General features: G+C 34.4%; 1 long non-coding RNA gene across 1 annotated transcript; it reads left to right on the top strand.

The window, feature by feature from the left end:
• Window positions 1-4,536: 4,536 nt before the first annotated feature.
• On the top strand, window positions 4,537-63,963 carry LOC141497339 (uncharacterized). The gene is made up of 5 exons (XR_012471301.1): window positions 4,537-4,625; window positions 6,597-6,690; window positions 34,833-34,951; window positions 49,835-50,015; window positions 63,710-63,963. It is a non-coding gene; the product is annotated as an uncharacterized LOC141497339 (long non-coding RNA).
• Window positions 63,964-144,179: the final 80,216 nt, after the last annotated feature.

A 144,179-nucleotide genomic window follows, 5' to 3' on the forward strand; every position in this document is an offset into this window, starting at 1 on the left:
CTAAGGCAGAGCAGCACTTGTTCTGCAATTATAGTCGTAGAACATCTGACTTTCAGACATGTTATTCTGTCATTGCCAAGGCAACCTCAGGTGGATCAAAAAATTCAATAAAGCGAGTAGCGTTTTAGAGGTAAATTAATTTAAATAATTAAAAATGTTTTTGAAGTAAATATAGCCTGCAAATGATGTTATAAATGACCCTGGACAGAAGAAAGGTTTCCCATCTGTCTTAGAGAATTGACTAGGGCTCTGATAGGTTAAGGGTTTTAAGAGGTGCCACTTAACCCAGGTCTTAATGAATCTGATGTGGGCTCTCTATTCACTACACCATATATTGTATTTCTATTTGGGAACACTATGTTATAGTGATATTCAAGTTGAAGAAATATGCTGATTTCCATTCCATTGTTGTCTAGCTGTTCAGTTCCAATTGAAAGGTAAATGTTTTCTCTTCAGGTTGGTTTTCTAGGCTGTTTGTGCATTACTTCCCATCACATACTAAGTTTCAGCTAAACCAGCCTTCCTAGTGTGTTCCTTATATTCAATAATCCTCCTCCATCAGAGGCAGGATATATCTTCTTGCACCTATTATGAATTAGCTGATGGGAGACTAGCGAAACTTGTGAAATTGTAGAATCTTAAGAGCCAAGGACCATCTAATGCAACCTCATAGTCCATGAAGATATCTTCTCTATTGCATCTTTGACAATTAGCCATCCAGTTTTTGCATGAATACATCTAGTTTGGGGGAGCTCGTATTTATTTGAGATAATACTTATTTTGTATAGCTCTAAATGTTAGGAAATGTATTTATTTATTTATTTAAATAAGGTCTGCTATGCTATAACCATCCCTTCTTCCCCTCCACCTCACTGCTACTATCCTTAGCAGGAATCTACAACCTTTTAGCTCTTCTGGGTCTCTTAAACCATTAAAAATCCATCAAGGGCCACATGTAGAACTCAATACCCTTTCATGAATACAGCACAACCCTCACCACCAAGGAGCACAACAACAATGCAACATTGGTCACTGTATGAATGGGCCCCAAGTGGTTGCCTGCAGGTTGGACATATTTGTCTAGCATCAAAGCAGCACAATTCTAACTCTTCTTCCACATATGGACTTTTCAAATATTTCAAAATAGTTATGCTTCTCAAGTCTCTTCTTTCCCAGTTTCTTCAACTGATCCTTTAAACCACATTTTTCTTTTCCATGACAGTGTACTGTCACTCTTTGTCATATTTCAGAAAGGCCATATTACAAATCTGTGTTGGTACTTGGGATAGTTGACACAATAAATGCCTTTGGACTTGATTTGTTTTTATTTATGTAGGACAGCAAGATGTTGGAATGAAGCAAAAGGAAGCTAAAAAGGGAGTGGAAACTGCACTAGGGTTGAACTTAATCAATTTAGTATTCTGAGTTAGGTTACATTGAGAACAATGCTTGGTTAATAATGTGGAATATTTATCAAATGATGTAGAAGTACTGTTGGATAAGGAATCAGAGGACCAAGTATCAAATCCCAGCTGTGCCACTTATTATCTTTATGAACTTGGAAAAATATTTTACCTCTTTGGCTCTCAGTTTTCTCTTCTATGAAATAAAGGAGTTGGATTTGATGACTTCCCCATTTTCGCTCTAAATCCATGATCCTGTTGAATAGAATAGAATTAAGCTGAAGACAGTATTATATGCACACAGCTTTTTCTATCGTAATTGGATGACTCAATAAATTAAAAAGGGGGATGGCCCTCTAAGTTTTTTTCACATAGTTAGAAATTCAATGCAAAGAAAGGGATTGGGGGAGGGAACAGTATCCTTTTCTGAGTTTCCACCTGAGTGCCTAGGAGAGTCTTGCTGCTCTGTTCCCCCAATCCCTTATTCTCCCTTGAGAAATCTAAAATCATTCTGAGGAGAATCTTAGTGAGTACAAAGAAAGAAACACACTTAATTGGCCTTTTCTGCCTCATATGCCTGTGAGAGGGAATGAACATTCCAAATCCATTTAAATCTGATGGTATTTTTAATTTGGGTAATTATGTAAGTGAATTATAATATATGCATAAAATGTTGGCTTCCAATTCCCTGAAAACAATCATGCCCAGAGTTATTCCTACTGGCTACTGTCAGAGGAAAAACAAAAACTGATGAAGTTTGGAGAATTATCAGTTAGATTAGGCTTCTGCCTAGCTGTATTTTGATTGGTTGGTATTACTCTACATTATTACAAAATGAAGAACTCTTTGAGCTCTCCTGTTGAATCTGTCCTATAAATGTCTGTTTTACTGTAACATGAATAAATGTATAAGCAGGTACCAAAAACCCATAATGTGGCTAACAGAGATACTTTCCTTGAGAGTATGCTAATGATTTGAGTGGACTTGCTACTTCAGACATTCATAAAGCAACTAATAACCCTGGATACTGAGAATTAAATATGATCCCTGTATATACCAGGTGGGTTTGATTAGCTGACTCATACATATATACTCTGACTTAGAGAATTCAGCAAATATAGAGTTGGTATAGTGGAAATGCGACTGGATTGGAATCATTAGACTTGGGATTCCATTTCTCCTGGGTGACTCTTGTTCACTCAAAAGAGGGTGAGTCTACCACTTTGTAGTAATAATTTTTCTCTTAATCTAGGAGTTTAAGTGTCTTACCCAAGAAGATCATGACTTGGTTCCCATCCTATTTAGAATAATTCCTTTCAATTCCCATTATTAACCCTCATGTTTTGGACTCCTCTATCTTCTTTAAATAATTCTAGGTAGTAACTTATTTGGGACTGCTCAGTAACATTGTCAACTCATATTGGATAGTCTACTAAGACCATTAAACATTTTACCCAGGATCTTTCATCAAGTCAGACATTTCCTATTTTACTAATTTTTTAAACCTATGTAGAACTTTACATTTTTTACTATTTAACCTTCTTCTATTTTATACATTATCCTAATCTATCAAAATCTTCTTTGAATTCTGACTTTTTTGTCTGAATGTTAGTTCTTTCTTTCAATTTTCTTATTCACAAATTTTAGAATCATGCTTTCTAGATTTCATCAGAGATAAAATTACTAAATGTCACAGAGCAAAGAAAAGATCATTTGAGCAGATCACCAGATATCTCTTTCCATGTTGATATTAACCCATTAATTATAATTCTTATGGTCTAGTCATTTAATTTGTTCTATTCTACCTAATTATTATACTTATCTATCCATATCCTTTTATCTTGAGAAAATACCATTAGAAAGTCATTCATTTTGCTGAAAACTAGAAAAACTAACAACATTCCTTTGACTCTATTAAGCTTATAAGTAGAAAAAAAGTATCTGTTGACATGATCTGATAATTCTGTATTTTAATGATCTCAGTTTACTTTTCTGAATAATATATCTAAAACTGATCTTCCTTTTTAATAATAAATTCCCCCTCCATTTCAAAAATTACATTGACCTTCTTTTATCTCATAATATATGGAAGTTCACAAAGATTCTGTGATTTCACTATCATGTATCTCCAAATGTATTTTCTTTACGTTTTTACAAGGCAATGGGGTTAATTGGCTTGCCCAAAGCCACACAGCTAGGTAATTATTATGTGTCTGAGGCTGGATTTGAACTCAGGTACTCCTGACTCCAGGGTCAGTGCTCTATCCACTGAGCCACCTAGCTACTCCTTCTCCCAATGTATTCTTACCAACACTGATTGCAATTTCTCTTTTATTTAATAGAAATACCATAAGGCATATATGCACACAAACACATGTGCTTGAGTGCCTATATACATACATAACATGAATGTATCCTTATTCATATATAATACATGTGAAAAATATGGCGGGTTTTTCAGTCTCACAAGAATGTGAGGGGAGACTTGTTAATTTACATTAGAAAGACTGGGGTCTGCCTGTATTGTTGCTTAAGAACAGGTATGTGAGTCAAAACAAAAGACAGCAGCATATGATCACAAACAAAAACAAAAACAGATTAGACTAGGTTTCTCCCACCTTCTTATAAATTAACCTAGGGTCTTCATTCTGCTCCTTTGTGCTTGCTCAAGGAGCTAGCTGTTCTTGTTCATTAGTATAATGAATAGGAGGGGGGGTGTATAGGGACCAATGTAGTGATTAGATTGTGACCCCAGCCAATGATTGGCATGAGGGCAGGAACATAGCCATTCAAAGTGCATAAACGACCTAATATTTTGGGATTCCCTTGCCCCTTTCCCACCTTGAGAGAGATGTACCATTTATTAAGATGTTTTAGGTTGTTAGGTATAGAGCCAAGATGGCAGCATGAGAACAGCCTTTCCTAGGAGCTCTCTCCAAACTTTTCAAAAAACTTATAATTATGACTCTAACTAAATTTTTGAGAGACAGAAGCCCACAGAAAGATCCAGTGAAGTAATTCTCCAGCCCAAGTTAACCTGAGGAATAGTGGGAAGGCTCTGTTCCACATGGTTGGAAGGGGTGGCAGCATGCCAGAGCAACAGAGCTCCAGCCTTCCGGGAATAGCCCCAGGGTGCCTGGGTCCGTGGGAGTCCGGTTCCTGGCAGCAGAAGCAGTCTCTTGACCTGACAACCCCAGGGAACTAGCTGGAAGAGTGCCCCAGGTGTGTGTGTGTGTGTGTGTGTGTGTGTAGGAGCAGGCAGGGGGACAGGAGACTTAAAGTGCTTAAGCCTTAAAAGGAAAGACCCCACTACAGGTGGATTATGTGATTGGGAAAGGAAAATAATATAAAACCCAGGGGTTAGGAGACACATTTATTGAAAGAAAACCATGTTTATTGATTGTCTCTGCCCTGACCCATGGTCTAAAAGTGCTGACTCATTCTGGTTTTAAGGTTTCTGAACTAGAGTTTTGGGAATCACTAGGAGGGTTTTAAAAGAGGAGAATTAGTGTTGTTGCATTCTGAAAAAATTTTATAGAATGGAAGGAATTAAATAACCTAGATTGTTAAATTAGTTTGGGATTTTAAACTCTATTGTAATACTTTGAATTGAACTCTAGTGGTATTGTGTTGCTAAGAAGAAAAATACATAATCATGTTATCAGGGATATTTACTAATTTCTTCTGGGAAAAAAGCTCTAATTTGTTTTTATGTTAAATCTAATAATGATGACCATTGTATTTTTATGTTGGATGGAGTTTTTGGAATGTGAGTGCTGGATTCTCTGTACAAGGTACTCTAAAGCTTTTAACAAACTAAAGTGTTGAGAAGTTTAGTTGTGTAGTTGATAGCAAACTAGATGAACTGAGGTTTCATCTAATTATTTAGTCCTTTGCTATCAGATTAACCATAGCATAAATAAGAATTGAATTGGGGTTTTAAATGTATCATATATATAAGACTGGATTCTTATAAGATCTGGGCACAACTGATGTGGGGGCTCTAATAGATAACTGAATAAATAGCAATTGTATGGTCCCACTGCAAGGAAACTTATTGATGAGTAAGTTATATTTATCAGTTATGTGATATTCTTTTCTAACTGCAGAGTGAATATATTATGTCTTGTGAACATATAAGCTATTTAAATACTATATTGTTTAAGCCTGGAATTAAAATGTGTTTGCTTTGAAGGGAAATATCAAAGATTATGACCCCCTTTTGGAATAGAACTGTGGGTTCATTAATAATGTAATAATGGAAGGGTTGTTTTGTACAATCTAGTAATTTCTGTCTTATTCTTATTGCTGTTTTGTTATTTTGGAATTAATAACACATGTTGGAAATTTAAAGTCATCTCTAAGATGTTCTAATGGTTCTAAAGGATTCTGAAAGTAATAATTTGTATGTTAGGGGGCAACTAGGTAGAGCAGGAGACAGAGCACTGACCCTAGAGTCAAGAGGAACTGAGTTCAAATCTGACCTCAGACACTTAATTATTTATCTGTGTGACCTTGGGCAAGTCACTTAATCCCATTGCCTTGCAAAAACCAAAAAAAAAAAAATTAAAAATAATTTGTATGTTAAGGATGGCTAGTAGGTAAACAAGTTTATGTACAGAGGTTTCTAGCTATACATGTGAATTGGGAATATATACCCAAACTGGTGGCTGTTTGCTTTGAGGTAAAAGCACCTATGCAATATGAGAAAGATAAGCACAAGAAACATAATTTGAGATTTTTCTGTGTCAATATTTAGCTTAATTGTTATGTGAGAATTTAGGAAATGATAGGCAATCTCCTGACCAAAGGAGGTATTTATTTGTTGCAAAATACAACAGGCTCGGAAGAGGGTTCTCTATCTAAGGGGAATCTGATACACTGTCTGTATATAGAGATAGAGTAGTTATGATTTCAGACAAAGGGATGTGGCTCTGGAGATCAGAAGCCTCAAGTAAGAGGTAGGAGATGAGGCCTGTAGTGCCAGTCATAGTTAGAATTCCTGGTTTTAGCAAGGAAGCAAGGTTTAGCCCAGGAAGGGGACTTAGAACTTTAGGTAGGGGATTCATTAGTTGGGACCCCATTAGGACTATAATTGGAACATAGTGAATTGGACTCATTCAAAATTCTAATTAGGTAAAACAACTGTTTCAGATCATGGACTTTTAACCAATTTTTCTCTTTTTATTTCAGATACCAGAATGGTCAGCAAAAATGAAGTGTTACTGGGTCAGTGTGTTCTTCTTGGAGCAAAGGAAGCCAATGGGTTGAAGATGTCATGTGAAAGGTATATAGAGTCGGAGGGTGGCTTTTTATGATGGCCTGAGGGTGGACCCTTTTGATTTGATTTAACCAATGTGACATTTGGATAATGTCTCACCTGGTACAATAAATCTGGCCTACCCCCTAAATTTGACTACTCCCATGTCCTCTTCCTGGACACTGAAATTCAATGATTGTATCTATAAAGGTATTTTCCTTTGATGTCCTGGATCTTTATGGTAACTTAGCCAACCAAAAAAAGATTTAGGTGAATTACATTTAATAGCCAGATAGGTTAGGCATGTGGCTGTTACACCTGCTGTCAGCCATGTGTTAAGGTAAGAATTAAGTTTCCTCGATTTTAATGTTAGAGGGAATATTTAGGTAAGAAGAAAAATGGGAAATTCTTTGGATAATTACAGTTTCAAGGTCTATTTTAAGGAAGGGAATGTCAGCCAGATAAGTACATCAGGAAAAGGAAAATCTATGGTATATTTGGGAATATTTTTGAAAAAATATTCATTTTGGTTAAGTATGTTTGAGTTATTATTGTAATGAGAGCAAAAGGTTAAAACAGTTACAAGCTTAAGTTATTGTCATAATTCTCAGTGGAGTTTACTCATGTAGTGAAGCAGTTATGGAAATTTATTGTGTTGAAGTATATATGTTAATATGATAGTGAGTAAGGCAAAATGTAAATTGTAATAAGCTCCAGGATCTCATTGTTTTGTGATGAAAACACGTGTTTTGATATGAGTAAAATGTTAAGCAGTTTCTTTACCAAAGAGAAGATCTCAACAAATCATCAAAGCTGGAGAGGACATTTTGGAATAGATTCAGAAGATGCAGAAGGACATCGGATGTCTCCAGGGGAGAAGAGAAGAGAAGAGAGACACTGGACCACTTTATCTCTACCATCTCTTGCCTATGTGTACATTGTTTAGTCAGGGGGTCTGTACTGTAACTTCCCCTTGATTCTGTAAGTGTGACACCCCTACTTTTGCTCCTCTCCTTATGGAAGAGAGGCAGATGAAGATGTTCTCTACTGAGAGAAAAGGTCAAAATTACTTGGTGGCATGATTATATCCTACATGAGCCTGTATATCCCATCTAGGGAGAGTCCTATCTCTGGTTTAGATGACAGGTATTAGTAATGGTGGGAGGAGAATCTATCTGACAGAAGTCAATGCCCAGTCTTGTGATGTGGTTAATTGTTGAACTTTTGGTGGTCCATGCAGTTTGAGAATTGGCCTTGGGTGCCAGTCCCCCTGAGTCCCTGAGTCTGACCTAGATTCTCAGTTCCTGATCAGAGATTCACTGTGGCACAGGATTCTGGTCCAGAGGAGAGAAATACCAGTGGCATATGACTGAGTCAGTTCAGGATGACTATTGTTTATATCAATCTGTCCAGGATATTTTCCGGGGGAGTAGCATATATCTATGGACTTATATCTGGAAGCAGGATACATATTCTGGACTGGACAGCTTAAAGAGATAGGTAGAGTGAGATTCATGTGAAATGAAATGATGGTACCTGGATCCCTTGTCAGGATCCATTATGGTAAAGAAAACTGCATATATCCATATGCCAAGAATTGGTCAGGGAGTTGTTATATAGCTTATGGGTCTGCTGCCTGGGCACAGGATAGAAGTTAGGGTTATGGAGCCCCAATTTATATCCTGACTAGATTCTAAATTATAGTAGAAAAAAGTACCAATTAGACAGCTAGGGCTCTGGAATTGCTGGCTAGCTAAACAATGCAAACAAGAGAGAGAATTATTCAACATACAGTGGTATTAGACAATCAGTTGACTGGAGAAGGAGGAGTTTGTGGAAAATTGAATCTATCAAGTTGCTGCCTAAAGATAGATGTCAATAGGCAAATAGTAAAAGACAACAGGAAGTTAGAAAATAAAATGGGTCCATGGCTTTGATAATAAGGAAGTAAAAATCTTGACAGAAGAAAAAGTAGGTAGTCATGTCAATAACAGTGATTTAACAAAAGGAATCACTAATAAGGTATGGAAACCAAATTCTTATTATAAAAGAAAAGGGGGAATTGGGAAGAATATGGGGGTGTTTGGGTTCCACAAGAATGTGAAGGGAGAAATGTTAGTTTACAAAGACTGAGGTCTGCCTGTATTGTAGTCTATGGGCAGGTATGGGAGTCAAGACAAAAGACTTAGCCTCACATGAACAAAAAAGCCAGATTAGTCCAGTTGGCCCCACCTACTTCTAAATGAAGCTAGGGTCTTTGTACTTCTCCTTTGGGCATGCTCAAGGAGGTAGCTGTTCTTGCTCATTAGTGTAATGAACAGGGCAGCAGAAACATATGGGGACCAATGTCTCAATTGGATTGTGACCCCAGCCAATGACTGGATGAAGGAGCAGGAACAAAGCCTTTCAAACTGCATTTTTGGGATTAATTGTCCCTCTCCCACTTTGAGAGAGGTATGCCATGTATTAAGATGTCTTTTAAAAAAAACATTTTAATCATTCTGGACTAAGTATTCCCAAGTCATTTATAACAATACATGTGTGCCTACATAGATATATCATATGAATGTATGTGTGTGTTTATATGTACATATAAAGTGACTTGCTGAGAATCACTTAGAAAATGTTCCATATTCCAAGCCCAGCATTTTATCTAACAGGCTATGATAACTTCATTTAATAATTTGACAATGTTTTATTATGTATTATAGTCACCATTCTCCTGGGCAGACTGTAATTTCCATCAGGGAGAGATTTGTTTAGTATAGTAGATAGCTTTCTGTCCTTAATTCTTCATCCAAAAATGGAAATCTAAATACATATCTCACCTAATTCATAAAGTTGTTATAAGATTCATATTAGATGCATATATAAAACATCTCACAAATTTGATTCATTATGTACTTTTTCTTCTTGCTATTTTTATTATTATTATTATTATTGCACTAATGACCATTTTTAAAATTTTCTCAGGCACCTAGCTTACTGTCTTGCTTAATAAATGTCTATTGTATTATTATTCACTTGAATTCAATATAGTATGAGAGAAGAGAAGATAGGGAGGGAGGATGAAATGGATCAGTGGAAAGTTTTCAAGATAACAGTCAAAAGTTTATATTGATTGAGAGGTTGGTTTTTAGCCATTGGAGGATTCAAAAGAATGTGGTAGTCAATGTAGGCAGCATGGTAAGTGATTTTTGCTGTAGTGTAGAAAACATCATAACTCACATTTATGATACACTTTGAGGCTTATAAAGTGCTCACCACTTAACAGTCCTGTAAGGTAGATAGTATCTCTTGTTGAGAAAACTAAAATTTGGAAGAGTTGAGTGACTTTCTTAGGATCACATAGTTAATAAGTCAGTGACAGATTTTGAATCCATGTCATTCTTGATTACAAGATATAGAATAATGGAAAGAAGCTGTGGGTTCCACAAATAAATCATCATAGGGATGCATGTATAAAGTGATTAATCCTTTCCCAATAGTTCAGCAGTGAGAATGAAAAGGAGCTAGTAATTATGAATGTGATTGTACAGAACAACTGAATTAATATGGGAATTAAATAATGGAGATGCATTCAAAACTACTCCAAGCACAATGACATAGGGTAACATATAGGAAGGGTCATTGGATTTGGAACCAGAGTAAGTAGGCTCTAATCCTAATTCTACTAATGTTGGGTTTATGGGAATTAGGCAAGTTACTAACCTTTTTTTCTTGTACTTATTTATAAAATGAAAGATTGAACTTATTAGCTTTTAAGGTATCTTCTGGGCTCTGAAGTCTACCACTTCACAAGTTTTATGATAGTGGTAAAAAGGAAGTTAGATAACTAAAAATAATTGTCATACAAAGAAAGGAATTAAGATGTTACATTTAGGGTATTTCATATATATTATTCATTCATACACTTTTATTGAACACCTATGTTGTTCAAAGATCTTATGCTAGATAATAAGGATGATAATTTTCATTTCTATGGCACTTGGAGATTTGTTTTCTTCTTTTTTTGCAAGGCAATGGGGTTAAATGTCTTACTCAAGGCCACACAGCTAGGTAATTATTAAGTGCCTGAGACTAGATTTGAACTCAGGTACTCCTAACTCCAGGGCTTATGCTCTATCCATTGTGCCACCTCACCACCCCCACTTTGAGATTTTCAATTTTTTTAAATGATTTTGTCATTTGAGTCCTACAATGATGCTATCATGTGGTGTAGTTGGATTATTAGTTCCATTTATAGATGAAGGGATGGAGTTCCATAAAAGCTCATTGACCTACCCTAGCACTCATAACTATCTGATGGCAGAGGTGGTAATAGAAGTCTGAAACCTGGCACTGAGTCCAGTATTTTTTTTAAATACACAAATCTTTCCCTTGTAATATTCATCTGATCCAATGAGAAAGGAAGAAGAGATCATAGAACAGGACTATAAAATGGGAAAGGATATCAGAGTTTCAGCTCATTCATTTTACACATCAAGAAATTGAGGTCTTAAGAGAGCCCTTAGATAAAAGACTAGTAAATAACAGAACAAAGACTAGAACTCAGATATCCCAGTGGCAAACTCTATCATTCTTTTCACAGTATCACACTCCTTCTTACTTTTCCTTATGCCAAGGAAAGAGAGGACAGGTAACAGAGATATGAGAGAGAATAGTTGTTTTTGTCCCTGAATGTTGGGTATTGATATTGACTTCATCTTTGTCAGGTTTAATTCTTCACTTTCAGAACCCTGGGATTTTCTTGCCCTTTCTAAAGTCAATATGAGTATCATTCTCCTTCCTTACTCAATTTCTGCTCTGATGCAGCAATTTATGATCTTTAATCTGTCAGTCAACAAATATTTATTGAGCTGTGTTTGTATGTATATGACCTTTGCTAGTAGGTGCTCTGTGGGTTGCAAAGAGGTATATGATCAATCTCCAAGGTTGCAATTCAGCTCACTGTCTACAGTATAGTTGTGGGCAGGATAAGTCAGTAAGTCAAATCAAATATAAATTGAGGTTTTCTTAGTACACATAAAATCCTGGGTGTGAGGTGAGATGTATACATATGAAAAGCTAATTAAATTACTGTGCTAAGGTTATGGTGTATGGTAAATGCCAATGGAATGGATTAGAGAATAATGGTTATTTAGAGGTCAGAGAAAAAGTAGGTCAGAAGTATGGACAGGGAAGTTCCTTTAAATGGGAGGTAGGAACTCATTAAATTGAGTACAAATAGACATATTTTCCAAATTATTTGCATCACTTTAGCTTAGATGAGAGACTTTCATCTCTTAATCTTGAACTGCCATAGATAGTAAAATGATCCTAGGTAAGTAATTTCTCCCTTTTTAATCTCACTATCTTCATCTGTCAAATGAAGAAGTTAAAGTAGTTTCTAACTCATATTCTGTAATTCTAGAAACAATACTTATTCTGTGTCATGTTTTCATTTAAGACAAATGTAAGAAGACCATGAAGCATCCCTCTCCTCTCAATTAGTGGAAAGGTGAATGTAGATACAGAATGTGACATGCCTTGCTTGCTTTGATTACTATATCAGTTGATTTTACCATATTATCAGGAAGGGGTCAGGAATGGTGGTAGGGGTGGGAATATATGATGATGGGATTGGGGGAGGGCCAGGAAGGGACTGGGGAAAGCAAAAACATCAAGACAACTTGTTAAAAATGGTTTTAGTCAAATTTCATTGAAGTAGTATAGCCTAATCACTGACAACTATTTAAAGAGTACTAATGAAATTGAGGTAATAGTTAATAAAATTCACTGAGAGTTTTCTCCTGCATTAGAAGAATCTTTCCACTTCACAGGCTCAAGTATCTTGTAGTGTTTTTCTGGTACACAGACTAAACTCTTGTTGTTCTCCTTTGAACTGACTATGTTAACATAAACTCACTCATCATTTGGCAAGCAGAGAATCTCATGTCAGGTAGATTCATATCAACCAGGCATGTAAAAATGAACTCTACATCATCTATATTTCATGTTCTAGTATAAGGAGATTCCAGAATGTTTTCTGTTAAAGTGAGTCTTATCAATACCAACATTTCTATTACTTTTTAAGGTTTACAAAGCATTTATCTCACTTTGTTACCTACCCAAAACTCTCCAGTGATTCCTTATTATATAAAGGATAAAATAAAAGTCCTTATCTTGGCATATAAGAATAAATAAAATCAAATTTCTCTCTTTCTTTCTAGCATCTTTTGAAATTTTTTCAGTTTGCATACTCTATATTTTAGTCAACATGGACTATTGTTGAACCCAAAGAGCGAGACAGAGACCAAGATTTGATAAGTTTGGAGATGTTTATTCCCATGCACTACCTGGGGATGGAGTACCCAAATCAGACAGCACCTGAGTGTTCAGGGGATAGGGTTTTATAGTGTTTTGAGGGGGGGTGGTATTGAGAGCCAGCAGCACACAGAAGCAAAGACAAGCAGTTAGATATATTGTATTGTCATACTAATACAAACATATGTAAACATATGGCTCAGTATAGATATGAGAATAGACAGAGTAGGAAAAGGATCAGGGTCTCTGAGCTATGTCTGAACAAATTTCCCAAGACAGAGGAAGTCACATATTCATGGGCTTTCCACAAGTTTGAGGGAGTAGAATTTACTATCTTATGGTTCCTGCCACATCTAGGGAAGGGGGAGGCAGTCCTGGAATTTAACAGATATAGCAAGATAATTAGGCTAACAAGGGTGCTTTGTAAATCTTTAGACAATTTTATGGTATACCCATGACCCCTTGGGTCCTGTTCAGACGATTTTCAGAACAAAAGGTGCCTAACCAAAGTTATATTTCTAAGGAATTTCTCAGGGCCCAGAAGGATGTCAGGGACCCCTCTCTATACAGGAATTTCACAAATATTGATATTGTACTTCACTATTACCACAGCTACTTTATTACATGAAACTATTATTTCCTAGTTCTCTAACTGTTCATCTTTTTTTGTAGTTATTTTTATTTTAGTTTTATTTTATTATTTTTAACATTCTTTAAACATTTTTGATTTCCAGTTTGTATCACTTCATCTTTCTCTCTGAGAATGCAAATGATTATATTCATTATATTCATTACATGTATATTCATTATACATGTAAAATTAACTAAATCATATGTTTGTATTAGTCATATTAAAAAAATAAAAAAATAAAGTGAGAAACTTCAATTTGCACTCAAATTTCTTCAGTTTATCTCCGGAGTTGGATAGAATTTTTTGCATCATGAATTCTTTTGTATTGTCTTGGATCACTATTGATCATAGAAGCCAAGAGTTTAACAGTTGATCATCATTACATCAATATTGCTGATTTCCTGGTCATCATTTCACTTTGTATCAGTCCCTATAGATTTTTCCCCCTTCTCTATCTTTTTAAATGACTTCTTTTTTCTCCTAAACTCTAAGTAATGGTATTCATCAGATATTGGTCCACTGCATTTCTAGCTCTACATTCTTAAAATTTCTTCCTTTGCAATTTCATTCACATCGATGATTTCAATTGCTTGCATATATACAAATGACTCATGAACCTATCAGTTTATACATGTTTATAAACATTTATATGTGAATTGGTCTCTAAACACATATAAGTATATGATCATGTATGTGCAGTGTGTATATGAATTTGAATCTGTATATATACATGCATGAATATTTGCATGTATTTATATGTATATGGAGGTGTATATATTAGTTTTAATCTTTTCTGAACTCTAATCCCATATTTCCATTTTTTGATGGACAACTCTGCTTGTATCTTCCACTAGCACCTTTACCTCAACATATCCCAGACAACATTGAACATTTTCTTCATATAAACCTGTACCTCCTCTCAACATTCCAACTTAATTATGTAGTAATCTTACCAGTAATCCATCAAATCTTTGATGTCATCTTTAATTATCATTCTCTCTTTCATTTACCATTCTATTCAATTGCCAGGTCATTTTTATTCTATCCCCAAAATACCTTTAACATCTATTACTTTCTACCCAGTCATTCCTTCACTAGAATATCTCATCTTAGTTATTTCCCAAAGTCTTGTAACCTCCACTCTATGGTCCACTTGAATCTGTCTATATTAGGTAATTAAGCTTAGGCAAGGGCAAGGAGAGCTAGAAAATGGAACTTCTTAATTGAACTGCCTTGATAATTTTCTCCATATACAAATTTTCTTACATCATTCTCCTGCTTAAGAATTGTCAGTGATTTCCTATTGCCTATATAGTGTATAATACAAACTCTTTAACTTTAGGATCCTCCATAATATTGTCCCAGATTAACTTTCCAGAGTGGTTTTATACCAAAACCCATTGGTTCAGGAGTCTGAAATTCATAATGGTGTTAAGTTCTCACCTTGCCTTCCTTCACCGTTTAAATGTAGGAATGTCAGGTGGTTAGATGGGGCACTGGGGTATTAGTTGTTTCAAGATATCATCCTGTTTTCCTTTCTTTTCAGACTTTCCATGGTCTATGAATAGTACATATTTTACTGTTATTCCCCCACCCCATTATCTTTACCTTATGTAAATCATTTCTTTTGTCATCATTTTCAAGCAGTTTTCCATGACCCTTTAACTGAATGTGATATTTTGCCTTTTTATTTTCTTAGACTATTTTGTCTAAATCTCTCCTTTGATTTTATCATATTATCTTATATCATCTTTAGTTTATATAATGAATCACCCAAATATTCTGAAAGGTTAAGAGCAGTAATTTTGTCATTTAAAAAAATTATTTTCTCAATTCCTAACAGGATTCTTATAGCACCTAATGTATACTTGCAGATATTTGTTGAATTTAATTGTGTTTTGAGGAAGATAATGCAACAATTAGTACTGTTAGAGCCAGGTCCTGAAACCTAATCTTCAGAATTCAATTCCAGGGTTGTTTCTCTTAAAACTAATCATGTATGAAAAAAAACTTAAGAGAGAAAGATAAGGGTACTTATGTATAAGAAAATCAAGTTCTCTGTATGTCTGGCTATAACTGTCTCTGTCTCTATCTTTCTCTTGATTTGTTTCTTTGTCTCCTTCTTAAACAAAACACTGCTTGTTAGATTTAGAGGTCCATATAATAGAATAAAGATGCAAATAGTTATTTTACCCTTGCTAGGAAAGGTCCTTGCCCCTGTAAAGCACTTAAAGGCATTATGATGATGATAATGATGATGCTGTTTGTTCTTCATTCTCAAAGAAGGCCATGATATCAGAGAGGTGATGCCATGACAAGCAAGTGAACTGAATTTGAGTAAGGGGTTGCTGTGCTAGGTCACCAGCCTCACTTTCTCTTCTGGAATCATCTGAGTCCAGTGGCCATATATGAATCAGGAGGACTGGAGATGGCCATGAATGTGAGGCAGCGTTAAATGACTTGCCAAAGGTCACACAGCTAATAAGAGTCAAGTGTCTGAGATCAGATTTGGACTTAGGTCCTCCTTTCAGGGCTGGTACTCTAAACACTGTACCATCTAGGCATCTGATATTAAAAGTGTAGGAAAGCAAGGTGAGAACTTGACACAATTCTGCATCTCAGACTCCTGAACCAGTTTTAGGGTCTACAAATGTCAAGGCTTGACATGAGTGACCTTCCTAAGCAATCAGTTGTTTTTTCTTTTTCTTTTCACAAACTATACTCAGATAATAGAGAAATATAGATAGGGTGCAAAGAATCTTGGAATACAAGAGAAGCAAAGGGACTGGTTTCTAGTCCTGTCCTTAATAAATTTATATAATATCTCTGAGTTGGAGTTTTCTTTGTAAAATGAGGATGTTAGACTCATAACAAATTAAAGTTTCAAGTTTCCTTAGAGATCACAACCTGTCTAAATTTCATTTCATAAATGAAGAAATAGTTAAGATGTTATCCTATGATGATCATTGTTGGAAGGGTTGTGGGAAATCTGGGACACTATTACACTGTTGGTGGAGCTATGAACTCATTCAACCTTTATGGAGAGTAATTTGGAATTATACCCAAAAGGCAACAAAAATGTTCATACCCTTTGATCCAGCAATACCACTATTGGGTCTATACCCTGAAGAGATGATGAAAAAGGGTAAAAACATCACTTGTACAAAAATATTCATAGCAGTACTGTTTGTAGTGGCAAAGAATTGGAAATGAAGTAAATGTCCTTCAATTGGGGAATGGCTTAGCAAATTGTGGTATATGCATGTCATGGAACACTATTATTCTATTAGAAACCAGGAGGGATGGGAATTCAGGGAAGCCTGGAGGGCTTTGCATGAACTGATGTTGAGTAAGATGAGCTGAACCAGAAAAACACTGTATACCCCAACAGCAACATGGGGGGTGATAATCAAGCTTGATGGACTTGCTCGTTCCATCAGTGCAACAACCAGGGACAATTTTGGTCTGTATGCAATGGAGAATACCATCTGTATCCAGATAAAGAGCTGTGGAGTTTGAACAAAGTTCAAGGACTATTCCTTTTAATTTAGGAAAAAAATAGATATCTTATTGTCTGATCTTTTTATCTCTTATGCTTTATGTTTCTTCCTTCAGGATGTGATTTCTCTCTCATTACACTCAATTTGGATAAATGTACGACATGGAAACAAAGATTGATAGATTGCTTTCTGTGGGTGGGATGGAGGGACAGAAATAAGATTAGGAGAAAAATTGTAAAACTCAAATAAAATATTTAATAAAAAAGAAGATAAAAAAGAAATTACCCTATCTACCTCCCAGAAGATTTTTTAAAAAATTAAATGAGAGAGTATGAATGAAAGATCATTAAAAGACTAATGTAGGCTCATCACATTCAACTTCAATCAATGCATACTATGAGAATGACGTAAAGGCTAACAAACTGCCTTCTGTTGGGGGCTGGGGGGAGGGAAGCAAGATTGGGGAAAAAATTGTAAAACTCAAGATAAAACCTTTCTAAAATAAAATAAAATAAAATATATTTTCTTGAAGTATCATAAAAAAGAAAGACCAGTGTAGGCATGTGTGCCTATTATTTTGTTTTAATAAATATTCATGTCTATCAAATATGCTGTTTGGTATTTATAGGCATTTAGAATGAAGGGGCAGTGTGATATATTGTCTTTTAAGTTTGGAAGTAGAGAGCTTACAAAGAATCTACCAACCTACTGAGTCTTCTTTGATTTCAGTGAGACCGTGTGTACCAAAACTTGAATTGTATGGTCTATGGGAAGCTTACAACTCACAATATTATCTAGTGTGGCCCAAACCAGACTAAAATGATTGGGAAATATTTAAGAAAATAAATAAAAATTAAAACATAGGTAATTTCAATATATGGTTTTTAAAAAAGTCAATATGGCCCCAAGGTATCTTCATGAAGAGTTTAATGACTTGTGTTTCTATATTAATTTAGTACATATCATTGGATAGTTTTCTCTAGTGGGAATAGCCTCGAGTTTGGAGTCAGATTAAGAAGTGAGTTGACATCTAACTTATATCTCCTACTACAAATCACAGAATCATTAATATAGAGAGATAAAGAGATCTGGAAGGGACTTTAGAGGAATTCTAGTCCAGCCTCTTCATTTTGTAGCTGGGAAGGCCCAGGGAGGATAAATGACCTGTTCAACATCATGCAGTAACTAAACAGCAAAAGATAATTTGATCTTTGTTCTTCTAATTCAGAAAGTTTCTTCAATCATTAATGTTGCCTCCCATTAATATATTATATAAAATATATTAAAAGTTTAATGTAGGAATTTGAATGAATAGATATATTCTTCTATTTAAAGGCTTCATCCTTCAATAGAATATAAACTCCATGAAGGAAGGTACTACTTTTATTTTGCTTTGTTTGTGTATTCCCAAAGCCTAACACATAATAAATGACTAAGAAAACTTGTTAATGAATGAATGTACATAGTAAGCAGATTATTAGGTTTGTATAAGGAAAATACTTTTTAATCACCGAGCTGTCTGATTGTAAGATGCACTATCTTGTTAAATTCTAAGCTCCCTGTTTGCACACTTGCTTAAGAAAAATCTGAATGACCTTTTTTTTTTCAGAAATGTTGTAGAGAAATTCATTGTTTATATATAGATATTGGAGAAGATAACCATAATATCCCACACAATTATCATTAGCAATGTTTGTTTCCACATTTTTATCCATGAATTGAAGAAGGGACTGACGACATGATTCATAAATCTGTGAATGACTCATATCCATCAGGGATCTCTAATTAGGTAAATGATAGAATCAGAATGCAAAAATATCTTGACAGGTTAGAAAAATATATCAAATCCATTAAGAATATTTAATAGAGATATATAAATTCTTACCCTTGAATAAATAACAAAATCATTTCCATGAATATAACATGCAGTTACACATGAGCCCATGTGAAAAAGAATAAATATAATTATTGAAAGAGGATAAATATTGCAATGCGCAGTGAGTCTTACTTGTCAGAAAAACCTGTGATCAAAGATTGTCTCTAACAATTACTTACTATGTGATCATGGGCAGGTCACTCCTTTTGGAACTTTAGTTTCCTATCTGTAAAATAAGGATAACAATTGCCATATAGACTATGATGCAAGTTTGCAAAGCACTTTTTATAATTGAGGGGATTTTATAATAAGTAATTTTATACTATTAATTATAATAAAATAATATAAATATAAATTATGTGATTTAGTATATTATTAATTATAACAAAATCATATAAATATAAAAGATGCAATTTGTGAAATATCTGGAGATTTTTAGTGAACTCCAAATTCAAGGTGAATCAACCTTGTGAAATGGAAGCTGTAAGCTTCCATATGCTCAAAGGCTACTTTAAGAAGAGAAGGGTGCCCATCAATTGTGGAATTGGTAAACAAATTCTGGTACATGAATACTATGGAATACTATGGAATATTATTGTTCTATAAGAAACCATAAATGGTCAGACTCTAGAGAAGCATGGAATGATTTACAGGATCTGATGCTGAGCAAAGGTAGCAGAACTAAGAGAATAATGTACACAATATTAACAAATTAATATTAATATTAACAACATTGTATGATGATCAGCCCTGATGGATATAGCTCCTAGAGGCTAGGACAACCATGTTAGACTGACTATGGACAATGTTATTCCTCCATCCAGAGGAAGAAAAACAAAACAAAACAACAAACCTTCAGAATCTGATGAATACTTAATAAAAATGATCTCTTTTCTATCTCTTTCCCTTAATTCTAATTCCTGATACCAAAAATGACTAATCTGTAAACATGTTTATCAAAAATATGTATATACAATGCTTACCTGACTGTTTGTCATTGGGGGAGGGGGTGGGAAGGGAGGGTGAAAGGAAATTTTGCACTTTAAAAATATACATGTGCATATGAATGAAAAAAACTTTTAAAATTTTGAAAAGAAGGGAACAAATTTATTAAGCACTTATTCTGCATTAAGCATTATGCCATACACTTAACAATTATTATCTCATTTGATCTTTATAACAATTCTGGGAGGTAAGTACTATTATTATTCCCATTTTATTGTGGAGAAAACTTCAAGTGATTTCCCCAGGTCAGATAACAAGTGAGTGAGTTAAAATTATGAGGTAAATTCTTATTGACTGAAAACTCAGAATTTTATTCATTATGCCACCTTGCTATCTGGATATTAAGAGAAGTATAATGTCCATTATGGGAGAGGTGATGTGGCATTGTATGTTTACCTGATCAACAAGTATGTGGAATATTATATTCCTTTCCAGATTCCTCACTTTAAGAAGAACAAGGACAAAATAGATATATGCAGGAGAGCATAATCAATAGAATGAAAAGGCGTTTGCATTCATAAAATATACACATATTTTATAATACATGTATTTATCTGGGTTTGTGATTTCATTAGTTTAGGGAAGTCCTAGTGTGGGAACTGCCTCTGAAGCAGATTACAATCAGCCTTTCACTTTAGTAAATAAGAGGCCTGAGGAATATGGAAGTTAAGTGACTCACCCATGGACACATAATCAGTGTCAGAATGTGAACCCAGGTCTTTCTGATTTCAAATTAAGTATTCCTTCCATTGTGCTAGGATGGCCCTATGTCAAGTACACATATGTATATTAATTCACATCTTTATGTACATATATACATACATGTAGACACTTATATGTCACAACATATCTTTTATATAGTTATGTGCATGTATACACATACATATGTATGTGCATTATTTAAAAGTATGTTTTTATTCTGTACACATATAAATAAAATGAATACATTTAGATAAATAAATACTCATATATTTAGGTAGCTGAGAATTATCACTGTAATGTGATATAATGGATGGAGAATTGCCTTTAAGAGTTCTGCTTCTGGCATATGCTGGGCTATGCGACTCTGGTCAAGGCACTTGACCTCATGCTGTCCCCAGGCCTCTTTCTATGACAATACATTTTAGAGAAAGTGCCAATTCATATTTGTAAAGTGCACACCAGAAGTTCTCCAATCAAGGAAGTCACAGGTTCCATATAAATATATATCCACACCCAAAATACACATAAACATAAATATATATATGACATATACATATATATGCATAAATATATATGACATATATATATATATATATATATATATATATAGTCACACCCATATATGCATAAACTTACATATGGCATCACTTTTAGCTCTTCAAGTGAAAAGAAAGTTACCAAGGTTTAATACCTGTCATTCCTAATTTAGGCTGCCATCTAGGTATTTAGTTTTTCTAAATTGCTTATTAGATTTCTTAAAAGGTTTGTTCAAACCATATCTTTCCTTGATTCCTGATTGCAAACAGAAAAATTAAAATAATAATATTAATTTCATGCACAAGTCAAAGCCATGCTCTAAGTACCCCTACTGTCTGTCTTAAAAGATTCTTTCATAAAGGGGACTCTCTAACTATTACAAAGTAACTAGTTTAGTATGGGGTGGATTATACAATTTCTGTTCCATTTTTGGTACGCTAAAGGCTAGACAGTGACTAATTTGTGCAAAAGGGAAAGTCAATAATTGTTAAATGAGGATTTCATCTTATTTCTGTTGAGAAGAATATGACAGGCTTATATTTACATAATACTTTGCTGTTTACAATTTGTTTTCCTCAGAGCTTCTTGTGAGAGAATGCAATAAATATTTATTTATTTCCAGAAGCAAGTAACTAAACCTCGATCAAAGATAGATCTTAATGAAATAATGAAATAGATATAATTTTCTTTCATTGTCATCCACCTCATTTCATTCACCTTTCTTGAATCCCACTGCCTTCAAACTGATCTTGAAGTTTATTCAAGTCATTTTCCCACACATGGTCCTGCTTATTATTGGATTGATCTCTTCATTTTTGCCTTATAAAACTCCAATTTCATTCAATTGTTCTGATAAACACTTAGGTAATTATGTAATGTCTAAACAATTGAACGTGGCTTCAAATGGTCCAACATCTAAGGTAATTTTATCAGTTTTTTTCTTCCAGCATTGTGCTAGAAGACAATGCTAAAACCATAAATTTGCCAATCTTTTTGAATATGAAGATTTATTATTGAATGTTTCATGATAGTCATTTATTAAGTATTCATTTAACTGGGAAATGTATGCTGACAAAAGTGATTGTTACCCTGAAATTCTAGGACTCAGGATCACAGAAACTTATGAACTCTCTCTAGATCACAGAATCTTCTGATGATCTCCCAAGGATCACAGAGACTTGGATGACCTTCCTGGGAGGACAGAAAATTGTTGGATTCACAGGCATTCAGGAGAATGCCTGTTTTGGAATCCTTTTTAGCCTTGAGGAAAATACTTCCATCTATTTTGGGAAACCATTAGGCAAAGGTGGAGAGGCATAAGTGAAATATGAACAAGAGAGATAGTAGAGTAGACAGATGAGTGGCAGTGTAGACTGGAGCTGACCCTAGAGTAAGTTATTATTTGTCACAGAAGTCCAATCAGAAGCTTTCTTTCTCCCCCTCCCCGCCAGTTTTTCCTGAGAGAACTATGATGGGGAAAAAAAATCTTCATTGAGAGTTTAGCTCTCTGATACTTTCTTCAAAAATCTTCTCCAATGAAATGAGGGAAGGCTATAGGAGGATAGAAAGAAATCATCTAAGGTCAAGCTTTATATACTTCATGTTTTACTGAAATCCATACTGATTAACATCAGTCAATTTTTTTCTAGTTTCTAAGTATGAATTTCAAGATAGAGAGAGATGAGGAACTATTCCAAAAGAGAGATTTTTTTATTTCATACCAGGGAAGGCAAATTAATTAGGGAATTTTTGTAACTTTGTTAATTTCTGAGATGATTACTTAGTATGCTTCTTAGAATAGTTTGAAATTCAGGAAGAATGCAGAGATGAGTCACTGGTGCAGAGGTATGGGTACTGGTGAGGATTTCCAGAGAGGCCTGAAGGGCACTACACTCTCCATTTTAGAAAATAACATTACCATAAACCTAGCAGCACTTCTAATGAATTTATGTTTCATTATAGCTATATATGTGTGTGTCTGTGTGTATACTTTAGAAAATAAGTAACACACACACACACACACACACACACACACACACACACACACACACACACACATATATATATATATACATATATATACACATATATATATATATATATATATATATATGAATTGTAGCTAAATAAAGGTCAAAATGATATGTTGATCTATATAAGGATTCTGAGAATTGGGGGAAAAAACCTGACAATGCAAATGAATCACAGAATAAGGACTCAGAAAACAATAGAATCATGGAAATGAAAGTGAGCTTGAAGGCTCTCTAATACAATATTCCTAATATGTTATCCAATGATTGTGTGAAAATTTAAATAAAAGGAAACCCTTTAGAACTGTAACTAGGGCAGTGTGACTAGGCTTTTCCCCCCAGTGTATAGAAATGTAGGGCTCTGGCAACATTTGTACTTTAGTAGTTAGAAATACTAAGCTTAGAATATGCTTAACAAAAATAATGAAAATAGAACAAAGTATTTGAAGAGATTCTGAGTTCCTTCTTGATTCATCACTACCTTGTTCTATTACCCAGTGATCGTCTTCAAAATTGACTTGTATTCACAAGGTGCCCATTTTCCCAACACATTGTGGGTTCTCTGGTCTTTCCTTCCAATATGGACCAGTATCCTGAAGTCTAAAACCTATCTTGAACCCAATCCACCCTCCCCAAATTTAGTATTTGTCTAAAACAAATTAAAGGATCCTTTTATATGCTGCATCCCTGGTTGTACATAAAAAGTCCCAGGGTAGCATGCTCTATTGTTGATCAATTTCAATTTTTAAGAATGCTTTCCCTACAAAAAATAATCTCACTCTACCCCAACCTTGACAATTTTTTACTAGTTCTGTTCACTGGGGTCTAAATGATCAAACCTTATCCCTTTCTAAGGGCGACATTTTAGTCCCAGAGGCAGTTGGACAAAGGTGATACTTTTAAAATGGGGGATGCTTTTCCTTTGTTCCATAAATGATGCCTCACAAACTGGGTCCTAATTCTCCCATATATAGTGCTGATCTCAAACTTCATTTCTGGGCAGCATTAAAGTATTAATAACCTGGGTTCTTGATATTAAAAACAAAAAAAATCAAAGATGTTAAATTCACAAATTTCATCAATTGATTAATGAAAAAAATCATCAAAAGATACAGGTAATAATAATAATAATAATAATAATAATGATGATGATGATGATGATGATGATGATGATGATGATGATGATGATGTTTGTCCTTCATTTTTGAAGAAGACTACAACATCAGGAAGGTGATACCATGACAATCATTTAAATTGGATTTGAATGAGGGAGGACTGTCCCAAGTCACCAGCCTCGCTTTCTCCTCCAGTCACCTAGGTCTAGTGGCCAGATATGGATCAAGATAGCTGAAGATGATCAGATGATCCTGGATGGGGTGAGGCAATCAGAGTTAAGTGATTTGCCCAAGGTCATACAGTGACAAGTATAAGTGGCTAGTGTTTGAAACCGGATTTCCTCCAAGGCCAGTCTTCTATCTACTGTCATATGAAGCTGGGATACAAAAAGAGGTAAAAGGACAGTTGCTGACCTTGGAGAATACATTCTAATTAGGACACAATATGCAAGTATGTATATATGTAGAATTTATCTAGATCTAGAATTTTCCTGAATACATGCCAAATATAATGATCATGACAAAAGTCTCTCCCATTCCAATTCATTCTCAAGAGAGTTACCAGACTAATTTTTTGTAACAATGGATTTATCAATGTTAACACAGAATTTCTGCTCATTAAACTCCCCTATCATCTGTAATGACAAATATAAACTCTTGTCAATGTTAAGGTCTTTACAATATTGAAACTTGTTAGTTTTCCAAACTTCTTGAAAATTTCACCCCTCCACACATGCTACCAGTCCTGTTTCTGCCTTGAATTCTCTATCTCTTCACCTTCATTTCTTAAAATCCTTGGTTTACTTACAGTATTAGCTCAGGTATCACCTTTTCATCCCTCTCAGACCTTCTATCCACCCTATACCTCACCTTCTCAGCTGAGAACTTTGTCTTATATTTCACTAAAAAATATTTCACATATTTGAATGGAGGCCATTCAATAAGAGCTTTCTTTTCTTCCCTCTACATTTCACATTACACTGATGCTTTTTGCTAGTGTTCCCTCCTTTATTCTTGTCTTTATCAAAGTAAATTCCTCTACTTACAAAAAAAATCCCATTTCAGTATGTGGACAACTTTCAAATGATGAAATTAAAGCTATATAAAGTCATATAAAATGCCCCAAATCATTATTGATTAGAGAAATATAAATTAAACCAACAATGAGATATCATTTCACACCTTGGCCAAGATGAGAAAAAGGGAAAATGATCATTGTTGGAGAGATTGTGGGAAAATTGGGATATTGATGTACTGTTGGTGGAGTTGTGAATGGCGAGCAATATCGAATTATACCCAAAGAGCAATAAAACTTTTCATACTCTTTTACCCAGCAATTCCAATTCTGGATCTCTATCCAGAAGAAATTATATATTAAAAAAGGAAAAGTCCTACATGTTTCCAATATATTCATAGAAGCCCTCTTAGTAGTGGAAAAGAATTGGAAATTGATGGGATGCACATCAATTGGGTAATAGTTAAACAAGTTATGGTACATAAATGCTAGGGAATACTATTATTCTATAAGCAACCATAAATGGTTAGACTCTAGAGAAGCATGCAATGACTTCAGGATCTGATGTTGAGTAAAGGGAGTAGAACCAAGAGAACAATATATACATCAACAACAACATTATGAGATGAACAATTTTGAGGGAAACAACTCCTCTCAGAAGTCCAGAGACCTAGGACAATAGTATTAGACCAATTATGGATTATGCTATCACCATTCCAGAGGAAAACAAAACAAAACACACACACACACACACACACACACACACACACACATACACACTCACACACTCATGCACACAAACACGCAAAATCTTTCAGAATCTGATGAAGCCTTATAAAAATTATCTCTTACATGTCTCTTTCCCTTAATCCTAATTCCTCATACCAAAAATGACTAAGTTGTAAACAGTTTTATCCAAAGTAAGTATGTACAATGCTCACCTAACTGGTCACTGTTGAGAGGAGGTGGGTGGGAGGAAAATTCGTAACTTAAAAATATGCATGTGCATGTGGATGAAAATATATTTAAAAAACAATAAAAACAAAGCAAAAAAAGAATATATGAGATTACTAACATTTGATTGAGTTAGACCAATTCAATCAAGATCATTTTATTTTGGAAAGGTATCATTTCATTGTTCAAAATTTTGTCTCATCTATTATTGCATTTCTCTCACTTATCTTCACTTTCTTCCTGTCTACTGGATATTTCTCTGCTTTCCATAAACACACCCAAGACTCTCCCACATTCAAAACCCCTTCACTTTTTGCATTCATCCCCACTAACAATTGTTCCATATTTCTCCTTCCTTTTGTGATTAAACTCCTTTAAGTAATCCAAAAGCAATACCTCAGCATCTTTTCCTCTCCTTTTTTTTTAGCTGTCTACAGTCTAACTTCTGGCTTCATTGCTCAATCACTGTTCTCTTCATGTATTAGTAGTCTCTCAATTCTCAGTCTTCTTAATTCACTTCTTTGCATATTGATACTACAGTTGATAACCTCCTGCTTCTTAATTGTCACTTTTCTCTATGTTTTCACAACACTACTTAAAAGTATTCTTTGTCTAACAATCTGCTCAGTCCTTTTCATTTTCCTTTGCTGGATTTTCATCCAGGTCATTCCCCTAAAAGTAGGTATTGTCTAAGGTTCTGTTCTTGCCCCTCTTCTCTGCTATAATACTTCTCTTGGATTCAAATAGAATCTTTAAGTTAATGAATATCAAACCCACTTATCTATTAACCCTAGAGTTTCTCCTGAACTCCAGTCTCACATCTCTAAATGCTCATTAATATTTTGAGTTTGAATGTCATGTAAATATATTTTAATTGTTTTTGTTTGTTTATTTATTGAGTATCTAATTTTTCCCCAGTTACATGTAAAAATAACTTTAATATTCATTTTTAAAACTTTAGTTTCAATTTCTCTCCTTTCCTCTCTCCCCACCCACCTCACTGAGAAAGCAAGCAGTTTGATATAGGTTATTCATGTGTAATCAAGTAAAACATTTCCATAACATGTTGTAAAAGAAAATATAAATAAAAATAAAAACCTCAAGAAAATAAAAGAATTATGTTTTGATCTATATACAGACACCATTAGTTCTTTCTCTGGAGATGGATAACATCTTTTATAATAAGTTTGAAGGTCTCTGTTTTCATTAAATGTCCATCTTTTCCTCTGAAGGAGAATGTTAATTTTTGCTGTGTGGTTGATCCTCAGTTGGAATCCGAGTTCTTTTGCCTTCTGTAATATCATTCTGGGCCCTATATTTTTTTTTAATGTAGGAGCTACTAAATCTTGTGTTATACTGGCTGAGACTCCATGATATTTGAATTGTTTCTTTCTAGAAACTTGCAACATTGTCTCCTTAACCCAAGAGTTATGGAGTTTGACAATAATATTCCTGGGAGTTTTCATTTTTGAAATATCTTTCAGAAGGTGATTGATTGGTTGATTTAATTTCGATTTTACCCTCTATTTCTAGAATATCAGGAGAGTTTTCCTGGATAATTTCTTGAAAGAAGAAGTCTAGCCTTTTTTTTATCATGTTTTTAGATAATTCAATAATTTTAAAATTATCTCTCTTGAATCAGTTTTCTACATCAGGTGTTTTTTCCAGTGTGTTAGTTCACATTCTCTTCCATTTTTCATTCTTTTCATTTTGTTTTATTGCTTCTAATTCCTCATGAAGTCATTAGTTTCCATTTATTCAATTCTAATGTTTAAGAATTCATTTTATTCAGGAAACTTTTGTATTTCCTCTTCTATTTGATCATTCTACTTTTTAAAGAGTTTTCCTTCAGTGAATTTTTGGGCCTCTTTTTCCATTTGTCCAATCCTGTTTTTTAAAAATTCAACTCATTGACTTTTTGTACCTTTTTTTTACCATTTGGCCTACTCTGGTTTTATTCTTCAGTACTTTTTCTATCGATATTTTCTTCAGTATTTTTTGTGCTCTTCTGCCAAACTGCTAGACTCATTTTTCATGATTTTCTTGTTTCACTCTCATGTCGCTTCACAATTTTTTCTCTATCTCTCTTACTTGATTTTCAAAATCCTTTCTGAGTTCTTTCATGGCCTGAGACCAATTCATATTTTTTCTTGGAGGCTTTGTATGAAAGACTTTGATTTTTGCTATCTTCTTCTAAGAGTGTTTTTGAACTTCATTGTCACCAAAGTACCATTTTTTCCTATTGTTTGCTCCCCTGTCTATTCCTTGGTTTTAATTCTTTGTTAAAGTAGGTTTCTGATTTCAGGGTGGAGAGCACACTATCCAAAACTTAGGGTTTTGAGCAGTTGTTTTCAGAGATACTAGTAGGCACTTGTGAGGTTGTCAATTCTTTCAAGTTAATATGATCCAAGGAGAGGTGATTATTCCTCTCCTGAAGTGTGCTCTGGTCTATGAGTGACCACAATCACTCTTCTCTGCCCTGAAGTTAAGAAGCTGATCCCTGCTTCTTTTTGTTCACAAGCTCTTCGTAGTGTCTTGTGCTCTTCCTTGCCCTCAGACTTCCACCAGGACTGTTATCAGGATCTGACTATGACAGAGATTTGTCTTTAAGATAATCACCTTTTGACATATTTTTCAATCACCTAACAATCTGTGGTCTGAGAACTTTGGAAGCAGCAATTATTGTGGTTCGTTCAGTGGCTCCTAAGGTCTGCTCCTGGTTTTCTAGATTATGTTCCCTTGGTGCAATAGATTTTTCTAACAGACCTTCTAAGTTGTCTTTGGTGTCTCTGGGTTGAGAGGTCTGGAAACTACTACCTCTATCAGTGATTCAATCTCACAGAGACCTGCTCCAAGATTACTGAACTGAACTCCTCTTTCATGCTTGTGAAAGGTGAAGGAAAGGAAAGAACTTTCAAGTTGATTTGGTCTCGAAAATTGTTTCACTTCGTCTTTTTTTTGTGTGTTGTGTTACTCTAGAATTTATGTAGTCATTTTAAAGGTATTTGTAGGGGTTTAGGAGGCAAGCTAGTCAAGTCCCTGAGTTTATTCCACTAACTTGGCTCCACCATATTGGCATACTGTATGTATATAGATACCTTAAATTCAGCATGTTCAAATTGAACTCAGTATCTTTTCTCCCATACCCTCTCATATTACAAATACTTATTATCATTGAGTGTACTATTATCCTGCCAGTCATTGAATCCTACAAACCAGTTGTCATTCTTGATTATTCACTCTCTCTCATCCTTTAAATCAATTGTTAATACCTGTCAATTTTATTTTCCTAACATCTCTCATATATTCTTCCTTCTCTCCTCTGACAGTATTTCCACCTTGAGACCATTCCAGAACTATTGTATTAGCCAGCTGGTAGCCTTCCCTACTTCAAGACTATCACCACTTCATTCCATCCTCCACCCAACTGTTAAAATCCTCTTCCCAAAAATTGTTTGATGACATCACCTTCCCTCCATTCAGTCAATGCCCATGGTTCCCTATTACCTCTATGATCAAGTATTTGCCATTCAAAATTCTTAATAATCTGCCTCTTTCCTTTCCATCCTGTCTTCTTATGTATTGTTTACCCCACTCACCCAGGAGTTCTGTGTCACTGGCCTCCTTTGGTGTTCTTCAAACAAAACACTCTATCTCTGTTGAGGATTTTTATTGATGGTTCCACATACCTGGAATTTTCTCCTCCCCTCTTCTCTGTTTCCTGACTTCCTTGGCTAACATCCTACCTTTATAATAAGTAGTTATTCTAGATTCTTCTTACTTCTAATATCTTCCTTTTTCTGATTATTTGCCATTTATCCTGCACATAGCATTTTTGGAATAGTCTTTATATACTATCTTCCTATTACATTGTGTGACATTGTGATTGTGAGATTCTTGAGTGCAGGAATTATATTTTCCTTTCTTCATATCTCTATTATTTAGCTCAGTTTCTAGAAAAGTAGGCTCTTAATAAATGTTTAATGACTGATTGACCTATATCAGGGGTGGCTTATAAGATCTGCCTTATAAGGTCTGCTATCATGGTGTTGCCATGTCAACTGCAGGCAGGACTCAAAATTCAATAAATCTAGGAGCTTTGTAGGAATGGAATAATTAAATGTTTAATCAAATACAGCAGGCAAATGATGTTATAAATATCCAAATGACCCTTGTCAGAAAAAAATTTCACCCCTGTAATATCTGAAACATTTCTTAATCTCCAGCCCTATTTCTTTATTTCTACTTTAAAATGATCTCATATCTATTTATGTATATTTATGGGTGTCTCCCCAGTACAGGCAGGAACTATTTTGTTTCTATACCCAGTAAATAGTATAATAATTACATATAGTTCATATTAATAAATATTTGTTGAATAATTGTTTTATTGATTTCTAGGTATTCTGTTAAATAGTTCTATGACCCTGAGGAAATACTTAGACTTAAATTTTCTAGTTGTGAATTGAGAGAGTTAGGCTAGATAATCTCTTAAATCCCTCCTATATATGATTTTTTATGATTTTATGAAAGTACAAGATAATTTATATGCATTGGCTGCTCTTATTCAACATTAGAAAAGCACTCAATTTTTTTCATTTTTTTAAAAAATGTCAATCTTAATTGTGCAAATGCTTATCTCAAACAATTGAATCCTTAAAATCTTTTGATATAATGTAGATTGGTGTGCAAACATAATTGATTATGTTTGCCAGTAAAACATCAATAATAATTCATATCTATAAAATATTTTGAGGTATTTCAAGTTCTTCCCTAATAAGAATCCTATAAAATAGACAATTCTAGCTTTAATGCTTTCATTTTACCAATAATGAAACTAAATTTCTAATTTGGTCATAGTAAAATATAAGCTCACTGATTTGAGTGAGTTTGATATCTGTGTCTTCAGGTTCTAGCCAGTTCCTGAAAGATAAAAGAAGCTTAATAAATGCCAGTTGTTTGTTCAATAGGTCTTCTGATGCTAGCCTCTCCCATCTCCAATCCATCCTCCACACAACATTCTATATTCCTGAAGTATATATTTAACTATCTCATTCCCCTGGCCAGAGTATCAGTTACCTGTTTCCCAATAAAAAATTGCAAAATACAAACTCCTTTGAATTTTAAAGTCCTTCACAATTTTGTTAAAGACAATTGCTCCAAACTACTTTCATATCAATTCCCTTCTCATACTATATTTTTGTCAAAGTGGCATATTAACTATTTCTCATGTACAGATTTTATCTTTTACCTTCATACCTTTGCCCAAGACATTCTTCCATGCCTTTTTGCCTTTTTTTAAAGTTTAATTCAAGTGCTCCTTTCTTATAGGAAACTTCTCCTGATCACTATAGCTGACTGATTTCTCTCCAACTCATTGAAATGACTTTGCATTTATTTATTTAGTTACTCATGTATCCATTGCATTCTTCCAGTATAATGTATGAAATATAAAGAGAATATCTTTTTTTTTCTTTGTGCCTCCATAAATCTAGCATGCAGTATAGACATAATCAATGCCTGTTATTGAACTGGATTGCCTCTGGTTGAAAGGCTTCTAAATGTTGGATGTGGGACTCAACACCAGGTCTTGTTGCTATTACAAGCAGGACTCTGTTCCATTTGTTCTACTGTATCTCATTGACAAAATGAATAATGGGGATTTATTCCCAAGGAGTCAAAAGAGTTAAAAGTCTGGGAAAATATAGAATTGAATCGAATGCAGCCATCATTTTAATTATGCTTAAAATTTAGATTCCCTTTATTTCTTTTCCCCATCAGGGTGTTTTAAAAAGTAGACTAACTAAATTTTTATTTGTAATAAGGATGGATGAATCAAAACCTAATATGTGTATGCCTCCCATGGAACTACCTCACAATTCAAAAGGATATTTCCTTTAAGCCGTCTAGACTGTCATTGTCATCCTATGCATTTCTTTTCTTTTCTTTTCTTTTTTAAAATGTTCAACTATCACTGAATATGTTGTATAATTAAGGCAGTCAGGAAGCTCCTTGGAGAGTTCATCATTTTAAAAGAGGAGATTATTCTTCTTCTCTGGAAGGAAGAAAGACCTGGAAAAAAAAAACCTCTGTGATTTTACAAAGGGGTATTTAGATCTCAATTCCAGAGTGAAAATTTAAAATGCTTTCCAGAAATGGAGGAACAGGAAACATAGCCACAATATATGACATCACCAGTCAGTCAGTCAGCCTGTTTGTCAATAAGCATTGATAAAGAAACTAATATATTCTAGGAACTGTTCTAAGCACTGGAGAAATAAAAACAAAAGTATTATCCCTGCTCCCAAGGATTGACAAAATGCAAAAACAAAAACAAAACAAAACTATGTATAACAAGCTAGCTATATACGAGGTTAAATTAGACATAGTCTCAAGAGAAGTCACTCAGAAAATTAAAGATGCCTGGAGAAGATTTCTGGAAGAATATTAAACTTTATCTGAGACTCAAAGAAAGGTAGAACAAATAAAAGAAGGCAGAACAAATAAAAGGAATCAGAATCCTTCCTCTTCTTCAAACTTCAGATCAGATTCCACCTCCTGCAAGAAGCCTGCCCTGATCATCCCTATCCCACAACTAGAAGCAATCTCTCCCTCATCTTATCTTATGGTACTCTCTGCAACTCTTATACATTCTAATCCAATTCAATCCATACATAGTAAATATATATTTATTAAGGGTCTATTATGTGCCAATCCTTTTGCTAGGCCCTATGGATAAAAACAAAGTAAATCAAAACAAAGCAAAAACACTCAATACCTACCTTCAAGTAGCTTACATTTTATTAGTGATGAAGGGTGGGGCAGGGAAGATAGACTCTTACACATTTATCACAGAATTTGTAACAAACTTATTTCTACCTCTTTACAAATGATAACTTTTTTCAATGTAAGAAATAAGTCTTATTCATGTTTATTTTTCTCACAGTCTAGGGATTTTTACCCATTAGTGTGTTTATGATAGTCTAGGGCACTATAAACAAGTTCATAATAGATATTAGTTGAATGCTGAAGAAATGAAAGTCCGGTTAGAATGAAAATTTAGAATGTCAAAATTGTTTGATCATAATGGAATAGCTTTAAAATTATTCTGGGGATAGAAATCACATTCTCAGTCTGAACGAGGTACAGATGACTTGTGATTACTTAAAGAGGCAGCTGTGATCCCTCTGAACAAGTGTATATACTCATTAAGAACCATAAAGTCTAACTAGCAATTTTGTTTTTTTCTTTAAAAGTCTTTCAGACTTATAGAATAAAGAAAAACATTAGAAATACATAATAATAAATGGATTTCAACAATTATTGACATAATCTGTTATTATTTTTGAGGGCAAGGTTACATTGGTATAGACCTCTAAGAAGGTGCATCTGGATGTAGTTGATTACTAGATTGTGTGACTGTGTTTGAAGCTTGTCTTCAAATCTTGCTATGTGTTGTAACAATGCCACTATATGACTTTAGGCAAATTACTGAACCTCAGTTTATTCAATAATTTATTCAGTTTATATTGCACCTATAATGTTTACTTAAATAATATTAAGAATCAACTATATGATGTATGTAATGTTCACCTTGGGACAACTAGATAGATCAGTGGATAGGACACTGGACCTGAAGTTAGGAAGACATAACTTCAAATTAGACCTCAGTCTTTTACTAGCCATAGGACCTTAGACAAGTCACTTAACTTCTCTTTGATTTAATCCACTGGACAAGGAAATGGCAAGCCACTCCAGTATCATTGCCAATAGAAGACAATGGACAGTATGATCCACTGATACATAAAGAGTTGGACACAACTGAACAATAAAAACAGAAAAAGTTACTTTACAAATTTTAAGTTATGCTTAAATTGGCTATGAATTGCTTACTTCTTTCTTTACTCAATCCAAGTTCAGTTTCCTTCAAGAATCTTTTCTGAAAGCCCCTAGCTAAGTGTATTTTCTCCTACTATATTTTTCTAAATTTTTATAGCTTTTTCTTTGATATTGCATTATTTGTAATTGTATATCACTCTCTCTCTCTCTCTCTCTCTCTCTATATATATATATATATATATATATATATATATATATATATATATGTTATATTCTTCCCTTACTCATTCCATTCCTTCTCTCCCTCCCTTAGCCAGCATGTTTCTTGAAAATAGATATAGTCGGTTTTATTTATTTTTATATTCTCAGTTATTTTCAGGGTACCTTTAGTATAGCAAATATTTTTAAAATGGATGTTGAAATAAATTTATTTAAATCTGAAGAGTAGTAATCAATCAAAGACCACAGTATTGTCCATTGTCCTGTCCTGTTCAACATTTTTATCAATGATATTAAGACAGAGTACAAGCTTGAAAAATTTGCTGTTGACATGATGGGTGGGATGGCTATTGTGGTAGATGATAGAAAGAATTCAAAGGATCTCAATAGGATTAAATGATAGATGGAATTTATGAGATGAATTTTTTTCAAAATTACAGAATATCAGTGTTGAAGGACTTTAGAGGTCAGCTAATCCAAAGTGCATCTGAAAGGAAATGTTACCTACAACATATTTGGCAAGTCATCTAGCTTTTGTGTGAAGACCTCCAATGAAAAGGTATTTATTATTTCCCCAAGTGTCCTAGGACAGTTTTGACTATTTATGTTTGATGAGCTGGTTGTTCTCTTGATCATTTGTTTTCAATTCTGTTTGAGTCTTTTTTTTTTTAGGTTTTTGCAAGGCAATGGAGTTAAGTGTCTTGCCCAAGGACACACAGCTAGGTAATTGTCAGGGACCCAGCTCTGGACCTTGGCCACCTATGGGCTAGGAGATGCCTGGGGGTGTGAACCCACCCACTTGGGCGTGGGGAATGCCCAGTCAACAGGAAAGGCTCCACTCATGAGGGAGTAACAAGGGAGGAGCTTAAGGGTGTAATCCCATCTAGAGTCCTGGGGGTTGAGGGGGCCATTAGGATGAATTGCCTTGGTGTGGACTCTGCCATGTAATCTAAGAGAGATATCTCAAGGAGTGGTATTAAGGCTGCACCTTAAACAGAATAGGCTCCCCAATGGGCTTGACTACGCAATAGGAGGACTTAGGGAGTATATATAAGAGGGACACAGGCGGAAGTAGAGAGATCCAGAGGGATTCGAGATGTAGCAAGCAGCAGGCCTGCAGCAGGGCCATATTCAGCAAATGTAAGCAATAAAGACCTGCTTGTTAGACTGCAACAGGGTGCTCTGTCCAGTTATTGTCCTCTGTCTCCAAGGATGGTCCATGATGTCCGAAAGGGAAAGGTATGTATCCAGGCAATGGCTTGGGATAGGTCCGTGAGCAGGTAATTATTTAGTGTCTGAGACCAGATTTGAGCTCAGGTACTCCTGACTCTATGCTGGTACTCTATCCACTGTGCCACCTAGATGCTTGATTCTTTGTGACCAGTGAGTGGCTTTCAGTTTTCTTCTCCTCATTTTATAGATGAGGAACCTGAGACAACCAGGATTAAGTGACTTGCACAAGGCAACAAAATTCTAAATGTCTAAGGTTGAATTTGAATTTCAGGTCTTCCTGATCCTAGACCTGACAGTATTTCCACTATACTACCCTAGTTGGTTTCTTTGATCAAGTCTAAATTTTCTTCTTTGTAATTTCTGCCCATTGACCTCTTTCTTCCACTCTCTTGGTCCAAGAACAAGTCTAATCACTTATCTTCCACAGGACAAGTAAGTAAGGACAAGATTTCAAGTCTATGAAGAGCTTACCACACAGTCGCTAGCATATAGTAAATTCTGATTAAGTGTTGGTTGAAACAGCTAACTTCACACCTAACATCTAATGTTTCTGATATGGCCTGAGCCCAAGCTCATTCCACATTGTGATTGTGTTCCTGTGACCTCTCTTCAGCTTTTCAATGTCCTTCTTAAAAGGTATTTAACAGTGTAGCCCATTAGTTGTGGATTAACCAAATAAATAAAAGACTACTTCCTTATATCTATATACTAGACTTTTAAATATAGCCTAGTAATCTGTCAATATTTCTGCCTGCAACTGTTAACTTTTAAATACTAGGGGTTTGTGTGTGTGTATGTGTGTGTGTGTGTGTGTGTGTGTGTGTGTGTGTATGTGAAACTTAATCTCTTTTATATGAACTCTAGGCATGAGACCCCCATTTTTGCTTGTGAACCTTTTTTTTGAGAGAAAATATAGACCTTTATTCCAAATATATTTTGTCTTTCTTAGGTTTGCCCCATATTCCTAACTTATTTGGTTCTGGATAGATTTTTTGGATTACAAGTCTGTTATTCTCTAGTGATTCCTACATTGATGCATTAGCATAGTGTGGAAATGTCCATAGGTTTCCAAAGCCAGAGAGAAAGAAATGTAATGCATGCTGTGATCTGCCACACAGAAGAGGTTTTGTGTACTATCCCAAGAAGAGCTGTCATCTTTCTGAGGATGAACCTAAGAATGGAAAGGCTTGTCAAAAAATCAGTCCACTTCTGGCCAAGATGGCAGAGAGAAGATAGGCAGAGTTCAAAAGTCTCCTGATCTTTCCCCATCTATTATATGAAACAAACCACTTAACAGAAATCCAACCCACAAAACCCAGAAAGAAAAACCAGGAGAAAGAATATCTATCTCAGGATTTGTCTCCCACAGCAGCCTTGGGCGAATGCAGGTGGGTGAGTCTGAACTCAGAGGGTGGACCAGCCCTGGATCAGCGAGATTAGCAGCTGAATTGGAGCAGGGGAGTCTGAGGGCCTGAGAGACAGACCTGCTGGATCAGTGGTGGGGCTAGACTGCTGGGGCTTGAGTCAAACTAGGGAGCAGAGCCACTGGTGTTAGTGCTGACCCTCTGGAGCTTGCCAACAGGGCTGGGAGGAGAGTTGTGGTGCAGGAGATCTGCAAACACCATCCCTGGGCTCCTCTGGTCTGAGAAACTCTGAGTCCATGCCTCCATTGCAGCTGAGGCCTCTTCCCAGAACAAACAATTGCAGACTACTTCTGCCTCAGGCACAGATGTGTGAGCAGAAGAACCAGCCCAGCTGACAATAGGGAGAGGGATGACCTCACCCAGGGTAAAGTCCATCATTGATTGAAGGCAAAAGGATTCAATAGCTTCAACACCTCCCTTCAAGCTAAGGGAGAAGGCTTCAATCAAGGTCACAGATACTCCAGAGAAAGCAACCAGCACCTCCTATTGGCCAGCCAGAGAAATTGCATGCAGTGAGTAAAGCCTCTAGCAATTTCAAACCCCTATGAACTAGCCCCTCCCCAACTCAAGGTCTTAGCAAAATGAAGAAGGGTCAGTGGAAAGGTGGATCCATGAACAGACCCTAACTCAGAGAGACCTAGAACCTCTGAGGAGAATATGATCTGGTCTTCAGCACAGAAAGACTTCCTTGAAGAAATAAGGATGGAGTTTAAAAATCAACTGGAAAATTTGGGAGAGACAATTAATACCTTGCAACAAGAAAACAAATTCTTAGAAAATACAATTGGGCAAATACAAAATGAGAATAATTCTCTCAGATCCTCAATTGTTCAAATGCAAAAAGAAAATAATATTCTCAAAACCTCAATTGGTCAAATGGAAATCTCTTTCAAAAGTAGAATTGGCCAATTGGAAAAGGAGTTGCAAAAGGTTAATGAAGAAAACTTCTCCTTAAAAAAAAAGAATTGAGACTGCATAAACTAATGACTTCATGGGACCGCTGGAACCAGTCAAACAAAATCAAAAAAATAGAAAAAAATAGAGGAAAATTGAAAATACAACATCAGCAAAACCACTGACCTCAAAAATAGGTTGAGGAGGGGCAACCTGAAAATTATTGGCTTCCTGAAAACATTGAAGAGAAAAAAAAGCATGGACTTAATATTACAGGATCTAGTGATGGAAACTAACCCTGATATCATGGAACCAGAGGGCAAAGTAGTTATTGAAAGAATATATTGATCCCCTCCAGAAAAAAAGATCCTAAAATGAAAACACCAAGGAATGTTGTGGCCAAATTCCAGAACTATCAGATAAAAGAGAAAATCCCACAAACAGCCAGAAAGAAACAATTTAAATATCAAAGCACCACAGTAAGGATTAAGGACCTGGCTGCATCAATGTTAAGGGATCAAAGGGCCTGGAATGAGAAATTTTGAAGACCAAGAGAGCTTGGAATGAAGACAAGAATGCACTATCCCACAAAGCTGAGCCTTCTCTTGCAGGGAAAAGGATGGATATTTAATAAAATGGAAGAATTCCAAAAATTCCTGATGAAGAGACCAGAGTTAAATAGAGCATTTGGACAGAAAACAAGAGGTTCAAGAGACACATGAAAAGATAAAAAAAAGGGGGAAGTAAATGAAAAGAAACTGCTATACAATAAGTTGAAACTGCATATATCTCATCATGGGGAAAAAAGATTCTCATATATCTTGAGAATTGTAACTCTAACAGAGAGAATATACCAAGTCAGAAGTGATGGACATTCCTGACCTATCCATGAGACTGCTATCCAATGGGATGTAACTGGCTTTAACTCCAATTGGGAGAAAGACTCTAATAACTCTCAAGAATTTTACTTCTATTAGATCAAAAGTACTTAGCTAGAAGTGATGAATACTCAGAATTTTCTATGACTCAGATAGAATGATCTAAAAAAACACTACTCCCTTAAAAAGGGGGGGACAGGAAGGAGACAGGAGGGGGAGGGGACTGAATGTGGTAAATCTTATTACACTAAGAGGTACAAAATACCTATGGTAATAGAGGGGAAGAAGGGAAGAGATGAATCTTCTTCTCATTAGACTTGGCTTAAATTCAACTTAACACATACTTGGTTAACTTAAAAAACATCTAACCTTTCAAGTATTAAAAGGGGAAAAGGGGAGGAGGGATGGATAGTGGAGAAAAAAGGGGAACTAACAAAAGGAAGGGAAGGGGAAAGGGAAAGAGGAAAGAAAGGGAAGGGAATGATACAGGATGACAAACACACTGAAGGGGGTGATATTCAGAAACAAAATACCGGGGAATATGGATAAAGGGGAAAGAGGAAAATACAAACAGAGGGACTATCACATAGGGTGAAATAAAGAATTAGTAATCATAACGTTGAATGTGAATGGGATGAACTCTCCTTTAAAACATACGTGAATAGCAGAGTGGACTAAAAACCAGAATCTTAAAATATGATGCTTACAAGAAACTCATTTGAAGCAGAGAGATACATATAGAGTAAAGGTAAAAGGTTGGAGCAAAATATATTTTGCTTTAGCTGAAGTGAAAAAAGCAGGGATAGCAATCCTTATCTCAGACAAAGCACCTGCAAAAATAGATAGTGTTAAAAGAGATAAGGAAGGAAACTTTATCCTCCTAAAAGTTACCATAGACAATAAAGTTATTTCCGTACTGATTAAATATATATGCACCCAATGGGATAGCATCCAATTTCTTAGAGGAGAAGCTGAAAGAACTACAGGAAGACATAGACAGCAAAACTCTACTAGTGGGAGACCTCAACATCCCAGTCTCAGATCTAGATAAATCGAATCATAAAATGAACAAGAAAGAAGTTAAGGAGATAAATAGATTGTTAGAAAAAACTAGATATGGTAGACTTATGGAGGAAACTAAATGGGGATAGAAAGGAGTATGTATACCTTTTTCTCTGCAGTAGATGGAACTTATACAAAAATTGACCATGTGTTAGGACATAAAAACCTAATTATCAGCTCCAGGAAGGCAGAAATAGTGACTGCATCTTTCTCAGATCACAATGCAATAAAACTCATATGCAATATTGGGCCAAGGAGATATAGACCCAGAACCAATTGGAAACTGAATAACCTCATTTTAAAGAATGAGTGGACCAAAAAACAAATTATAGAAAGAATTAACCATTTTATCCTAGATAATGACAAAAATGAAACAACATACCAAAACCTATGGGATTCACTCAAAGCAGCTCTCAGGATATATTATATCTTTAAATGTTTACATGAATAAATTAGAGAAAGAGGAAATCAATGAACTAAACATGCAACTAAAAGAATTAGATAAAGAACAAATTAAAAATCCCTAATCAAATACCAAATTGGAAATTCTGAAAAGTAAAGGAGAAATTAATAAAAGCAAAAGCAAAAAACTATTGAATTAATAAATAAAACCAAAAGTTGGTTTTATGAAAAAAGCCAATAAAATTGATAAACCTCTGGGTAATTTGATTAAAAAAAGAAAGAAAAAAACCAAATTGCTAGTATCATAAATGAAAAAGGTGAACTCACTACCAATGAGGTGAAATTAAAGTAATAATTTGAAATTATTTTGCCCAATTGTATGCCAATAAATATGATATTCTAAGGAAATGGATGAATATTTACAAAAATATAACTTGCCCAGGTTAAGTGAAGAAGAGATTAAATACCTAGACAGCCCTATCTCAGAAAAAAGATATTCAAAAAGCCATCATTGAACTCCCTAAGGAAAAAAATCTCCAGGGCCTGATGGATTCACAAGTGAATTCTACCAAACATTTAAGGAGCAATTGGTTTCAATTCTATATAAAGTCTTTGGAAAAATAGGGAAAGCTGGAACTCTGCCTAACTCTTTCTATGAAACCAATATGATGCTGATAAATAATCCAGGAAGATTTAAAACAGAGAAAGAAAATTATAGACCTATCTCCCTGATGAATATAGATGCAAAAATCATAAATAAAATCTTAGCAAAATAATGACAACAAGTCATCACTAGGATAATACATTATGATCAAGTAGGATTTATCCCAGGAATGCAGGGTTGTTTCAATATTAGGAAAACTGTTAGTATACTCAATTATATCAACAACAAACCCATAAGAAATTATATGATCATATCAATAGAAGCTGAAAAAGCTTTTGACAAAATACAGCACCCATTCCTACTAAAGGCAATGGAGAGGGTAGGAATAAATGAATTGTTCCTTAGAATAATAAGCAGTAAAAACCTAAAAAAATAAAGGGCGGCCAGGTGGTATAGTGGATAAAGTAACCACCCTGGAGGCAGTAGTACATGGGTTCAAACCCGGTCTCAGACACTTAATAATTACCTAGCCGTGTGGCCTTGGGCGAGCCACTTAACCCTGTTTTCCTTGCAAAAACCTAAAAATAAAGAATAATTTGCAGTATATATCTGAAACCATCAACAAGCATTATATTCAATGGAGTGAGGCTAGAGGCATTCCCAGTGAGATCAGGGGTAAAACAGGGTGCCCATCATCACCACTATTATGCAATATTGTATTAAAAATGTTATCTTCAGCAATCAGTGAAGAAAAAGAAATTGAAGGAATTAGAATGGGGAAGGAAGAGACAAAACTCTCACTCTTTGCAGATGACATGATGGACGACCTAGAGAATCCCAAGAAATCATCCAAAAAACTACTGGAAACAATTAGCAATTTTAGCAAAGTTGCAGGTTACAAAATAAGCCCTCCTAAATCCTCAAATTTTCTATATATGTCTTGCAAGATATAGCAGGAAGAGCTAGAAAGAGAAATCCCATTCAATGTAACATCAGACAATATAAAATACCTGGGAGACTATTTTCCAAGGCAGACTCAGAAACTTTTTGGAAACAATTATAAAACACCTCACACAAATTAAATCAGATTTAAATAACTGGAAAAAATATCAACTGTTCATGGGTAGGTAGAGCTAATATAACAAAAATGACAATTCTACCAAAACTAAACTACCTGTTTAGTGCCCTACCAATCAAAATTCGAAAAAATTACTTTAATGAGTTATAAAAAGTTGAAGTAAATTGATATGGAGAAATAAAAAGTCAAGAATTTCCAGGAATTTGATGAAAAATGTGCAAAAGAAGGGGGCTTAGCCCTACCTTATCTAAAATTATATTATAAAGCATCAGTCATCAACCTTTTAATATTGGCTAAGAAGCAGAGTGGTGGACCAGTGGAATAGATAAGGTGCAAAAGCAGGAGACGATTATAATAATCTGCTGTTTGATAAACCCAAAGAGTCCAACCATTAGGATAAAAACTCTCTATGATAAAAAACTGCTGGGAAAATTGGAAGTTAGTATGAAAGAAACTTCGATTATACCAACACCTAAAACCCTTTACCAAGATAAGATCCAAATGGTTACAGGACTTAGACATAAAAAACAATACTATAAGAAAATTAGAAGATTAAGGCTAGTTTACATGTCAGATCTATGGAAAGGTGAGCAGTTTATGTCTAAGGAAGAGATGGAGAACATCACCAAAGACAAATTAGATGATTTCAATTACATTAAATTAAAAAGCTTTTGCACAGATAAAACCATTATAACCAAGATCAAAAGAAATGTAGTAAATTGGGAAACAATCTTTAGAACTAATGATTCTGACAAATATCTAAAATATACAGAGAACTGAGTCATATTTTAAAAAAAAATCCATTTCCCAATTGACAAATTCTCAAAGGATATGCAAAGGCAATTTACAGATGAGGAGATAAAAGCAATCCATAGCCATATGAAAAATTGCTCAAAATCATTAATTATTAGAGAAAAGCAAATCAAAACTTCTCTGAGGTACCACTTCACACCTCTCAGGATGTCCAATATGAGCAGAAAGGATAATGATCATTGTTGGAAGGGTTTTGGCAAATCTAGGATACTATTACACTGTTTGTGGACCTATGATCCAACCTTTCTTGAGAGAAATTTGGAAAACACACCCAAAGGGCAACAAAAATGAGCCTACCCTTGGATACAGCAATACCACTACTGGGTCTATAACCTGAAGATGAAGAAAAAGGTTAAAAACATCACAGCAGCCCTGTTTGTGGTGGCAAAGAATTGGAAATCAAGTAAATGTCCTTCAATTGGGGAATGGCTTAACAAACTGTGTTATATGTATGTCATGGAACACTATTGTTCTATTAGAAACCAGGAGGGATACAAATTCAGGGAAGCCTGGAGGGATTTGCATGAACTGATGCTGAGTGAAATGAGCAGAAGCAGAAAAACACTATACACCTTATCAGCAACATGGGTGTGATGATCAACTTTGATGGACTTGCTCATTCCCTCAGTGCAACAACCAGGGACAATTTAGGGCTGTCTGCAATGTCGAATACCATCTGTATTCAGATAAAGAGCCGTGCAGTTTGAACAAATTTCAAGGACTATTTCCTTTGATTTAGAAAACAACAGATATCTTATTGTCTGATCTTGTTATCTCTTATACTTTTTGTTTCTTCCTTAAGGATGTGATTTCTCTCTCATCACATTCAATTTGGATCAATATACAACATGGAAACAAAATAATGACTGACAGATTGCTTTCTGTGGGGGAGGGAGGGAAGTAAGACTGGGAGAAAAATTGTAAAACTCAAAACTCAAATAAAATCTTTAAAAAGTAAAAAATACTTTAAAAATGAAGTTTATTATTTCAATAAAAAAAGTCAGTCCAGATTTTAAGAGTGGAAGATGTTGGGCATGGAGCCAAGCTTGTGGCAGGAAAGCAGCCTTTCCCAAGACTTCTCTCCAAAATATTTCAAAAACCTTAAAATTATGACTCTAACTAAATTTTCAAGAGATATATTCCAGAGAAAGATCCAATGAGGCAATTCTCCAGGCCAAGGTAACCTTGACAATACTGAGCAGGCCCTGTTCCACATGATTAGAGGTTGCAGCAGCACACCAGAGCAAAGGAGCTCAAGCCTTCCTGGAACAGCCCCAGGCAACCTTGGTCCCTGGGAGCACTCCCAGAAGCAGTTTCCTGGCCTGCCAACCCAGGGAGCATCAAGTACAACTTGGAAGCTCAGCAGAGAAGCCTCTGTCAGAGTAAGTGTGAAGCCCAGGCCCACATGGCTCTCTGCAGTGCTGCCGCGGTCCTCACACAACCCAGATGCAAGGAAACGGAAGCAGACCTTCTGAGCTGCCCAGCAGCTGCTTCCAGAGCACTCAGCACTCACCAGAAGGTAAGGGAGGAGGGCGAGACTGTCAAGGTCACTCCTCTGTCCTTCGGACAGGCCTCTGTGGCTTTGTACATATTCAGACCCTGGTCACAGTCCAGGCCCACATACTACCATAGAGCAGGGACCCCCGCCACAGCTCCAGGGCAGAGGGGTGTGCTTGTGGTCATCTACAGACCAGAGCACAGGCAGGAGAGCAGTCAGAGCCTCCCATAAAACCTTGAAGGAATTGAGGGCCTTGTGGGGGTTTCCCAATAATACTCAAAAACTCAGGAAGCACCCAAAACTAGGTACATGCTCAGGAAATGAGAAAACAGAAAAAAGGAACCTGACCAAAGACAATTACTTTGGTTCCATGGAGGATCAAAACACAAATTCAGAAGATGACAAAGTCCAAGCTTCTGAATCCAAATCCTCCAAGCAATATAGGAATTGGGCTAAAAATATAGTGGAGCACAAAAAATAGTTTGAAAATCAAGTAAGGGAGGTAGAGGAAAAATTGGGAAGAGAAATGAGAGAGATGAAGGAAAACAATGAAAATGAAGTCAGCAGCGTAGTCAAGGTGATCCAAAAAAATGCTGAAGAAAACAATATGTTACAAACCAATTTAGGTCAAATGGATTAAAAAATCCAAAAGATTAATGAGAAGAATGCCTTTAAAAAAGCAGAATTGGCTAGATGAAAAAGGACATAAGAAAGTTCTCTGAGGAAAACAAATCTTTCAATTATAGACTGGAGCTAAAGGATGCCAATGATTTTGTGAAGAATAAGAACATAATATTTCAATACCAAAAGAGTGAAAAATAGAAGGAAATGTGAAATATCTCATTGAAAAAACAACTGATCTAGAAGACAGATCTAGAAGAGACAATTTAAAATTTATTGGGCTACCTGAAAGTCACGATCAGGAAAAGAGCTTTGGCTTCATTTTTAAAGAATTTCTACAGGAAAATTGTCCAGATATCCTTCTCCTCCAGAAAGAGATTCCCCCCCACCCAAATAATAACCCCCAGGAATATTATAGCCAAGTTCCAGAACTCCCAAGTCAAAGGCAAAATATTACCAGCAGCCAGAAGGAAGCAATTCAAATATTGGGGAACTACAGTCAGAATCACACAGGACTTAATAGCATCCACATTAAGGACTTGTAGGGCTTGGAATATAATATTCTGGAAGACAAAAGAGCCTGAATTACAACCAAGAATCAACTACCCAACAAAAGTGAATGTATGTCCTCTTTCAGGGGGATAGACTTTCCTTTTTTTTAAGGTTCTTGCAAGGCAAATGGGGTTAAGTGGATTGCCCACACAGCTAGGTAATTATTAAGTGTCTGAGACCAGATTTGAACCCAGGTACTTCTGACTCCAAGGCTGGTGCTTTATCCACTACACCACCTAGCCACCCCAGGGATAGACTTTCAATGAAGTGATAATTTAATGTTCCTATTGAATTCATCAGAGCTGAATAGATAGTTTGATCTTCAAGTACAGCACTCAGGTAAAGGGTAGAGAGAGTGGACAAGAAGGGTAAATTATGAGGAATTTAATGATGATGAACTGTGGGTATTCCTGCATGGAAGACAATAGTGATAAAACTCGTAAGGAGCATACATAGATAAAGCACAGGAGGGAGCTGAATACAAAGGCATAATAAATTGTAAAGATGAAGTCAGTGGATGAAAGGAAAATGTACTGGAACAGACTAAATTATTTCATGTAAAAGATTCAAGAAATAGCTTTTGCAATGGTATGAAAGGGGGGAAGGTGAGGGGGAATAAGGGAGCCTTCATTCTCATCAGAAATGACTCAGAGAAGAAACAGCATATATAATCAATAGGGTATAGAAATCTAGAAGAAAAAAGGAGAGAAAGGGGAGAGGGGGACAGGTAGGGGGATGTAGGTAAAAGAAGAAAGGGTAGATCATGGGAGAAGATAGTCAGATATAACACATTTTCCTTTTTACTTTTTGTAAGGTGGTGGGATTATGTTGACTGTCTGGGACCATGCGGCTGGGTAGTTTTTGGGTCTCTGGGGTGGGATGCAGGCTTGGGGCCAGTGCTTTGGCCATTGTGCTCATCGGCTGCCCCACAGTACATTTTTGAAGAGGATGAGAGTGAAAGGAGAGAGAAAATACAATTAATGTAACTGGGGAGGAATACATGAACAGAATCAAAATCAGCCACAGCAAGTGTGGAAAAATATGGAAGTAACTTCTCTGATGGACTCATTATAAAGAATGTTATCCACCCCAGAGACAGTACTGATGGCAGCAACTTGGGCTACCTGAAAGTCATGATCAGGGAAAGAGCCTTGACTTCATTTTTAAAGAATTTCTTCAGGAAAATTGCCCTGATATCCTTCTCATCCTGAAAGAGATCCAACAAAAAGCTCAGACAGCTTAACAAGCAGAATTGGCCAGATGGTTTTATATTTTTGTGGGGAGAGGGGGTATTATCGTTACTCTTATAACAGGAATATTTTAGTAATGTGTAAATAAATAAAAAATAAAGACAATAAAAAATTAACAAAGAAAGAAGTCAATTCAGTCAATAAACATTGAATGCTTAATATGTGCCAGTTCCTGTGTTAGGTGTTAAGAATATAACTATAACCTCTCAAGAACCATACATTTTAATGGGAAGACAACACATTAAAGGAAATTGAAGAGGGTACAGAAAAGGTCCTTAGTGTTGGGCCATGATAGAAATGTCCATAGGAGGACACTCTGCTTGGAAAAGAAGAGATGGTTGACCTGGATGCTCTCCTCAAAGGAAGTTCTGAGAGAAATCCTCCACCCTCCACCAACAGAGTAACCACATACATGGTGATAAATTTTCTGATCAAGACAATTCATGAAACAAATGAAATCACAAACTAGTCCCAAGTTCTTTGTATTCCCTTTCAACTTCCACAGTAATTGTGTCAAAAGAGAAGAGAAGGTTCTAATAATTTTTGAAGAACATTTTATAGTTACTATAAACATTATCATTTCCTGACAAATAACCTGAATAACTGAAAGATATCAGTCTTGACATATTCTCACTGCAGAAAAATACAGAAAAGGAGAAGGAAGGAGCATATTGCAGCTGGGATAAGATGACTCATAGATTCTACTTGGAGAGAAAAATAAAAATGTTGGTGTCATGTTGCATCCAAAGGAAGGGAGAAAGATAATTTCATGAGACTTTTGCTCATTTCCTGAATTTTGTTTTATTTTTTTGTTTCAAAAAGACTACCTTAAAGATAATTGCAACTTATATAGCAACATCCAGTGCAAATGATAAGGAGGAAAAGTAACTTTATGAAAAATTTGATTAGAGTCTTAAAAATTGCACTATCATATATTTTACCACTTAGACAATACCTGGGCCCAACAACTAGCAGACAGTAAACACTAAATAAAAAAAAAATAGTGGCTTTGTGCAAAGATAGGAATAGAGGAAAACAACAATACGTAAATTGGAAAGCATGAGAAAGGAATGAGAAGTCAAATGTTTCACTGAAGTGAAATATTTGTGTAATAAATACTGTCTTCGAAATAAGTGATCACACAATAACATCATCAGGACATATGGATTCAGCTATCAGCTCCATCCAGATACCCTTAATTATTGGTTTCTAGACCTTGTCTTCTACTGAATTCTAGTCCTAAACCTTTAACCTCTTGCATGACATTTCTATCTCAATGTACTATAGTCCTTTTGAGTTTAAATTTTCCAAAAAAAAATCATTTTTTCTTTTTCTCAACGTCTAATTTCTTTTTTTTTCAATTGAGAGTATAACTATTCTTCTAGTTATCTAGGCTTGCAACTTAGCAATCATCCTCAATTCTTTACTTTTATTCATTCTCCCATCTATTCAGTTACCAATGCAACAGTCATCTCCATCTCTTTATTCACATTCACTCTCCAATATAAAATTAGTTGCCAAATTTTGTCAGTTATATGTCTAATGTTTGTCCTTCATTCTTGAAGTCATCAGTGAGATGAGGCCATGACAAGCAAATGAACTGGATTTGAATGAGGGGGTGCTATGCTAATTCACCAGACTCACTTTCTTCTCCAGAGGCATCTTGGCCAGATATGAATCAGGATGACTGGAGATGGCCCTGGATACAATGCACTCAGGATTAAGTGACTTGCCCAAGATCACACAGCTAGTAGTGTAAATGTGTGAACCTATATTTAAATTCAGGTCCTCTGGATTCCACGATTGGTGCTCTATCTACTGCATCACCTAGCTGCCCAAACATCTCTCACTTTTGTTCCCTTCTCTCTACTTACACTCACTTTAATTCAAACCCTTAACATTCCTCATCTAGGCTAATGAAACAGTTATCTGACTTGTCTCCTCATATCCAGTTTCTCTCTTTGACTTATTTTTCCTTCATATATCTGCCCCAATGACATTTTTGATGATGTCATTTCTTGCTTATGAAGTTTTAATGGTCCTTTTAGTTTTTAAGATAAAAGTAAAACACTTTTGGTTAGCATCTAGAATTCTTTACATTTAGTTCTAAGCTATCTTTTCAGTCTTGTTAGACTTAACTTTCCATCAGAGTCCATCTTTTGTCTATCTCCAACGTTCCATTTTCTACTTCCTATCTTTTTTAAGAGCTGTTCTCTTGCTATTCAAATTCGCCTTTTGTTCACTTTCGTCAAAGGTCATCTTGAATCCTACCTTCAGTAGAATGTTCCTGGGTTTCTCCAGCTGTTAATGTTCCTTCTTGAAATTACATTGTATACTTTAAAAAATATATTTACTACTAATGGTTTCAAATTACTAGGGATAAACAGTAATTTCAATATTTCATTTTGTGACAAAAATGGCCATACATTTGTGCTTCTATTGATCTAAGACTTAAAAGTTTGACACGAGATGACTTCCCTGAATTTTCATCTCTCCAACCATTGAGTATTGGATTTATTTTGTCTTTCACTCTTGCTTCATTAGTACCATTTATTGGCTTAATTCTATGCTTTTCAAAAAGTGATATCACACCAAAATAATGTACAAAAGTTGTAGACTGTTAAAGGTTTTAAAATGTCTTTTGATGTGGGAAAAATCAAATATATTAAGCATCATTCAAAGCCACAAAAAAATAAGATTAGTCCAACTGAAGTGTAAAGGAAAATGCAGTTAAAAACAAACCAAAACAATCATTAAAACCTGTCAAACAATTGCTGAAAACAGCATAATTAGTCTCCCTCCAAATAAGCAAAGACATTCAGAGGGACCTGGAGCTAAATGACTTGTTCTTGATTTTTCTGCATGGGAGCACAGATTTTTTTTTTTTTAATGTGAAAGAACAGTGAAAAGCTCATTTGTGTAAAAAAAGGGAGGGACAATTCATTGCTATGGGAAAAAAGACTTATGGGCAAGGAAGAGAAAGTAAATTTTACTGATGAAGCTCACTTTTTCATTGACTGTTAAAATTGTTATCAGAAGATATCTAAATGAATCTGTAAGATGCACGCATCTTCATTAAACTATAAAACATCTATTACCAATAATAATGGGCGGTTCATTTTTTCTATTCTAGTGTTCCTAGAAGCCACAGACTTACTGAAGAAATGATGGATACTGATAAATATATTAATACAACAAAAGAGAGAATTATTTCAGAATTATAGAAGTTCATAAATGGAGATGGAATCCTGCAATATGACTGTGTACCAGGCTTTATACCATGAAAGATTAAGAAATGCATCTAAGAGATGAAGGTAAACTTATTTCTATTGTCTAGGAACTAGTTGAACAATGTAAAGTAATTTTAATAATGGTCAATGCTATAAATGATAAAATTCGCTCTTCATTAAAGGTATAATTAACTTTTAATAATGAAAGTGTGATTTCATGGTGAAGATATAAATCATGTGCCAAACTCAATGCTAAATAATATGAAGTAATGGACTATAGTAAAAAAGGTACATTATATTTTTAAATACTAAAAATTATAAAATAATTCTTGTATAAATCAATTTAATTATTTTGATTTGGACCCAATAACAAATATACTGATACAAATTTCTTCATATTCCTTTCAAGTTATTTGAGAAGATGTACAGTTTCATTTTTGGTTTAGTTCTGTGTATTTCCAGCACTTAGGACAATGCCTGGTATATCATTTAATGAAATAATTGTGCATTAATTACTTGAGAAAAATTATTGAAATAGTATTAATGATGAACACATTATAAAAATAAAATAAATTATATTTTAATAGACATCAAATATCTCCACAATGATGAAGAAATCATTTTTGTACCAGTATATATGTGTGTGTGTGTGTGTGTGTGTGTGTGTATGTGTGTATCGCCAACTTGCTAGAGGAAAGGTAAAAATTAATATAATAAAAGATGAATTGAATTGAGAAAAACAAAGGCTATACAATTGAACTCCACTCCAACATGACCTATTAAGTGAGTTATTAAGGTCAGGAATAGGTAACTGATTAGAGAAAAGAGATTTATACCTAGTTTGTACTAATTTAATTGGTATGCACTAATTTCCATAAAGAATAAACCAAAAGTGCTTGAGATCTACCTTAGGATGAACATTCTTTATTTCATTCTCTAGCAGAGTAGCTTGGCAGTAAATTATAATAATAGTCTATGAAGTAGTTTATAAAAATCTTTGGGGGCAGCTAGGTGGCATAGTGGATAAAGCACCAGCCCTGGAGTCAGGAGTACCTGGGTTCAAATCTGGTTCCAGACACTTAATAATTACCTAGCTGTGTGGCCTTGGGCAAGCCACTTAACCCCGTTTGCCTTGCAAAAACCTAAAAAAAATTCTTTGGAGAAGGAAAATGAGAGTGATATTGTAGTATTCCTTGAAGGTGATAATACTAATACTAATAGAGTACCAAAGAAAGTGATATTGTAGTGTCACCTCTTTAGATAAAATTGAGAAATCATAAAAGGAAAAGTGAGTTTAAGGAAATGTTGATAGCAGATCCACCTAAAGAAAGTAATTTTGAGAAAAATTAAGGAATAAATTTGAAGGAAGACAAACATAAAAAATAGAACATCTATGTAATATATATGTATATATTATATAGCAATTTGTTTTCCTTCTGTCTAGAGCTACCACATTTAGATTTTTAACATTAGAGTTCTGTATCCACTACTTGAGGAAATGGAAATGGATCTGAAGAAAATAGAAGAGAAAATATCTGGAATACATGAGTGGAAGAATTCCATGGGGGAGATTACACAATTTTTAAGGGCACTAAAGGACTAATTCTCATTTATCTAAAGGATGAAAGAGACCCTAGAGAGATAGAGAAAAAATTATTATCCCTCTAAAAATGTGAGCAAGATAATATCAATAATTGCAAAATTTTACACCTATTTTCCTATGTATATATCATGTTTATGACAGTAAGCTGCATATGCTGCAAGAACATCCCTGATGAGAATTTTAGGAGGGAACAAGAAGGCATTAGCAAGCAATAATAGAGAGTAAGCCATTTTATAATCACATAATTGACAGAAAGATGTAAAGAAAATAGTCTCCTTGAGTTTCCAGTTTGTTGGCTATTTTTAAAACATTCAATTAAGTAGGACAAAATGCCCTCAATAATTTTTATCCAGCAAGGTGATTCCCATACTTAATCAAAATTACACAAGCTTCTTTTAAAAACATTATAAAGAAAATGTATTTGATTTGTGATTATTTATAACCAAGACATTAAACAAAGAGACATTTTGACCAAAGATGTTTGCCACTTTTATTGAAGACAATCAGGGCAGATTACAAGTTGAAAAAAAGTAACCCAAAGGAAAGATGGGTAGCATTTGTTTGACTAGTAAAACTACCATTACTTTTACCACCATATCCCCTAAGACCTTGAAGTAGACAATCCAGGAACTTGAGCACAAAAACCTTGAGAATAGTAAAGTCTCTGACCCTACCATAACTACTTCTACCATGGCCCTTATAACTATCAGTGAGAGGAGAAATTAATGTTAACAAGGGAACCATTTTCCTCCTCATTTTTAGCAACAATTTATAGTCAAGTGCCACCTACAAGTAAATTGGAATAGGAGATCTGAGAGTAGCAGCATTTTCTAGACTTTTTTGTTTTTTTGCAAAACAGCTGGGTTAAGTGGCTTGCCCCAGTCACACAGTTAAGTAAGTATTAAGTGTCTGAGATCTAATTTGAACTCAAGTCCTCCTGACCACAGGGCAGGTGCTCTATTCACTGTACCACCTAGCTGCCCTGGCATGGTCCTGTTTTCAGTGCACCCATCAACCCCCTGATAAGAAAGGGTCAACTATTGTCAGTAACTACCATTCATGGGGCAAATAGACTTACCTAGTTCAAGTTTGCCTACTTCAGCTGACAGACAGGAGGTATCATGTGCCAACAAATCAAATCATAAAACAAATTTGAGTTCCATCTTCCCATGGACCATGATTGCCACTGTCCAAGACTTTGAACCCAAGAGACTTTAGAATGATAATGTTTTCAGGGACTAGAAGCAACCAGCGACTGCTCATGCAGGTGCTATAACCATGACTAATGAAGACTCATAAAAGACCATTTTTATCACACAGTGTTATTACTACTTTCAAATGGTTCAACATCAAAAACTGATATGATTTTATCAGAAGAAATCACATTAAAGAAAGAGTATGTTTTGCTATACCCTAAGGATTATGGGAGCTCCCTACAAAATGTGAGACTGAAGTCTTTCATATGCTTTCTTCCCCATGAGAATGTGAATTCCTTGAGAACAGGGACTGTTTTAATTATTTTTTTGTATCCTCTATGTTTAGCAGAATGCTCTGCACATAAGTACTTTATGTATATATATATATATATATATATATATATATATATATATACATATATATATATATACATATATATATACATATTTTTATGCAGTATATATAATATATTACACACATGTACAGTGTGTCTTATGTGCATGCTGACGTTTATGCATGCATGCATGCACTTGTACTATGTCTGGTGTTTATATCAATGTGCATATCCATGTAGAATGTCTTGGGTCTATATCAGTGTGCATATTCATGTAGGATGTCTGGTGTCTATATCAACGTGCATATCCATGTGTGCATGTATGTATGTGTATACATTTTGTGTATGTATCTATGATTTGTATATGTGTATTCATAATATTCAGAGATAGACCTTTGTATACATACATATGATATATATATATATGTATATGAGAATTTGAATAGACACAAATATATATTTGTGGGTATATATGTGTATATATACACGTATATCATTTTGCATATGCATAAGAAGATACATAGTTTTGGAACCAGAGGAGACTGACTGTGATATCAAGGGTATTTAAAATTATCCAACAGTAAATTCTTTGAGACACAATGTGGTATGGTAGTAAAATTTATGGTTTTATAATCTGGAGAGACTGCTCCCAAGTCAGCACTAACTAAATGTATGACCAAGGTTAAGTTACTTAGCCCATCAAGCCTGAAATTTCTCACATATAAAATAGAGAATATTGGAGTTACTATATTTACCCATGTATATATATATATATATATATATATATATATATATATATATATATATATATATATATATATATATAGTACCCGTTCATGCAAATCTTTCCAGGTTTTTCTGAGAGCATCCTGTATATCATTTCCAACAGAAAAATAGTATTCTATCACAATGACACATGACAATTTGTTTAACCATTCTTCAATTGATAGATATCCCTTCAGTTTCTTTTTTTAAATATTTCTAGTAGTTCTTTTTAAATTTTTTTAAAATTTATTTTAACCATTTGCACATGCATATTTTCAAGTTACAAAATTTCTTTCTACCTTCCCTTCCTACTCTCCTCCCCTCAACAAGTAGTCTAGTTAACATTGTACATTCATATTTTTATGGACATGAACAAATTAGTATTAGTTATTCTTGGTATGAGGAAATAGGATTAAGGGAAAGAGATCCATAAGAGATCATTTTTATAAAGTATTCAACAGATACCGAAGGGTTGTTTGTGTATTTGTGTATATATTTATGTTTTGTTTTTTGTACCAATCTTACTCATAATCTGGATATTCTCCCTAGTCTAGACTTGTGAAATTGCTCTCTGCTCTTTCTATTTATCTAAATCTGTCTTCTCAGGCTTTTGTGCTCATCCTTCATCCATTTCACTCCCAATAACTGTGGATGACCTCCAGCATTCTTTCCTGGGCCCCTCTTCTCTTCTTTCTCTACACTGTGAGTTGGACAGATCTAAAGATTCAGTTCTAGTGACTTTTCTGAACTCTAATCTCAAAATCTGCTTCAGAACATTCTTTTGGACATCCTTATTTATAAGTCATGCAATATCTTTTGAAAACAGACCTGGTAGTGGTATTTCTAGGTCAAAGGCATTTTTATTCCTGTGGGAATAATTCCAAATCATTCTACAGAATGGTTGAATCAGTTCACAACTCCACTAACAGTGCATTAATGGCTCATTTTCCTCCTATTTGAAAAAAAGCAAAAAAGAGAATATTTTTAGAACTCTTTTCTGGTGTCAGGGATTGAAGGGATATAATTGGCAATTGGTCAAGGATATGAACAGACAGTTTTCAAATAAAGTAGTAAAAGCTATATATAATCATATGAAAAATGTTCCAAATCATTATTGATTAGAGAAATGTAAATTAAAACAACAATGAGATATCATCTCACATCTATAAGATTGACCAAGATGAAAAAAAGTGAAAATGATCAATTTTGGAGAGGTAGTGAGAGGATTGAGACATTGATGCATTGCTAGTGTGAACAGATCCAACCTTTCTGGAGAGCAATCTGGAACTATGCCCAAAGAGCAATACCTTTTGAACCAGCAATTATAATTCTAAATCTATATATACAGAAGAAATCATAAAAATGGAAAAGTCCTACAGCTTCCAAAGTATTCATAGCAGCCCTTTTCCATAAGGGCAAAGAGTTGGAAATTGGGGGATGGGGAATGGCTAAACAACTTATAGTACATGAATACTATGGAATACTATTGCTCTATAGGAAACCATAAATGGTTAGACACTAGAGAAGGACAGAATGACATATGGGATCTGATGCTGTGTGAAGGGAGTAGCACCAAGAGAAAACTGTCCACATCAACAACAACAATGTGAGATGAAAAAAGCTGATGCTAGGACAACTGTATTAAACTGACTATGGACTATGTTAACCTCTTTCAGAAGAAGGAAAACAAAACAAAACATAAATATATACACAAATACACAAACAACCCTTCGGTATCTGTTGAATACTTTATAAAAATGATCTCTTATGGATCTCTTTCCCTTAATCCTATTTCCTCATACCAAGAATAACTAATACTAATTTGTTCCTGTTCATAAAAATATGAATGTACAATGTTAACTAGACTACTTGTTGAGGGGAGGAGAGTAGGAAGGGAAGGTAGAAAGAAATTTTGTAACTTGAAAATATGCATGTGCAAATGGTTAAAATAAATTTAAAAAAATTTAAAAAGAACTACTAGAAATATTTAGAAAAAGAAACTGAAGGGATATCTATCAATTGAAGAATGGTTAAACAAATTGTCATGTGTCATTGTGATAGAATACTATTTTTCTGTTGGAAATGATATACAGGATGCTCTCAGAAAAACCTGGAAATATTTGCACAAACGGGTACTATACATATATATATATATATATATATATATATATATATATATATATATATATATATATATATATATTAAGACGATCAACTGTGAATGACTTCACTATTCTTGGCCATACAATGATCCAAGACAACTATCAAGGTCTTAAGATGAAAAATGCTATCCAACCCCAAAGAACTGATGGTGTCTGAAAACAGTTTGAAGCATCCTTTTTTAACTGTATGTTTTGCTTGACTACATAAAAGTAATCTATATTGAATTGCTAGGTTCCCAATGAAGGAAATGGGGAGGACAAAAGAGAGAGAATTTGGAACTCAAATTTTTAAAAAATGAATTCCAAAATTATTTTTCAACTCCTTTAAAAATAGAATTGATCAAATGGAAAAGGAGATGAAAAAGCTAAATGAAGAATATACCTCCCTGAAAAATAGATTAGGATTAATGGAAGCTAGTGACTTCATGAGACATCAAGAATCTGTTAAGCAAAAGAAAAAAATAGAATTAAATTACCTCATTGGTAAAATAACTGACCTCTTAAATAGCACCAGAACAGATAATTTAAATATATGACTACTTGAAAACCATGTCAAAAAAAGAGCCTGGAAGTATTCTTCAGGAAATAGTCAAGGAGAATTGTCTTGATATCCTGGAACCAGAGGATTAAAAAAAAGTCATTGGAAAGCATCCATCATTCACCTCTTGAAAGGCGTCCCAAAATTAAAATTCCCAAGAGTAGCCAAACTCCAGAATTACCAGATTAAGGAGAAAATCCAGCAAGTGGACTGAAAGAAGCAATGCAATTAAAAGAAAGAATGCATATGCAATTATAACAGCTACAACCTAAACTATTTAAACAAACTGCCTACTTAAAAATGGGAAACTGCAAAAGTAAAGACACTGAAGTCACCATTTCTAGAAAAGACCCATCAATGCAAATGAGCAGCCAGCAATGAGATGACTAAAATAACTAGATATAATTTTACTCATTAAATACATAATTTATTTGTTTTTGCAAGGTAATGGGGTTGTGACTGGCCCAAAATCACACAGCTAGGTAATTATTAAGTGTCTGAGGTCTAATTTAAACTTAGGTCCTCCTGACTCTAGGACAGTGAAACAAGGATGTCCATTATCACCATCCTCCATACACTGGGATACCTAGCTGCCCCATAATTTATTAGTTTTCAGACAGGAAATACAACCAAGGATAAAGTCAAGATAAACATACAATTGCTAGACATTGCAGAAAAAAAAGTTAATGTATAGATCACATCACCTTACAAAATTCTTAAGAAGACATTGAGTAGAAAAAGGAATTTAACAAATGCATGCTATGAAAAGTTTTCAACATTCATCCATATGCATATGTATATTTTTAAGTTCTAAAATTTCCTTCCACCCTGCCTTCCCACCACACTTCCCTCAGTGGCAAACATTCAGGTTAACATTGTACTTACACATTTTACGTTAGACATGTTTTATGAAAAAGCCAATAAAATAGACAAACCTATGGTTAATCCAATTTTAAAAAAAGAAAGAAAATAACCAAATTACCAGTATCAAAACTGAGGAGGAAATTAAAGCGATAACTCAGAGCTATGTTACTGAACTGTTTGCCAAGAAATTGGATAATATGAGTGAATTAGATGAATATTTACAAAAACAAAAAAACTGCCCAGACTAACAGAAGAGGAAAATAAATTACATAAATGACCCCATTTCATATGAAGAAATTGAAGACACCATCAATAAACTCCCTAAACAAAAGTCTCCAATTCTACAAGTGAATTTGATCAAACATTTGAGGAACAATTAATTCCTATTCTACATAAATAACTTTTAAAAATAAGAAAGAAAGGAATTCTGCCAAACTCCTTTTTTTGACACCAACATGGTGCTGATACTTCAACCAGGGAGAAAAAAAACAGACAAAGAAAATTATAGACCAATCTCTTAATAAATATTTATGCAAAAATCTTAAAAAATATTTTAGCAAATGAGACTACAGAAAGTTATCACTAGGATAATACACCACGATCAATAGGATTTATACCAGGATGGCAGGGATGATTAAACCCTTGATAAATATCCAGTCTTGTTAAAAAAAAGTTTAGGAATAAATGGAGTTATACTTGAAATAATAAATAGTATCTATCTAAAACCATCTACAAATATTATATGTAATGGGAATAAACTCAGAGTATTTACCATGAAATTAGCAGTGAAACAAGGATGTCCATTATCACCATCATTACTATTCTATATACTATTAGAAATGATAGTTTTACCAATAAGATCAGGAAAAAGAAATCAAAGAAATCAGAATTGGCAATGAGGAAGCAAGGCTTTGCAGATGATATGACGGTATATGTATAGAAACCAAGAAAATCATCTTAAAAACTCCTTGAAACAATTAACAAATTCAGCAAAATAGAGGAATATAAAATAAACCCACGAAAATTATCAGCATATATATATATATATATATATATATATATATATATATATATATATATATATAATTTAACCCAAAAGCAAGAGACAGAAGGATAAATTCCATTTAAAGTAACTATAGTTAACATTAAATACTTGGGAAAATACTTCCCAAGGAAAATACAGAAACTGCATGAACACAATTATAAAGCACTTCTCACCCAAATAAAGTCAGATCAAAATAATTGGAAAAATGTCAATTGCTCATGGTTAGGTCAAGCTAATATAATCAAAATGACAATTCTACCCAAATTAAGTTACTTATTCAGTGTCATATCAATCAGACTACCTAATAATTATTTTACATAGCTAGAAACTATAGTAACAAAATTCATCTGGAACAACAAAAGGTCAAGTATAGCAAGGGAACTGATGAAAAAAATGTAAAGGAAATTGGCCTAGCTCTATCAGATCTAAAATTATACTATAAAGTGACAGTCATCAAAACTGCCTGGTACTGATTAAGAAATAGGGTAATGGATCAGTGTATTAGGATCAGTTCAAAAGAAGGCACAGTAAATGACTACAGCGATCTACTATTTGACAAACCCATAGACATCAGTTTCTGGGATAAGAACTCACTATTTGGCAAAAATTGTTGGGCAAACGGGAAACTAGTTTGGCAAAAACTAGGCATAGACCCACATCTCATACCCTATATTAAATTAAGGTCAAAATGGGTGCAGGATTTAGATATAAATGGTGACACCATAGATAAAGTAGAGGACCAAAAAATACTCTATCAGATCTATGAAAAGGGGATGAATTTATGACCAAACAAGAATTAGAATACATTAAAAATGCAAAATCAATGATTTTGACTGTGTTTAAATATAAAGATTTTGCACTAATAAAATCAATGCTGGCAAAATTGGAAGCACAGCATAAAACTGGGAAACAATATTCACAACTAGGAGTTCTGTTAAATGTCTCATTTCTAAAATATATAGAGAGAATTGCAGTCATTCCACAATTGATAAATGGTCAAAGGATATGAATAGACAGTTTCAAATGAAGAAAAAAATATATATTTATATGAAAAATGCTCCATAACATTATTGATTAGAGAAATGAAAGTCAAAATAATGAAGTATCACCTCCCACCTATCATATTGGACTAGATGAGAAAAAGGGAAAATGATCAATGTTGGAGAGTTCATGGGAGAATTGAGATATTGAAGCAATGCTTGTGGAGTTGTGAATGGATCCAACATTTCTGGAAAATAATATTGAACTATGCCCAAAGAGGAATAAAAATGTTCATTTCATTTGACACAACAATTCCAATTGTAGGCCTATATCCGGAAAAAATCATTAAAAATGGGAAAGGTTTCACATGTTCCAAAATATTCATAGGAATTTGGATGCTATACCACTAGATGCATACATGTTTGGTGATGATATAGCTTTATTACCAATGGAACCTCTTAAGAGGATAATGAGACTGATGTTTGCTTTTTCTTTATATGAGATCAGGATCACTACTCCTGATTTTTCTTTACTTCACCTGAAGCATAATATATTTTGCTCCATCCCTGTGTATCTCTCAGTTTTAAATGCATTTCTTGTGAAAACATATTGTCAGATTCTGGTTTTTAATTCATTCTGCTATCTACTTCTGTTTTATGGACAGGTCATCCCATTCACATTTACAGTTAAGATTACTAATTCTGTATTTCCCTCCATGCTATCTTTCTATATTCATATTTTTGTTTCCTTTTTTTCTTATTCCTCTTCACCAAAGTTTTATTCCCTTTCTACTTTAACTTTTCTTTTAAAATTTAACTTTCAATTTATTTTCACTTGTACCTTCACCTTACCTTTTATCAGTCCCTTCTTCACTTGTCTTCCCCTTTGCCCATCCCCCCCTTCCCAATAAAGTAGAATAGATTTTTAAAACCAAGTGGAAATGTATCTTGTTCCCTCTCTGGGACAAATCTATTGAATTGAATTTACTCAGTGTTCACACCCTTCCTTCTTTCCCTCTGTAATCATAAAGGTTTGTGCCTCTTCATCCAGAGTTATTTATTACTCAAGTACTATTAATCAGGTATCATCAAGCATTGGTTGATCACTTGATTGATTGATTGTTTGATAAGTAACATTGTCTCAAAGTCACTAAGCACCCTCCCATTTTCTGTCTCCTTAGAAGTACACTTTTCATGAGTCTTGAGTTACATTATATATATTATAATCATTTTTTACCTTTCCTCCTTTTCAAATACCCTCCAAGGACACACAATCTTCAGAACCAAAATATCATCCAAATCCTTTCATGAACTATTTGCACCTCTCCCCCCAAAGTCTATTTTTCTTCCATACTTCAACTCTCTCCTCACCGAGAGTACTTAAACTTTTGTTAAGTAAAATAAAGATTCAATCAAACCCTGATTTAATTAATTACAAGAATCTCAAAGGACTATAAGTAATGGGAGGCTCTGAAAGTCTCTCTTAAGTATTTTACAAATGATTGTAAGTTATGGGAGGCAGTGATTCAGGACTGCTCTGCTTATGGTGCCCTCACCAGAGAAACTGCTAAACTTTGTTAGCAAAACAGAATTAAAATGGTTCAAAGGATACTGAGTCATTCAAATTTAGATTTAATATCCCTGCTTTTCATCAGGATTTTTCATCACAAAGTAATCTCAACTTGGACTTCTTCAATGGAGACACAAGACCAACTATAACCATGTTCTATAAGTGCTATCCCTTCAATTATATTTAACCCTTTATCCTAAGATATTTGACTCATCCTCAGAGAAGTAAAATTCTCAAGAATTAGAAGTGTTATATCTTCCTTTTTTAGGGTTGTATAATTTTATGATCTTGACTAGTATTTGTTTCATTTTGTTTTTTCCTTCCCCTTTTCATTTACCTTTTTTATGCCTCTCTTGAGTCATGCATTTGTTGAGTGAATTCTCTGTTCTGTTCTGCATTTTGTGTCAGGAAATTCTGGAAGACCTCTATTTCGTTCAATATCCATCTTTTCCCTGACAGTATAGTTCTAGTATATTGCAGGGTAGTAAATTCTTGATGGTATTCCCAGGTTCTTTAGTCTCCCATATATATTATTCCATGTTCTCTGGTTATGCAATGCTGAGATTTATTAGGTCCTGTGTGAGTCTGATTGTGTTTCCTTTGTAGGTAAAGCATTTCCTTTTTTCTACTTGTAGTATTTTTCCTTTATTTGAGGGTTCTGGAATTTGACTATAATAACCCTTGGAGTTTTTTGTCCTGGGGCCTCTTTCTGGAGGGGTTCTGTGTATTCTTTCAGTGATAATATTGTCTTCTTGTTCTAGCAGATTTGGACAGTTTGCCCTGATAATTTCTTGCATGATATTTTCTGGTTTTTGTTTGCTTGTGTGTTTTTTATCTAGGCCTTTTTGTAGTCTGATGATTTGTAGATTATCCCTTTTGGATCTATTTTCTAGATTGTTTGTCTTTCCTAAAAGGTACTTTATGTTTTCTTCAATTTTTCAAACTTTTAATTTTGCTTGATAGAATCTTGTAATCTCATGGATTCATTTGATTTCTATTCTTTTCAATTCTACTTTTTGTGTTTCCTTTTTAAAAGTGTTGAATTCTCTGGTCAATTTCATAATTTTCCTGCATGACTTTGATTTCTTTTTTTACATTTTTCTTCTTCTCTTCTTTGTTTTTTAAATTCTTTTTAAGCTCTTCTAAGAACTTTAAGATTTAAGTCCAAATCATGGGCTCTTTTTTTAATTTTCATTTTCATTTGCACATGTATATTTTTAAGTTACAAAATTTCCTTCCACCCTCCCTTCCCACCCCCTCCCCTCTGCTATATGTATATAGCATTGTATATTTTGATAAATATGTTTACAAATTAGTCATTTTCAGTATGAGGAATTAGGATTAAGGGAAAGTGATACATAAGATAATTTTTATAAAGTATTCATCAGATTCTGAAGGATTGCTTTTTGTTTTTGCTTTGCTTTGTTTTTCTTCCTCTGAATAGGGATAACATTGTACATAGCTCAGTTAACACTATGAATTGCTGAGAGGAATTCCTTCCATGAAGATTGATCATTTTATCATGATGTTGATGTGTATATTGTTCTCTTGGTTCTGCTCCTTTCGCTCAGCATCAGATCCTGTAACTCATTCCATGCCTCTCTAGAGTTCAACCATTTATGGTTTCTTATAGAATAACAATATTCCGTAATATTCATGTACCATAACTTGTTTAGCCATTTCCCAATTGATGGGCACAATTCATAGACTCTTTCAAGACTTCCCCAGTGAATGATTTTTCACTGATTTCTTCCTCAGACATGGCATTATAATCATCTTTATCTGCAAAGTAGTTTTCCTTTAGTGAGCACTCTTTTATTTTTCATGCTCACCTTTGTTGTTTTAGCTCTTCTCCTGGGGTATGGAGAGTATAAATCCAAGATTTTTCTTATGTTGGGACTGCAGGTCTGATCCCTGGCTTGTCATTGGCCAAGATGTTGCCTGTGCTGTCCAGGCCTTGCCTTTACAGAGGTTTATTTCTTTCTTTGTGTCCAGGTTCTGACTTAGTGGTGGTTTATTCCCAACTCAGTCCTGTCTGTTGCCCCAGTGTTCCCAGGTACAGATTTTGTTTGTGGTTGGGACCCTCACTGTTGGATCTCTGCTGTTGTCAAATTATAGGGACCTGGACTGGACTGTGGCTTAAAGTGTCCCACTGGTTTTCCTGCTCTCCCACCTCCTGGGCTTTACTTCCCCTTTTTCCCCCAAAGAGACAGGCCTTCACTGAAGATCCTCCATGATGTTTACCATTGAAAACTCCTTGTAATCTCCTCTTTTTCTTGGTTGAATCTATAGCTCGAATGTCTGTTCAGAAGCTTCATTTATCTTTGGTAGGGAAAAACTCCAGGAGCATCTTAGTTTCATCTTCAAGTTTCATCTTGGTTCCACCCCAGAAGTCCCAAGTTTCTCTAAATTTTCTTTGCATAAATAGAATGTTATTAAGACCTTTGATCTTGAAATGCAACAAAACCTCTTCCAGAACACTGAGGCAATTAGTCCTTCATAAGAAATCTGTCTACCTAGACTCAGTAAAAATCCAAGTATATGAAAAAATGCTTATTAGAATTCTACCTATAAAAATAATTTCCTCTGTCTTTTTTGTCTCTCTTGCTTATTCTCCTTTCTCTGTCTATTTTTTTTATTTTTCCCTTTCACTTTCCATATATACATACACGTAACAACATTAACATGTTTTTATGCTCTTCTCTCTTTTCTTTTTATAGGTGTATCCAAAGAAGCTTGGGATTCTTATTTCTTGCATTGTGCCACCCTGGGATTTGCATTGGATCTACAGTTTGACTACTGAATCAGAAGACACAGAGGATATACAAAAATAAGGCATTTGACTCTTGGAGTCCTTTTTTCTTTACAGCAGTGAAGTGTGTAGCCAGATTCTAGATATACCCCCCAGAGTGGGTGCACTTGCTTTATCCCCATAAAGGATCAAATGAAATAGTTCTAAAGTTCTCAGCACAGTTCCTAGGTATTATAGAAATGTTAGTTATTATCATTAAATATATATTTCTGCTTTTTTGTGCTTGCTCTTTCTTGATTTTAAGTGAACTAATATTCAATGGAAGAAATGTCCAGGACTAGTAATAATATTATGAATTTCGAAAAATGTAAATGTTCTGGGAGGCTTATGAGTATGATTCCTAGAAATGGAAGGAGGTGTAAGGAGAAGTCTACTACTGCTGTGACATTTGAGAGATTAGCTTACCAGCAGAATTGATTGGAATGATATAAGATGAAGTGGAAAATGACTAATTACAGAATTGTCTAATCTTTCAAACTCCTTTAAATATGAATGAGGCTTAACTGCTAGCCTTGTAGTTGATTGTAGCATTAGTTATAAGTTAAGTTGCTGAGTCTCATTTTAGACATTTGTTAATATACATAGACCTTTTTTTTCTATTTGGGGGATTTCTCTTGAATAGAGCACAGTGTTTGGAATCAAGAAAACTCCTCTTCCAGTTTTCAAATCTGACCTCAAACACTTACTAGCTGCACGATCCTCAGGAAATCACCTTAACCTTGCTTACCTCAGTTTCCTTATCTGTAAATTGAACTAAGAGAAGAAAATGATAAACCACTTGATTATCTTTGCCAAGAAAATCCCAAATGGAATCATAAAGTTGGATATAACTAAAATGAATAAAATTAGGAATAAAATAATTTTCTCATACTCAACTCATAGGCATTTTAAGTACCTATTTAACTCTTCCACTTTGAAAAGACTCATACATGAGCCATAGTCCTAGCCATGAGTAAATTGTCACTGAGTTGCCAGACTGTCAGTATAAGGGAAGTCACTTCTAATTAGAGTCCAGTCAATCAGGTAATAAAGATTTACTAAATACATACAGGATGCCAAGCCCTGGGTTGAGAAATGAAGTTGCCCAAAAAAGGCAAAAATAAATTCCCTGTTCTCAAGAAGTTCCTGGTAAAATGGGGGAGACATTGGACAACTATGTACAAACAGGTTATATTTGGAGATAATCAATAGAGAGAAGCCACTACAATTGAGAACAGCTGGAAAATGTTCACTGTAGAAGGTAAGAATTCAGCTGGGACTTGGAAGAAGTCAGGGAATCTAAAAAATGGAGATAAGGAGAAAGAGGAATTCTGGCGTGGGGAACAACAAATCAAAATTCTCAGACTCAAGAGATGTTTTGTATGAGGAATAGCAAGAAGGCCAGTGTCAGTGAAGGCAGAGTACCTGGGGGCACAATATAAACCTGGGGAGTGGACTGATTGTGATAGATTTTGAATGTCAAAGGATTTTAAAATGTCAGGTTTTAGAGAGTCAAGGAAGTTTAATGCTTAGGAAGATGACATGGTCAGATCACTTTAGTAACAGACTGGGAGACTGGCTAGAGTGGGGAGAGCATGATTCCCAACCATCAGAAGGCAGCTTGGTGGTGCAGTGAATTGAATATCGTGTCTGGTGTAAGGAAGACTCCTCTTTATGAGTTCAAATATGGCCTCAGACACTCACTATGTGATTCTGGGCAAGTCATTCAATCCGGTTAGTCAGAATTTCCTCATTCGCAAAATGAATTGGAGAAGGAAATGGCAAACCACTCCAGTATCTTTACAAAGAAAACCCCAAATTGGGCCACAAAGTTGGACATGAAATGATTGAATAGCACCAATCAGCAGACTATTGCAATAGTTTGGATGTGAAGTGATGAAGAGAGTGGTACCATTGTCAAATGAGAGAAGAGAGCATGTGAGAAATGTAATGAAGGCAAAACTGGAAAGCTTAGCAATACATTTGATATTGAAGGGTGGATTAAGTGTTCAAAGATGATAACTCAGTTATGAGTCTGGGGTAGTGGGTAGATGGTTTTACCCTCATCAATAATAGGCAGGAAGGAAGAAAGAAGGGAGAATTTGGGGGATAAAGATGAGTTCAGTTCTGGAAGAATTAAGTTTAATATGTTTATGGGAAATCTAGTTCAATATGTTCAATAGGCAGTTAGAGATAGATGTGAGACTAAAGGTCAACAGAGAGATTAGGTTTAGATAAATAGATTTGAGAATCTTTAGCCTAGAGAATAAAATTGAATCCATGGGTCCTAATGGGATCAATAAGTGAAATAGTATAGAAGGAGAAGAGGATATAATTCATAACAAAGCCTTGGTTGGGGGGGCATTTATTATTAGAGGGCATTAAAATGAAGAGAATTGGAAAATGGTCTAATAGGTAAAAGGAGAACTAGTAGACAGGTCAAAATTTCCTGAATCTGAATCCAGATCAGCAATTTATAAGTAGGGGAAAAAAACCAAGAAGGCTCAGGGACCGCAGATGCATATGTACACATAGACTATATGTGTATTTCCTCTAAAAATATTTATGTATGTTTACCTATTGGTTATAATCTCTCCAATTTGTGAATGCATATGTGTATCTGTATATGTATGTGTGTATATTTTTAGTCAAATAGTCTGTGAATGTCTGGATTTGTATGTGTATCTGTGTATGCAAGTATTATGAACCCAAATAATGAATGATTAAAAGCTGCTTATACAATATTAGTTACAAAATATATACAGTTTGCAAACCATAAATCATGCCACAAATGTTAGTTATAGATACCATTTTAAGTGTGTGAAATCAATGACATGTTGTTATTGAGTAGAAACCTCTAAACATCCTCTTACATTATCACCTAGCTTTCTTTCTAAGTCTGAGGTCCTGGATCCCCAAAACAATAGAACAACATCTTAAAAGGAGGGTTGTGAATCTACCTAGCTTTGATTCAGATAATTACCAGTTTTTATTTCAGGGACTCTTGAGTTGTTTTTACCTGACTACACAACTTTAGTCAGTTTTCCCTAGTCACAGTTGACATATAACTAGAACCCAGTAGAAGGAAGGGGATTTGATGAAGTGTCTCAAAAGCAATAAGACTATCTTATCTTCAGTGCAGGGTTGTTTAGAGAAAGGGAAGCTTGTTCTTTTTGGAAGATGTAAGATCTGCTATATGCATTCCTTTTGCTTTTGTAACCTAAGGTGAAGGGAATAGCTACACTATGTGGGTTATCCCAGGAATTCTTCCCTCTAAGATGCTATGCATGCTCCACTAATATGTTGACTTGCTGGGATGATAGTAAAGGAGATAATTATTATGTGCATATATTTCCTGCTAGATGTGACTCAAAACTGTGGTTATCTCAATACTCATCTGTATAGTTATCCTGAAAGAGTAAATCTGGCATGATATGCCAACCCATAGTCATCCCAAGTTACATTCTTTAAAGGAAATTACTTGAGATGCCACCCTATTTCTTTAGCAGTTGTGTTTGATAATTTGTTCTTTAATCTTTTAATAATAGTAGTATCTGTCTCATATTGTTGTGAGGAACAAATGTGATAATGGATTTATAATGCTTTGTCTCCTCTGTCTTGGTCTCTCTTCGTGTGTATGTATGTGTGTGTGTGTGTGTCTTTCTCTGTGTCTCTGTCTTATTCTCACATACACGCATACACACAATCAAATACATTAGATCTAGAAGGAACTTTGGAAGTCCATTATACTATTATCTTAATTTACCGATGAAGAATGGAATCTCAGGTAAAGGAAATGATTTGATCAAAGTTACAGGTAATAATTGGGAGTGCCAGACTTTAAGGGACTAGGATGGATACTGTAGATATGTATGTGGTCCCAGTTGGGAGTGAATTTAAAGGAAAGGCTGTGCGATGATCTATTTTCCCTTTGAGAATGATTCCCTGAAAGATTTTTTAGGATGTACTTCTTTGTGAGATTTTTGTTTTCTTAATTTGTATACAGTAGAAAGGACACAATTTGGTTCTTTAATGTATTTCATAATTATTAGAGCTGGAAGAAATTGGGAAATTGGACTGCTATTGATAATATTGCATAGCATACTTTGCTACTCAATTTACAAAGGTTTAGACCACTTTTGGTATTGTAGAGCTAGAAAAGAAGTCTAAAACACAATAGATATTGTCTTCAAGAAGATTATATTTTGGTTGGAGAGAAAAAATTTTGTTTTGTTTGTTGTTCACCTTTAGTTTTCAAAGAAGACCAATAATACCATGGGATGATGTCATCTTATGTGTGAATTGCATTTAAGTGAGGCAGAATTACATAAAGTCATCAGTGTTACACTCTTTTTCAGGGCACTTATGTCCAATGACAAAACAAAAGTCAGGTTGAAATGGGTGACCTTGGAGTCTTTGATGTTTGATTAAACAAAGTATAAATGCTCCATAGCTACATATACTATGCCTTAATGTGTAATAACTAGCCATAAAATCAAAGGATAAATCATTTTCTCCAAATTGCAACTCATTGGGAAGGGGAAAGTAAGGGGAAGAGCAGGGAAGGAAAGCTCAATAGGAATTTGAAGAAGTGTGATATTCTTGAAGGGTTGAAGGGTTATTTTTTTTTAGGTTTTTGCAAGGCAATGGGGTTAAGTGGCTTGCCCAAGGTCACACAGCTAGGATTAAGTGTCTGAGACCGGATTTGAACTCAGGTACTCCTGACTCCAGGGCTGGTGCTCTATCCACTGAGCCACCTAGCCATCCCTATGGGGATGAAGGATTCTTAAAAGTTATTTTACTGTCACCAAAATTGCCTCCAGCTCTAACTTGGAGATCACCATTCTTTATTGAGTCAACTACTTACCAAGTCTGATCAGTTTTAAAAGATCTGTGTGCAAGTCATTTCTTTATAATAAGCTATACTCAGCATCTATACAACTTTTTTCAATGCAAATGAGATTAAGTGACTTGCCCAAAGTCACACAGCTAGGTAATTAAGTGTCTGAGACTGGATTTGAACTCAGGTACTCCTGAATACAGGGCTGGTGCTCTATCCACTATGCCACCTAGCTGCTCCCATCTATACAATTTGTAATCATTATTCTTAATACTATTTTTCGGTTCTAAGAGGATGGTAAATAAACTATATCTTGGCAACAAATTAGATATCAGGGTGAATATATATTTGCTATGAATGTCCAAATTTGTTTTCTGGCAAGTAACCTCTATATGTTTCTCATGAAGGATCCCATAATCATTCCCTTCACTCTGTTCCCATAAAGCATGCAGGATGTCATAATCCAGTATGACTGGCTAGTATATTTACACTACTCCCTTCAGATTAGAAGAACGGAAATGGAAACAATGTTAAATTTTTCAGTTAAAGAGTTTTACAAATTTGTGCCTTAAATTCTTCCATAGAATAAAGTTTTAAAATATGAGTAGAGAACAGCAGAATTGGACAAGTTAGTTGAACAAAGCCTACTACCTGAAACATAGATTCAATGGCGATGAATCAAAGGACACACTTGTTACTTTCAAGAGTGGTAGTCACACTTCTGGCCAAGATGGTGGAGAGAAACCAGGCACTGTGCTAAGGTTTCCTGGTTTTACCTCAGAATTAATATGAATCAAGCCTCTTAACCTAATTTCAGAAACTCAGAAAAAGAAGCTAGAAGAAGAACAAACACCAATAAGGATTGTGGCAGGAAAGTATGAGTGAGCTGGGGGTAGAGAGCAGAGAGCCAGCACCGGGGCAGCAGGGTTGGGGCCTAAGGACTAACCTGAGAACAGCCCTGGAAGCTTTGGCTAGTTGAGCAGTGGGTAGGAGAGCTCCAGCAGAGCTGGAGGGAGAGTTCCAGCACAGTGGGTGGGAGAGTTTCAGTGCGTGGCTAGATATCAAACCACTCAGCTTGGCAGGTCTAGAAGACCAGGGCCACTAGCAGCAGAGTGCCCGTGTTTCTAGCTGAGTTCATTCCCCGCCCCATCCCTGTGGGAGAAAGTGACTCCTCCCAGAACAAGCATACTAACAGTCCCCCCTCCTCCTCAGTCCCCCAGGCTCAGGTATGGGCACCAGATCCCTCTAAGTAGAAGAAGGAGATTAACTATATTACCCAAGGACCCAGCCCACATTGTGCTAGGATAATCCAAACCCTGCTGCCCCCCCCCCATCTCCCCAGGTCTAGGGAGTGGGCCATAAATCAAGGGCACAGACATTCCATAGGAATTGTCTAGCAGGCTGGCCCACTTGGAGTTACTATGCCCAGTGAGCACAGTGAGCAAAGCCTTTAGGGATTTCAACACCAAAGGTCTGTGAACCAGCCCTTCCCCACACAAGATCCTAGGAAAATGAAGAAAAGTCATCAGAAAGAGGGGTTCATCAAAAGCTACCTTGAAGACAAAGATTCTATCTCAGAAAGATCTAGAACTTCTGAGGAGAAGTTGAATTGGTCTCCTGCCCAGAAAGATTTCTTGGAAGAAATCATGAAAGAGCTATAAAGTCAACTGGAAAAATTGTGAAAAGAAACTCAAGAGACAATTAACACCCTGCAAGTAGAAAACAAATCCTTGAGGAATACAACTGGACAAGTGCAAAAAGAAAATAAATTTCTCAAAACCACAACTGGGCAAATGGGAAACCCTTCAAAAATTGAAAAGGAGTTGCAAAAGGTAAATAAAAATAATACTTTTATAAAAAAATATAATGGAATCTGTGGGAACTAATGACTTTGTGAAACAATAAGTATCTGTTAAGCAAAATTAAAAAATAAAAAATAGAAGAAAACAAAAAATATATCATCAGCAAAACCATTGACCTAGAGTTTAGATCCAGGAGGGAGAGATAATGTAAAATCATTGGGCTTCCTGAAGACATTTAGAATTAAAACAAAGTCTGGATTCAATATTTCAGGATTTAGTGATGGAAAATTGCCCTGATGTCATGGAACCAGAGCACGAAATAGTTATTGGAAGAATACATCAATCACCTCCCGAAAGGGATCCCAAAATTTAAACACCAAGGAATATTGTGACCAAATTCCAGAACTGTCATATAAAAGAGAACATCCTGCAAGTAGCCAGAAAGAAACAATTTAGATTCCAATTAGTCACGGTAGGTATTCCACAGGACCTGCCTGCATCAACATTAAGGGATCAAAGGGCCTAGAATGTGACATTCCAAAGAGCAAGGGAGCTTGTAACACAGCCAATAATTCACTATCAAAATAACTGAATCTTCTCTGTTAGGGGAAAAGATGGACATTTAACAAAACAGGAGACTTCCAATTTTTCCTTATGAAAAGACCAGTGATAAAAAGAAAATTTGGACTTCAGACAGGAAACACGAGAGACACGTGGAAAAAGAAAAAAAAGGGGGGTGGTAAAGGAAAAAACTGCTACCCTATAAGATGAAACTGGCTACATACCCACCTGGGAGAAAGGTTCTCATAACTCTTCAGAACTGTCACTCTATTAGAGAGAATATACTTATGTAAAAGTAATAGATTGTCATGACTTGTCTGTGACCCTGATAGAAAGATTTAAAAACAATATCTCTTTAAAAAGGGGGGGGGGAGTAAAGAGATGGTAGGATGGAGAAGATTGAATCGAGTAAATCATATAACATGAAGAGCTACAAAGGATCTAGTGCAATAGAGAGGAAAAAGGGAGGAAGTGAAAACCACCTGAATATTACTCTGATCAGACTTGGCTTCAAGTTAACATTCACAAAATCAGTTAAGTTAAGAAACTTGTCTTACCTTTCAAGTATTAAAAGAGGAAAGGGGGAGGAGGGAGGAAAAGAAGTAACAGATGGAAGAGAAGGAAGAAAGGGCAAAGGGAAAGGGGAAAGAAAGGGGAGGGGTTGATTATAAGGGGGAAAACACACCAAATGTGATGGTGTTCAGAAACAAAAAGACTGAGGAATACAGAAAAAAAGTATTAAAAAAGGGAAAATTACAAACATAGGAAAGATAGTATGGAGGGCAATAAAGAGTTAGTAATTATAATGTTGAATGTGAATGGGATGAATTTTCCCTTAAAATGTAAGCAAAAAGCAGAGTGGATTAAAAACCAGAATCCTACAATATGCTGCTCACAAGAAACTCATTTGAAGGAGAGAGATACAGAATGAAGTTAAAAGGTTGGAGCAAAACATATTTTGCTTCAGCTGAAGTGAAAAGGCAGGGGTAGCAATCCTTATCTCAGATAAAGCAGCATCAAAAATAGAACTCATCTAAAGAGATAAAGAAGGAAACTATATCCTCCTAAAAGGTACCACAGACAATAAAGTAAATTCAATACCAAATATGTATGCACCAATGGTTTAGCATGCCCATTCTTAAAGGAGTAGCTGAATGGCTTATATGAAGACATAGACAGAAAAACATCCTCTCTCAGATTTAAATAAATCTAACCATAAAATAAACAAGAAGATAGTTAAGGAGGTAAATAGAATGTGAGAAAACCTAAACATGATAGACCGTTGGAGAAAATTGAGTGGGGATAGAAAGGAATATAATTTTTTTCTATTGTACATGAGACATACACAAAAATCAATAATGTACTAGGGCATGAAATCCTTATAATCAAGTGCAGAAAGACAGAAATAGTGAATATTTCTTTCTCAGATCATAATGCAACAAAAATCATGGACAATAATGGACCATGGAGAGATAGACCTAGAACTAATTGGAAACTAAATAACTTCATTTAAAAAGAATGATTGGATCAAACACAAAATTAAAGGTAGAATTAATGATTTCATCCTAAATAATGAAAATAATGAGACAACATACCAAAACTTATGGGATACAGCCAAGGCAGTTGGTAGGGGAAATATTATATCTTTAAATGCATGCATGAATAAAATAGAGGAAGAGGAAATTACCTTAGAACTAAGTATGCAACTAAAAACATTAGAGAAAGAACAAATCAAAAACCCCTAATGAAATACCAAATTAGAAATTCTAAAAATTAAAAGAAGGAAGGGAGTTTAGGGAAAAATTGTAAAATTCAAAACACTACAAAAATGATAGTTAGAAACTACTATTGTATACAATTGGAAAGCAAATAAAATATTTATATTTAAAAAAGAGTGGTAGTCAAGTAGAAAGATACTTGTCTCCTGACTGTTGTACTTACTGGATAAAACTTTACAACTCCTCAATATAATAATATAATTCTCATTGTTGAGGGAGAATTAGAGAGAGAGAGAGAGAGAGAGAGAGAGAGAGAGAGAGAGAGAGCATTTAATGTATGTCAAATAAAATATATAGTAAATATAGTAAACCTAGTAAAGTTGTGTTCACAAAAGACAGAAATACTGCCTAGGGGAAAAGTTTATTAAAAAATTTTAGAAAACTTAAATACTATTATCTTTTGTTCACAATTTCTACTCCCCACCCCCAGTCCAACTGTCCGCTAAATGTACCCAAGACAACTTCATGGACATATGTTCTGGAATCTACCTTTAGGGCACCAAAAAATTTCTCTAATTCAATAACTCATTCTAAAACTGTTCACAAAACTTATAACAGGCAGAAACTGTTGGTTCTATATAGATGAAGGAAATTTGCAGCTGAGTGTGGTATCCGACAGTAAGACAGAAGATGTGCCATCACAGATCTAGAAAAAAAGACGATAGGGAATCACTACCTAAGAAAAAGGAGACAAAACATCATTTGAGTTAAGATCTTTTCCCATGAATTTACTCTGTGTATGGAGCTGAGGAGCATGTTAAATCTTCAGGTTTCTTGTGAGAAAAGGAACAAGAGAAATAGAAAGTATGTGGGATAGGCCAATATTAAGAGAAAATCCAGAAGCACGGTACTATGAAGAGAAGAAAAAACATTGAAAGAGACAACAAGCAAGAAGTCTTGGTTGTAAGTTTATCATCTAAGCAATCAAACCCACAAAAAAGTCTTATAGAGATAAAAGGAAAATATTAACAATTTTAGAAAGTCACATGAGATTAAGTATTACAGGAAAATTATCCAGAATACCCCCCCAAAAGTGTATTTTTCAGACTACACAAGGAAGATGGTTAAGAAAGTTGAAATAACTTTTAAAATTAAATAAGACTCTTTTTAAAAGTAAGGAAGTAGGAAAATGGTTTAAGTGATTTCTATATACAGGCACTGCACCTGGTTACAAATATCATATTTGAATACCACAACAATAACGAGAGGTAAGTGCTATTATTATCAGCCAATAAATTTCTAAGATCAGTTTTGAACATAAATTTTACTGACTTCAGTCCCAGAACTTTTTTTTTTTTTGCCTTACCACCTAGCTGTCTCCTAAAGTTACTTGAAGATGGAACCAGGTAAAAATTAATCTCTCAAAGTAGAATTAATAAAGTCAATCAATAGAATGTATCATAGTCAGTTCTTAATTAATAACACATTTAAATAATGAATCCCGTGATCATAAAATTCATACTTCAACTACCTGAAGGTTATCATTCTGAGTAACATATAGTAATTGATTCCAGTCCAATCTGAATCACTGATCATTCTAAGTGATCAGTGATTACAATCTCAAAGCACGAACATTTCAAGACTAATAATTTAGCATTGGTTTTAATTTAAAACCTCATTCTTACCTTTGTTATCTCTCAGTAAAAATGGTTGGTTAACCTTAAATACTTTACAAGAAATGTAAGTTCTAATAGCATCATTTCCAAAATATCTCTTCCACCCATATTAAAATTTTGTTGATTAGTGTATCTATAATTTTTGATTATTTTCCTTAAAATGTCTATTTATGTAGCTTTAAAATGATCATCTGTACTGGTTGCTTCTTGGATAATTTATATATTATATAATTCAGAACAACTAATGCTTATATTAAAGGTTTTTTACTATCAATTTAATTTTCATTTTCTTTTACTTCCTTTAATAAACTTGATTTTTATCTGAAGGGTTATTTAGCTACAAAGAATATATTTTACTGCTCTATTTCTATCATCAAAACAGTTTTATTCCTCTTAATTGTTTTCAAGCCACAAAAAGTGTTTGTAAACCACAAAAAAGCAGCTTTGCCCTTTTCTTTTCTTTTGCCTTTATGTTGTATGTACATATTTTGTGTCAGAGATGCATGCATTCCAATATCTCTTCCTTTTTTAGTTACTATGATTACCTTCTTGTAAGATCAATTACATCAAATTTTTGTTCTAACATAAAAATATATCTCTTATTTTCTGCACTGGCATTATTTCCATCCAAAATACTTTTCTATTTTTCTGTTTTTTCTTGAGATCTTTTACAAAGGTGACACAATTATTGATAATTTGTAATATAAATGAATATGTAGTGATAGGCAAATGTAGACTTACCTCATCATCAAAATAACATCATGATATATTGTCAGTAGCTTCCACTAGTTAACACATGCCTCATTAACTGAATTTTACCTCATTTTAAATGTGATATTATATTATCTTATAATTGATTAAAATTCAATTTTATATTATTTGAGTCACATTATTCATGACCTAGATTTACTTACAGTAGATGGTAAGGAATGTATCCAAATTATTAAAAATCTTAAATATAGAATAAGAGGTTTAGAATACAAATATATAGAAATAGAGGGAAAATGGTACAAGAAAAGTAAAAAACAATTACATCCAGCCTTAACGGCTCTCCTAATATCCTTTGTTGCATCTCCAACTAGCTAATGAATATTTTGAAACAAATGTTCCATAGATGTCTTCAAGTCAATAATTTCTTCTCTCCATTTACAAGCCTTCCTTATTTTCTTTTTGCAGCTCAGTGTTTCTCAAACCTTTCAGTCACCAGGTTTGAAACTGGGTGTCATCTTTGCTTTCTCAAATCACTTTTTTTCTTAATCTTTCCCTCCCCATATTCAATCAGTTTCTAAGGTTTATTCTAATTTTATATCATTTTCATTTTCCTATATATGTCCATATTTATTTATAGTTCAGAATCAATATAGTTGGAGGAAGAACAAGGAAGTAGAATAAGAAGTTAGTCAAGAAAAATTCAGAGGTGGTGAATAAGAGACTGAAGAGAGTTTGAACTATGCCACTAGACATATCAGAGGCTGATCACAAAAGATATAATGTTTTTATTCTCTCAGTATGATAGGAAAAGGAGAGTTAAAAAATGAAGATGAGTATTTGGATTTGGATAATTTGAAGTCAAATATCACCTAAGTAGGAGAATAGAAGGATTGCCATTAGAGAACATTCTGTTTTGAATAGAATAGTATACTTTAAGTCAGAAATACATGTTTTTGAATTTTTGCTCATATATGAACTAGCTAAGTGGTTCTGAGATTGGTCTTGGCCTCTTTTTGGCCTCATAAAATGAGAAAAATGATAGTATCCTATTTCCCAGGGATGTTGTGAATATCAAATCAAATAAAATATCTTGAATATATTGCAATAGTTGAGTCTTTTATTAATGCTAACCACATTCATAATGTTTTATAATAAATTTCATTTGGAAGAAACAAACACATTACCTTGTCTGAATACATGCTGTGCTCCCAATAATGTACCCCACCTGAGTAGAGGGTAACTCTACTCAGAGGTAGATAACATGATAAGAGATATGAAATTTTGTGGTCTTAGTGCTACTGATTGATGATGATAAGGATTGCAAGGCAAGGGGGAAGGACAAAGTAAACATATAACATTTCTTCAGGCATAAATTGACACCTATTAGAATTAGTAAATAGCCCTAACAAATCAAAATAAAACAAAATAGTGAATTAAGAGCATAGAATTCAAGAGATACAGAGGATAAGGTGAAATTCATAAATGTAATAAAAAGGATGTTGACAAGAGGATCTGAAATTTAGTAGTCCTGAAGCTATATATCTCATGAGTGATATGTAAGTAACAAAAGATAAAAAAAATAAAGATACAGACAAGGAACTGAAGACTACAATATATATATATATATATATATATATATATATATAATAGACTAAAAAGAAAAAAAACTTTTAAAACTACATACAAAAGAAAAGGTGCTAAAAATGTTTTTTTTTTGCTCTTATCACTTGTCCTTCATTCCAAAAACATCAGGAAGTGAAGTCATGATTTTCAACTTAATTGAATTTAATTAAGACATGACCATGCAAAATCATCAGCCACACTCTCTCCTCTGAAGTCAGCTGGGTCTAATGGTTCAATTTAGATCAGGGCAACTGGAGATGGCTTCAGCTGCAGTGGGAGACCTTTTTTTAAGCTAAGGTTTTTCCCAGTTTTGTTTGTCTGAGGTAATGTCCATACAGTGATTAAGGTTAAGTAAGAAATGGAGTTCACAAAATAATATTACTTAAAAAAGATACATGGTGAAATAAATAAGATCTGAAAGCACATTTCTGTCTTGTGTATACATTCCAATATACATATTAATTCCCTCTGCCATTAAAAGTTAAAATAATTTAAGTTAAAGTTTGTTTTGCTTTTGTCCTTATGTTAAACTAGCACTTTGTGCAGTGTCTAAAATTTGATAGGTAATTATCAAATGGGATATTGAATATATAATATTTCAACATCACATTATGATATAGCAGAGATTTCAAACCAATAGCCTTTAGGCCATATTGAAGCCCACATCATTGAGTATAGACCAAAGCAGATTAAAATGTAATTGGAAATTGTATTAGGGAAGGAGTCAAGATAGTGGAAAAAGGCAGGGATTTTCTTGAGTTCTGCCAAATTTCCTCCTCTAAACAACTTTAAATAATATATCAAATTAAAATCTGAAGCAACAGAACTCACATGATGGGGTGAAACAAAACTCCAGTTCAAGACAAATTAGGAGATTGACAGAAGAGATCTATTTTACAAGAATGAGAGTGGAGCACACTCCAGTTCAGGCTAAACCAATGCAGTCCTGACTCCAGAAAATTAGCAGTAGGCTTTGGAAGGGATTGATTCAGTGGATGCAGTGGCATTTTCCAGACCTCTCAACCTAGAGATGAAAAAGAAGTCAAACAAGTGGTCATAAGGCTGCTACAGGGGCTCTCTACCTATACTTGGGACTGTTGAATTACTCACACTCAGATCTGGATTACAGGTCTGTTGGCAGTCCCACGGCAAAGAGAACTAGCACACCGGAGCTTATGGCCAAAGAGGAGAGATCACCAGTCACAGTTCAGGACAGAAAAGAGTGCTTGTGGCTATTCGCAGATAAGAGCACAGGCTAGGAGAATAGTAAACTCAGCTTTCTATATCATACCACTTTCAAGAATGAAAAATTTACAAGTCCTCAGAAGTAGTTCTGAAAATGCTGCACAAAAAAACCCATGAGTCTGGAATAGTGTTTTCTCCAGCCCAGAAGCAGAGAGTTAAATATGAAGGACTAGGCTAGAAAATGAGCCAACAGAAGACTTTAGAAAATTATTATGGTGACAGAGAAGAACAAGACACAAAGTCAGAAGAAAACAAAGTCTAAAGTCCTACATCCAAAGTCTCAAAGAAAAAATAGAAATTGGTCTTAGGTCATAGAAAAGCTCAACAAGGATTTTAAAAATCAAATAAGAGAGGTAGAGTTAAACATGTAAAGAGAAATGAGAGTGATGCAAGAAAATCATGAAAAAAAAGTCTCAACAGTTTAGTAAAGGAAGAACAAAAAAATACTGAAGAAAATAATAGCTTAACAAACAGAGTAGACCAAATGGTAAAAGAGGTACAAAAATTCAATATAAGAATGTATATAAAAATGAAATAAAAATTAATTGAATTTAAAAACTCCTTAAGGGGGCAGCTAGGTGGCACACGGGATAGAGCACCAGCCCTGGAGTCAGGAGTACTAGAGTTCAAATCTGGCCTCAGACACTTAATAATTACCTAGTTGTGTAGCCTTGGGAAAGCCACTTAACCCCATTTGCCTTGCAAAAAAAAAAAAAAACCCTTAAAGGATAGAATTGACCAAATAGGAAAAAAGGCACAAGATCTCATTGAAGAAAATCATTCCTTAAACATCAGAATTGAAAAAATGGACACTAATGACTTTGTAAGACAATAAGACAGAATAAAAAAAATAAAAAGAATGAGAAAATAGAAAAACAATGTGAAATATTTTATGGAAAAAACTACTGACGTGGAAAATAGATTCAGTAGATGTAATTTAAGAATTTTTGTACTATCTGAAAGCCATTATCTTAAAAAAAACTAAACGTTGTCTTTCAAGAAATTATCAAGGAAACTACCCTGTCATTTTAGAGCTAGAGTGTGGAATAGAAACTGAAGGAATTAACCAATCATCTCCTGAGAGACATAGCAAAATGAAAACTCCCAGGAATAAGAGAGCCAAATTTCAGAACTTTAAGGTCAAGGAGAAAATGTTGAAAGTCATCAGAAAGAAACAATACAAGTACCAGGGAGTCACAGTCAGGATAACACAAGATTTAGCAGTTTCTATATTAAAGAATTAGAGGGCTTGGAATATGAAGCTCCAGAGAGTAAATGAGTTAGGATTACAACCAAGAATCACCTAACCAGAAAAATTTAGCAAAATCCTTCAGGGGGGAAATGGACATTCAATGAAATAAGGACTTTTAAGAATTCCTGGTGAAAAGATTAAAATTGAATAGAAAATTTGATTTTCAAATATAAATCTCAAGAGAAACATGAAAACAGAAAAGAGAAATATTAAAGAATTCAGTAAGGTTAAACTCTATTTTTAAATAATAACATGATACATGTAACTCCTAAAATTTCTCATTATGAGGGCATCTAGGAATATTCATAGAGGTCACAGTTGTGAATTGCATATAATGTGATTATTATCTAAAAATAGAGGAAGGGGAAATGGAAAAGTATAATGGAGTAAATCATTTTACATGAAAAAATGACAGCTTTTACAATGGAGGTGAAGATGGTGCAGAAGGAGGAAGAGAATGAATCTTACTCTCATCAGAATTGGTACAAAGAGGAAATAATATTCACACATTTGGGTATAGCAACCTAAATTATCCTTTAGGAAAATAGGAGGGAAAAGAGATAAAAGAAGTAGGAGGAGGTTGCTGATACAAGAGAGGGTTGATTGGCTCAGGTAAAAGTAAGAAGAAAATGCTTTTAAGGATGGCTGGGATGAAAGGAGAGAGTAGGAGAAATGAGTAAAATAGGAGAAAGGGAATTATATAGTAATCACAACTGTGAAAAAATTTGTTACAGCAGATTTCTCTGATAAAAACCTTATTTCTTAAATGTAGAGAGATTTAAATCAAATAAGTGCCATTCCTCAATAGTTAATTGGTCAAAGGATATAAACAGACAATATTAAGAATGAAGTAATTAAACCTATCATATTAATCATTGATAATAAACATGCAAATTAAAACAACTGAGCTTTCACCCCATTCTTTTCAAATTGGCTAGTGCAACAGAGGGGAAAATGATACATGTTGTTAGAGATGTGGGAAAATTGAGACATGAATGTACTTTTGGTGAAACTGTATGCTGATTCATTCTCTAGAACATTTTAGAATTATACCCAACAGATTAAAAACAAACAAAACAACATGTATACTCTTTAACCCAGCAATACCATTACTAGGTCTTTACCCTAAAGAGTTAAAATACAAAAAGACAATGGATCCATGTTAAGTTCCTGTTGACTAGCTGCTCAGGATGTGTTAAGTTCCTGCGAGCTAGCTTATCCCTACCTAGGTGAACATTGAAGGGGTGGGAAACAAGGGTGGAAAGTTCTCCAAGTACCCCAAGTACTCCAAGATCTTCAAGATCTCCTAGATCTCGTAGATCTCCATTTATTAGGCCAAATATAAGTGATTAAATATCCTCCCCTGTCCCTGGTCCACTCTCACTCTCATGGCACTCTTCCATCAACCAGTAAATAGCGCTCTGGTGCTAGAAGACACCAGGTGATGAAAATTTACAGTACTCCCACACACAACAGTCCCTTACAGATCCATTATAAATATTTCTAACAGTTCTTTTAATGGTGGCAAAGAATTGGATATTAATTGGGGAATGATTGAACAAGTTGTTATATATGATTGTGTTGGAATACTGTTCTGCTTTGTGAAATGCTAAGCGGGATGCTCTAAAAAATTTGAAAGGATTTATCTGAATTTATATAAAGTGAAATGACCACAACAAGAACAGTGTATAAAGTGACAGCAATATTGCATGATGATCAACTCTAAATGAACTAGCTGTTCTTAGCAATAAAATTATCCAAGACAATTCTGAAAGACTTCTGCTAAAAATATGTTATCAATCTTCAGAGAAATAAATGAAAACAAAACCAAAGCAAAAAAATAATCCTTCAGAAGCTGATGAACAGAATGAGTACATATTCATTTTAAAAAAACATCTCTTATGTATTTCTTTCCCTTAATCCTAATTCCTAATCCCAAACATGACTAGTCTACAAACATGTTTAACACAAATCTGTATGTACAATATTAACCTGACTGTTCCCTGCTGAGGAGAGGAGGATGGGAAGGATGACTGGAAAATATCTTTATAATGTTTTCTTAGTTATTTAAAGCAATGGGGTTTGAATGACTTGCCCAAGGTCACACAGCTAGGCAATTATTAAATGTCTGAGGCCACATTTGAACTCAGGTCCTCCTGACTCCAGGACTGGTGCTCTATCCATTGTGCTACCTAGTTGCCCCTGAAAAATAAAATATCAATTAAAAAAAAGAGAAAGAACTGATTCTGACTTCAGATTAAAGCATACTTTATTTTTTTCTGTGTTTTTTTGCAACATAACTAACATTGAAATATATCTTGCATGAATGTACATGTGTACCTATATAATATTGCTTGTCTTCTCAAAGAGTTGGGGGGAAGAAAAAGCAAGGGAGAGAATTTGAAAATTATTTTTAAAAAATACTGGTCAGGAGGAGCTGCGTTCAAATTCAGTCTCAGACTGTTAATACTTAACTTGGGCAGGTCACTTAACCCCACAGCCTTGCAAAACCCCCCAAAAAATGTTAAAAAAAAAACACTTTTACATGTTTTACATGTAATTGGGAAAAATAAAACATCAAATTTAAAAAAGAAAATACATTTCACAATTATATACTGGAAAAATTATTATGAAAGGAAAGAATAGGTCAAAAAGTAAAAATAACAAATTCAATTACAACAAATTAAAAAAATTGAGAAAAAATTTCACTGCAATTAGGTTAAAAAGAGAAGCTGACAATTGTAAATACAATCTTAGTATTATAAATCAGGGTAATTTTAAAGCATATATGACTAAGAATTATTACCCAATATATAATTGATCAAATATTTTATATATATAAGCAATTCTCAAAAGATTATAAAACATTAACAACAATATTATATCTATGCACTAAATTATTTATTGCAAGAAGACAAATTAAAATAATTCAAAAATTTTACTACCTATTCCCAAAAAATTTGCAAAAGAAAAAAATGACAAAATATATCAATAATCAATTATAGAAAGGCTAAGAAAAATCAAATATAATAATATAATTATTTTGGAGTTTTTTTCTGCAAACAATTTACATTTATACTTCAAAAAGTGACTAAAATAAAGACATATCTTTGATTGCCAAAATATCTACAGTAAGAGTTTTGTGGTTGTAAAGAATAGGAAAGAAAGTGAGAATAAACTAAACATTACATGAAGCAATAATCAGTATTTCAGAGAAAAATATAAATATACATATGTATATATACATATATATTTATAAACTAATCCACTTTGAAGTAAGAATCAGTAAAAATATCTAATATTATACCATATCAAATATATTATAGATAGATCTCATATGTGTACTTATACATACATATTTATAATGTTATAAATATAAAATCAATGGTAGAACTTAAAATGAGAATAAAAATCTGAATTATGTATTATTATACTTTTGAAATTTTTCCTTGGAGAAGTGTTGAGAAAAATGCAAAACCCTTCTTTTATTGGGGAGAAAGGCAACAATGGGTGTGAAATTTTACATGTATTTTCAAATACAACTGATAGTATGATTGCTTTTGCTGAACTTGAAAATAAGTAATCTTATTATAAAAAAAATGATTACTGGTATTGAATGGTGGCAGAGGGAGGATATGAAGGAACATTCAGAAATGAATCTGATAGAAGCATAAATAAAACTTCATAAATATAGAAGGAAACAATGCCTGAGGATTAGATTGTTACTTGTATTACTGTTTTTCTTATACATGGGAGACAGCTATCACATAATGAAATGTCCACTAAATTTGAAGATATAAGTGCTGAGCTTGAATCAGAGATCTGCAAATTATTATCTGTATTGCCTTGGGCAACCTAAATGAATCTTAATTTCTTTATCTGTAAAACAAGGATAATAATACCTTTATAATCTACCCATCAGCTTTTTCTGTGAAGATACAGTGAGAAAATTAATATGATAGCAGATAAAATAGCAGCTATTTTAAAAAAATATTTTAAGATATTTGAGATTCTGATTAATATATTAAAAAAGGAAAGCCTGAGAGTGGTGGTAGTGGAGAACTTTTCAGAGACCCTTTGTCTTTGGTAAATCAACATTTATTTCTATGAAGAGGGAAGATTCCCTTTAGCAAATCAGTAACATGAAGGAGATCCATTCTCTCTCTCCCTCTCCCTCTCCCTCTCCCTCTCCCTCTCCCTCTCCCTCTCCCTCTCCCTCTCCCTCTCCCTCTCCTCTCTCCCTCTCCCTCTCCCTCTCCCTCTCTCTCCCTCTCCCTCTCCCTCTCCCTCTCCCTCTCCCTCTCCCTCTCCTCTCTCCCTCTCCCTCTCCTCTCCCTCTCCCTCTCCCTCTCCCTCTCCTCTCCTCTCCCTCTCTCCCTCTCCCTCTCCCTCTCCCTCTCCTCTCTCCCTCTCCCTCTCCCTCTCCCTCTCCCTCTCCCTCTCCCTCCCTCCCTCTCCTCTCTCTCCTCTCCCCTCTCATTCTTTCTCTCTTTCTCCAGGTACTACATATAGATGAGAAACATAAAACATGAAATTATTTTCTTTAAATGTATTATTTTCTTTAAATATTTCTGGTGAAAATTAATATAAAAGTTTTTTTAGCTTAATGAATAAAGCCTATTTTACCTTTAGAAAGGACGTGCAAGAGTCCCTACATGAGATTAATAGCATTTTTTCCACTTGGTCGACTGCTATTTTGTACTAGGAAATTGCTGAAAACAATATTATTGCAACAATTGCTCTCTCACAAAGTCTTCATAAATCAGGATCAGAAATGTTGCAAAGGGAACTTTTTTTGAATGCTTCCTGCAGGTAATAATTCTCTCATTTCTTAGACTCAATCCTTGGAATATTGTCATTTCTGGTAAGCAGAATTATTATTCTGTCCTTACTTGTGGTTGCTACCTTTCAAATTGAAATTTACTGTGTCTCTTAGTCAATTAAAAACAACCAACCATCCCACAATCTGTATTTATTAACTTTCTGGAAGATCACTAACAAATTGCTATTTGGTCCTGAAGAATGGAATGGTGGTTTAGGGAATAGGACTATGGTGCTCATCTGGTTTCTGACGTTTATTTGTCATCATCTCCTTTCATCTTTATCCTCCTCTACTTTTTTCTGTATATATTCCTTTTATGCTCCTATCTACTTATATAGACTTGATTTCTCGTAGCTGGCACTACATTTCTTACCAGTTTCCTTAGCTCTAGCTTAAGCTTCTTTAATATAACATTACACTGACTCTGAAGGAGGTCAGAATAACTTTTAGTCTCTGTTCCAGGCATTCCCTCTTCTACCAACACTCAGCAACCTCTATGAAGTTCATCCTATTAATTTTAACCTAATATGGCTAATATTGGATCTTATTTATTGACACATGTTGCTACTTTCTCTGATTTTTCAATGAGTCAACTACAAGCTGCAAAATGATTCTACTTGGAACTAACATTTTAGTCCCAAGATCTCCTCAAAACTAATTATCTACTCTCTTTGACCTTAGTCATTTATAGGCATGATCACAGCCCTGAACCTCAAAAAAATCCACATGTTCCTCTTCCAATAAAAATAACTTCATATAATTTTTCCATCCCTATATCTTACCACTCCTCAAACTATTCTTGTCCTCATCAACCCATCCCATCATGCCTCAAAAGTTTCTCAGGCCATTATCTCTGCTTTAACTTCAATTTCTTCCCTTTCTAATATTGAACTGTAGATAACCACTTCAATTCCACAGTGTCCTCTGCTCTCAAATCTTGTGCTCAATTGTTCTATTGCTGTGTATTCCTTGGCAAATCATAAGCGTCATTCTCAAATCTGCTTCCTCTGTTCTTACTTAAATGGTAAATCAATCAATCAAAAAGTATTTGTTGAGCACTTATAAGATTGTGTACCAAGGGACAGGGATAAAGGCAAAAATGGTTACTGATCTAGATAAGAGCACATATAAAGGGGAGAAAATACATAAGCTGGGTAGATAGATGGAGGGAGAAACAGACAGACAGATAGATGGTTAGACAGATAGCTAGATAGCTAGAAGATAGAGATAGATAGATAGATAGATAGATAGATAGATAGATAGATAGATAGATAGATAGATAGATAGATAGATTAGATGTGAGGTAATCTTAATAGAAAAGGCAATTGGTGAGAACTAGAAATGCCTTCTAAGGAAAATGAGATTTAAGTTAAGACTTGAAAGAATCTAGAAAAAACCATGAGGTGAGGGTAAGGATGGAAAGTAATTTAGGCATTTGAATCAGTTAGTGCAAAAGCACAGAAATCGGAGCTAGTATCATTTGCAAAGAACAGAAAATAGATCAATGAGCTGGATTGTAGAATATGTGGAGGGATAGTGGTAAAGGAAGATTTTAGAAGTGGCAAAGGGCAAAAAATAGTATACTCACTTAACTACCATGAACAATGAGTTGGAAAGTATGAGTGAATATATGATCAATACTCAAAACACTGGCAAGGGAAGCAACAGCATTTAGAGGGGAAATCTTTTACAGTGAGTTAGAAGATTGAAGAAAAGGGAAAGTGTGAATTTTAAGACAAAATGTTTGTCAATTATAAGACAAATATAGTGGAAAAGCTGGGCATATCTGAGCTTTTCTAATCATCAATTGTGAATTAGATATTTCAAACTTGAAGATCCTGAGACATCTTAATTGCATAATATACACAATAGAAATCATCTTTCCCCCCAAGCTAACTCCCTTGTTTAATATCCTTATTTCTGCTATGAGCACCACTATTCTTCATGTATTCCTAGGTTTGTAACCCATTATACCATTCTTTTCTCTCTCTCCTTTACCCAACATTTACAACCAGTTGTCAAATTTTTCATTTGCTATAGCCACATCTCTTAGTTAAGGCCCTCATCAGTTCTCATTATTAAAATAAACTCTGCCAATTGAACTCTATCTTCTACAGAGCTGCCAAATTCTTAAGCACAGATATAAGCATACTATTCTCCTTGTCAATTTAGTGAATGCCCAATTGCTTCGGGGATAAAATACAAAACAATTATTTGAGGAAATTATTTTGCTTTTAAGATAGCTCTAATAATTGGGAATTTTTTTATTGTGGTTGGGAAGGTTATTTTTATTTCAAAATCTGCTTCAGACAATAAAATCCCTGTTCTATCTTTCATCCCATTATTCCTAAGTCAGTATTCTTGTGCCAAGCAGAACTAATCTAAGAACTCAGCAACATGGCAAATCATCAAAAATTTGAAAGCTGCTCCACCTTATCTCTAAACCTCCATATTCTCTCCTCCACTTACCTCACCAGTTCCTTAAATAAATCTCACTGGGCATTATAATTTTAAGTCTTCTCATCATCCTGGTTGATGCCCCTCTGGGTATACCCCAGTTTAATGACAGACTTTCTAAAATGGTCAGTGGCAGGGGCAAGATGTTCCCTATCTCCTTTGGGGGTACTGGAGAATCACTGGGGAGAGGAAAAATGTAACACACCTGGACATTAGGTAGTGGGGAAAAGATTAGATCATCACTATTACATGCATTTTAAACTTATTAAATTCCATCTTAGTTTCAGCTGCCTCCACTAAATCTTACTATAGATGTCTTCTTATATTATTGAAGTGACCTCAGATTTTTGAAAAGTCATGTCAATGAATGAATGAGAAAATATTAATTATTTGCTTTCTGCACTTTCTATACACTGTGAACCCCCCCAAATAAAAGAAAGAATATTCCTTGATTTCAGAGTTTTTATTGTAATGGGGAAAACAATATACATAGGAATAATAGGCAGGTAAAAGAATATTGGTACAGAAAATTATAGTTAGTGAATAGTAACATAAGATATTAAAAAATTCCTTCCATGAGCAATTACAAATTGATTTGAGCAAGATTCATGATTCCAGACCAGGTTTGAAGTGATGGAATTAGGAATGGCATAGCTTTGGGGTAAGGAGATTGAGGAAAAGGTGATAAAAGAGAAGGAAAGGAAATGAAGTACTGTTGGTGCTCTCAAAAGAAATGGCAGATGTCAGAAATGACACATGCCAAAAAGGACAGTAGGGTTCTCTGGGCTAAAATTTCTCTATGCCCTAAAATATCATCTCTTCTAAGGTAGTTAGTGAAGAAGATCTGGGAGTGGGGGAAGGGGCAAAGAGGAGGAAGTGGGTTGATGGAGGGAGGAAAAGCTTTGAAAGATTTTACTGGACTAGGAACATTTGAGGTAAAATTTGTAAAATGATCAAATAATTTGTTTCCTGAACAAAGTCTCAATATTTTAATGACAATGTTTGATGCAATATTATTGCATGGTTATGAAGTATGGGCTTCTATAGGTTTTTGAGGAAATAAGAATGAATACCACTCATAGTTAATGAGAAATTCATGGTAGACATGAACAGGCTGTCATATTGAACAAATAAAGAACCTGAAGGAAAAAAATAAAGGATGTAATGAAAGAAATATATGATTTGAAAGGAGATAGAATAGTTATAAAACAAGAAAGAAGTAACTGATGGACAGGTTTTGTGCTACTCTATTCCCTTTGTGTTGTTATCAGAAAGTGAGGAAGATTCCCTGTTCAATGAATGGACCTCTCTTGTGGTAAATTTGGGGAAGGACATGGATAGGAGTCACATATGAAAAGGTAAGGATGTGTTTAGATTTAAATTGTTAGAGGGAATAACTTTATCAGTGAAATTGCGGTTACATGTGAATATCTTAATACTCACATTTTAGTCCACCTTTTTATGTTGCTCACTTGCTCCATAAAATCCAGTGACTCCCTAGAATAAAATATCAACTTTTCTGCTTGGTTTCCAAAAGAACTTCCCAACCTGACCTGCACCTTCTTTATTAACATTGTTATTTTATCCCTCCCTTTCCTTCCTTCCTCAATCTAGACACTTTGGCCTTCTTCTGATCTTAACAATAAGACTTCTTCCATCTTAATGCTTTTGCACAGGTCATTTCCCAAGCCCTCATTTCCACTATTTACAATCCACCATTTTCTCTAAGATTCAGCTCAAGCACTATATGAACTATTTCAACTCTATCCTGATATTCACATATCCCTAAGTCACTTCATATTTATTGTTTTAACTTTGCATATGATGATGATGATGATGTTTGTTCTTCATTCTCAAAGAGGATCATGATATCAGGAAGGTGATGTATGATAAGCACATGAATTGAATTTGAGTGAGGGGGGCTGTGCTAAATCATGAACCTTTCTTTCTCCTCCAGAAACATCTGAATCCAGTGACCAGATATGGATCAGGAAGACTGGAGATGGCCCTGGATGCAAGGTAGTCAGGATTCAGTGACTTGCCCAAGGTCACACAACTGTACATATCATATATCTGAGGTTGGATTTGAACTTAGGTCAATGTTCTACTCACTATACCACCTAGCTCCCCAGCATATACCTGATAATAATAATAGTAAACATTCATATATCACGTTTAAGGTTTGCAGAGTGCTTTATTTGCATCAACTTGTTTATCCCCATGACAAGACTGAAAAGTAGATGCTATTCTTGTCTTTTTATAGATGAATAAATTGAGAGAATGACTGATCGTTTCATGATTTCATGGATGAGAAAACTAAGATAGAGAGTAGTTAAGACTTACCTAGGATCACACAGCTAGGTAGTAAATGCCAAGCATAATTTGAACTAATGTCTTCTTTACTCCTTCTACCCACAGGACTATCTAACTATTGATATATAATATGTGAAATGATTAATATAGTTAATATAATATAATATAATTAATATAATATATGTAACACAATACAATAACATATGTGTACATTATATACATAAACACACACACACACATATACATATATATATATATGTGGTGGATAGTGCACTGGCCTTGAGTCAGGAGGATGGGAGTTTGATTTCAACCTAAGACACTTGACACTCACTAACTGTGTAACTTTGGGCAAGTCACTTAACCCTGAATGCCTCACATCCAGGACCATCTGCAGTCATCTTGATTCATATTTGGCCACTGGACTCAAATGACAATGGAGGAGAAAGTGAGGCTGATGACAGCACAGCACTCACTCACTAAAATCCAATTCACGTCCTTGTCATGGCATTATCTCCCTGATGTCATCGTCTTCTTTGAGAATGAAAGAAAAACATCATCATTGTCATAAGTGTATCTATATAATTTATATATATATATATATATATATATATATATATATACATATATACATATATATATATAATATATACACACATATACAAACATATATATGTATGTATATATATATATATACATATATATATATATATATATGTATATATATATATATATACATGTATATATTAGAAGACTCAGTTTATAGAAGACTGGACCTGGAGTCAGAATTATCTGAGTTCATACCAGTTTCAGAAACTTACTGCCCGTGTGACCCTGGGTAAGTCATTTAACCCTGTTTGCCTCAATTTCTCATCTACATAATGAGCTAGAGAAGGAAATGGTCAATAACTCTAGTATGTTTGCCAAGAAAATACTGAAAGGTATCCTTAAAATTAGGGAATAACTGAAATGACTGAATATTCATAACTATATGTTCATTTCTTTTTTCTATTGCATTCTTTCTTAATTTTTCATTTAATTAATTTTAAATACTTACAATTCAATTCAACAATCATTTTAAAGTGTTCATTATATTTAATGCTGTCTCTGAATGTACATACATATATATATATTCATATATATGTATGTATATATATATATATATACATATATATATATATATATATATATATATATATATTTGTAGACCTAAGTCTACATACTTACAGACAGAGGAAATCTTTGTTTCATCATACACACATATAAAATAAATGAGAAGTATGAGAGCCAATGGATGAGAATTTTAAGAGTTTGGGAAATGCTTTACATAAATGGGGAACTTAAAGGAAATCAGTAGGTAGAAAGTAGGTGAGACAAAAAAAAACACATGGAAAATCAAGAGAAAATGACCAGAGTCAAACAATAAAGTATCTATTTGGTGGAACAATTAGGATAGTTATTGGGTCAAAGAATCCAAGAATAATATGTAAGATGACTGGAAAGGTCTGGGGTGGGTATAGGGGAAAGATTAGGTTATGAAAAGTTTTGAACTCTAAAAAAGATTTTGTAATTTGATTCTGAATGTAATGATAATAATAATGTCTGTCCTTCATTTTCAAAGAAGACCTTGGCATCAGGGAGGTGTTGCCATGACAAGCACATAAACTGGATTTGAGTGAGGGTAGGGAGACACTCAAGCTTGCTGTATAAAGAGGGGATGTGATTGGATTGGCACATTAGGGAATTCACTTTAATGTCTGTATAGAGGATTGGAGTGGGTAGAGACTTGAGGCAGGTCAGTCTATAAATCAATTATAGCAATAGACCAAGTTTGAGGTGATAAGGTCCTATATCACCATGGGAACAGTGACAGAGAAAAGAAGGGAGAATGATGGAGAGATGCTGCAAAAGTGAAATTGGCAACAGATTGGATATAAGAGGTAAGAGACAGTGAGGAATGGAAATGACTCCCAGGTTGAAAGCCTTGGGGACTAGGAGGATGGTGGTACCTTTGACAGTAAACAGGTGAAAGTGGGAGAGATTTAAGGGGAAAGATAATTTTAGTTTTAGACATGTTGAGTTTCAGATGCACTATATCATAAAAATACTTACATATGTATATATATATATATATATATATATATATATACTACATACACACAATTTAAGAAGTCTGAAAGATAGTTTAAAATGTAAGATCAGAGGTTAGCAAAGATGTTAGAACATGATGGGTTGATTTGACAATCAGCGTAGAGTAAAGGCTCATCTGGGATTTTAAAAAATATTTTTCTATTTTTGAAGAACTTGAATGTTATTTTATTTCTAAATTCTTGTTTCTTGGTGCAACTAGGTGGCACAGTGGATAGAGCACCAGCCTTGGAATCAGGAAGACCTGAGTTCAAATCTAGCCTCAAACACTTAATACTTACTTAGCTGTGTGACCTTGGGCAAGTCACTTAACCCCATTGCCTTGCAAAAAACAAAATAAAAAATAAAATAAAATAAATTCTTGTATCTAAAAAACAGGACTCATTGGAATATTTATTTTACTATTGGTCTTAATTGCCATTTGCTCAGTACATTTTGTATTATAAAATTCTGGTGTGTAATATAAATTAAAGTTAATATTTATAGCATTTTTCACTATTCTTTTATATTATCATTTATATAGTATCCATTATGTTCCAGGTCCTATGCTTAGTGATTTACAATTTTCATTTCATTTAATTCTTGTGACAACCTAGAAGGTAGAGGCTATTATGATTATCCCCATTTTAACAAATGATGAAACTGAGGAAAGCAGAGGTTAAGTGTGCATGTATGAATATACATATATGTATATTTAGCTGTATAGACAGACATATATATGTTATATCAATATAATTTATTTTTTTTAAAGCGGCTGAGTTGACAGCTGACATTTAAGCCCAGAAATCCTGACTTTATAACATATACTTGTCACTATACTATGTATATTTTTTTAGTTTTTTGCAAGGCAAATGGTGTTAAGTGGCTTGCCCAAGGCCACACAGCTAGGTAATTATTAAGTCTCTGAGACCAGATTTGAACCCAGGTACTCCTGACTCTAAGTCCAGTGCTTTATCCACTATGACACCTAGCCACCCCCACTATACACTATATTTTTACACAATTAAATTATATCATCTGCATTCTAAGCTTCATCATATTAGAGGCTCAATGGAAGCATTACCCTTTTTAAAATAAAATAGAGATCCATTTTAAACTGTAGGATAGCATACTTAAAGAATGAACATTGTATTTGAACACAGAGAGCCTGTGCCCCTTGATTTCGTTACTCTCTAGTGACCAGTATAACCTTGAACTAGTCATATAAACTCTCTGTACCTTACCATCTTCATTTGTAAAATGGTATCATTAGTGATTGCTAAATTCTCTTCTGGTGTAAAATCATATAAATACTATTATGGAAACAATGTTATTGACAGGTCAGATGAATCATTTAAGTATTTTTATGAGGTCCATTTTTCTGGTTTGGAGCTGATTGTGGAATGGGTAGATTATTAAGCCACCCATATCTTTATTCAAAATATCTTGCTTGGGGTGGCTAGGTGCTGCAGTGTATAGAGCACCTGCCCTGGAGTCAGGAGTACCTGAGTTCAAATCTGGTCTCAGACACATAATAATTACCTAGCTGTGTGGCCTTGGGCAAGCCACTTAACCCCAGTTGCCTTGCAAAAAAACTAAAACAAAACAAAACAAAAAAAAAATATCTCGCTATCAGTTGATAATTACAATACTGCCAAGGATAACTGCAGAAAATTCCCTTAACACAATGGGTAATCACAACACATTTTTGTGAATTAGGATACTGGTAAATTAGAAGGTCTGACTTAACTTTCCCCTCCTCCTCCTCTCCCGCAACAGCAATCAGGACATATTTTGAACCCACAAGTTATGAGATATCTAGGGCAGCTTGTTTATCTTTTTCCCAGGGTGAATTGGTCTGGGATCCAGCTATGAGTCCTTTGGGCTAGGAGGATATTAGTCAAGGTCTAAGAGTCTGGAATGCCTTGTTATGGCACAGAACTTCCTTAACCTCCTAGCCAGAGCTTTTATCTTTCTGGGAACCATTTCCTTGGAGGTATTTGAAGATGGTTTTATTAAAAACATTTCTTAGCAAAACCCTGAGGCTCCGAGTCAGCCATGGTATCCAATGTTAAGACATAGACCTTTCCAAAAGAATCAATAGAAGCAGAATTCAAACAGTAAATACTGAATGCTATTCTTTAGAGGTCTGGGAGATGCTCGACACCTGATTCAAAATACTAATCTTTTATCATTTTTCCTAGATAATGAAGTGATGGATTGATTTAGATATTACCATTCACAACTTTACAATACTAAATTCAGAAGTGCTACTGGTCCCAAGGGAAGAGATAGTTAGCAGCTAAAATGATTACCAGATAACATTTTTGAAGGCAATTTGATATGTCTTTTATCTCCTCCAATTCTCTAATCTTCCATTCTCCAATATTGTTTAATTTCATTTTCAGACTATCTCTTAAATTTTATCCTTTCCTCCCACCTTTTGTCAAATTCCCATAACTTTTTCTTCAAAGACGTTTCATTGTTTTAATCAATTATCATCCACATTCTCATGTTCCCACTTCATACAGTTCCAATTGAGAACATAAGAAAAATAATCCTTTTACAAACAATCAACCAAAAACTAACTTCCATAACAAATTAGACATGTTCCAAAAAATAAATTGTCTCACTCTGAACTCTGAATCCTTCACTCTTCAAATTTGAGAATCCTGGTTGGTCAGTATTCTGATACAAATTCAGCATAAAATAATTCCATTATATTTAAATCCCATAACTTGTTCATCTATACCATAATTTAAGGATACTCCCTCATGTTTTTATTTGTCACTTTATAAAAATCTACAAACACATAGAAACACATATGTATGTTTGTATATATGTTGGTATCTATAAAATACATGTGTATAGAGATAAGAACAAAGACAGAGAGAATGAGAGAGAGACTATGTGTGTGTGTGTGTGTGTGAGAGAGAGAGAGAGAGAGAGAGAGAGAGAATTTTATGAAGCACTGAATTTATTAAATTTGTGGAACTGTTCTTAGCCCTGAAGTATAAAAGTAGGTGCAAACAAAACATAAATAAAGCTGTAAAGAGGGAAAGGAGGATAGGGATTCTGGCTAAGGATAAAGCAACAAGTAGGGAATTTGATCAGACCCCAAAATAACAAGTTGTTAGGTGATCTAGAAGTCTAGGGTTCCTTCAGATATGACAGTCTTAGATGAGGACTTACCAATCAGTAAACAGATACCAAGGTGGAGTGCAATATTTCAGATGCAGGATAGAGTACATCTTTACACCCTTGAGTTGTATTTTTCTTGCTATAGCCCAAAATTATATAAGCATTTTTGAATGACACTGATGATACTAATGATCAAATTGTGTTTGCTGTTTGCAAAAACTCGGTCACATCTTTTTAGGAAACTACTAAACTTAATTCAACCATATTGCATTTGTGAGGTTGAGTTTTGGGGACCAAGTGTAAGATTTTACAATTATTCCCATTGAAAGTAATCTTATATTCGGACCAATCCTCTGTCTATCAACAATTTTTTGTAACATGACTGTTATCCAGTGACTTAGTTATTCTTTCCAGTTAAATTGGATTTCAAAAATAAATTTCACCTTAAGAGTCATTATAAATAAAAATGATAAAAAGTTTGAATCAAAAAGTAAGCTTGGAATTTCAGGCCACAATAGTAGAGAGAAGCCAAGCACTGTGCTAAGGTCTCCTGGCTTTCCCTCAGAAATAATATGAAATCTAATTAACAGAAATATTATTGACAAAACCCAGAAAAAGAAGCTAAGAGAAGAACATCCACTAGCAAAATCTATCTCCTGGGATCATGGATGAGCCAGGGGCAGAGAGCAGAGAGCCAGGAGGTGCAGGGTGAGACGGGACTAAGATCAGCTGCGGAGGCTTTGACTGTAGGAGCTGTGGTCTAAGGAGTCAGAGTCTTTGGCTATGGGAGTTGAGGTCTGGGTTCCCCAGTGGGGCTGGAGGGTGAGTTCCAGCACAGAGAGTTTCAGAGTGAAACTGGACATGTATCTGCTTGGCTTGGTCCCTGAGCTTCATACTTTCAGTGGAGAACTCTTCTCAGAACAAACACAGTAAGAGCACTCCCCCCATGAGTGGGCAGCAGAGATCCCTCAGCTGAATAGTGAGATCAGCATTCTTGCCCTAGGGCCCATCCCACTTTGTTCAAGGATAATTCAGACCCTGCTGCTCTCCCCACCCCCTCCAGGCCTAGGTAGAGGGCCTCAAATCAAGGTCACAGACACTCCAGAGAAAGCAACTAGCACCCTCTACCGGTCAGCCTGCTTGGAGTTACTAAACCCGGTGAGCAAAGCTTCTGGGGTTTTCAAAATCAAAGCACTGTGACTTAGCCCCTCCTCCAACACAACGTCCTAAGAAATTGAAGAAAGGCCAGAAGAAAGGGGACTCATTGAAAACTACTCTGAAGAAAAGAAGATCCTAACCCAGAGAGATCTACAACTTCTGAGGAGAATATGAATTGGTGTCCAGCATAAAAAAAGACTTCCTAGAAGAAATCAGGAAGGAATTAAAATTTAAATTGGAAAAATTGGGAAAAGAAACTCAAGAGGAAAAGAAACTCAAGAGAAAATGAACACCTGACAAGAGAAAGTTAGCAACTCACAACAAGAAAACAAATCCTTGGAAAATACAATTGGACAAATACAAAAAAGAAAATAATTCTCTCAAAACAATATTTGGGCAAATGGATAACTCCTTCAAAAATAGAACTGACCAACTGGAAAAGGAGTTTGCAAAAGGTAAATGAATAAAATTCTTCTCTAAAATAAGAAGAATGGAATCTGTGGAAACTAATGAATTCAAAAGACAACAAAAATCTCTTAAACAAAATGAAAAAATCAAAAAAAAATATAAGAAAATGTAAAATATTTAATGGTAAAATCACTGACCTCAAGAATAGAATGAGAAGAGACAACCTAAGAATCACTAGGCTTCCTGAAAACACTAAAGAGAAAAAAATAGTCTGGACTCAGTATTACAGGATTTAGTAATGTAAAACTGCCCTGACCTCACGGAACCAGAGGAAAAAGTAGTTATTGAAAGAATACATCAATCCCCTCTGAAAGGGCTCCTAAAATGAAAACACCAAGGAATGGTATGGCCAAATTCCAGAACTATCAGATAAAAATAGAAAATCCTGCAAGCAGCAAGAAAGAAACAATTTAGATACCAAGGAGCCACAATAAGGATTACACAGGACCTGGCTACATCAACATTAAAGGCTAGAAGGGCCTGGAATGAAAAGTGAAAAAAAGCAGAGGAAGCATTCTTTATGTCTGACAAAGCAACTGCAAAATTAGATATTGCTAAAAGGGATAGGGAAGGAAACTATATCCTCCTGAAAGGTACCATAGACAATAAAGTAATTTCAATAATAAATATGTATGTGGGGTGGCTAGGTGGCGTAGTGGATAAAGCACCGGCCTTGGAGTCAGGAGTACCTGGGTTCAAATCTGGTCTCAGACACTTAATAATTACCTAGCTGTGTGGCCTTGGGCAAGCCACTTAACCCCATTGCCTTGCAAAAAAAAAAAATAAAATAAATAAATAAATAAATAAATATGTATGCACCCAATGGTATAGCATCCAATTTTTAGAAGAGAAGTTGAATGAGTTACAGGATGACATAGACAGCAAAAGTCTAATGATGGGAGATCTCAGACTCCTGCTCTCAGACTTAGATAAATCTAACCCTAAAATAAACCAGAAGGAAGTTAAGGAAGTAAATAGAATGTTAGAAAACCTAGACATGATAGACCTTTGGAGAAAATTGAATTGGGATGGAAAGAAATATAGTTTTTTTCCTGCCATACATGGCATTTAAACAAAAATTGACCATGTACTAGGGCATAAAAATCTAATAACCGAATGCAGTGAATACATCTTTCTTATATCATAATGCAATAAAAATCACATGCAATAATGGGCCAGGGAGAAATAGACCTAAAACTTATTGGAAACTAATTAATCTCATTTTAAAAAATGAGTGGATAAAACAACAAATTATAAAAAGAATTAATAATTTCATCCTAGATAATGATAATAATGAGACAACATACCAAACTTATGGGATATAACCCGGGTAGTTGTCAAGGGATGTAATATATCTTTAAATGCTTACATGAATAAATTGGAGAAGAAGGAAATCAATGAACTAAATATTCAACTAAAAAATTAGAGAAACAACAGATTTTAAAAACCCAATTTAATACCAGATTAGAAATTCTAAAAATAAAGGCGAAATTAATGAGATTGAAAGGAAGAAAACTATTGAATTAATAAATAAAACCTACAGTTGTTTTGATGAAAAACCAATAAAATTGATAAAATTAACCTATGGCTAACTTGACTTTTAAAAAAGTAGAAAAACAAATTACCAGTATCATAAATGAATACATTCTACCTAAATTAAACTATTTATTTAGTGCCCTACCAGTCCAAATTCCAAAAAATCACTTTAATGAGTTAGAAAAAATTATAAGTAAATCCATATGGAGAAATAAAATGTCAAGAAATTCCAGGGATTTAATGAAAAAAATGCAAAAGAAGATGGCTGAGGCCTACCAGATCTAAAATTATATTAGAAATCATCAGTCATCTAAACTGTATGGTATTGGATTAGAAATAGAGTGGTGGATCAGTGGAATAGACTAGATGTAATAGCAGTAAATGATTATAGTAATCTGCTGTTTGATAAACTCAAAGAGTCCAGCTTTTGGGCTAAATACTTGGATAAAAACTGTTGGGAGAATTGGAAGTTAGTATGGCAGAAACTTGGATTACACCAACATCTTACACCCTATACCAAGATAAGATAAAAATGGTTACAGAATTTAGACATAAAAGACAATATTATAAACAAACTAGGAGACCAAGTAATAGTTTATCTATCATATTTATGGGAAGGGAAGCAGTTTATGACCAAGGAAGAGATGGGGAACATCATTGAAAAAAAACTAGATAATTTTCATTACATTAAATTAAAAAGTTTTTGCACAGAGAAAAGCACTGCAACCATGCTCATAAGAAATGTAGGAAATTGGGGAAATAATTTTAACAGCTAGTATTTCTGACAAAGGACTCATTTCTAAAATACAGAGAGAGAACTGGGTAAAGTTTATTTAAAAAAAGCCACTCCCCAATTGACAAATGATCAAAGGATATGCAGAGGCAATTTGCTGATGAGGAAATCCAAGTGATTCATAGTCATGAAAAATTGCTCCAAATCATTACTGATTAGAGAAATGCAAGTTAAAGCATCTCTGAGGTACCACCTCACACCTTTCGTATTGTCCGGTATAACCATAAAGGACAGTGATTAATGTTGGAAGGGATGTGGGAAATCTGGGATATTAAGGCATTACTGGTGGAGCCGTGAACTCATCCAGCCTTTCTGGAGAGCAATTTGGAATTACACCCAAAGGGCAATAAAAATGTGCATACCCTCTGATCCAGCAAAACCACTATTTGGTCTGTACCCTGAAGAGATTATGAAAAAAGTTAAAAACATAACTTATACAAAAATATTCATAACAGCTTTCTAGTGACAAAGAATTGGAAATTGAATGAATGTCCATCAATTGGAGAACGACTGAAAAAAATGTGGCATATATATGTTGTGGAACACTATTGATCTATTAGAAACCAGGAGGGATGGGAATCAGAGAAGCCTGGAGGGATTTGCATGAACTGATGCTAGTGAGATGAGCAGAACCAAAAGAACATTGTGCACCATATTAGCAACATAGGCTTGATGATCATTCTTAATGGACTTGCTCATTTCATAAGTGCAACAATCAGGGATAAGTTTGGGTTATATGTGATGGAGAAAACCATCTACATCCAGAGAAAGAATTGTGGAGTTTGAGCAAAGACCAAAGACTTTACCTTTAATTTTTTTAAATGTTATCTTTTTATGTCATTTTTCTATCTTTATATTTTATTTTATTTTTTCCTTAAGGATATGATTTCTCTCTTAACACATTCAATTTAGATCAATGTATAGCATGGAAACAATGTAAAGACTAACTGACTCCCTTCTGTGGGGGTTGTGGGGAGGGAAGTGATATCGGGGAGAAAACTGTAAAATTTCAAAATAAATAAGTAAACTTAAAAAAAATAAAAAATCAAACAAACATGGTATCTCACCCAGAGACCTTCTTCCAATGTGATATTAAGCCACAAATGAATAATTTTAGTTTAAAGCCATATCTTAATCAGCTATAAATCTATCTAATGTTACTAGTTTATATCTTTCCAACATTTCCACAGAGAAAGTATAAAATTTTATTCCATGTTTTGCTAAAATCTAAGTAAATTATATCTACAGCATTTACTTAATATGCTATCATACTGTGTCAAAAAAAAATAAGTGTAATGAATCTGGCATAACTAATTCCTTTTTTTAGTATTTTATTTTCCCTAATTACATGTAAAAATAATTTTAGACATTCATTTAAAAATTTTGTAGTTCCAAATTCTTTCCCTTCCTCCTCTCCCCTCACTGAGAAGGCAGGCAATCTAATATAGATATACATACACAATAATACAAACCATATTTCTCTATTAGTCTTTTTGTAAAGAAAGCAGACAAAAATGAACAAAAATAAATGTATACTTCGATCTTTATTCAGACTCCACCAGTTCTTTCTCTTGGGATTCATAGCATTTTTCATCACATGCCATTCAGAATTGCCTCAGATAATTGAATTGTAGAGAATAGCCAAGTCATTCATAGTTGTTTATCTAATGTTTCATCTAATTTTGCTGCTATTTTGTACAATGTTCTCTTGGCTCTGCTCCCTTCACTCTTTCCAGCTTTTGTTTCATTCATTTGTCTTTAATTGCTTTTCTGAGAGCTTATCACCTTTTACAGCACAATAGTATTCTATCATGATCAAATACCACAACTTGTTCAATAATTTCCCAGATTGATGTGCATCCTCTCAATTTCTAATTCACTGCCACCAGAAAAGAGCAGCTATAAATATTCCTAATCACATAGATATTTTTCCTTTTTGATTTTATCTCTTTCATTTACATATCTAGTATTGATATTTTTGTGTCAAGGGTATGCATGGTTTTATAGTCTTTGGGTATAGTTCTAAACTGCTTTACAGAATGATTGAATCAGTATACTACTTCACCAACAGTTCATTTTCTCAATTTTCTCACATCCCTGCCAACATTTGATATTTCCCTTTCCTGTCCTCTAAGCAAATCTAATAGCTGTGAGATAGTACCTCAGAATTATTTTCCTTTACTTTTCTGCAATCAATAGTAATTTAGAGCATTTTTCCCATATGGCTATAAATAACTCTGAATATTTCATCTAAAAATGATTGTTCATATATTTTGAAAATTTAGTAATTGAAGATTTATTTTTTTATAAATTTGACTCATTTTTATATATTTAAGAAATGAAATCCTTATCAGAGAAACCTTATTGAACTTTTTCACAATTGTGACTATTTTTCTCCAACATATTTCAATCTTGTTTATTATATTTTCTTTGCTTTCACTCTATCCCTTCTCAAAAGTATTTTGCTTCTGATTACCACCTCCTTATATCCAGGCTTCTTTCTATGAGCATGCCACTGCTTCTCTTATCTCCCCATACTACTACTCTTTAGGGTAAGATTTCTATACCCAATAGTGGATATATGTTATTCCCTCTATAAACCAATTCTGATGAGAGTAAGGTTTAAGTATTCTCTACCACATTGTCCATTGTCCTTCCACTGTAAAGGATTCTCATGGCTCTTTTCTTTGAATTAATTTACCATATCTATCTTTCTCCTTTCCTTCCTCCCAATGAATTTAACTATCTTACACCTTAATTTGATTTCATTTTTTTAGATATCATTCCATTCAACTCATATCCATGCCCTCTCTCTCTCTCTCTGTCTGTGTATAGTCCTTCTAACTGCTCTTATAATGAGAAAGTTTTAAGAATCATAAGTGTATCATTTTCCCGTATAAGAATGAAAACAGTTGAGCCTAATTGAATCACCAATGATTTCTCTTTTTCTGTTTACCTTTTATGCTTCACTTGTATCTCATCTTTGAGAGTCAAATTTCCTATTCAGATCCTTTCTTTTCATCAGGAATACTTGAAAGTCCTTGATTTCCTTGAATATCCATTTTTTTTCTTCTGAAGGTTTATACTCAATATTTTTGGATAGTTGATTGTTTTTTGTAATACAATCCCTTTTAACATCCAGTAATACCCTATTCCAAGTTCAGCAATTCTTTAAAGTAGAATCTGCTAAATCTTGTGTTAACTAGACTGTAGCTCCATGAATCTTGAATTATGTCTTTCTACCTAGCTGCTTGCAGTTTTTTCTCCTTGACTGAGAGTTCTGGAATTTCACCATAATTTTTCTGGAAGTTTGCCTTTTGGGATCTCTTTTAGGAGGTGATCAGTGAATTTTTTTTCAATTTCTATTATACCCTCTAGTTCTAAAATATCAAGGCTGTTTTCATAGATAATTTCTTGAAAATGATGTGTGGTCTCTTTTTCTTTTCTTTTTTTAAGCTTTTTGAAAGGAAAATGGGGTTAAGTGGCTTGCCCAAGGCCACACAGCTAGGTAATTATTAAATGTCTGAGACCGGATTTGAACTCAGGTACTCCTGACTCCAGGGCCAGTGCTCTATGCACTGTGCCACCTAGCTTCCCCTTTTCTTTTCTTTTTCATTGTGGCTTTTATGTACTCTAATAATTTTGAAATTATCTCTTAGATCTGTTTTTCCGGTCAGTTGCTCTTTCATTGAGATATTTTACAATGTCTTTTATTATTTCATTATTTTAGTTTTGTTTTACTATTTCATAATGTCTCATAAAGTTATTAACTTCCATTTGCACCATTCTAATTTTTTAAGGAATGATTTTCCTAGGTAAGCTTTTGTACCACTTTTTCCCTTTCATTTGACTAAGTTAGGAATACTTTTCTTTTATGAATTTTTGTTCTCCTTTTTCCATACATTAATTCTATTCCTCAAGGCATTTTTCTCCTCAATTAATTTTTGTACCTTACCATTTGGCCTATTCTGTTTCCTAAGGTGATATTTTCTTTACTATTTTTGTGCCTCCTTTATAAAATTGTTAATTCCATTTTTCCTGATTTTCTTGCATCATTCTCATTTCTCTTCTAAATGTTTCCTCTACCTTTTACTTGGATTTTAAAATCTTCTTCTATGGCCTGAGACCAGATCATCTTTTTTGTGGAAGTTCTAGATGTAGGAGTTTTGATGTTGTCTTCTTTTAGAGATTTTTATTCATTATTTTTTTCATTTATTTGTTTTAATGTTTTATCTTTTTGTATATTTTTTATTTATATACAAAGATAATTTTCAACATTCCTTTTTGAAAGATTTTGAGTTCCACATTTTTCTTCCTTACCTCCCTTTCCTCCCTTATCCCCTACATAGAAAGTAATCAAATATAGGTTATACATGTATAATCATGTAAAACATTTCAATTAGTCATGTTATGAAAGAAGAATAAGAACAAAAAGAAAAAAAACAAAAAAAAAACAAATTTTAAAAAAAGGAAATAGTATACTTTGGTCTGTATTCAGACTCCATTGTTATTCATTGGATGTGGATGTCAATTTCCTTCATAAGTCTTTTGAAATTTTCTTTGCTTATTGTATTGCTGAGAAGGGCTAATTCTGTCATAGTGAATCATCACAGTTCATTTCAGTACACTTAGGCATTTTTAAAACCTTTTGGTCATCCATAGTAACTTTCGTTAGCCAGAGTTTTTCCTGTTGTTTCCTCACTTTTTCCAGTGTATTTCTTAACTTTTAACTCAGGTAAAGTGTGACTCTGGTTTCAGGATGGAGGACTTACTATCCCAAATTTCAGGGTTCTTATGCTGCTGTTTCCAGAGATACTTTTTCCAAGGTGGTATGATATTGGGAATGGTGCCTTTGCATCTCTTCTGGCCTGTGCTCTGGTCTTTGAGTGAACACAAGTACTCTCTTCTCCTATGTAGCTGTGATGATTATCCTAAAATCACTACAGCTGCAAGCTCTGCTGTGTTAGTGTTCCTCCTTTTCCTGGTTCTGCCAGTCAGTACTATGTATTAGATCTGAGTATGGACAATACAACAGAGTCCTTTTATGGGCCCTCTGTCGCTCCAGAATTTGATTTGAGTCATTATTTAAAGATGTTTAGAAGGGATTTGATGAGAGCTCAGATAAATCTCTGGCTTTTCTCCATCATCTGGGCTCTTTTTCCCTTGCATGATCAGTTCTTTGCAATACTTTCTTCCTTCTGTAGATATTCAGTAATGATTATTTTATGATCCATTCTAAAATCTTGCTATGAATGAAGATCAAGTTCACTGGCTTTAAGTTTGCTATTTGTTCTATTTCTCTTTTATTAGACAAAATTTAATCTTCTATAATTCTGTACCATTTCTATTTTTCATATATTATATCACTTAGGTTGATTAAGCCATTCTTCCAGTTCTTTCAATAGCAGTGAGTGGAGTTTATTCATAGGAGAACTGGTTGTTTAATCTAGAAAAAATGCTACTTTTCATCTTTGAAGTTTTGCTGTAATTCCTGAGAGCATAACTAGGGTCAATGAGTTAAGATAAGATGAGATAGAATTTAACTTCCTATAAAGAAAAATCTCCTGGTGAGTTTCCTTACCCCAAAGTGGAACAAGTTTCCTACTGAGTCCAATATCTCTGGAAGTATTTAAGCAGTGGCAGGTTGATAACTTTTGAGGGATTCTGCCAAGGGAAATAGTTGATTGAACTAGGAAATGGATGAAATAGAACTGTGTTTTTAATGCAGTCAAATATTCAGAGGAAGTTGCTTTGTGGGAAATATTAATGAAGACCACTGGTTGATTCTCAAGAGATTAGGGCCTCCTGAGTCCTGATTTAATATTAACATCATTATAGCACAGGCAACAGAAGAGGGGATTAGCAGCAGGATGTGCTGTGCCATTAAGTATAAAATTATGATCCAATTAAGTGTTCCTTTAATGATCAGTGTATTATACCCAGATATACATCAAATACTGTATCTTGAGTCACCAAAGTCTCTTTCTATTACTGAAAAGTGTGATTAATTTTTATGAAGCTTTTACTTATAATTGATATTCTGTATTGTCTAAATATCTATCTAGGTTAGTCTGAGCATGTGTGATAAGCCAAGATATTTTTTAAAGCATTCTTGAAGAAGTAAACAATTTGGAAGTTTGCAATGCAATTGTTTAATAAATTAATTTAATCCTCAAATTTCAAATTAAGGTTTTAGATCTAGAGCTGGAAGTCACCTTAGAATTTATCTAGTTTAAAACTCTTATTTTATAGGCAAGGAAACTATAGCTTAGAGAGATAAAAGGAATTATTCACAGTCATAAAGGTATTCACAAAAGCGTATTCAGGTCTTCTGGTTACAATGTCAATATTTCTTCTATTAACCTATAGAAATTAAACAACATTTCTGTGCTAGAAACTACTGAGAATTCTAAATTGAATAAAGAAATAATCAGGTTTAAGTAAATTTGGATCAAAGAACACTTTAAAACTTACAAGAAACATGGGGGTCAACTATTCCAATGAAGATGTTGCAGGTGATGAAATCAAATCATGGGGAAATAAAAATATTTTATCTAGGTTTATAAAATTAGTGACTATCCAAGCTGGGATTTGAATCCAAGTCTTCTGACTCAAAATTTGTTCTTCAAATCATATGGAAAAATTTACCTTGTTATCACAATATTTAAATGTGATTTACAACCTATTCAAGAGCCTACACTGATAATATTCTATGTAAAACCTGTTTCAGGTATGATTTTGTAAAGAAATGACCCAAGATTTGTTAAGTCACAATTAAGTAGACATGTATATGGAACTTGTCACCCTGGAACCCTATCTGAGTTGGGTCTTGAGCCTAGAGAGATTCATTCCCCAGTTATGGTCTCAGACTTGAGTTTGATATGTTCTTGTGAAACAGAGGACATAAGAGGGAAAGAAGAATTTGATATTCTTATTTCTTTTGGGAGGACAACTTCTAGAAGAATATGGGAAATTCTAAAAAAAAATAATTAAAACAATTGACTCAAGTCTAAGATATGGTTCTAGTGAGCAGAATCAGAATAAAGTCTGAGGGAGATGGGACTGAGTTTTTGGTAATAAACTCCAGGAGTGTTTCATAAGATTCTTAAGATTCTCAGAGCTAGTTTTGTAAAATACTATCTTATCTGATATGCTCATTTTATAAATCAATAAAGTGGATCTTGGAGAGACAAAGTGACTTAGTCACCATCATACATATAAGTGCTAAAACAGAGACATGAATATTTTTTTCAAGATCTAGTGTTCTTCCCTCATATTATATAATCCCTTACCTGAGACCTTGATAAAGTTCCTTCTTGTCAATTAAACTTTCCACCTGCCTACATTTATTTACTTGTGGTATTTAGGAATAAAGTTTTTTTTTTAATTTTTAAAAGGAGGAGAAAAAACTTGAAACTTCAGGCAATGTGGTAGGTAGAATGAATCATAACAGAGAGGTAATTGTAGAGACACTAGTGAGTCAAATTCTGAGTCTTTGGGATATAGAACCAATGGGGAAGAACATGATTGAGAACCTTTGACAAAAGGATTATACATATTGCCTTTGAAGGACTCTATATATAGTGATACTTTTGGCCTTAGTGACAATTAGCAAATTGAAGATTGTTACCCACCAAGATGGCAAATCTGTTGTCCATTTGTTCAGACTGTTAAAAGGTAGAAGGTCCAGGCTTTATCTAATTTCATCACTTTAAAGCCACATTGACATTTTCCCATTGTTCAGCCACATCAATAGTTCAGGTTTTATGAGTCCAGTTCCCCTTTCATCTCTTTCTCAAATGAAATTATTTGTTCTCTCTCTCTCTCTCTCTCTCTCTCTCTCTCTCTCTCTCTCTCTCTCTCTCTCTCTCTCTCTCCCCTCTGTCTCTTTCTCTGTCTCTGACTCTGTCTCTCTCTTTTTCTCTGGCTTTCTATCTTTGTCCCTATTTCTCTGTTCTGTCTCTGTCCATCTCTGTCTCTGACACTCCATTTTTCTATCCTCCTTATCCATAAGGACAGAACAAAATGATACACCTTGTATCCACCCTAGGGCTAAGTTCATTGGAGATTAGTTAAGATGTCAAAAAAGAGATGGGTTTCTAGCGATCAGAGTTATCCTTTGAAATGCCATATTGCATGTCTGGCTTGTCAGATGTCTTTACTTTTAAAAAACTATCACTTTGATTATAAGTGCTATCTTTGGCAGAGATGAACTGTCTACATAAGTTAGAGGAAAGAAATAGAAATTTAGTGTGTAGCACATGAGAAATGATGATCATATGTGCTTATCACAAAACTCTTAGTATATCTTGTGGAATTCTGAATACTATATTTTAGCAAATATGTTGACAAGCTAGAACATATCCAGAATGTATCTAGACTTCTGATAGCTAGTAATTGAAACAAACAGGGTAATGGGTACCAGGGGTCACCAGAATATTGTGACAGTATGGTGAATAGCTGTGAAACCAGACCACATAAAGATTTGATTCAATTAGTTAAAAGAAGATTGATAAGTGAATGAGTATATATAAAGCTCTTACTATGTATCAACTGTTGTACCAAGAATTAGGGATACTAATACAAAATATTCTAAGCATTGAGATTATAAACACAAAATGAAACGTACCTTACCTTAAAACGTGTACAGTCTAAAAGATTGTATATATATCTAGGCAATGCAGAGCAAAGGGAAAATATTTTAGTATGAAAAACTACCAAAGTTATAAATGAAGCCAAAGGATAGTGAACTCGTGTATCATTTCTAGTAGCAAAAGCAGTTTTGTTTTATTATGGTTCAAGAAATAGAATTCTATGTATGTGGGTTGCTAGAAAAAATAATTAAAAAGTAAAATGAATTATAATTCATGCTACCTAGAAATAGTAGATCTTAAAAGTCATTTACCAAACAGAAGGGTCAAGAGAATTTCCCTCTAATATCTGAACGAATATCATAGGGGAAAATCTCTGACTCCAGAGGTGAAAATTAAAGCTATTGATGCTCTAAAATCGACTGGTGAAATGAATTAGTCGCTGAACTCAGGATGAGGAAAGACTTGAATTTGAATCCTGATACCAGCATATTTGACTTTGAGTGAGTCACTTAAGTTCTATGAGTTTTAATTTTTCACTTATCAAATGAGGATAATTAACATCTACAGTAATTACCTCACTGGATTGTACTGAGGATCAAATAAGATAATTTATGTAAAACACTGCAAAATGTAGAGTACTCTATGAATGTCAGCTATTGTTAATAATTTCTCATTGAGTGGAATTGAATTGAATCAGTGAGGCCACCCAGGATCATGCAAGCTGTCAAACAACACCATTTGAGAGTTGGGCATGCATGCCTCTATAATAAAAAAAAGAGTTACACTTCCAGAAAAAAACAGCTTGAATTCAGGAAAAAACAACAACTCTGACAGAGCCTATATGCTGGTGCCCTGAACCTTTGCAGTATCTTTCGCTTGAGATTCTTTGATTGGTAGCCCAATCACCACAACCACCACCAATATCAGCACTACTACTACCATCATCATTAAGTGTTTGCTTAGCATATACCAAGAGCCAAACACTGTCTAAGACCTGAGGAAATGATGTAAAGAAGGCAAAAACAGGTTTTGACTTAAAGGAGTGCAGAGTTCTCCATCCTTATTTTAGGTTTTGGAACTTGGAACATTAAACTCATTTGGTTAATTTCTTACCCTGTTTTTGGATTATATCTTTCTTCTATTTATTGCCTTTCTCAATACCCCACTAATTCTTTCTCTAATTGGGAAGAAAAGGGCAATATATTTGAACTGGGTGGTGCAGTAGAGAGAAGGTAGGCTTGGAAAAAGATGGACTTTCAATGAACCAGGGAAATTTCAAATGTTCCTGTTAGAATGGCCAGAGCTGAACAGAAGGTTTGATCTTCAGATACAGGACTCAGGAGAAGCATGGAGATTGACGGAGAAGGGGGAAATATGAGTGACTTGATGATGAACCGCATGTATTCCTGCATAGAAAAATGACACTGATAATACTCATATGTACCTTCTCAGTTAATAGAGCAGGTAGAGGGAGCTTTTATAGTTGAAGCACAGGAGAAAGCTGAATTTGAAGATAAAATATGATGTAAAAATGGAGTCAATAGAAAAAAAGGGAAATGTAATGACAGAAAGAAAAAGGAGAGGGGCAGACCAAGATATCTCATATAATAAGCTTTTTCATTATTACAATGAGCTATTGCAATGATATGGAAGGGGGGGTAAGGCAAGGGGGGGGGAAATGAAGGAATCTTCCCTCTCATCAGAGGTGGCTAGGAGAGGAAACAGCATATATACTCAATGGAGTATAGGCATCTGGAGTAAGAAGATAAGGGGGAGACAGGGGGAAGGGGGGATGTGAATGATGGAGGAGAGGATGGACCATGGGGGGAGAGTGGTCAGATATAGCACATTTTCCTTTTTACTTCTTGCAAGGGGCTGGGATTGGATGGCCTGTCCAGGACCACAGTGCCAGGTGGATGCTGGGCCTAAGGGGTGGTAGCAGGGCTCGGGGCCTCTTGGCCCCAGGACCAGGGATCTGTCTGCTGCACCACTCAGATACTTACAGCAGAGTTAGAGTGAAAGGAGAGACAAAATATAGTACATGGTAGTGGAGAAATATGAAAGGAGGGAGTTGCAATCAGCAATGGCAATGGTGGAAAAATATGGAAGTAACTTTTGCGATGGACTTACTATAAAGAGAATGGGATCCACCCGCGACAGAGTTGTTGGTGCTGGAACAAATACTGAAGCATATTATTATTATTATTATTATTATTATTATTATTATTATTATTATTATTTGAGGGGGTGCAGGGAAAATAGGGCTGGGTGGCCTGCCTGGGGCCACATAGCAGAGTGATTGTTGGGTGTCTGAGGCCAGATTTGGATCCAGGTGCTCCTGGTTCAAGGGCCAATGCTCTGTCTGCCACCCAGCCACCCCTACTATTATTACTATTTTATTTTAGGTCTCTTTTTTCTTTTTTTCTTTTTTTGCAGGGCAGTGGGGTTGGGGTGGCTTGCATGTCACACGGCTGTGTGATTGTTGGGTGTATGGGGCCAGATATGGGCTTGGGTGCTCCTGGCTCCAGGGCTGGGGCTCCGTCCATTGTGGCACCTGGCCATACCTACAATGATTACTATTATTTTTTAATTTTAATTTTTTTTCTCTCCCCTTTACTTTATCGCTGAAGCGAGTCTATATTTTGTGGGGGGGCGGGGGTATTCTGTTTACTCTTAAACAAGAATATTTTATTAATATATAAAAAATATTTGTACAAAAAGAGAATAAATAAATATTAAAATAAAAAAAGATATCATATAGACCAAGTTTCAAATCTCTGCCCTGGACATTCTCTAGCTGTGTGATTTAACCTTACTCAGCTTCAGTTACCTTATCTATAAAGTAGGGAAAATAATGGCATCTCTTTACAGTAGAATCAAAGGAGACAAACACAGAATTCTGTAGCTCAAAATAGTAATTATTATTATTATTAATAATAATAATAACTGCCAATTCCACCTCCAAAGGTCCCATTATTTGGTCCTGTAATTTATCAGTACAAGCAAGGGATAGTACAGAATGTCTATATACTAATATAGATCAGTAACTATCTATATGTATAGTCTCATACAATTCTCTGGGGCATTAAGCAGTAAAGATACTTGTATATGGTAAATAGTAAGTACTAAAAGTAGGAACTGAAAAATATCTTTTTGATTTAGAGGCCAGTTTTCTATCTATAATGTCATGCAATCTTTCAAGGGGTTAATTATATAACTAATTTCATTGGATGAGTATTCATGGGGATTAGCTAGATGTTAACTTAAGTTTCTGTAATTCTTTGTCTATAAATAAATTTCTAAGTTGTCAGATGTCAATGTTCTAATATTTGGTTGTATTCATGATGAAATAAGGTCTATATGTAAAAAGAAAATGTATTCATATTTTAAAAACTGCAAAATAATACCTTAGTAGGGAGAACAACTGGCTTAATATAATTTTTTGGAAAGTAATTAATAGAGATAGTTCAGGATTTAGGTTTAATTAATCAATTGAACAAATATCATATGGTAGAGATTTGGCTAGTTAACTATTTATGTCAAAATGCTTTCACCCTGGGTAAATAAGGGCAAAATTCTTTCTGACCAGCATACTATGGCATCTTATTTTTGCAGTCATTGTGTAATGTGTAATTCAACTTAATTATCTTTCTTTTATAGAAGACAAAGCAACTGAAGTCCAGAAATATAAATTGCCTTGGACAGGCACAGACAGTAAATAAATGGTAAAGAAAGGACTTTTTATATCCCCTAAAATGGTCTTTATAAAGTGCAATATTTACCACAGTACTAGATAATGAACAAATGATTATTGTAGGATATATCACTATACTTCAGGACCATGACATTACGAGATGTTTGGCATGACAGGATTGAATCCTGTATATTTCATAATGGCTAAGAAGGAAAGCATATTTGTACAGTGAATTGGTGTGACCAAGTTGAGATATGGCTTCTGTTATGCTTATATAGACAACAAATCATAATGCATATTATACTGAATTTAGAATCAGCAAAACTAAGGTTCAAATCCTGCCTCTAATTCTTACCAACCATTTGACCATGGTTTATTTATTCATTTCTCCCAACCCCAGTTTCTTGCATTTATGAAATGATGATAAAAGTCATATATACTTTTTATTTCAAATCAAATAATATATACCAACCTTATAGTACCTTTAACTTGTTTTACTATTAATCTCAGGATCTACAAAAATCCTCATTTATTCAAAAAGCATGTATTAGATGTATACTATGGACAAAGCACCATGTTAAGGATGAGGGTACCACACCACAAAATTAAATACACACAAAAATAAAAAAGGATTTATTATTATATTGAGGATAAGCAACAAAGTTAAATGGATAGATAGATTCATGAATATATATATATACATACATTCATTTATGCATTCATAAAAGGAGAGATGACAAATTATATAAAAGGGATACAAAGATTTTTGGGGATGAATAACTGAGGGAATATGGAAAGGCCTCATGTAGGAAATAAAATGAGTGGGACTTTGAAAGAGATGATGAGTGTCTAAGCAAGGTGAACAAGGTGGAAATAAGGGAACTGATGTGAGAGATATTTCGGAGTTGGTATCTCTGTGGCTGTAGTAACAGACCACCTACTATAGCTTGTGATGGCTTCTACTCATTCTCATCTTGGACATATCAATGACATCAGTTGCCAAGGGGAAAGACCAAACCAATAGGTTGACAATATCCAAAATAGTTCTCTAAACCATTCTTCTACCTTCTGTGGGTATAGCCTGAGGCTAGAGAAGTTGGATGTTTGGCACCCTGTAGAATTCACATTGAAGAGATTGACTTCATTGTTGACTTTTCAACTGGATGTTTTGACACATCAAAAGGGTTGGTTTAAACTGTTTGTCACATTTTTAAAAACACATTTTTTTCCCCTTCTTGGCAGCATGTAGCTTGGGATAAAACAGTATAATAAGGTTAATGAGAAAAGAAATAGCACAAATCTGTTTCCATCACTGTTAACAGAACTAAATCACAGTACAGGGGAAACAGCTGCTCTGGAACCCAGCCTAGGAGCAGATCAGTAGAAACTGATTATCTATTAATGAGCAGTTTTTAGTGGTGTACCCTAGTGGAAAGCCCACCAGACTCCATTCAACAAGCCACCAGCTGAAGATGCCATGTATATGAATCACTTGATTGATGTAAAAAATTCAAAACAGATTCTTCCCAGAACCCTAGGGACTGCCATGCACCACTGCTCTCTTATCTGTTTATGTTAATGAAACAGGATCCTTCAGTAAGCAAATGTGTGTAGTATTTAATTAAACTGACTGCTAGGCTCAGTGCAGGATGTTGGCCTTCATTGGGAGGATTCTTGGAAAGTCACTTTTTCCTTTCCCCTATTACACTGCCTGTTTATGTCTCCCCTCTGCCTGATTTTTTCAGGCAGTTTTCAGTCTGGTGATGACTATACTAGATTTCTCATTCATAAAAAAAGGCTTTTTTATAGCTGGTTATAACAAGTTTATGTAATACAAGGGCAGCTAGGTGACACAGTGGATAGAGCACTGACCTTGGATTCAGGAGGATAGGAATTGAAATCCAGTTTCAGTCATTTGCCTCTAACCAGCTATGTGACCTTGGGCAAATCACTTAACCCTGATTGCCTGCCATCCTGATTCATATCTGGCCACTGGACCCAGATGAATATGGAGGAAAAAGTGAGACTGGTGACTTAACACAGCTCCCCCTCACTCAACTCCAATTCAGATACTTGTCATGCCACCACCTCCCTGTTGTAGTCTGCTTTGAAAATGAAGAACAAAAATAATATTATGGAATGCAAATCCGCAATTGTACCTCCCTCACAATGGAAGCATCCTCCTTCTGGCTATGAGTTGGGAAAATTTCTAGAGTCAGATGATCTGTGTTCTGGTCTTAATATGAACAAGTTTTGCAACCCTAGTAATATCTCTTCTCTTCTCTGGGCCTTAATTTCCTCAATTATAAAATAATTAATAAAATGACTCACATGTATATAGTGGTTTATGGTTTTAAAAGCCTTTTGGTAGCAATTCAGGTCAGTCTATGTCATCTCTATGTATCTATTCATCCATCATTCATCTCTCTCTCTCTCTCTCTCTCTCTCTCTCTCTCATCTATATATACAACCATCCATCTATGTATGTATGTATGTATGTATCTATCTATCTAGCTATCTATCTATCTAGTTATGGTCAAGTGATAACCCCTAGACCCCTTCATATGTCAAACTCGTAATCCAATGTTTATTACCATTTTCTATACACTCAGCTAACAGCAGAGGGTGCTCTGGGGTAACTGCCAAGCTCTCTAGAACTCTCATTGAACTGTCCTTAGCTCCAATCTCCTTCTAATTGGCAACACTCCTCATGTTAGAGGTTTGATGTGAATATATCCATTCACATCATGAATTTTCTTCCCCTGTAATCAAAGACACATTCATTGGAGGTTACCTACAAAAAAAATGAACTCCATGATCTTAGAAAAACATGGATAGACTTGCATTAAATAAGAAAAAGTAGAATAAGTAAAAACAAGAGATTGTTGTATACAGTAACAGTATTATTGTTGTGAGAACTACTTTGATTGGATAAATCATTTTTACTATTATAAATATACACATTAACTACAAAGAACCTATGAAGACCCTGTCTATAACCAGAGAAACAACTAATGTATAAAAGTATATCTAGAAGGATTTTACATACAAACACATATAAGTATATACATGTGATGTGAAAGTTTAATAATTACTTCAAACTATATTTCAGGTAAAAATTCTGATTTCTTTATGTTGTAAGAAATGGAAAGTTAAACCAAGGAATGCTGTACACATTTATAATATTGTCAGGTGATCAACCTTGATAGATGCAGTTGCTCTCAGCAGTTTGCAGAACTAGGACAACCTTATTAGATCAGGTATGCACAATACTGTCCCCATCCAGAGGAAGAAAAACTAAACGAAATAAAATGAAACAAAGAAAAACAAAATCCTTCAGAATCTGATGAACACTACGTTCACTTTATAAAAATTATCCCTTACGGATTTCTTTCCCTTAATCCTAATTCCTTATACTAAAAATGACTAAACACAAATGTGTATGAACAGTATTAACCTAACTGTTCACCACTGAGGGGAGAGGGATGGGAAGGAAAAGCAGGAGGAAATTTTGTAATACATAGGCATATGGATGAATATTGAAAAACTTTCATAACATGTATTTAGAAAAATAAAATATCAATTAAAAAATAAATGAAAAATTATTTCCCACTATGTTAATTACAAACTCAAGACAAATGATTAAAAAAAGCCAGAAAACTTGTCCTACCCTTTCTATAATTTAAATCCAGGAAAAGACAGCAATTCATCAGATAGTTCTGCATGAGGATTGAGGAACAATAACCTTATAAACAGATCTCCAAGAAGCTTAGTGACTTCTCTTAGCCATTGTTTATGTGTTAGTATGCCCTCTGGCTCTCTGTTTGGGGGTGGTCTTTTGGATACATGGCCTTCCTTTAGGTTTGCAGTAAATCTTAAGAGAATAAAACTTTATGATTAACCTATTTTTTGTCATTTTAATTTTATCCTTAGATTTTTAAGGTTTACAATAGCTACATACATATTTTTATCTATCAGTTGCTGTCACTGGGAGGGAGGGGGGAAGAAAAGAGGGGAAAATATTATATGCTAACTTTATTATATATTTAAAAGAAATAGCAAGATGTACATAGTAGATTTACAATTTCTTGTGCAATCAATTTTTAATTCTACTATATTATGGAAATATTTGTTTTTTCATATATTAAAAATAAAATTAAATAGCATATCTACAACTTGTAATTTCAAATGAATTATGGGAAAAATAAGACAAAATAACAGGTCAATGAATTTGTAATGAAACCCTCTTAGAATTACAGATTTAAACCTCCAAGGAATATTAGATGGCAACTAATTTAAATACTTTGCTTTATAGATAAGAAAACTAAGTCTCAGAGAAGAGGAGTGACTTGTACCAGGTCCAGTAAATAAATGACCAAATCAGGGTTCAAACCCAAGTCTACTGACTATAAACCTTTTACTAGCCTACACCACAAAATTTTCCTCAGGTTTAAGGATTCATCTCTCCTTTCAGCAAGAAAAAACAAAAACCCAGGAGTTGAATTCCATCTTACAGTCACTCTCATGAGGAAGAAGAGAAACATCAATTCTTAGATGTTTCCTGTTCATGGCAACACTTCATGAAGAGTCAGAGTCCAAGCAGCAGAGTTGATAAAGAGCACATTTCTTGGACTGAAGAATTATGACATGATTCTGCTGGCAACCTGGATTGGGTACTTATTTTCTCATCTCAAGATCTTATCTTTGCTACTCAATTCAGCAGCTTCCTTATTTTGCTCTGACTTTTCTGTATTTATGCCAGCAAAGGTGAAAGGACAAGATTTCTTTCCATAGAGTATAACATCTTACAGGCCTTTTTTAAGTTACCACAGTTTTTACTCTTTATGTTTGGTTCAGTCCTTTTTTTTTTTTTTTTTTTTGCAAGGCAATGGGGTTAAGTGGCTTGCCCAAAGCCACACATTATTATTAAGTGTCTGAGGCCTTATTTGAACTCAGGTACTCCTGACTCCACGGCCAGTGCTCTATCCACTGTGCCACCTAGCTGCCCCAGTCCTTTTTTTAAAGATAATATCTTTAGTTGTCATCACCCTACCCCCACCCATTCTGAATCTTTGTCCAAGAGGACTACACATTAATTACACGAATGAATGTATGAATAGCACAGTTATTACTTAAAGATGACACAAATCTGAGAAGGATTGGTAATATTTTGAATGACATAATTGAAATTCAATGAAGGAACTGGTTGAATTTGAGACCAAGTAAAAATAATATTAAATTAAATAGGGCCTAAATGTAAATGTAGGGGGGGGAAAAGTGCACATATATTGGATTGATGAAAGGTGATTAATTCCAGACAAACTTGCCTTCTTTGTTTTCTCTCATAATACGATATTCCATTGCCCATTTTAACTTCATGGCACAAGATATTTTCCATGACTGGAATGTACTGTTTCAAAACCTCTACCTTGTAGCAAATCTCCCTTTATTCTCATTTTTTTCCAACATGAATTTCATTTTGATGCTCCCAATTACCAGTGCCCTTTCCCCTAACCAATAGTTAGACGTTACTCTTGCCCCAAATTCTTTATAACCTAATCCCTGCACCTACATTTTCAGTCTTCTTATACATTATTCCCCACTATATATTCTTTAATTCAGTGTATTCTTGGCTATTTCATGAATAAGACAGACTAGGTATTTTTACAGACTGTCACCCATGCCTGGCATACTTTCCCTCTCATCTTCATTTCCTGACTTTCTTGGCTTTCTTCAAATCTCAGCTAAAATCCCCTCCTATATAGAAAGTCTGGCCCAATATCTCTTAATTATGGTGCCTTTCTTCTGTTTATTAGTCAAAATTTATCATGTATTTATATATAGATACATATATGTATGAATATATGTCTTTGTGTTGATATATGTTTTATATATAAATATACACAAAAACACACATATATGCATAGATGTAAGCATATACACATATGCCTTCTATGCATGTGTGATTGTGTGTACAGTATCCTTGAGAGCAAGGACTGCATTAGTTTTTCTTTCTTTATCTCTCTAGTATGTAGTGCAATGCTTAGCACATAGTAGGCACTCAAGTAATGTTAATTAATTGGCTCACTGACTTGTAAGTATTTTATATTTGAAAGATAGTATAGTGTGCTGGATAGAGATAAGTGTTAATTAATGAGTTGACTGACTTTTATATTTTCTATTCAAGAGACAGCACAGTATAGTGGATAGAGAGAAAGCCTCAGAATTAGGATGACCTATGTTTAGCCTTGTCTCTAACATATACACAAAGGTAAGTGAATAAAAAATATGTAGGCATCTATGATTTATTTGGTAGAAGGGATATTCAGGGAGAAAACATTCCTTACCAATGCCAGTTGTCAAATGTTCTGTAATCTATAGTATCAGAGATGTAGCCTGGGATCCTGAGAGGTTAAGTGATTTGCCCCAGATCATACAGCTAGTATGAGTTAGAGAAAGGATGTGAACTCTTGTCAGATATGCTTTTTTTAGGTTTTTTCCAAGGCATTGGGGTGAAGTGGCTTGCCCAAGAATGCATAGCTAGGTAATTATTAAGTGTCTGAGGCCGGATTTGAACTCAGGTCCTCCTGATTCCAGGGCTGGTGCTCTACTCACTATGCCACCTAGCCCCATCAGATGTCCTTTTGAGGGAATTCCTGCTCAGGTACAGGTGAGATCATATAGGCTCATTTTGTGGGCATCTGTTTTGATATAATAAGTGCAGAGTTAAATGAAGTGACCTCCAAAGATCCTTCATATTCTGAAATGCCATGATTCCATGAGGAAGAGCAGAATTTGATATAATTTCAGGAGCTGCTTGGATAGGTTGCCTAATAGTCAGTCAGCATGAGTGGAATAAAGGAAGTCAGAGCTGATTTGCATGTAGAGATGGCCTGCTGAGCAGCACCTGTCTGGCCCTCTCAAGTGTCAAACTTATGTCTGAATTTTTTTTCATTAGCATTTCTGCAGCAAAGATTAGCCTTAACACAGGGCTGGTCTGTCTAGAATAATGTTGGTACAGAGATGACCTTTTAGGCACAATTTGTAACATATTAAGTTTGCACTCGACACCTACATATACTAAAATAAACCTTTATAGATCCATCTATCACATATGCTTGGCTCTTCCTAAATTTCATCTTTTAAAAATGAAAACATTTTGAATTAGTTACTTGGATTATTGTTGTGAATGTTTATTATTCTTTTGTCACTGAGGCATCTCAGTTAGCATGTCAGTCAATAACTATTCAATAAACATTTACTATTTGTTAGTCACTATGCATAGTGCTAAGTATATATATATATATATATATATATATATATATATATATATATGTATATATATATATATATATATATATATATATATATATATATATGAAGAATGGCAAAAAATATTCCTTCAAGGAGCATATATTCTAATAGGGTAAAAATTATATAAACAGATATTTACTATATATATATATAGAGAGAGAGAGAGAGAGAGAGAGAGTGAGAGAGAGAGAGAGAGAGAGAGAGAGAGAGAGAAAGAGAGAGAAAGAGAGAGAATAGCTAGAAGGTAATCTTATTAAAAATGGGCTCCTTGGATAGATTTTCTTTTGGATAAGAAAAACAAATCCTATCTTTATTTCTTTTGATTGATTTTTTAATCACATTTTTCTGAGAAGAGATTAATAAGTTTCACTAGGCCTCCAAAGGGATCTTTGATTAAAAAAAAGATTAAGAACCCCTTTCTTAGAGAAAAAAGAATAATGCAAGGTGAGATATGAGTTGTCTTAAAGAAATCTATGGAAATTAAGTAGTAAAGGTAAGGAAGGAGTGAGTTCCAGTCATGGAGCATAGTCAGAGCAAAGGAAGGTAGGAGATGAGAAATGGAATATCATACATGAGGAACAGTAGCTAAGTTAAGTATAGTTGAAACATAGAGTGTACCAAGGGGAGTAAAGTGTCAGAATACTGAAAAAGTAGGGAGGCTGCAGGTTGTGAAGAGGCTTAAATAACAAAAAGAGGGCTTTCTGTTTGTTCATAGAAATAAAATGAAGTTTTATATGAGGGGAATGATATGTTTAGGTTGGATGAATATTTTTATAAAATCCCTTTGGTAGCTGCATGAAAGTCAGAATGGAAAAAGAGGAGACTTGGGGTGAAGATCACGTAGATCTTCCTATGAAGATGGAAGACTGAAATAACAGATTTCAAGGACTCAAAAGAAACCACATGGTTTGGAGGAAGAGGAAAGGATCTAGGGGTGAATGAGTTTGAAGCAGTGTATATTTGAGATGGCAGTAGATAATACAAAGGAAAATATCAGCAAATAGGAATTGAGGCAAAGTGTTATGAGAGATTAGAGTTGGACATATAGATATTTACTTTTAATGAAGATGGTATGAATTAAGATGGTAGCTAAAAGAGTGTAGAGAAGGGAAATTATATGAGAGATGCTGTAAAGATAGAAATGATAAGATACAATGAGTAAAAGTGAGGAGTTAAGAGGTGATACTAAAAAAAGAGGTGATCCCACATAACTGAAGATTAGGGGGGATTCCACAGAAATAAATAAATGAAAAAGTGGAAGAAAGATAGTGATTTTTTTTGCAATGCCTTGAAAACATCTGATATGAGATGTCAACAAAACAATAGACAGTATAGGATGGAAGATTAGGAGAAAGACTAGGGCTTCACAATTAAATCTAATTTACAATATCACTTCTATGTGAATGAGTGTGTGTGTGTGTGTGTGTGTGTGTAGACACCAGAAGTTAAGAATTCATAGAAGTTAAGAAGATCACTACAAGAAGAAATGAGATGAAGGGAGAAAAAACCCAGAGCAATTTCTTTTATTTATTTGTTTTTCTTAATGACAAGTGATTTTCTTTTGCAAGCTTTTGAGCTCCACATTTTTCTACCAATCTGTTTTCTTTCTCCTCTCTCCATGGCAACAAATAATCATATATTGTTGCCTGGATTGTACATGTACATGTACAATTGTGTTTAACATTTTTCCATATTAGTGGTGTTGTGAAGGAAACATTAGAAATGAGGAAAAACATAAAAAACATAAAAATATTTATAAAAATTAATATAGTGTGCTCTGCTCTGCATTCAGACTCCATGGGTGCCCCCCTGACCCCTGTGGGCCCGGATATGGATGCCATTTTCTATAATATGTCTCTCAGGATTTTCTTTGATTGCTGAATTATTGAAAAGAACTGCATTCATCACAGTCAATCATCTCACAATGTTGCCGTTGATGTGTATAATGTCTCCTGTTTCTGTTCACTTCACTCAATATCAGTTTATGTAAGTATATCCAGGCTTTTCTAAAGTCTGGCCAGTCATCATTTCTTATAGAACAACAGTCCTCCATCTCATTCATATATCATAATTTGTCAGCCATTCTCCAGTTGGGGCATCCCACAGTTTCTGATTCTTTGCAGGGCAGAGTTGCTAAAGGAAACCCACATTAGTCATTGTTGATCCCTTTTTTATTTTGAAGGGTACCAATGACATTGCATGGTAATGTCTTGATTTATGTGTGAATTGGATCTAAGTGAAGGAGAATTGCACAGTCATCAGTATCTCTCTTTAAAAATCATCAAAGTCCAGCAGGACAAAAGTCAATGGGCCGGGCATACAGTGGATGACTTGGAGTCTTCAAAGTCTGACCAAGCTATAAGTGTTCTATAGTGCCTTCGTGACCATTAGAACAGATTGTTCTCTAATGCTGGGAATGTCCTTATATGATTGGGTTATATGCTTATTCATTCATGGATTTGAGGTGTATCAGTTACTCTAAATCTAGTTTTGCCCATCTGCTAATTGTTTTACTATGGTGTGTTTGCTGTATATGCCAGATATATATATATAGCTTCTTAGAGCCACAGGTGAGACTGGCTGAAAGGGAGACAAAAAATGTAGATGAGAAGCCCTGAAAAGTGCTTGACAAGCCATCACACCAGAGGTGTTAGTCTTCCTTAAACACTCTACATTCCTACATGAAGATCTGGCAAAGGAAATTGAGAAGGAATGTCAGAAACTGAGGAGGGAAAGTTTCAAGAAAATGTCATGAAAACCTAGATAGGAATTAATATTTAGGAGGAAGGAGGTGATCAACAGCAATAGAGAAAGGTCAGGAAATATGAAGAAAAGGAAAAGTTGTTCTCCTTGCTTTGTCTACAATGAATTATTACCTGAAAGGTATTAGAGAAGTATGAGAGAAACTATTTGTTCTTACCTGTAACCTCAAATAAGAAAAGTTTAGATATTATGAACAAGGCACTATGATAGCATTGTTAATGATAAAACCAAAGCAATTCTATGCTTCTATAGTCCAATGGTCCTATGAATACACTGGGAAGCATTGTAGATCAGAGTATACAGTTGTGTATTGATGAAAAGCACAGAGTATACTGATGGAAAGTAATTTGAGGAAGAATAAGGTTATGAAAATTTGAGGGATCAAGGATGGCAAGGAGGTATTCAAGGAGCCAGTAGAACATGAGCTGAGGCTTGAAGAAAAGCTAAGGATTCTGAGAGGGAGATGAGAAGGAAGTGAATTGCAGGTATGAAATAGAGATTTTGAGAATGTAGGAAGATGGGATGCCAATTTGACAGGACAGATATTAGTACATTTTGACTGAAACAGATGAATAACAAAAAATTGTCTGGAAAGGTACACTGATGCTAAACTGTTGGGAGTCTTAAATACCAGACTGAAGTTTGTAGTGCTTCCCCTCTCCCTGCCACTGAGATACAGAGAACTATTTAAGGGGTTTGAACAGGATAGTAATATGATCAAACTTCTGTCTTATGAAGATAATTTTATCTGTATAGAGGATGAATTGAAAAGTCAAGTGACTCGAAGTAACTAGGAAGTTCAATTCTAAGATGATTATTTTGGTCCATATGAAAGATAATAAGGACTTGTATAGGGCATGTGAAAACAGTGAAAACAATAGATTGTGAGATGCCATAGTGGTAAATTAATAAAATATAGCAAGTGAATGAATATTGGAGTTTAGGGAGATAGAAGATTCAAAATTTAAGTGACAAGTGAAATCACTAAGTTTGGAGGAGTAAGAATAGAACTGAGGTAAAGATGAAGAATTTTGTTTGAGACAGCATTGGAGATGTCAATAGGAAATAATAACTTTAAGAGCAAGTAGATAAGTTTAAAAAGGCATAATTTTCTAATATAGAAATTAATTTTGGTAATATGGTAAAAATTTAACAGTTAAGGTCTATGGAAAAAATATACGAGTAACATAGTTTCAAGTTTATTCTGTATTAATATTTTCTCCACTTTTTTCCATCAACAAAATAATAAATCAAGCACTAATGTGTTTCATTTGCTTATTTGTTAGGTCACGCTGAACTCTTAATCAGTCTCTCCTGAGTAGTTTTGAGTTAGCTTCAGGGCATCTAGAAGGTAAAATAGGTAGAGTACCAGGCCTGGAGTCAGAGAAAAAAAAGTTAAATCTGGCCTCAGACACTGACTAGCTGTGTGACCCTGAGCAAGTCACTTAATCCTGTTTGCCTCAATTACCACATCCATAGAATGAGCTGGAGAAGGAAAAGGCAAATCACTCCAGGATCTCTGCCAAGGAAAGCCCAAATGGTGTTACAAAGATTGAAACAAATAAACAATAAAATATTCCTTGACTTAACCTAATCATCTACTCAGGAAAAAAACCAAAAACCAGGCAATAAAGATAACTTTTGACCAAACTATGACATGTAATAAAATAAAAATTTCATAGAGTTAGTAAATATGTCTGTATATATTTATAGGTATATTTGTATTTTGGATAGCATTGCAAATGGATGACAAATTAGACCTATAATTAAACATGAGGGACTGAATTCCCTTTGAGGCATCACTAGACTCCTTTAAGCCTTTCAAACATCTTGATGAAAGAAAGGCCCAAGTTTTTAATATATGTAGTATCCCACCAATGTTACTATCTGACTGCAAGTCATGGGACACATATTTTCTGAATAATGTAAATTATTATTAAGCCCATGAGCCCATATCACAATAACTAAACAATGCTGAAGAAAAATCAAAAGAAAGAACATCATCAAAGAGATGTATGAAAAAATAGAAGTGGTCTGGCAATGTAGCAAGAGGAAAGGATAACAATTGAATGGCCTAGGTGATCCTCTTATTACATCATAGGAAAATAAGGAAACTCCCAGGATGTTGAGCAAACTCTTAATGGAGAATTTATGGGAGCATATGGGAAACAGTCACATAAACTGGGCATGCTAATTCTATATAAGTATCTATATAAGTATCTATATAATCTATATAAGTAAAGAACATAACTGCATCTATGAAATAACTGATCAGTTTGAAATTTTTGAGTATAATAAATCAGGTAGGGCTCTTAATTATGCATGTGTGCATATATGAAATATGTGGAATAAATATAACCATTTACCATGATAATTATTACCCCTTATCATTTGATAATTACAAGATACCTTCGCATAAATCTTTTCCTTTGATATTCATGACAGTCTTGTAAAGGAGACAAGCCAGAAGAGAAGAGCCTTGTATTTGTAGGTAGAGACCTAGTTTCAGTTTCTGTGTTTGTAACTTTTTATTTGTGTTTTTGAGCAGATCTCTTCTTCCTCAAAATCTCTGATCCTTTGCATATCCTTTTCTACTTCTCATGAGAATGGTCTACTAAGTCAGTTATTCTGAACACAAAATCTCTGCTGTCATTTCTATTTCTTAGTATCAAAATTGAAAGGTAGAAATCTTATACCCTAGGATTAGTCCCAAGAAAAATTTACAAGTACTGAAAGTTTGTTTTTGTTGCTTCCAACCTATTATTTTTCCTTTTCAAAGCCCATTTCCTTCCCCAAGTGACTATCATCTACTCTCTCTCTAATTAAAACCTGAAAAAATGTGATATCAGTAACTTAGTTTGAATTTGATATCACAACTTAGTATGAATATAAATTGGAAAACAATCTGTTTTCATTCCAAATATATTCATCAGGAGGTAGCCATTAGGTAGTTAGGGGACTTGTATTAAGGAGTTATGGGTTCATATAATGTCTCTGGTACTTTTCATTGGAAAATATTGGTTTGTTTCAGTCTCCATTTCCTTATCTGTATGATAGGGGAAAAATAAGACTTGCTCTATCTACCTCTTAGGGTTGTTCAAGTTGTCTAGAAGTACTTTTTTTTTTTTTAGGTTTTGGCAAGGCAAATGGGGTTAAGTGGCGTGCCCAAGGCCACACAGCTAGGTAATTATAAAGTGTCTGAGACCAGATTTGAACCCAGGTACTCCTGACTCCAAGGCTGGTGCTTTATCCACTATGCCACCTAACCACCCTGAAGTACTTATTTTTTTTTAAATTGTATTTATCTTATATTTAAGTTATGAGATTAAATGAATATTTCCATAACATAGTAAAATAAAAAAAACAATTGAACATAAAATTACAAATCTATTATGTATAGTTTGCTATTATTTTAATATAATTTTAACATATTTAATTAGTTAAATTAATTAATTATAATTAATATATATTTAATATAAAAAGGTATCTTATAACTTTCTTTTTTTATTTGTATGTGTGCGTGTGTGTGTGTGTGTGTGTATGTGTGTGTGTGTGTAAAACCATTCTATACATATGTCTTTTTATCAGTTATTTCTCTGGATGCAGAGAGCTTCTTCCTCCATAGGTCCTTTGCAATTAATTTGGGTTATTAAAATAGTCAAAATAACATATTTGCTCAAAAACATTTCTTTTAAAAATATACTTGTTACTGTCTACATTGTTTTCTTGGTACTTGTCATTTCACTCTTCATCATTTCACACAAATCTATTCATCATTTTTTTCATTTTAAAGATTTTATTTATTTTGAGTTTTACAATTTTTCCCGTAATCTTGCTTCTCTCCCCCGACCTCCTACAGAAGGCAGACTGTTAGTCTTTACATTGTTTCCGTGGTATACATTGTTCTAAATTGAATGTGATGAGAGAGAAATCATATCCTCAAGGAAGAAAAATAAAGTATAAGAGATAGCAAAATTACATAAAAAAACATTTTTTTCTAAATTAAAGGTAATAGTCTTTGTTTAAACTCCACAATTCTTTCTCTGCATACAGATGGTATTCTCCATTGTAGACAGCCCAAAATTGTTCCTGATTGATGAACTGATGGAATGAGCAAGTCCATCAAGGTTGATCATCACCCCTACTGCCATCAGGGTGTACAGTGTTTCTTTGGTTCTGCTCATCTTGTACAGCATCAGTTCATATTTTCCATCACTCAATCCTGAAATATTAAGTACAGGCTTTTTTCCTCTTCAATGTTTTCAGCAAGTCCTATAATTCTCAGGTTGTTCATTCTTGATCAGTTCTCGAGGTCAGTGGTCTTGCTGATGAGGTATTTTATATTTTCTTCTATTTTTTCAATCTTTTGATTTTGTTTAACAGAATCTTGTTGTCTCATAAAGTCATTAGTTTCCACAGATTCCATTCTTTTTTTAAGAGAAGAATTTTCTTCATTTACCTTTTGCAATCCTTTTCCATTTGGTCAAATCTATTTTTGAAGGAGTTTTCCATTTTCCCAATTTATGATTCGAATTATTTTCTTTTTGTATTTGTCCAATTATATTTTCCAATGTTTTGTTTTCTTGTTGCAATGTGTTAATTTCTTTTGAGTTTGTTTTTCCAACATTTCCAATTGACTTTTATACTCCTTCCTGATTTCTTCAAGGAAGTCTTTCTGGGCTGGAGACCAATTCATATTCTCCTCATAAGTGCTAGATCTCTCTGGGTTAGAATCTGATCTTTCTAAGTATTTCTCCACGGGTCCCCCATTTTGCTAGTTTTTCTTCATTTTTCTAGGATCTTGTGTTGTGGGGAGGGGGGATGGCTCTCAGAGGTTTGCTTTTGAGGATCCAAAAGGTTTTGTTCACTTGGCTTAGTAATTACAAGTCCCGGCCAGTAGTGAGTGCTGGTTGCTTTCTCTGGAGTGATTGCAGCCCTCTCCCAATCTTGGATGGAGGGAGATGGGGCAGCAGAGTTGAGTTGACCTTGAACAATGGGCTGGAAGCCAATCTCCCTTTCAACTGAGTGGGCTCCTTAGTCCACACCTATGCTTGAGGGGATGGGGGGGGAGGAGGTGGGGCTAGCTACCTTTTGTTCCAAAAGTAGGGAGTTCAGGTCCTGCACCAAGCTGGAGGATTTCCAGGCTGGAGACCTCCCCTCCCCTGGTCAAAGACTCCTTACTAAAGTTGATTTTCCACCTGCCTCTCACCAAAATCTCTGAGGCTAATGCCTCTCATCTAGGTCTCTGAGGCTAAGGCTGGTCCTTTGGCTTCCCCCTGTTGCTGTCCCTGCACTGATCCTCTGGTCTCCTCTCCCAGTTCACCCATCCCCTGAGACTGACCTTGTTGGTAGGTGTTTTTTTCCTATCTTCTTTTTCTGGGTTTTATTAGTGGAGCTTCTGTTAAGAGATTTCTTTCATGTTATTTTTGAGGGGACACAAGGAGCTCTTAATGCAGTGTGTCTCTTCTCTCCACCTTCTTGGACAGCCTCAATCTATTCATTTTTTTTAAAAGAAAGCAACAAGTTCATCATTTCTTAAAACACAGAAACATTCTGTGATGATCATCTATCAGGACTTGTTCAAACATTCCTAATTGAGACAATTTCTCAGATAAAGAAGTATTTAAGAGACTATTATGTACCAATCATTGTGCTAAGCACTGGAGATATAAAGAAAAGAAAAAAAAATGTACTTTGCACTCATCAAGCTAACATTCTTATGAGAGACACAATATGTAAATGGCAATGTATATACAACATATATACAGGATAAATGTGAGACCATCTTAGAAGGAAGTCACTAGTTATGGAGTCAAGGAAGGGGGCTATAAATAAATCATCTTGAAAATCTTAGAATTATTTATAAAGATGTTTTAATTTTTATTTAGATATGATGACAGGAGCCAAGACTTCTTCATCCTGTATGACTTTAAATACAAAAATAGGAACTAATGAATTGTCCTCAATGAAAGATAAGTCAAGAGATGGAACACATTTATATAAAAACACTTCACTAGCCACACAAATTGTCATAAAAGCTAATATTTACATTAGGAATTATGCAGGAAAGATCTTAACTAAAATGGGAATTAAAAGAATGGAGTTAGGCATTCACCAGTATATATATATATATATATATATATATATATGGAAATAGAAATAAATTCATCCTCCTGAGTTCAAATCTGGTCTCACACACTTAAAATCTGTGTGACCCTGGACAAGTCACTTCATCCTGTTTCCCTCAGTTTCTTATCTGTAAATTGAACTGGAGAAAAAAAGGGTAAATCACTTCAATATCTTTGCCAAGAAAACTTCAAATGGGATCATGAAGAGTCAAACATGACTAAAATATCTTGACAGCAACAAATAAAAGAAGTCATTTAAACCCTTTAGCCTTGGGTCTATCTCCTGTAAAATGAAAGGATCGAGTTAGTTATCAGTCTCTTATAGATCTAATATTCTGTGATTCCATTTTAAAATAAAAATTAAGAAACAAACAAAAAAAAGATGTTATAATTTTTACCTGCACAGATCTCCAATGCAACCTCAATTGAGGTTGAGTATGTTGTGTTCGGTGAATTTTCATAAACTATATCAAGAAAGCCTTCCTCTGAGCTTTTTCCTCTGTCTTCGCTTGCATTTATAAGTTAGCTCCTGAGAAGTTAGCAAATACCTTTTGCTCTAGATTTGAGTTCCTTATGCAATAGTACTCTTTCAACTTTAGTCTGGGTAGCTAAATGACACAATGGATAAAGGGCCAATCCTATAGTCATGACAACTCATTTTCCAGAGTTCAAATCTAACTTCAGATACTTATCAGCTGTGTGCCTGGGCAAATTACTTAACCCTATCTTCCTTAGTTCCTCTTCAAGAAAATGAGCTGAGAAGGAAATGACAAGCCATTAAGTATCTTTTCCAAGAAAACTTTAAATAGGATAATGAAGAGTTGACATAATTGAAATGACGGAACAAAAACAAACAAAAGTCTATAGTTTACAAGCCATGCCAGTAGGTTACTTCTTGTCATACTTTACTATTATTTAAAGTCTTAATTTTCATTGTGGAATGAAAACCTTTCTCCCTTATAAAAATTTTGAACCTCATAAAATTGAAATAGGTAAGGAAGAAGACTGAGAGAGTTTCGAGGTGCTATTTTAGAGAAAAAAAATTATTTGTGTAGGTGGTTGCCTACCTCACCTCTGGATAAGGTTAGCTTTGCCATGGTTTCAACTCCCTGATGAGAGGTACTATTTAAAGCAAAACATGATTCTTTTAGAAAGCAATGAAATTCTGTCACTTCTGGCTCATGGGGGTATCAATTTCCATCATGTACATGACTCTAAAGATAGATTATTGACCAGTCTCACCTCAGCAGGTGAAAGCCATATTTAATAGTAAGTCCCTGGGGGTTAATCATTATGTGTCTTAGCTAATACTCTTCCCATCAGTATATTGCTTCTGTTGCTTAACATAGCTAATATATTCCAGTGGAAAGTCTTAGTAGCTTCATTTGCAAAGACTGCTTTCCCCAACAGTTTTCTCTGAATGTGAGAATGCACTTTTGTTGGGTACTATGCCCCTGTACATTCCTTTACATTTATCTCTGAAAAGTATATGTTCTTTTACTATTACAAGTGGAAAGAATTTAGCACAACAGAGATTATCAGTTCATTATGTAATGATAAATTTTAAAACAAAATGAAATGTGTGAATAATCATTGAATTCAAATTCACACCTAAATAGGAGCTGCCTCTAAAACATCTTCAACAAATCATCATCAAGCTTCTAATTGAAGATATCTAATAATAATGAACTTGCTTGTCCTCAAATTAGTCTTTCTTTTACCAGACATCTCCAGTTATTGAGAACAACAATATTCAGTAATCACTAATCATCATTGTTCAATCATTTAAGTAGTGTCAGATTGTCTGTGACTATATTTGAAGTTTCTTTGGTGACAATATCATAATTTCCATTTCCTTCTCCAGTTCTTTTATGATAAGGAAACTGAGGCAAAGTGGCTTACCCAGGGTCACATAGTGAGTGTTGGAACCAGTGTCACCTACCTACCTCAGAGTAACTGTTACTAGGTAGATAAATAGACATACTGGAAGATAGATGGATAAATACATCAGTGCAATAACAGATAAATATATAGAGAGTTATAAATAGAACATTTACTAAGATATGGTTATAATAAGATACCATACATAATAAGTTGTAATATATAGGATATGTTATATAATAAAATACTATATGAAGATACTATTTATACTATATACAAAATATAGGTAGATAGATGTACTTTGTATATGAATCCATTTTATTGATCATCTATTTATCTATATCTAATCCATCTATCTAAATAAAATACTATATGTAGACTGTACTTGCTGCAGATGATACTAGGAAGTAAGGACCTCTAGAAGCATACATTCTAATACATAGAAGGCCACTGAGTAGTGGAGAAGAGATGTGAGGGATGGACATAAGTGGGAGGTGAAGAAGCCCTAAAGCTCACCTGAGATAGCCTGACTTGTTCTTCCTAATCATTCTATTCAGGACCCTGAAGTGGATTGCAAGAGATAGAGCTGAATTTATAATAAACCAAATATATCTTAAGGAAGCTTGTTTGTTGCATTGAAATAAGTTTCTTTCATAATCTGAGTATCCTGTAATTTTCTTCTTTCTCTTAAAGATGGCATGCGGGGGGGGGGGGGAACACCAATCTGCAACTATGGGGCTATTGAGGCTATCTTCCCACCATCCTGAAGTTCTGTGACACATAGCTAAAAGATGTTTACCAAAAACATTAGCTTTGACTCACAGAGTTTCTGAATTATCCATCATAGCTTCCCATTCACTCTCTTTTTATTCTGATTTGGCATTTCCTCCAAAGTAGATCCATGTGCAAACTGTCCAGCTTGCAAGAATTCATACCAAGTATAGAATTATAGAATAGTATTCCCGGCCCAGCACCAAGCTTCCCTCCTTCCCACCTCCCCACCCCCAACCTACTGGGTTTCATCACATTTCAATATTTGCATGAACACATAATTTACTTGCCCTTCTAATGTCTAATTGGTATCAATTAGAAAATTAATCAAAAATTTTGCATTAGTCTCTCCTTCCTTCTGAACAGTATTTACTTGTTTTCACTGAGAAAAGGAGAGCAAGAACAACGAATATTTGCAAGCTGGTTCTTATTCTGCATTTCAAAAAGCAAAATGGGATTTTAAACCAGGAAGGTAGATAAATGTTCAACCCCTCAAAGAAGATAAAAGGTAGTACAGTAGAGAAAGTGATGGAATTGGATTCAAATTCTGATTTTATCACACAATATCTCTGAACTACAATTTTCTCATTTATAAAAAGGATCATAGGTTTGTTCTCGTCCTTCATTCTCAAAGAAGACAAAAAATGACATCAGTATATTTAAGACAAATTACAGTGTGCCCAACTACAGCTGATCAGACCAATATGAGCTCAGAATACTCTACCACAGGTTGGGCACAAATAGTCCATGTAAACATCTGGGGTGGGTACTCTAAACTTATAATGCCATGTTTCCTTTGAGCTGCTTCAATTCTGCCTTCCTCATAGAGCACAGTGCGCTCTCTAAGGAGAGCATGCCATGCTGGGCAGTCCTATGCCAGTGTTTGCCATATTGTGCAATCAATTCTAAAGTTTTACTATGAGACCTTTCAGAATGTCTCAGTATCACTTCTTCTGACTCCCTTGTGAGCACATGCCTTATGTGAATTCTACATAAAATAGTACATCTGGCATTCTAACAATGTGTCCAACCTATCATAGTTGCATGCTCTGTAGTAATGTTAGAATGCCAGGCAGTTCAGCTTGAGAAGGACCTCAGTGTCTGGTATCTTCTTCTGCCAATTGATCTTCAGAATCTTCCCAGGAAAAATTAAATTGAAAGCAATTCAGTTCCCTGACATGGTGCTGATAGACTATCCAGATTTCAGAGGCATACAATTATGAGGTCAGCACAATGATTCTGTAGACCTTCAGTTTGATATTCTAATACCTCTTCTCTTACACAGTTTCTTTCAGAGCCTCTCTAATACTGAGCTAGTTCTGGCAATGCATGTATTGTCAACCTCATTGTAATTGTGTACTTCCTTTGAAAGGACACTTCCAGGGTAAGTGAACTTATCTACAATGTTCAAAACTTCTCCATTTGTTGTGATTGATACTTCCACATATGGGTGGTATGGTGCTGTGTTTTCTTTGTGTTATTAGACCAAAATTAGCATAAGTAGCAGGAAAATGATCCATACTGTGGACAGCACACTGGCCCTAAAGTCAGGAGGACCTGAGTTCAAAGAGGTTCATAGATCTATAAGAAACTTCAGAAGTCATCTAATCCAACTTTCTAAGGGCGGCTAGATGGAGCAGTGGATAAAGCACTGGTCCTGGAGTCAGGAGTACCTGCATTCAAATCCGGTCTCAGACACTTAATAATTACCTAGCTGTGTGGTTTTGGGCAAGCCACTTAACTGCATTTGCTTTGCAAAAACCTAAAAGAAAAATAAAAAAAATAAAAAATAATCCAACTTCCTTTGTTTTACAAATGAATAGCCCAATGTAGTTAAGGGACTTGACTAAGATTACATAAGTAGTGTAAAAGCTAGTGTTTGGATCCAATTTTCTAACCCCAAATTCACTACTTTTTCTGCTCCACCATGAACTCAGACAGCTCTTCAAATGATATGAGAAGCTTACTGCAACTTGCTAAGTAGTGACAGGGGATAAATGATGAACCCATATCTCTGGACAAAGGACAAGGAAGGAAGGAGAGGGAGAGGCAGACATGAAGGCAGAAGGAAGAAGAGGAAATATGAGGAGAAAAAGGAAAAAGGAGAAGGGGAGAAGGAAGGAGAAGGAAAGGGGACAAAGGGAGGGAGGAGGACATGAGGAATGGAATTTGAAAATATAGTTTAATGACCATAGCTTTGATGACTAGAAAAAAATGGGAGGATACTAATAATTGCAACTGTCATTCACACATTAGCTTTAAAGTTGTATGATTAAATAATTATTTCACTAGATTCTCATGATAAACCTGTGAGATAGGAACTAGGTATTATTCCCATTTTACAGATGAATAAACAATCTCAGGGACATTAAGTGGCTAGACTGAATCTACTCATATAATAAATGTCTGAAAAAGAGTTTAGTCCATATTTTATAAACTCTAAATCCAATTTCTCTATCCCTTACCCCATGGAACACATCTTTAAAAGAAAGCTGTGATCATAAAGAGCTAACACATCTTCATGATGAAATGATCACCTAGGCTAATATTATTTCTTCTTTTGACAGAGTAAATAAACTAGTGGATCAGTTGAATGTTCTTTATAGAAAGTTTATCTAGATTTTAGGAAAACATTTGACAAAATCTCTTATGTTATTTTCTGGAGGACAAGATGGAGAGACATGAACTAGATAATAATAGACTTGTTTAAAACTTATACTGGATGAAAGGAGTACATAGTAACTGTTTAATGCCAAACAGCAAACATCATTTCCTGATCCTCCCAACTGCTTCTTCCTTTCTACTTTATTTTAATGATCTTGTATTTATTCCTACTTATTCCCTAAACTTTATTCTGTATATTCATATATATTCATATATATATACATATATATATGTGTATATATATATATATCTATATATATATCTATATATCTATATATATATATATATATACTTCTTGTCTTCCCCATTAGAATGCAAGTTTCTTAAAAACAGGGATTACTTCTTTCTTGCTTCCACTGAACCCAGCACAGTGGTTGACATATAATATATATGTTATTAAATGCTTAGTAATTGCTTATTTGTTGATTGATTGATGAAGGGTGAGTTCTAGTAGAATGCTTTACAGATCTGTCCTTGACACTTGGCTGCTTAGCATTGTCAACTATTACTTTTATGAAGATGTATATAAAAGAAGACTTAACAAATTTGCAAATAACATGAAGGTAGCACAATCATTTAATGACTTGAACAGCAAAATTCATGCTCCAAAAATTTTTTTTCAGTTTATAATAGTGAGCTGTATCTAAAAATAAACTTAATAAAGATATATCATTTTCAGAGTTGCATCTTTAAAATTATTCCCTCCCAGGTATAAGAAGGTGAACCCATAAAAAAGATTTTAAATGCAGACCAATGATTGATTTATGTACTTGTAATTTCAGGAAAAGGCTATTTTGAATAGGTTCATCACTAGAATACCTTCCCAACTCAGCCTCACTCTATCCCTTCAGTGTTAATATAGATTATGTCCCCTCTCTGACTCTGGGATGTAGCCAAAACTGGTTACATTTTTGCAATTTTTTTTGCAAAACATTACATTCAATTTCTTCTCTCTGTATCTCTGAATTTGCTGTCCTTCATTCCTAGAATATACTCTCTTTCCTCACCTCATCACTTCCTTTAAGATGGAATTCATGTACTGCCATCCATATAAATAGCCTTTCCTTACCTAGTACTATCCCTGCCTAACAATCTTCTATTTATTTGTATTTATTCTCTTAAAAATCATTCTAAATTTGCATTTATAAATGTATTTTTTCCTGTCTATCATTAAACTGTATTTCCTGAAAGCAAATTATTTTTGCCTTCACATCTTTAGAACCTTACATGTCCCTGAAATGTAGTATTCATGTAATAAAAGCTTGTAGTTTGAAGAAACAATGACTAGTAGGTGATTTCTTTCTTTTATTTTATTATTTTGTTTTGTTTAGCTCCAACAATTCCCAGACACCCTTTAAAAGGCATAGAAGTGTTATGTTCTATGTCAGTAGAGGGAGAACCCAGGGTGATGAAATTATAGATGTTCTGGAAGTCATGGAGAAAATGTAGATCTTCTCCTTTGTCAGCCAGCTCTAATTCATCTTCACAGTCTTGAGAGTCTGCCAATGGTATGCCAGGTGTTAGACCTCTTCTAGTGAAAAGTAATTCACTTATGTGGGAGCAGAAATTCTCAAAGCATCAGATGAGAAGTTTAGGTTGCTTTTTTTTAAAATTGGTTTTCAAGTGAATAATTTAGTTGTTCATAGGGGAAGTCAGGAATCCAGGTTGAGATACAAGTCTCAGTGAACAAGTCCATTAAGAGTATTTCATACCCAGGGCCCTGAAGATCCTAGAACAGCATGGAAACACTAATTAATGCCTAACAAATGATACAAGTTCTTTCAATTGCCCATTTTTTGCTTAATATACTCCATTTTTTCAATCCCTTTTTCCTATATATATCCATAAAAGCTTCAGGACGAGAATTCCGCAAAAGTTTGGTCATCTTAACAACTAGCAACAGATAAATCATCTAATTTATGATTAATATGATTCATAGTATTTCTTTGGGGTAGGAATGTTTCCTGCAGAGTCTACTTGGTATACACTTTAATTATTTCTTACTTTTTCTCACTCAGCACTTCCCATTTCCCGTTCCTGTATCTTTGCAAGGTCTATCCTCCAGACCTGGAATACTATTCTCCTCAGAAGGCTTTAAATTTCATTTTATGCAGCATCTCTCAAATGATGACTTTCTTGTTTGTCTTCATCTACTTCTTTCTTATTCTCCCCCCATCAAAATCACTTGTACTTGCTTTTGATTTATCCTGTAATATGTCATATCTCTCTCTCTCTCTCTCTCTCTCTCTCTCTCTCTCTCTCTCTCTCTCTCTCTGTGTGTGTGTGTGTGTGTGTGTGTGTGTGTGTGCATATGTCTTAACCTATTTGTTATTTATCCCCTTTATGAATAAGCAAGTTCCTGGAGATGGGACTGTTTCCTTTTTTGTCTTTGCATCCCATCATTACCTCACATATAGCAGGTAATTAACAAATTAACAAATGCTTATTGTTTGATTGATTTGAGAATAGAAAATTGTAGTGGTAGTTGCGAGGAGTATATTTGTCTTCTGGGTATTAAAAGAGCTGTCATGTAAAAGGGATTAAGATACTTTATCACTAAAAGTCAATGGGTGGCGATCACAAAGAGTTCAAATTAGGTCTGATACTAGGAAAAACTTCCTAAGAATTGATACCTAAAAATGGAGTGGTTGTCCTTGGGAGCTTATAAATGATTTCTATATATCACTTTTATTTTTTTAACACTGCTTTCCTTATATAGCCCTACAAATGAGGAAACTGGGGTTCATAAAAGATTAGTTACTTGCCCATGATCCTACAACTAGTATTTGAGATTGAATTAAAGCTACTATCCTCCTGATTCCAAGGATAGCATTGGATTTCCCCTTTGTTGAATGTCTTCAAGTTAAAACAGAATGCTTTCTTGAGTATGTCAGTGTGAAAATTTCCTTTTGCTAACCCAGATATCACTAGATATCTGCTTAAGTCTACTCCAAGAAATTCTGTGGTTCTCTAATATAATCCATAATAGCATACCTTTCTTGGACAAGAATTCTGAAATATGTAAAAGACAAAATGTAGCATGAATAGAATGGAAAGAACCCAGAACTAAGAATCCGGAGAGTTAGTTGGATTAGGTAATCTCTATGGTACCTTATGACCTTGATAGTTGCTCTTTATTTGAATGATATTAAATGTATTTGTGTATTTCAAATCCATCTGTGAGACATTCTAGATACATAAGGCATCTTATAAGAGATTTCAGGAGACTGCATAACCCAACAGAGCATAAAGAACTTTAAGGTCTATGTAAATTGATTCAGGCAATGAATTAGCTTAAAGTAATAGACTAGATTACTGAAAAGCTGTTTCATGATATTTTAACAAAGTGAGAACAATTCTTACTTGAATCAATCCATCATAAGTTTAAAATAAGAAAAGGCTGATATATTTTGAAATTATTGAAATCCATTTCATGAACTAGAGAGCTATTATGCAGGAATTCGTTTCATGTTGGTTGAGGAAATAGCCATGCATTCCTTATAGGTTGTCTTTAAAATAGCAATCAACTCAGCACCCACTTTTGAGTCTGGTAGCTTAAGGTGAAAAATTTCTGCCCAAGTCCCTGAGAAGGAAATAACTGTGGAAAAGAAGAGTCTAGGTCAGTTTCTCCCAAGGTCTTCCTCTCAGTTCAGGATCAGGCTCCATTTTAATCATCCTCTACTTCTTATCTGGAGGAATGCTGTGAACTTCTAAGAGTCTAGAGGGTTTTGCAATCTTGTTAGCATCCTAGTAGTGGTTCAAAAATAGTTGGTCGCAATGAGCACTTCAAGAGTCAAGGAAAAACTAGAAATACTAGGCAAAGTTACTTTCATGATTATAGAAAGAGCTGAACAGAAAAATTTGCTAAATAGGAACTTGGTGAATAGCCTGTGAAGGAAAGAAAAGGACCTTCAGAAAAAAAGGATCCTAGAAACTGAAAGTTACCACTTTTGCCCCATTAATTCTAAGCTTAAACTCACTTTTCTCTCATTACGAAAGAACCATGGGATATGTGTCACAAACTTTAGGGAATGTTTTATGACAAATGTTCTTATTATTTCTCCTCAATGAATATTCCTTTCTCAAAGTCAATTGGTTTGTCACTTAAAGTGACATATAAGTATAGTATTAAGGGAAAATAATTCCCCAATCCATCAAGGATATCCTTGGATTATGAAGTAATAAGTATTTCAACTCTGGGGATTCAAACTGCCCTTGTGAGTGGAGACTGAGAAAACAACTCTAGAGTATAGGTGTATAAGTATTTTTTTTTCTAGAGAAAAGAGAGAATTTGGAGAAAACTGAATATATTGGATTTATAGTTTTATTTTTATCATTTATTCACTGGAGAGTATTGAAGAAATAAAAACATAAAGAAAACAAACAATCCCACTTTCCTCTTTTGCCTCAGTTTCTTCATTTTCAAAATACCACCTCTACCACTCAGAGATTTGGTAAAAATGGAATGAGAAAAGGTATGGAAAAATAGATTAATTTAAAAAAAATCATCCTATACCAGCTATCCTACACCACTATAAATGTATAAAATGAAAACTTAGAAAGTCCGAAATAATTACAGACTCTAAAGCAACTATTTATTTTTAAGAACTAAATTAGCATTTAGTTCTAAACTTTAATGGTCAATTTTTTGAACCTTCTTATTTTATAGATGGTGAAACTAAGTCCAAGGAAAGTAAAATGACTTCTCAAGATCTCACAAGAAATAAGCATCTGATTTGGATTTGAAGGCAGACTCTCTAACTCTCTAATTCCAAACTAGGTTCTTATTTCATCACAACATATTATGATTTAATTTTTATTTAAAAATTAATGCTTGGAGGACGCTAGGTGGCACAGTGGATAGAGCCCTGAAATCAGGAGGACCTGAGTTCAAATCTAGCCTCAGACACTTAATAATTACCTAGCTGTGTGGCCTTGGGCAAGCCACTTAACCCCATTTTCCTTGCAAAATTCCCCCCAAAAAATTAATGTTTGACTTCCAGAATTCAAAGAATAGAGTAAAACTGGAATTAGTAAAACTATTTGTTATGTATTACAAATAGCAAAATATCTTAATGGAAGAGACTAGGCAATGAAGAATAAAAAAAAATAATTGACTGCCATAACCTGGTGTTCAATAAACTAGAAAACACAAATTATCTAAAAAACAAACAAAAACCCTCCTTATTTGAAAATAATCACTGGTTAAAACTGAAACCAATTTGGCAGAAATTAACTTTAGATCAGTACTTTACAGCACATGCTATAGTAAACTCAAAATGTATATGTGACTTGAATATTAAAAGTCATGCATATGTAAGGGGAAGATTTGGAGAGAGGGAGAGAGAGACAGAGACACACACAGAGAGAGAGAGAGACAGAGAGAGACAGAGACAGAGACAGAGAGAGAGAAACAGAGAACCAGAAAGACAGAAACAGAATTTATGAGGTATCTTTCATAACTATGGTTAGGAATGAATTATTTACTAAAGAAATAATAGATATTATAAAAATATAGACTATTGAAATTGTAGGAAGAAATACATACAATTAAAAATCTTTTGAAAAATTAAAGTCATCACAACTAGATAAAAAACAAGTTTAAAATTTGGGCAAAATCTGTTAAGTATTTCTGATAAACATTGATCTCATATTGGCTTATCTAATCCATATTGGCCACAGGAATTAATAAGAACAGCTAAAATATAACAGACTAGAAGTAAAAAGGAAAGAATGATTCTTAAAAGAATTGCAAACTATAGGGGCAGCTAGGTGGCGCAGTGGGTAAAGCACTGGCCCTGGAGTCAGGAGTACCCAGGTTCAAATCCGGTCTCAGACACTTAATAATTACCTAACTGTGTGGCCTTGGGCAAGCCACTTAACCCCATTGCCTAGCAAAAAAAAAAAAAAAAAAAAAAAGAATTGCAAACTATCAATAACCATATGAAACACTGCTCCAAATCACTATGAGATTTGCAATCCAAAATGAATGTTGAGATTAGACCTCTTACTCAGCAAACTCGAAGTCAATAAAATATGAAAATATTTCTGACTGTTGACTGTGGTTATAAAAATTACAAGTGTATTAATGTCTAGGTGAAAGAGCTGTGAATTATTTCAGCCATTCTTGAAAGCAAAACATGAAAGTAACTAAAATGTGCTTTACTTTGCCCCAAATATGTCAATATATTTGGAATATATTCCAAAATCTCATATTCACCAAAATATACCTAGCATTAAGTTTTATAATAGCAAATAATGTACATAAAATTGATGTTTATTGATTGGTAAGTAGGCAAATAAGTTAAAGTGAATGTAGTATATTTTTTGTTGTTAGTCATTTCAATTGTATCTGACATTTCATGACTCAATTTAGCAATTTCTTGGCAACGAAACTTAAAGTGATTTTCCATTTCCTTCTCCAACTCATTTTATAAATTAGGAAACTAAGATAAACAGGATTAAGTAACTTTCCTAAGGTCACACAGTAGCTTAGGTAAGATTTGAACTCCTCACCCCAGGTCTAGCACTCTATTCACTTTGCCATCTAGCTGCCCCAGCAAATGTTGTTAAAAAGTGCTGTTAAAAATTAAAGTTATGATTGATATGGTGGTAAATAGAAAGACATAAACTGATAAAAACTGAAGACAGCAAACCCAGGAAAACAGCTTTCACAATGACTACAACAGTGTGAAGAGAAAAAAAAACAACTAAACAATGAAAACTAGTTATTGTGAAATTATCATGAGCTTCACCCCAAAGAAGAAAAATAAGAATAAAGATCCTACTCACATTCTTTGAAGAGGTAAAAGACAATGAGTGTGAAGTATAACATATATATTTTTTTGAGAGTTTGGTTAATTTTTTGGAACTGATTTTTGTCTCCCTTTTTAATTCTCATTAACTACAATGAATTTATTACTGTTTCCTTGAAGATGATTCTCAAATCTACCTTCACTGTCCAAAGATCTCTGCTGTTTTCCAGCTTTGCTTCTTTTAAATATTTGTATGGTCAAACCATTCCCTGATAAATAAGTATTCAATGGATATGAACAAAGAGATCTCAGAATAACTTCAAATTATTAACAACTTGGAGCTTTCCAAAGCAGTATTCATAAGATAAATGCAAATAAAAACACAGAAATTTTACCTTTTATGAAGCAAAGTGATAAAGATGTCAAAAGTCTCCATGTTAGAAAAGCTACCAAAGTTTGTGGTTGTGTGTGTGTGTGTGTGTGTGTAAGCAAATATTTGATATCAAAGTCAATGCCTGTTGAATTAGGACTAGCTTTAAAAATGGTAATACTATAGATGAATGTAATGAAACGTTGTTTTTTGTTAAAGAAACAGGAAATGTGAAAAATTCAGAGAAGCTTGGAATGACTTACATGAAATGAAAGAAAGGGAAATCAGGAAACCAAAATACACAATGACCTAAACAATGGAAGATTGAGGATTTGTCTGCACTCAAATATATGCATTAATGTTAATGCCAACTTGGAAGGATATCTCCAGAGGCATGATCCAGAGTTCTACACTTGATTCTGTGATTTTTACCCTGTTTATCAGTGATTTTCATAAATTTATGAATAGTATCCTTAGCATATTTACCGATTGCTATTTTGCAGATAGGCAATTTGCCCCAGGTCCTGTGGTTGGGGTTAGAGCCAAGATCCTCATATTACAATCCAGTGTTATTTCTAGTATACTATATTGGAAAGGAAGTTTATCTAAAATGGCCTTGTGGATTTTATTAGTGAATTGCAAAATTGAGGTCATGTATATGGTAGCCACATAACCTAAAAATGATTGTACTGTATTGTTTCTGGAAATGATTAAAGAGTTAATAGTTCCACTCTACTCTATCCTGTTTAGATATGAACAAGATACATTTGAAGTATTTTGTGCAGTACAGGGCATTAATAAGAGTGGATAATCTTGAGTAATGCAATCATCATTTAGTACCCTCAATCTTTGTGGTTCCTCATTCTGTTAGGATGATTTCTCCCCAAACCTTCAATTAAGGAATACTCCCAAACCAACTATGAGATCATTTCTTCTAGTCTACAAACCAGAATCTCCCTCATGACAACTCATAGATTTCATTTATGTGTTGCCTTCCACCATTAGAATGCAAACTCCTTGAAGCCAAGGACTGATTTTCTTTATGGATTGTATTTGTATTGCTATTTCTTAGTTCATTGCCTCCCAAATTCTAAGAGTTTAGTAAATGCTTATTGACTAAGACAATTGGGGATGTTTAAACATGGAGAAAAGATACTTGGGGAGCAAAATAACCATGGAAAGCATTTGAGATAGTCTTTTAAAAATAGGGATTAACCGTGTTCTATTGGACTCCAGAGGACAGAACCAGGACCAACAAAGAAATTATCTTAGCCTTTAGGTCAGGAAAAATAAACAACAAAAACTTACTAATAATTAAAGCTATCCAAAAGAGAAATGGAATTCTTGGAGAAATAATGGAGGCCAAAGGTTCAAAGATCTAGAGTCAAAATTCTTAACTTGGGTCTATGAATTTCAATAATATCTTATTTGATGACTGTTAGAAAGTAAAAGGTTTCTTTGTAATACAATGTGTTTTCTTTGGTGGATTTAAAAATATTATCATGAGAAGGTATCCATAGATTTCACTAGAATGCCAAAGAAATCTAAAACACAGATAAAACACATATCTCTAGATCTACAAGATACCTCAGAAACCATCTGGGCCATTGCTTTCTTTTAACAAATGAAGATAGTGAGACCCAGGGAGGTGAGATAAAGTTAGCTTAAATTCATGCTTGTAATATTTGAAACCAGTTTTGACTCTAGAGTTTTGACTCTAGAGGCCATGCTCTTTCTAATGATTTATGACCCTCCTTTCCTCCTTGCATACAAAGAACAGATATGTTTGTTTTTTCATAAGAATATTCTTTGAGGGTTGTTGGTGGTAGTATGTGTTGTTGGTTAACACGTTTGCCATGGCTACTCACACCTCTGAAATTCTTTTATTCTATGACTTGGTTTTAGAGACTATAAGATTTTATCATTAAATTAATATTCTTCATTGCTACTGCTTGTGAAGAATGCATTCCTTTTATAAAAGACTATTTCTATGGCAGAACCAGCCTGAGGACTGTAAGGTAGTTATCTCTGAGAATGGGTTTTCCACATTTCCCTGAGGGTCTTTTGAACTACAGCCTCATTGAAATAATTTCAATTCTAATGTTGCTCTCCTATTTCCCCCTCAATGACTAGACTCTTAGCCCTCCAGTTAATGGGCATTCTTGGTGAAAGAATATAACTGCTACTTGGTGACAGGGAGATTGGAGAGGAATAATAATATTGAAGCTTTGAAGGAATTCGGTAGAAAAGTGCTAATAAAAACTTGGTGCAATCCTGGTGACTGATAATGACAGAGATGATGTATGCAGAACCTGTTTTTTTTAAGAGGGCAGAGAGAGGTAGAAAATTGAATATTAGGTCTCTTGAAGTTTTTGCTGGATTTATTTATGTATTTGTTTTTAGTTTATGAAATTGAATCAATGCCTTGCCACTGTTCAGGAAATTAATGTTGCTTACTGAAACAAGTGTTATACTAGGAATCAAGCAATCTGTATTTCAGACCCAGCTAGCTAGAAAAAGAGATAAAGCATTTATTAATTGCTTACTATATGTCAGACAGACATCATGCTAAGCAATGGGAATGCAAAGACAAATAAAAAGAGAAGCAATCCTCTCAAGAACTTATATATTCTATTAAGGCAAAATAACACTAAAAGGCAAATGAAAAGTAAGGACAGGACAACAAAGAGAAGATCTGAGAGTAGAGGCAAGGTAGAAAAGTTAAATCAATAATGGAAAAGTAAGTTTGGTTTCCTTCAACATTTCTTTAAATGCAAATTCTTGGTAAAAACTCAGCTATGTGAGGAGAAAGCATCACTATTATGTCCCTATTCTAGTCTATAATGGCAATTATGAGATATATAGGAAGTTTCATGCAAGATTCAGACAATCTAGAAATTCATGGAATTGTGGGTCTTATGAATATTATGGAATAATATTGTTCTATAAGAAACCATAAAGGGTTGGACTCTAAAGAAGCATGGAATGACTTACAGGATCTGGTGCTGAGTAAAGGGAATAGAACCAAGAGAACAATGTACACATCAACATTGTGAGATGAACAACCTTGATGGAAACAACTCCTCTCAACAGTCCAGAGAGCTAGGACAACTATATTTGACTGGTTATGGAGTATATTATCCCCACCAGAGGAAGAAAAACAAAACAAAACAAAACAAAACACACAGAAAAAATAACCCTTCTTAATCTGATGAACAGTTGATAAAAATTATCATATCTCTTTCCCTTAATCCTAATTCCTCATACCTAAAATTACTAATTTGTAAATATGTTTAACAAAGTATGTATGTAAAATGCAAACCTGACTGTTCCCTGATGAGGTAGGGTGGGGGTGGGAAGGGAGGGTAGAGGGAAATTTTGTAACTTGTAAATATGCATGTACATATGGATGAAAATAAATAAATAATTTTTTAAAAGAAAACAATACATCATAAAGTAAAACATGAAAATAAGTATTTATAGGGGACAGTGGACTAAGTTCAGTGATGATCTTTTAGAGAAGCTGCCTTTGGTCTGGACAGATGCTATTCTTCCTATCCTGTTCATCACTCATACATCAGTGAGGGATACCTGGGTCACATATCCAGGATGAAAATCATCTTTATTTCAGATATAAGAAATGTAGGACCTTGGGGAGCTATGATATGCATTTCAGAGATAGTCCATAAACCCTGATCCTCCAAACTTTATACCATACTGATGCCCCTTATCCCAGAGGTCTTGGGGTTAATAGGGGAGAAAAGATTCTTGTTTAGGCACATGTAGTTGGTTTTTCCTCTCAAATCACACAATTATAGAAATGGCAATTATTGGCTAAAAGACTAATTAGAATGTAAAAGAATGCATTTTGAAACTTTCTAGAAAATGACATAATGAGAGAAAATTCCCAAATATTGAGAATAGAAACAGTTCAATTCAAATGAACTTCATGAAGGGGAAGTTAGGTGATGAAGTGGATAGAGCACTGGCCCTGAAGTCAGGAGGACATGAGTTCAAATCCAACCTCAGACACTGAGTAATTATCTAACTGTATGAATTTGGGAAAATCACTTTACCCCATTGCTTTTCAAAAACCAAAAAATAATAATAATAATGAGCTTCATGGGACTACTTCATGGGCCTACTTAGTAATTATCTAACTGTATGACTTTGGGAAAGTCACTTATCCCCATTGCCTCACAAAAACAATAAATAAATAAATAAATAAATGAATGAATAAATAAATAAATAAATAAATAATGAGCTTCATGGGGTTACTAGAGGCTCATAAGTTTGATATTTTTTAGATTATCATAGGGACTTTCTATTTCCATTACCATATGACTTCCCTGACTCTCTATTTTCATGGATAACAATATTTGGATTGCTTACATTTCATGGACATTGTAAAGAGAGTGCTCTAAAAATGTAAGGAAAAAAAACTTAGAGTGCTAAAACATATGAAATGAATTCTAGAAAGATAGATGGAGACCTATGTTTATATACAAACTTTTCCACTAATTCCTTGTATGATCTCACACAAGTTATGTCATTTTATTATTTCTTCACCTTAAAGGGGCATAGGAAGAATAGATTAGATAATCTCTAGACCTAAAAGTTCTAATTAAAATTGTTGCTACAAATATTCACTAAAGAATTTAAATGAACTCAACAAGTATTTATTAAGTGTTTATTTTATTTGAAGCACTGCATTAGATTTTAGGAATAATAAAAAATTTTCGAAAAGCTATGACTATTTTCAGGAAGTTGGAGGCCCTAATATATAGGTAGATAAATAATAATAAATACTGTGGGTATTTAAAAGCACTCATAATCAGAGAGGTAGAATTAAATAAAACCTCTCAAAAGAAGTGATAATTGTTTTAAGCCTTGAAGAAAACTCACATTCTAAGAGTAAAAGGTAGTTTCCAGGCATGAGAACTAGGATAGACATGAAGTAGAGCTATGGAATCCTAGAACACCTTCTAAGCCTTTTTGAGTGTCATATAATATAGATGAAGGAACATAATATGAATTAATTCTGGCAAGAAAGGCTAGAATCAAATTTTGGTTAACTCAAAATGTATGACTGAAAATTCATTATTGTATTATAGAAGTAAGAGGTAAAAACTGAAGATTTTTGCTGGAAATTGATATTTTTGATCAATATTTTATTGAGTATTTTGGCAGTTGTATGAACATGGATGTGAGAGTAGGATCAGAGG

The sequence above is a fragment of the Macrotis lagotis genome, chromosome X, assembly GCF_037893015.1.
Source record: "Macrotis lagotis isolate mMagLag1 chromosome X, bilby.v1.9.chrom.fasta, whole genome shotgun sequence".
NCBI classification, from domain to species: Eukaryota; Metazoa; Chordata; class Mammalia; order Peramelemorphia; family Peramelidae; genus Macrotis; species Macrotis lagotis.